Raw genomic sequence first — 144,179 nt, 5'->3', positions numbered from 1 at the left:
ATACTATACATAGAAAATTCTAAAGATGCCACCAGAAAACTATTAGAGCTCATCAATGTATTCCATAAAGTGGCAGGATACTAAATTAATATACAGAAATCTGTTGCATTTCTATACACTAACAACAAACTGTCAGAAAGAGAAATTAAGGAAACAATCCCATTTACTACTGCATCAAAAAGAAGAATATACAGGGCTTCCCTGGTGGCACAGTGGTTCAGAATCTGCCTGCTAATGCAGGGGACATGGGTTCGAGCCCTGGTCTGGGAGGATCCCACAGGCCGTGGAGCAACTAAGCCCGTGAGCCACAACTACTGAGCCTGCACGTCTGGAGCCTGTGTTCCGCAACAAGAGAGGCCGCGATAGTGAGAGGACCGCACACCGTGATGAAGAGTGGCCCCCGCTTGCCACAACTAGAGAAAGCCCTCACACAGAAACAAAGACCCAACACAGCAAAAATTAATTAATTAATTAATAAAAACTCCTACCTCCAACATCTTCAAAAAAAAACCTACATAAAAAAAAGAAGAAAATACCTAGAACTAAATCTACCTAAGGGGGTAAAAGACCTGCACTCAAAAAACTATAAGAAACTGATGAAAGAAGTTGAAGACAACACAAATAGATGGAAAGATATACTGTGTTCATGAATAGTTTAATTTTATTAAAATGACCATACTATTAAAGGCAATCCACAGATGCAATGCAATCCCTATCAAAATAGCAAGGGCATTTTTCATGGAAATAGAACAAATAATTTAAAAATTGTATGGGAACACAAAAGACCCTGAAAAGCGAAAACAGTCTTGAGAAAGAAGAACAGAGCTGGAGAAATCATGCTCCCAGGCTTCAGGCTATACCACAAAGCTATAGTAATCAAAACAGTATGGTAGTGGCAAAAAACAGACAAATAGATCAATGGACCAGAATAGAGAGGCCAGAAATAAATCTATACACTTATGGTCAATTAATCTTTGACAAAGGAGACAAGAATATACGATGGAGACAGTCTCTTCAATAAATTCTGCTGGGAAAACTGGACAGCTACCTGTAAAAGAATGAAATTAGAATATTTTCTCATTCCATAAAAAAAAACTCAAAATGGATTAAAGACCTAAATGTAAGACCTGAAACCATAAAACTCCTAGAGGCAAACATAGGTAGAACAGTCTTAGACATAATCACAGCAATATTTTTTTGATCTGTCTCCTAAAGCAATGGAAATAAAAGCAAAAATAAACAAATGCAACCTAATTACACTTAAGCTTTTGCACACCAAAGGAAAGCATTGACAAAATGCAAAGACAACCTACTGAATAGGAGGAAATATGAAATATTTGCAAATGATATGACTGATAAGGGGTTAATATCCAAAAATTATTAACAGCTCATACAACTCAGCATCAAAAATACAAACAACCTAATTAAAAAATGGGCAGAAGACATGAACAGACGTTTTTCCAAAGAAGACATACGGCTGGCCAATAGGCATGTGAAAAGATCCTCAACATTGTTAATCAGAGAAATGCAAATTAAAGTCACAATGAGATATCACCTCATACCTGTCAGAATGGCTATCATCAAAAAGAGCACAAATAACAAGTGTTGGGAAGGATGTGGAGAAAAGGGAACCCCCATACACTGTTGGTGGGAATATAAATTGTTGTAGATATCAGTATGGTGGTTTCTCAAAAACACTAAAAATAGTGGTCCAGCAATTCCACTCCTGGGTATATATCTGAAAAAAACTAAAACTAATTTGAAAAGGTACATGCACCCCAATGTTCACAGCAGCATTATTTACAATGCCATGATATGAAAGCAACCTAAGTGTCCATCAATGGATTTATGGATAAAGAATATGTGAGATACACACATACACATACATACACACACACACACACACACACACACACAATGGAGTACTACTCAGCCATAAAAAAGAATGAAATTTTGTCATTTCCAACAACATGGATAGACATGGAAGGTATGATGTTAAGTGAAATAAGACAGAGAAAGACAAATACTGTATGATATCACTTACATGTGGAATCTAAAAAGCAAAACAAACTAGTGAATGAACAAAAAGGAGACAGACTCACAGATATAGAGAACTAGTGGTTACCAGTGGGGAGAGGAAAGAGGGGAAAGGCAAGACAGAGGTAGAGAATTAAGAGGTGCAAACTATTACGTTTAAAATAAGTAAGATACAAGGATATATTGTACAATACAGGGTATCTAGACAATATTTTATAATACTTTAAAAATAATTTTATAACTATAGAGTATAACCTTTAAAAATTGTGAAGCACTGTTTTACACCTGTAACTTATATAATATTGTACATCAGCTATATCTCAATTTTTAAAAAGCCACAGTAAGATGAATTTAAAGAGCTTCATAGGAACCCATAGGCTTCTACAACCCTGGTATCCATAGGAAATGGTGTCACCTGGAAAGGGACAGAGAAGAGGGCAAGTGAGGCCCCAGAACCCAGGCTGCAGGCCCATAGGTATGAGGTCCAGCATATCCTGGTATGCAGCTCAGTAAGTATTCCTGAACGAAATCACAGGATCAATGCATCAAAAAACAAATCAAGAATTCAGAGGAAACAGCACATTCTATGGAGGACTCATGCTTCTGGTAGGGAGAACGTCTGTCTCCTGGGAATGAGATGCTGGAGGTAGGCCCTCTAATGGGCTCTCCTAAAATAGCTCTGCAAGCTCTGTATATTAGAGCTCAATCCATTCCCTCCAAACAAGAGAGGGCAGAGAGGATGAATAGAAATTGCCCTCTCCACCCTGCCCATTTCTCCCCCAATCTATGTCCCTAGTTACCCAAAACCCCATCACAGTCAGGTGCCACTCAGAGGAATTTCAGGAGCCCAGTTCCAGTTACCCTCAAGAGCTAAACTCCCTACTTTGCTTACAGGTCACCATACCAATTAATAGCGAGTGGCAGCCCAATACCACAACGAGATGAAAATGTTTCACTAGGTTAAGAAAAGAAAACCAACCCCTTTTCTATGCAGTTCCTATTCCCAGGGTTCCCGAGGGATCACTTCCCTGAGTCCTACAGGCACCCAGCCTTCTTCTTGGGGCCCAGGCTCTCATGGTGTCCCATGGAGGGTTCATACTATCCCCCCACCCTGAACACCCACTGCCAGCCCCTAACCTCTGGCAAAGGTCACCCAGGAGACTTCTCAGGCCCCACCTACCTTTGTAGACCTTCCTCAGGAAGCAGTGCTGGCTGCCTTGAGTCTGGCAGAAGCTTTTCCTGCTCTCGCAAACCCCGCTGGCATTGACTAGGTGACACTGGAGACATTCTAGAGCTGGAAAGTCAAAGCAGCATAATAAGGCTCTTCCGGCCCAGCATCCCGGTTGCTCAGGAGGGAGCACACTTGTGACCCAGGTTCGCCTGGACACTGACCAGCTCCCAGCGCCTGAGGAATGTGCTGAAAGCAGGTCATTTCTCGTGCTTGGCTTACACCTGGGAGGAGGCGTGGGCGCCTCTAGGCACAAGGTCTGCACCTGAGCAGAGGGCTCTGCCTGTCCTCCCAGGGATGGGCTGTGCTGCTGGAGGAATGAGGTCAAGCCCTTCACTGCAGCTCCATTGACCCCACTTGCCAACTAATTATCACCCCAACACCAGGGGGCACCGTTGAAGATGTTCCATGTGAATGGCATCTGCAGGAGCAGAACAGGTGATGGTTGGAGTTGCGAAGGAGTCGGCACTGCCCACCCCTGCTCCGTCCTGGCTGCAGCTTCACAAAGCCTCCCCTCGCCCTCCTTCACACAGAGCCCCACCCTCCACTCTCCCTTTCATCTGAGGAGTCGGGCTCCGAGGAGGACGCCAGGACTCAGCCTAAAAGGAGAGCTGAAGGGGGCAGGTAGGGGAGAGAAAGGACGGGTGGGAGGAGGGAGATGGGAAGTAAAAGAGAAGATTGGAAGTAAGAGAGTGAGGCAAGCCAGGGGGAGACTGAGGAGAGGAGGAGAGGAGGGGAGGAGAGGAGGGGAGGAAGGAAGGGAGGAAGGAAGGGAGGAAGAGAGGAAGAGAGGGAGAGAGGGAGAGAGGGAGAGAGAGAGGGAGGGAGGGAGGGAGGGAGGGAGGGAAGAAGGGAGGAAGGGAGGGAGGGAGGGAGCTTCCGGACAAACACTTGCCCTGGAGCCTCCTCCTTGGGATGAGCACCCAGTGGTCCCTGCGTTCCCTGAGTTATTCACCAAACAGTGAGCACCTGACGTTTGGGAGGCACTATTCCAGGTGCTGGGAATTGAGTGAAGGAGCAAGGAAAATTCATTCCATTTGGACTGTTGTTACTACTGTAGACAAAAAAAGATGTTGCCTGCCATTTCAGTAAACAAAGAATGTTTCTTGCCATGAATCTATAGGTCTCTCAAGCCATCCCGGATGGTGCACCCTGAAAGGAATTCAGGATGGAGAAAAACAGCATACTGGCCCTAGATAAGATGCATATCTAGGAATGATTTCAATGAACCCTAACTCTTGCATCTTCCCATACACATAAAAGGGCAAAAATAATAAACTTGAGATGTCTGGTTTTGGATCTTTTGATGCTTGACTTCATTTTTTTTTTCAGCAAAAACTCTTTTATTTCCTGGCTCCTCCCTTACCTCTTTGGAACAGCTACTCAGATTTATCTGGGAGGCTCTCTTCCCATGCTATAAGAAGACCCCCCAAACAAAACATCACACAGCTTTTAGGTTGTGTGTTTTTCTTCAGCCAACACTATATTCTGATGTCCAAGAAATTCTATATTTTCTCATTCTCTCAAGATCAACTATAATCTGATACCCAAGCACCACCTACCTGAATGGTAGAAAATTTCATCTCTTAATTTTGGGGTTTCTACCTGTAACTGAGCAGGACTCTATGGGGCCTTCCCCCTATATCCTCTGCTTTAGCTCCTTTCTGAAGTACCTAGGTAACAGCATTTGATGCAAATTTCCTGAATTGTTTTCCAGATGTGAACCCCCCACCAAATGGAAGATGCTAACGACTTGATGACCATGAGCATATAGCCCCAAGCGTCCTGGAGCCTAAGGACTGAAAATGTTAACTCCTGTGACACCACCCTGTTCCCTCATCATCAGCCAATCAGAGAATTGTGCAAGATCTCATCACACATCCTGCAACCCCCACTCCCTCACCTGGCTTTTAAAAATTCTTTGCTGGGCTTCCCTGGTGGCGCAGTGGTTGAGGGTCCACCTGCCGATGTAGGGGACACAGGTTCATGCCCCGGGCTGGGAAGATCCCACATGCCGCGGAGCGGCTGGGCCCGTGAGCCATGGCCTCTGAGCCTGCGCGTCCGGAGCCTGTGCTCCGCAACGGGAGAGGCCACAGCAGTGAGAGGCCCGCATACCGCAAAAAAAAAAAAAAAAAAAAAAAGCTTTGCCAAAACCCTTCGGGGAGCTCGAGGCTTTTTAGGGCATGAGCCACCTCATCTCCTTGCATGGCCTTGCAATAAAGCTTTCTCTGCTCCAAACTCCAACGTTTCAGTTTGTTTGGCCTCACTGTGCATCAGTCATCTGAACTTGCGTTAACATCCTCACCTCGTCCTTTGTGAGGAGCGTCTTAAGTAGAGAAACACATCAGTGGATGTTCATCAATTTTTGCCCAAACTTACCTCAGAAATGCCCATGCTGGGCTCTTTGGTCCCTGTTTTTGTTTCACACTTGGGGCCCAAACTGAATCCTGCCACGTCTGAAATCCGTGGAGATGATCCACCTGAGTGTACCTTCGGCCATACCCCTCTTATGTCATGCCCTCCTTCATGCTCTGCCTGAAGTGGGAGGAGCGATTGATTCCTTTACTGCTCTCCAGGCATTCACTCCTCCCACCTCCTTAACCTCCTCAACCAGGTAAACCTGTCAAAGATTTCAGGCTTCCAGATAAAACAGCCAGGGAGGGAAGTTGTCCTAAACAGCTTCTGTTTGTGCCTGCCAAAAACCATCGCTGGGGTCAGGCAATGAAAAATCCTAGAAACCTCTTAGAAGAAATTAGAGCTATTTTGAGAAGGAGGAAGAGGAAAATATAAAAAGAGTTTAGTGCATTAGTTTGTGATCCTGCCACATAATTGGGACACATTATATGACTAATAAACTGCTATCACACTCACCTGTCCAGCTGTTACTTGTGTATTTGGCCATCTTCATAACCTCAGGGTGGGGATCTCTTCCTCTCCAACAAGAAGAATAAGATGTGATTGTAACACCCACTGGGAGCTGGGAGAGTCCCTGGACTTGGATTCCTTGTAGTGAGAAGCAGGGAGAAGCTCCAGGAGACTGACTCCCTCAGAGCTGAGCTAAGTGGCAGGGTCTACTCCCTTGTCCTACCTGAGCCCCTCAGAAACCACATAATCAGTAGACTAGAACAATCACTTGATAAAGTAGTTTTCTTCAGTCAATATGCTTATGGAGGCCAGAAGAGGATGAAGCTGAATCGGCCTCTGTACGCCAACACCAAATTAAATCTCGGAGACAGAGGTTGGGTGAAGTAGAAAAGCTTTACTGCGGGGCCACGGCAGGCTAATGCCCTCAAAACCGTGTGTCCCAATTTGGAGGAGGGATTGAGGAGTTTTATAGGAATGGTTCAAAGAGGGCGTGACCAGCTCACGGACACTCTTCTGATTGGCTGGTGGGGAGGTAAGTGGGAGTCAGAATCATCAACCTTCTGATTCCAACCAGGTCTGGAGTCTGTGTGCTTGTTGGCAGCACACAGTTAACTTCTCCCACCTGGTGGGGGTTTCAGTACCAGCAAAACAGCTGGAAGATATTGTTGTGTGTATCCCTTGAGGGGGAACCAGGGCCCTGCCCCAAGGCTGCACTATTGTTTTTTGACTGTTCCTCCCTTATCTCTGCATTTCCTCACTTCCCTGATTAGCAAATGTTTGACCCTGTCCTTTGGAACTCAGGAAAGGTGACACAGAACGCTTTTGTGCCCAGGAGCCCCACAGGATCCTGCTCGGTTTCAAGGGGCCCAAATGAAACCTCTCAGAAAGCCAAGACATTGACAAAGAGCCAATTCTAATTAAGGTTAGATTGAGTAAATTTGTGGTAGTGGTAGGTGTGGGCATGGGGACCATAGAAAAACTATTTCTGTTAAGATAGTTACATGCCCCAGGGACTGTGCATTCCTGGTGGAGGACAGTCTTCTGGGACTGGGCCAAGGCAGGGGCCCACAGGTGATGAGTTACAGAGACTTGGAGGCCAGTAGTGGAGTGGGAGTTACTAGCTGTGTGAACCTGGACAAATTGCTTACCCTCAGTTATCATATTCACAAAATGGGAGTAATAATACCTACCATATTGGAAGTTAAAAGGAGCAAATGGAAAATGCTTATGTTGACTTAAAGAAAAGCACACACATAGAGTTGTAAATTTAAGTTTTATTTACGAGGACTATAGCCCAGGAGATAGCCTCTCAATAGCTCTGAGAAACTGCTCCAAAGACATAGGGGAGGAGTAACTTTTACATGAATTTCAGCTGAGAAATACGTGTAGTCAAGCATACATCTTGGTAAAAGATTATTCTTTCTAATCACAAAGAACAGGTATCTCAAGTTAATGCTTTTGGTCCTTTTCTATGTATGGGAAGATGCAAGAATCTGGGGTCACTGAAATTCTTCCTGAGATATGCATCTTAACTAGCTAGGGGTCCTCTTATCCAAAGCACAGAATGCTTCATCCTGTCTTTTCCTCTTGGATTCCCCTCAGGGTGCTCTGTCAGTGGGTAACTGCAGACTGTTGAGATTTAACCCTTGTATAACTGGATGATAAGTGACACTCTTTGTTCTTTCTTTGTTCACACTTCTAAAGCTCTTGGCACAGTGGCTGGCCCTGCATTAATGTTTAGTTGAAAGTAATCATTGTTATTGAGAGGTAATTGAGTCTTCCTGAGACCTTGGGCCAGGTGGAAAGTAACAATAGCCTTAAAGAATAAACTCTCTCCTCCAGAAGGTTTTGTGATTATACATCAGGGGAAGATGTACAGAAGAAATGGAGTGTTTGTGAACTTTCACTTACCTCTGGGAAGAGAGTAAATATGGTCATAGATTCTCAGCCTAAAGCTGAGAAGTTCTGTATTAGTCTCCTATTGCTGCTGTAAATAAACAAAACAAAACCACAAACTTACTGGTTTGAACAATACAGATTATTTCCCTTACCATCCTGGTGCTCTGAAGTTTGAAACAAATCTCATGGGGCCAAAAATCAAATTACGGGGCCTGGTGGCGCAGTTGTTAAGGATCTGCCTGCCAGTGCAGGGGACACGGGATCGAACTCTGCTCCGGGAAGATCCCACAAGCTGCGGAGCAACTAAGCCTGTGCCACAACTACTGAGCCTGCACTCTAGAGCCCACGAGCCACAACTACTGAGCCCACGTGCCACAACTACTGAAGCCCACATGAGCTGGATCTTTCTGGAGGTTCCAAGGCAGAATCCCTTCCTTGCTTCTTTCACCTACTAGAGGCCACTGGCATCTTGGCTTGTGGCCCCTTCACATCACTCCAGCTTCTCATTTCCACCATCACATCTCCTGCTACTGACTCTGATCTACTGCCTTCTTCTTATAAGGACAATTGTGATTACACTGCACCCACCCAGTTAATCCAATGTAATCTCCCCATCTCAGGATCCTTAATCAACATCTGCAAAGCCCCTCTTTGCTGCGAGATAACATTGGCTGGTTCCAGGGATTAGAATTTGGACAGCTTTGAAGGCCATCATTCAGTTTACTGCAAATACCCCAAATCCAAGCTACATGGCTTTCTTGAAGGGGAAATGCATCTTATAGAAAATATTGATGTATTTATTTATTTTGGCTGCACCAGGTCTTAGTTGTGGCATGCGGGATCTTCGTTGTAGTATGCAGGATCTTTTAGTTGTGGCATGTGGACTTCTTAGTTGCAGCATGCATATAGGATCTAGTTCCCTGACTAGGGATCGGACCTGGGTTCCCTGTATTGGGAGTCTTACCCACCAGAACACCAGGGGAGTCCCAGGAAATGCATCTTATTAAAATTTCCATAAAGTTTATATTTGCCAATATAAGCACATCTTTCTCACCCCCAAAGGAATCCACACTTTACCTTGAGTCCACCGTACACAAATCTGGACTGAAAGGCTAGGAGTCAGTGTGCTCCTGCTTTTTCCAGCTTGCATCTGCCTGGTCAGAGAAGCTGCTGAGTCCTCCCCTGGCCTCATTTCATGGCCTTCTCAAGGGGCCATAATGATGGGACTTGCTTGACCCCCATTTTCCAGCCCTTGGAGAAAGAAACCTTAATTTGATGCAGACTTTTGTTCTAGGACACACACAAGAATAAACTGAGTAGATGCTGTTGAAGTAGGGCTGCATGATGACTTTTGTGGGTCCTAGAAGACTTTTGCCTTTGTGGGCCTCTTCCTCCATTAAAATCCTTAAAGTTATGCTTTATGACTGCATTGGTATAAAGATGAATCTGTGAATATTATATGTTAAAATATTTTTTTGACTTAAATGTTCATTTATTTTCTTCTGATTTTAAAATAAAACATTTTTGTGGGTCTCTAACAGTATTGTGGGTCCTAAGCACACAGCTACTGTGTCTAATGGATAATGGTATAAAGGTAGGGGAATGGGCAAAGTGTTCTCCCTACTCTATGATTCTAAGGATGCTGATTGAATGGAACACAAATGTGAGTTTTCCCAGATGTGGGCCCTTAATAATTCTGAGGGAGTTCTTCTCACTTAAACTTTATGATGGTTCAGTTTCCATTGCAGTGAATGCCAAGATTTTGTTGTTGTTGTTGTTGTTATTCTTTATGATAGGAGGTTTTACTTATTTTTAGTTAGTAAAATATTACTGCATCCATAATATATGACTTCCTACAACATTCCAGTGTATAGTATATTGCATTTACACAGAAAAACAATATTTTACTTCTAAAACAACACTTTAAAATGTTTGGCTCTTGACATGTATCTTTATTAATTTTATCCTGAAAGTGCATAGATGTTCTGCATCAGAACTATTAATTATAAATTAAAAATTAATTATCTCACAGTAAGCAATAAATTTGTGGCCCCCCCTTTGCTCTAGTCTTTACTCTTGGGGTGATGCAATAAAAGATAAGTGGAAAACTCTCCCACACAAGTGGCTTCACAGTCCACAGGCAAAAGTGGGAGAAAATGGATTTTTGACCATTTATACACAAGAGAGAGACAGCTGTCCTCAGCCCTTCCTGAAAGGAGGGAGAAAAACTTTTGCTCCCTGGAGATTTCCTGGATTCTCACTGTAACTTTCTGCTAAGTAAATAAAAAGTCTCCAGGGGCCATCATGTGTCCTTGGCTTTCTCAATGCAGAGGTGTCTCTAAGTCTCCAGGCCTCATTCCTGTCTGAAATGTAAATGCCTAAGGGTAAGAGTGTTCCAGTTTTCCTGGCACCTTGAAAGATTAAGGCAGGGGCCTAGTTCAGGCAGTAACTACTTGGCCCTTTTGTTAATGCAAGTTCATGTGCCCAACGCACAGTGAGGTCAAACAAACTGAAACGTTGGAGTTTGGGGCAGAGAAAGGTTTATTGCAGGGCCATTCAAGGAGATGAGGTGGCTCATGCCCTAAAAAGCCTGGAGCTCCCTGAAGGCTTTTGGCAAAGCATTTTTAAAAGCCTAGTGGGGGAATGGGTCACAGGGTATGTGATCAGATCTTGCACAATTCTCTGATTGGCTGATGATGAGGGAAAAGGGTGGTGTCACAGGGGTTAACTTTATCAGTTCCCAGACTCCAACAGGAGGGGGGAAGGCCTGGGGCTATGTGCTCATGGTCATCAAGTAGTTCACATCTTCCATTTGGTGGGGGGGAGTTCACATCTGGAAAACAACTCAGGAAATTTTCATCAAATACTATTATCCAGGTACTTCAGAGAGGAGCTAAAGCAGAGGATATGGGGGGAAGGCCTGTCCTGGGAAGGCCCCATAGGGTCCTGCTCAGTTACAATTACCCCCTTTTCTTTGACACTCCTCAATCTTCAGGAGAACACGTTTTGAACAAGAAAAGGGATAAACTTTCAGATAAGGAGGTTAATTGTAAATTTGACAGAGGTACCCACATTCCAGCAGACACTGCTTTGAGAATGGCTGGTGGTGTCTGAGTCTGACACAGCTACTTCATTTTTACTTCCAGATGCATTTCTCTCCTCAATGGCCAAAGCAGATGTCACTATTAGTGATTTTAATGCTTTTCTAGATATGAGAAGATGCAAGATTTGGGGCTCATAAAATCTAAAAATATCTAACTATCTGAAGGCCTGTTCTGCCAGTTTTTCCCAGCTCAGAGAGTGCCTCATTCCTGATCTCCACTCTGAACTCCTTTCAGGGGCTGTTGAAGGTCAGCAGCTGCAATGGAGAGAAAGATGGCAAGTGCCAATTCTCACCCAGCAGGGCCCCTTCATGATCCTGAATTTGACCATGGTTTTGCAGAAATTTCATGACCATCTTGTTCCATAGTGCTAAGAATGCTCATTCCCAGGTCTGCTGAAGATTTCATTGGTAGGCCACTCAGTGTGCTAACACTGGACTAGGCCTTAAAGCCAAAAGTCTCTGGACCACCTACCTTACCAGTCTCTTATGGTCCAGGAAAATATTCCCTCCTGTTGCTTCTTCCCATATCTAGAATTACATTAGTACAATCATTGATCTCATATGGAACTATACATTATCATTTTATCAGCAGCTCAGTCACACATTTGTTAATTCAAGAAACCACACAAAAAAGGCAATATAGGTTATAAATTGTTGCAAATATCTCCTGGTTTCAGCCAGACTCAGGAGGGGATATGTTCATTTCTTCTTTCCTGCAGCCATTCACAGGTGGGCTGGGTCAGGATGTTACCTGTGAGCTGAACAAAGGTATTCTAGTTTAACATCCAAGCATGGGGCAGGGTTCCCTAAGATGGGCCATTATGTATACTTTAAGCTATAGGCAACATCACTTTAGTGATTAACTTGTAGCAAGAGCAAGAGAATACAAAGTTTAAAGTAAAATAAACAGATCTGATATGGAGTCAGATTTGTTCTTCCCTATTATATTTCCCGGCTGCCAATGTCCATTCCACAATCTTGTGGGGAAAGGGACAATGACCGCCCTTGGCTACTTCCTGCTGTACAGGGGCAATGAAGGGTGATTTTGCAATGGAATTGATCAGTCTTGGGCAGGGAATATTAAACTCCTTAGTAAAAACACAGATTAAAAGCCAGTAATATTTCAGACAACACCAAAAAATTGCAATCATATTCAGTTTATTCAGTCCCATATAATTAATCCTTTTTACTGACAGTTTTATGAAATCAGTTTCCATTAGACTTTTAAAATATCTTACCTAGTTTAGCAGTATGATTTAAAAGTTATCAGAAACCTGTTTTTGTCAAAACATCCTTTCTATGATTCTTCTTGAAGAAGTGGCAGTTTTGCAAAGCATCAGCTTAGCTGCATATGAATGATAAAGGTCTTAAAAAGGCAAAGTTAAAGATCTGATTACAATCCTTCTTGGCAAAGATGCTTATCCAAGTTGTTGTTTCATACAACATTTTAAGATAACAACTAAAATTATAGCATTATACCAGGACATATACAAATTTCAGAAACTTTATATAATTTCTAGAATGCCTATATTAATAACATTTATTCATACTGTATAATCTTAGGAGGCTTATCAGTCACTTGACAATGCTTTCCATGTAATTTAGCATACCAACCAGTTCTAGTTATTTTAATATATATATTCTTTTTCTGAGTTGCCTCAGGGGCCCTCTGAAGCATCCCAAAGCTAGCTGAAGTCAAAAGAACTTTAATTAGAATTTGATAGGAAGTTCATCAAAAATATCAAAAAGTTTTTAAAAAACATTTTGTCAGACAGAATCATAGGTCACTGTGAATATTTAAAAACAAATACAGATCACTGAAAGGCAAGGAAGTTCACACAATCTGTCATCAAAAGCAGCATTCCAAGCAAAATTGTTCTCTTAGCAGAGAGGAACCAAGTCTAGTCCTGCACCAGTCTACTTTTAATATCAAAATCCATTTACCCAATTAAGCTTAATCTAATCTCAGCCTGACCATGCATAAAACTCCTTTTACTCAAAACATATATCCCACTTTCCTACTGTATAGTGAAATGTTTTATTACTTCCAGTAGCTTTAATTACATATTTAAATTAGAATCCCTGACTCTTATAAACCTTAATTTCTAGTGAAAACCAAGAGGCAAGTAATAGTTACCAAAATCTGGAGAGACTATTTTAGATAATTTTCAAAACATAATTATTCCTATAGAGTTTACCTAAAAGCTCTTATCTTGTTTACATTTACTTTAAAGTTTCATCATATCAAGTTATTTTTCTTGCTGACAAATTTGCAACAGATATAACAAGGTTTCATTAAACTTCTATTAAACCTAGATGCAGTGAAATTATTATACTTAATGTTGATGACTCTAAAGACATGTCTATATTAATTAGATCAACAATCTTAAACATTAATACCAGGTATTAATTTAATACTGAATATTTCCCAGTTCACGTGAACCTGAAACTCATTTAGCTTAATCTCTCTTGTATTTAGGATTGTTTGATTTGTAAGTGCTTACTTTTCTTTAAGCCAATTAAATCAATCTCATTTACAAATTAACCTCAGCAATGTTATCCAAAGACAAAGACACATACAAACACACAAACGGAGAGACCTCACAGTTCTCATTTCAAAATTTCAGCCCTGAGTCAGGTAGAGCAATGTAAAACCCACCAGTTTACAAAAGAGGTTGGATTAAAATTAGGTTTCTGGCAGATGGAACAAATCAGGCTCACTTGGATGGCTAAATATTTACAGAAAAGACACTTAGGATTTCTATTTACCCTTGACAAGTCAATTTCTAAATTACTTTTCTCTCTTTTCAAAATTTGCATTTTAAAAAGACGGCAGAGGTGAAGGTTCCTGAGAAAACAAGATAGGACATTTGTATCTCAAAGGTACAGGCAAGTTTCTCCTAGGATGACTTTGTTTCCCCTTTGTTTAATACTTACAAGTCTCTTAAGATAAATAGGGAACTTTTGGAGAATGGTACAAGCATTGCTGGGCATTGGTTTATTTTTAGAGCCACACCTCTTGTCCTGTAAAGACTAGAGTTGTAAAACAAGGACAGTTTGGTTTTTCTTTTTTTTTTTTTTCAAAGAATTGGGTGGCTCTTCATTTAGCTTAGGGAGAAGGCTTCCCCCCAGAATTCCTATCAGGCTCTGATTATCAGCTATGATTCATTTAGTTAGACCAGTGGCCTCCCATTTTGGTAATCTATTTACAAACACTTTTGGGGATCTTCCCTAGGTTTAAGAAATTTGTACCTTATATTTAGACAATATATAACCGTTTTTACTTAATAATCATTGGCTGGATATCTTCAGCCAAGCCCAGAACCTTGATATTCCACATTCCAGGGTCTATTAAGCCTTCTATTTTAGCTTCAGATTTTATCTGTTCCTTTCTGCATTCTGTTAGAACAATTTGGTGATGTTTCTTGCCCCTCAAGAAACAGAGTGGCCCCTAACTTAGTTAATAAATCTCTTCCCATTAAAGGGATGGGACAATCAGGCATGAACAGAAAGGAATATAAATACAGCTGGCCACTGATCTTGCACAAAGGTGTTCCAGGAAAGTGTGCCCCTGCCTTTTCCCTGACACCTCCCATTACATACTCTTTATGGTTGCTAAGGTTTCCAATCTTTCAGGTTAAGACCAAAAAGGTTGCACCAGTATCCTTTTGCATATTTCTCTGGGTGCATTCAGCCTTTTGGGGCATATCCCTATTATTGAAAACTGAATAAGCCAATTGGAACAAATCATTCATTAGAGTCTGAGGACCAGCAATTGTTTTCTGAATTTTGTGCCTGATGTCTAGGGAAGACTGGGCTATGAAATGCATAGCCAAAAGTGCCTGTCCCTGTTGGACCTCTTTCACCCTTTTATAATTAACAGACTTTACTGTAAGTTTCTTCCTACACTTATGAAGCTTATGAATTAAAGTTTAGCTGAGGGAACATTCCCAGTAATTTGAATGTTATTCCTGCATCCCTTTTTCCAGTACCAAGCAACACAGATTGATTAGATAAGTTCCAGAGAACCCAGGTAAATCATTTACATTTCAAAGGCACAGGAAGAGAAATGGAAATTCCTCTTCTAACTACTTACACCAAACCCAGCCATCTTGGGCTATTTTCAGGGAGCTTTCTTTTTTCCTGTTCCCAAATATCCACCTCAGTTTAAAGAAACAAATATGATAATACATATCATCTGCTCACTTTTGCATGACCCTCTTTCAGCAAAACCAAGAAGAGAAAAAGGGATTTGGACTCAGGTACCAAGACACTCATTCACAGACACACACATACCCACAAGATAAAAGCAATTGCAAAAGATCCATTTTGATATAATAGCCAAGCCATTAGGGGCCTTTGCCCTCCAGATCTCAGGGAGTATTGAGACATTTTCTTTCATTTAGGGAGCATAGATAAAGATCTATTAGTTTTACAAAAGTATGCTAGGGGACTATAAGATGGAACAGAGCTCTGATCATCCATACTTAATTATTCACGGCCAGTGTTATCAAATATCAAGCAAACAGCAATTCAAATCAGTCTCTCAGGGTCACAGTTCCCTAGCCCCCCAAAAAAGGAAGATTCCCAACCAGTGCCCCATCAGTCCAAAAGGGGAGAACCCCAACCAATGTCCCATTGGAGATGAAGCTGAACGAATGATCATGGCTAGTTCAAAAGGGAAAATCTCAACCAATACTCCACCACAGGCGAAACCTATGCAATAGGGAAGGATACACTGGTGTCATCACACATGAGCCCCATTATTCACCAAAGACATCTCAACTGGCCAATGCAAGTACTAACACACATAGAAGCCACAAACTCATGGTCCCACAAACAAAGAATCAGATGAGGCATAGCCAGAAAGAATGGACTATGAGTGGCTCACCCCAAAATGATACACACAAAAACACAAACAACTAAGCTACAGTCACACAGACAGAAAATCAGAAGAGGTGTAGTCTAAAATTCCACTTCCACTCCCAAACGGAGGCCTCCAAATAAATTGGCAAGCCTGGCTCTCAGAAAGCAAATGAACTGGTTCCCAAATTGTGTAGAGTACAACAATTCCCCTCTCCAACAGGGTACCCCAATCAAACAAATTGGCTTGTCCTGTAAAGGAAAAGCCCAAATTGAGGGAGGATTATGTCCCTGGTTGTACACACCACAGTGACTTACCCTCAAGTGGCTCACTTCCCACCAGGGAAGCAGCCCAAATGGAGTGGAGAGAATTCCCAGCCTGCGCAAGCTGGAGCAGCTCACCCAGTGACACTGAATGTGGACCACAGCTCCAGATGTTTCTCTGCTCCAAACAGCCTCGTGCCATGGGAGGCCAACGCCTGTTGGGGACAGTCCCTCCAAGATCCCTGGAGTGAAATGGGCTCCAACAGCTGCTGGAGGCTCAGGGAAGGGGCTGCCCCAGGCCAGGGTTGACCAGCCACGGGCACAGACTCCTGGCTGGCTCACCAAAATTGTTAATGAAGGTTCATGTGCCTGACGCACAGTGAGGTCAAACAAACTGAAATGTCAGAGTTTGGAGCAGAGAAAGTTTTATTGCAAGGCCATGCAAGGAGATGAGGTGGCTCATGCCCCAAAAAGCTTCATGCTCCCCGAAGGGTTTCGGCAAAGCATTTTTAAAAACCAGGTAATGGAGATGAGGTCACAGGGTATGGTGTTCGGATCCTGTACAATTCTCTGATTGGCTGAAGATGAGGGAACAGGGAGGTGTCACAGGGGTTAACTTTATCAGTCCTTAGGCTCTGGGAGGCCTGGAGCTACATGCTCATGGTCATCAAGTAGTTCACATCTTCCATTTGGTGGGGGGTTTTCACATCTGTAAAACAACTCAGGAAATTTGTATCAAATACTATTATCTAGGTACTTCAGAGAAGAGCTAAAGTAGAAGATATGGGGACAAGGCCTGTCCCGGGAAGGTCCCATAGGTTTCTGCTCAGTTACAGTTTGAGAGAGATAAGGGAAGATTGTTGCTTATTATTCTCCTGAATCAGAGCAATTAAGTAAACAAGTAATTAGAGATCTAATTCTTATGGTTCATGAAAAGTGAAATGTTTCTAGGAGAGTGAGAGCAAATATTTTTTATCTTTAAACTGTACACATGTCCAGCTCCCAACTGTATACATGTACATGTCTGGACCTTTTATAGAAGCAGTAAGGAATCCAGGGAACATTTATTTCCCAACAACACATTAAAAATCATTTCTAATATATGTATGAGACAAAAAAACTGCTTTTTTTTCTTTCAGCATCTTTCATTGGGATGCATTTTATATATAGTATATATTATTCAGTAGAAATCTCTCTCTTAGTCTGGAGAACAACCCAGAGGATGGGATGCTGATTACCACCCTCCCACCCCCTACCCTCTGCACTGGCTGTCCATCTGGGAATGTCTCTATTTCACCTTCATTTTTGAAAGATGAATTTTGTGAATGTAGGATTCTTGATTGACAGTTTTGTTTTTTCTTTCAGCAGTTTAAATTTGTCATCCCATCTTCTCTGGCCCCCACTATTTCTAAAGAGAAGTCAGCTTTTAACCTTATTGAGGGAATCCCTTGTGTGTCATGAGTCATTTTTTTTTCATGCTGTTTACAAGATGTTTTTTGGCCTTTTAACATTTTTACTATGATATGCCTAGGTGTAAATATCTTGTGTTCATCCTACTAAGAATTTGTTGAACTTTCTGTATGATGTATCAATCAAGGTTCCTCAGAGAAATAGAACCGATCACATAATTTTATATTTGTTAAATGTGACATCTAGGATGTCTCATGGAAAGTTTCTTTCCCCTGAGAAATGCTATATTTCCTGCCATATCAGTAAACAAAGGATGTCACAGTCATCAGAGATTGCAGCCACCATTGGTGAGCTGGTGAGCACTGAGGGAACTCAGGAAGGAGAAGAATACCTGCCATCTAGCCGCCATCAGACTGCAGCCACTCCCCACGGTGAGCCCTGAGGAAACTCAGGATGTGAAAACACAGGATACTGGCCTCAGATAGCTGAGGTGCATATCAAAGGAATGATTTCAGTGAGCCCAGACTCTTGCATCTTCCCATTTACAGAAAAGTGCTAAATTCCTTAATTTGCAATATCTGGTTTTCTTTAATTAACAATAATCTTTTGACGTTCAGACTATCTGCCCTTCTTGCAAAACTCCTATATATCCTGGCTCCCCCCACACCTCCTCAGAGCAGTTGCCTCCTGGGCTTAAAGTCCTAAAAATTTCTGCCGAATAAAACATAACTCTCAACTTTTAGGTTGTGTGTATTTTTTTCGGTTGAAACCCCCTACCCCAGCTTTACTGAGGTATAATTGATAATAAAAATTATGTATATTTAAAAGTTACAACATGATAATTTCATATATGTATACATTGTGAAATGATTACCACAATCAAGCTAATTAAAACATCTATCTTACAAGTTATCCTTGTGTGTGTGTATGTGTGTGTGTGTGTGTGTGTGTGTGTGTGTGTGTGGTAAGAACCCTTAAGATCTACTCTCTAAGCAAGTTTCAAATATACAATACAGTTTTATTAAGTATAGTCACCATGTTACACATTAGATCTCCAGAACTTAGACATCTTATAATAAAAATCTGACCATCTCCCCATCCACTCCTCTGACACACACCCCGGTCAAAGGCAGTTTTTATTGCCTGTTTTTTTTTTTTTTTAATGTGTATGGGTCATACTTTCCTGTTTCTTTGCATGTCTCATAATTTTGGGTTGAAAACTGAACACTTTAGGTAAATTATTTTAGTAACTCTGGATATTGATTCCTGCTCTTTCACCTTACCTCCCCAGGCTTGTTGTTGTTGTTGTTGTCATTTTCCTGTTTATTTGTTTAGTGACTTGGCTGGACTATTTTAGTGAAATCTATTTTCCCTGCAGTGTGACAGCTTTGATGTCACCCCTCAGAGGGCACAGGCTGGTGCATTGTCACTGTCATCCTGGGATGAGAGTGGCCTACCAGGGCTCTTTGGGACCATCTCTTTCCCTGATTCTCTGTGAAATTGTCTGCCTGTATTTGTGTCACACCAAGCTGTGGGCTCCATGACTAACTGGCTGATGACTCTATTAACAATGACTTAGGACATGAAAAGCTTCATTGTCTGATCCAATTAATTTCAGATCCCTTTTACAAAGGTCACTTTTCAGGCCAGTCTTTCATATTTGTTCTGCTCCCAGTAGGATTTTTCATAGCTGTTTCTTTCTCTGGTTCTCTCTGGTAAACTAGCTAACCTACAGTTTAACGTGTTGCTTGCAGGGAGATAAGAGTCTCTTCTTTAATTGCTTACCACCAAAATCTGCATTGTTTTTGAGGATGCCCTTATTCTTCAATGTCCGCACACTCTGTTTAGAATAAAGTTTGTTCTTCTGGGGAGAACTTCAGATTCTTAAGTTCCTATGGACTGCCCCTCTCTCTTGGCAAAATCTCTAAGCCCAGAGTTTGTGGAGGGGCAGAGGCCTACTTAGCCAAGAGCTACATCCCTGCTTTCCAAGCAAGGTACTGCACAGGGGGAGTAGCCTTTCGTCTTCTTGTCTTGCCTCTCCTGAAATGGAATCTCTGCCATAACAGAGGGTAATTGGGACCCAATATTATCAGACTGCCACACCTGGGTTAGAGGCTCTACTTTCTGGTTGGGAGCATGGTTGGTGGAGGAAGGGACACACTTATCTTGGCCATACTTGCAGGAATTTAGCTTTTGCAACTTGGAACTATGATGCTTGAGGGATGCTAGTGGTCTGACTCTCCCAGTGAGATGTCATGTCCCTCCACTGGGAGCTGGGGGAAAGAATGCCCCATTTTCTTGGCCATACCTTCCCAGAGTGGAATTTCTTTCATGCAGACCTGTGCAAGTTATAGTTCAGATGCCACAGATCCTCACTGTTCCTACTGAGATTTAGTACATTTCTTGAAAAAAATGTTTCTTGATTTGCTATCTGCCCTTAGGACATTTTCCAGAGATTAAAAATGATTGTTTTAAAAATAGCTTTTGCCAGTTATAGTTGTTTCATTGGATGGGGTGGGGATGGGTCTGCAGATCTCCTCCTGACACCATTCTGGAAAGAGAGTTCTCCACTGGCTGTAATCTAACATCCAGAATAGAAAATAAAATTTTATTTAAAAAGGAATAGTGAGATGAAAAACTGACAAGAACTCTGGGTTGCTTGTAGTATAAATCTTGAAGATGGAGAAATGGATAAATACTCCATTTTGCTCCTGTTTGCCAAAACGTGAAAAAACAAATGCAGATGTGCTTCATTTCCAAGAAAGGAGACAATAATACTGAGACAGGCTGGGACCTGGGACCTAGGACCATTTGCTAGTGCTTGCACCTGGACAAATGTCTCCTCCAGCAACCAAATACAGAGAAACTATAAGGGACTAGAAATAACTGTGTGCATGTGCAGTCGGGGCAGATTATGGACAACAAGATACAAAGAGACCAAAAGCACAACTGCCACTTCTGAAGAGCCAGGAGCAAAAGCAGGGTCCTATGCATGCCCCCTGCACACAACACCACAAAAGGGGTGGGCAGACCACCTAAGCCACCCCTGCAGCCTGACCCCTGGACCCGCCCCTACCTCACCCCATGTAAGGAACCAGCTCACCTCCTCTGAGTGAGCGAGTGAATAAGGGAACCTGTTGCTAGTTCTCACTTTCCCCTGCTGCAGCAGGGGCCCCAATAAAGCCTTGCCTGAATTTCTTGTCTGGGCTCTGATCAATTTCTTTTGATTAAGGAGGCCAAGAACCCTGGTTGGTAACACTACCACCAAAATCTATTTGAGTCCAGCCTGCACTTTACAAAGTCTAAGCATGTGTTTATTTCCCTAGGCTTATTTTAATAAGATAGTATCCTTAATAGGAGTATTTTTGTTCACACCATACTTCAGTAGTTCCTTTCAATATGGCAAACCTCTTAGATTATAAAACGTCACTAACTCAATTGAATTCCCAAATCCTTAGGCAATGTAAGTCAGACTCTAGTCTTCCATTTTACAATTGTGAAATGGAGACACAAAAGAGCCAGCTCTTCTTATATAACTTGGCTCCCTCAGTAGGGCCAGTGGAGGTGAGCAGGGCCAATAACACTGAAAGGAATGCAGGGCCCCAGTTCCTTCAGGGACCCTGTTTGCTGTTTGTCTGGGGAAGTACAGCCCTTTGCCTGGGCTGCGATTGGCTGCTCCTCCCAGCCTGGAATTATAAAGCCGTATCTCAGAGGCTCTCAAGGCCTGTGGTTCTGTCCTGCCTTCTGTAAATCTTTGGGTCTGGGGCCAAATCCAGAGATGGGTAAGTGCCTCCTGCTGCTGCTGGTGGTGGTCCTGTCCTCACTGCTGGGATTCCTGCAAGGTGAGCCCTCTGGGGAGCATGTAGGAGGGCAGTGGGGACTGAGGAGAACCTGGGTGAGTGGCAGGTTATGTTTCCAGGCACTACCTCTCTCTTTGACTCTTTGTCTGCTTGCCTTGACATTAGAATGTCCAACAGATAAGACGACCATATACATTTTACAATTTAATCTGGGGCATTCTGCTTTTGTAGGAATACATTTCAATATCTTTTTGCTTGAAAGTCTGTTTTTCATAACTTCAACTGGTTAAATATTTTTGAAAGCTGAAATACTTGGGTACTCCATTTGTTGAGTACTTTAAGATTTCAAACTGTTGGGGTTATACTGTAGAAACAGGATGGACCTTTACCCAAACTTGGATCAGATGTCAAGACTGATGATGTCACATATGCACCAGGAGAGTATGAAAAGGTTTATTACTTACCTAATGAGGCTTTCTCGGGAGAACAGGGCTTACTGCCAGGTGTCTTAAGATGGCTTGAGGGAGCAGAGAAAGGAGACTCAAATTTCTATGGTGGTGAGGGGGACAGACAGGGCAAGGGTTCCTGCATTCAGGTAGGGGCTTGCATGGTTTGAAACTCCCACCAGTGGTAAAGGAGGGAGCTCCTGAGGCCCAGATGTGGGGCACAGGGGAGAGACTTCAAGGCTGCCAGCTGTGAAACATCAAAAAATGGAGTCAGAAAATCTACTACCTGACCAAAATGCAACTGATATTTGCAGGACCTTTTACAAAATGTTCATTACTGTTGTAGCACACTTAGATTGAATCACAATGTAGTTCCTTAGAAGCTAAACCATTTTCAGATCTGCTTGATGACAAGGAGCAGGGAGAAATTTTGCTAAAGACTATTTTTTATTCCACATCACAAAACTTTTACAGTTCAGTTATTTTACCTGTGGGTGTGTATGTGCACATACATATATAATATATAAAATATATATTTTCATATATATAATTCATAATATAACATATTCTATATGTTATATATATTATATATTTTAACATTATAATATATAACATTAAAATATATAAAGTATTTACATATATATTTATTTATAGTCATATACTATCTGGTTTGGACACAGGACACAATTCAGAATTACGTGTGAATCAAAACCAACTATAAGGGCATTTTTTGCTCTCTGGGTCTCAATTAAGTAAAAACTTTTTTTTTCCCTGCAATATTATATTCTACCAGCATTTGTATTTATTCTTTCACAGCAGAAAGAAATAATTTTATGTTCTATGTGGACTTTTAAATTAAATTTATTATAGCATTCACAAAAAGTCAGGTGTTTTACCTTCTACAGAATATACCTTCATAACTTTTATTTGATTCCATGATTGATTGAAAACTGGAATGATCATTGGCATTAACAGGTATCATTTGTTTCCAATGTCCTTCTTCAGCAAACGGAATCAGCCTGTTAATAGTCAATGTTTTGTTTGTTTTGTAAAAGCACAAGAAGACACAGAATAAAAAAATATAAACAATTAATTTAGAAGAACACACATTTGATCTAAATGAAAATCCATCACCCTGGCTTGTGCTTCCCTCTGAAGCTGATAGGAGTAAAAATCATTTGTCTGGAAGGTGATCCCAGGATATACCAGGAGGGGTGTGGGGAAGTCAGACAGAATATGCAATGAAGTTAATAAGCTGGACACCATGGTGAGCAAATGGAATCCATCCTGCTGGAAATTCTGGAGGACAGTGTAGAGGATCCAACTCATGGGTGAGAAAGTTGGAGTATTCATCTACCGATTCCCCATCTGTTCTTGGGAGAGGGATGCTCCCAGGGGCATCTGCTCTCCACTGTTCCAGCTGCCCTGTATGCACAGTGAGTGTGTCCTACAGCCCCCTGTCAGAGTCACAAGTGTTGCAGTCACAAGCATGTGGAGGTGAAGGCTGAGGGCTACGGGGAGGGAGACGGGAATTACACCTGCTTCAGTCAGTGATACGTGAGGCCTCTGTTGCAGCTGCACAAGTGACATCATCCTAGGGCAGAGTCTTCTTCAAATAACTACTAACTTTCAAAAGAGCCACTGAAATTCTTAAGCAGATTTGTATCTTTAGGAGGTTTTCATGGGATCAGGGACAGCACAGGCCCAGGGGCGATGGTAAATATTGACAGACAGGCTGTTCAAGTTATACAGTCATCATTAAGTTTAGAGGAAGAGGAATTGAGTGCTCAGTTTTCTATTGAGTGTGCACTTTTCAAAGTTCATTCCAGTGAAAAGCTTTATTGCAAGATAAAATGTGTGAGTAAATTAAAAAATGTATAGTTTCAGATTTAAACTACATAAAAAATGATGAGGCCATGGCAAGCACATTGAAATGACCTTCTATTTGTTCTGCTATAGGTTTCCCAGCCCCTGTTTCCCACATAAATACTTCATTTATACTTGACCTTTAATTTCTCACATTTTGCACGGATTCGGTTGACTTGTGGCTTCCTTCCAGTTTCCACCATCTTTCCTAGCCCTCTGTTACTCTCTCTTTCTTTAAAATCTATTGTCTGCACAGCTGCCAGAGTGAAACTGCAAAACATAAATCAGTTAATGTCATTCTCTATTGAAAAACCTCTGATGGCTTCCTCCAACTTTGAATAAAATCCCAGTTCTTACAATGGCCTAAACTGTCTTGTCCAAATAAGATATAAACTGAACTACAGATGTTATTTTAAATCTTCTAGTAGGCATATTAAAAAAATAAGAAATGTGTAAAATTAACTTTAATAGTACACTTCATTTAACCCAATACTTCTAAAATATTATTTCAGCATGTAATCAACATCAAAGTTACTGATGAGCAATTAAAAATTTTTTGTGTGCTAAGTGTTTGAAATTGACCTACAGCCCATCTGTTTGGACTACCCACATTTCACAGGCTCAACAGCCATGTAAGTCCCGTGGATACCATGTACAACACTGCGGGTCTAAGCGGATACATGCTTATGGTCTGGTCTCTACCGACCTCTTCAGTCCCACTTTATAACATTCTCACCCTTTTCCACTTTACCTGTGCTGCTCTTTTTGTTTCTCAAACTGGCCAAGCTAATTCCGTCTCAGAACCTTTCTGTGCACTTGCTTGTGGATCTTCCTAGAACCAGTTTCCCAACTTCTCCCAGCCGTTTAAGTAGTCAGCTTAAAAAAAAAAAAAAATCATTCAGGTTTGAGCTTAAATCACCCGTGAGAAAGCTTTTCTGCCTCCCCAAGGACTCCCCACGCTGTCTCCTCCATGTTTCCTCCATCTCATCATCTTCACGAGTCACCAGGACCTGGAATAACCTTTCTTATTTTTTCATTGTCAGTCATTTTCCCCATTTATTTGTTTAGTGTTTAAATAAGTGGAATGCATGTTTCCTTGCTCCTTCAGCACTCAATTCCCAACACCTGGAATTGTGCCTCCCACATGTCAGGTGCTCATTGTTTGGTGAATAACTCAGGGAACGCAGGGACCAATGGGTGCTCATCCCAAGGAGGAGGCTCCAGGGCAAGTGTTTGTCCGGAAGCTCCCTTCCTCCCTCCCTGCCTCCCTCCCTCCCTGCCTCCCTCCCTCCCTCTCTCCCTCTCTTCCTCCCTCCCTTCCTCCCTCCCTTCCTCCCTTCCTTCCTCCCTTCCTTCCTCCCCTCCTCTCCTCCCCTCCTCTCCTCCCCTCCTCTCCTCCTCTCCTCAGTCTCCCCCTGGCTTGCCTCACTCTCTTACTTCCAATCTTCTCTTTTACTTCCCATCTCCCTCCTCCCACCCGTCCTTTCTCTCCCCTACCTGCCCCCTTCAGCTCTCCTTTTAGGCTGAGTCCTGGCGTCCTCCTCGGAGCCCGATTCCTCAGATGAAAGGGAGAGTGGAGGGTGGGGCTCTGTGTGAAGGAGGGCGAGGGGAGGCTTTGTGAAGCTGCAGCCAGGACGGAGCAGGGGTGGGCAGTGCCGACTCCTTCGCAACTCCAACCATCACCTGTTCTGCTCCTGCAGATGCCATTCACATGGAACATCTTCAACGGTGCCCCCTGGTGTTGGGGTGATAATCAGTTGGCAAGTGGGGTCAATGGAGCTGCAGTGAAGGGCTTGACCTCATTCCTCCAGCAGCACAGCCCATCCCTGGGAGGACAGGCAGAGCCCTCTGCTCAGGTGCAGACCTTGTGCCTAGAGGCGCACACGCCTCCTCCCAGGTGTAAGCCAAGCTCGGAGAAATGACCGGCTTTCAGCACATTCCTCAGGCGCTGGGAGCTAGTCAGTGTCCAGGCGAACCTGGGTCACAAGTGTGCTCCCTCCTGAGCAACCGGGATGCTGGGCCGGAAGAGCCTTATTATGCTGCTTTGACTTTCCAGCTCTAGAATGTTTCCAGTGTCACCGAGTCAATGCCAGCGGGGTCTGCGAGAGCGGGAAAAGCTTCTGCCAGACTCAAGGCAGCCAGCACTGCTTCCTGAGGAAGGTCTACGAAGGTAGGTGGGGCCTGAGAAGTCTCCTGGTGACCTTTGCCAGAGGTTAGGGGCTGGCAGTGGGTGTTCAGGGTGGGGGGATAGTATGAACCCTCCATGGGACACCATGAGAACCTGGGCCCCAAGAAGAAGGCCAGGTGCCTGTAGGACTCAGGGCAGTGTCCCCTCAGGAACCCTGGGAGTAGGAACTGCATAGAAAAGGGGTTGGTTTTCTTTTCTTAACCTAGTGAAACATTTTCATCTCGTGGTACTGGGCTGCCACTCACTATTAATTGGGATGGTGACCTGTAAGCAAAGTAGGGAGTTTAGCTCCTGAGGGTAACTGGAACTGGGCTGCTGAAATTCTTCTGAGTGGGACCTGACTGTGATCGGGTTTTGGGTAACTAGGGACATAGATTGGGGGAGAAATGGTCAGGGTGGAGAGGGCAATTTCTATTTACCCTCTCTTGTGTGGAGGGAGTGGATTGAGCTCTAATATACAGAGCTTGCAGAGCTATTTTAGGTGAGCCCACTGGGGGGACTGCCTCCAGCATCTCATTCCCAGGAGGCAGACATTCACCCTACGAAGAGCATGAGTCCTCCATAGAATGTGTTATTTTCCCTTCGTTCTTGATTATTTGGTTGATGCATTGATCCTGTGATTTCGTTATGAATATTTACTGAGCTGCATACCAGGATATGCTGGGTCCCATACCTATGGGCCTGCAGCCTGGGTTCTGGGGCCTCACTTACCCTCTTCTCTGTCCCTTTCCAGGTGACACCATTTCCTATGGATACCAGGGTTGTAGCAGCCTATGTGTTCCTATGAAGCTCTTTAAAGTCAGTGTTGCTGTGGAATTTAGATGCTGCCATGACTCACCTCTCTGCAACAAGTTCTAAAGACGGGGCCCAGCTTTTGCCCTGATGTGGTGGATGAAGCTAAGTTAGGATCCATTTCAACCACCACAGTCTCCAAGATTCTGTGATCTGAATATGGGTCCCCTATGAGAACCAGCCTCAGACTCATTCTGTTTTCAGACCCCCTTTCCTTTACTTCATTGCGAGATGCCCCAGGGATAATTTTTGAAACCAAATTGGGGTGAAGATTGATGGGCATAGCTAGGTCCAAGGCTACCTTCTCCCTTTTCAGGCCCTAATCATCAGTCACACTGATTGCTGCTTAAAAAGGCAGCGTCTGTGGAAGGCTGCATTTGTGATTCTGCGTGTTCTGGGGGCAGGAACTGAAGGAGGAGGGAGAGTCTTTGAAAGCTGAAAACAGTAGAAGTGTGAGGGGAGTCCATAAATGATGGGTTAGTTGAGTGGGCTAGGTGTTGTAACACAAATCTCTTAAGTATAAGTGGCTTAAATTAAAAAAAATGGAGTCACTTATGTCAAAGTGATCTAAGATGGAGGTGGGAGGCTATTAAGGAAGTGGAACTTACACACGTCCATCCCTAAACCCAACATAAACTTTGGACCCATCCATCCTGAGACCACCTGGAACTTGTCTACTCCTTAGAGACCACAGCTCAGCAACCAATGTGCTGCCAGCAAGTGACTGAAAGTCTGCCGGCACCAATCGTAGTTCTGTAAAGATAACTTATGTTACTTCTCTGGAATATCTTTTTTGCCTTTAGAAGCCCCCACTATTTTCTGTTCCCCCTGGAGCACATTTGAGTTGCCATTCGAATCAGTGCCTCCCAAAATGCAATTCTTAGAACTCTAAATAAACTCTTTTTCTTATTTGCAGCCTTCTGAATTTTTTGGTTATCACCTGATAATGGTCTCCGGATCACCATGGCTTGTTTTTGTATTCACAGAAAACATGCCACAGGCTGGGTGGGAGAGTGGGTTTAGACACATCTCCTCAAGGGTACAAACCATGTGGACGTTAGAAGACTTTCCTCTGGTGTGGGTTGACTGGATCAGTGGTGGACACTTGACCCAAGTTGAGTCAATAAAATTCTCTTTCCTGGCAATTTGTTATTGGATTTTAGAGTCTAATTCTTTGAATGTGATTAGAACTGTAATATGAAACTCAGCTGCTATGGGGTGCCCATCTTCATCCATGTGATGGAGAACCAGAGAAAGTCCATCTGCAAAGACAGAAGACTGAAGATAATTCTGAGTGGTGGAATTATGTTTAGAATAAGAAGCAGAGTGCATATGTGATCTTATTCTGGCACACTAAGTACCCATTTTTCATCCACCAATGCTTGATGTTTAAATATTTCACCCAAAGGTGCATTTCAAAGGTGCAAAGATGTTGAATGTCACTAAAATGTATCCAGTCCTTGTGATTGTGTCTGCTCTCAACATTATATCTTTCCGTGATGCAGCCAATAATAAGACAACAATGATAATCGTAAGTTGCAGGTATCAAAAGCAGTACTCTTGTATGCATTATATCTTTTAACTCTCACAGTGCACTGTCCATAGGAAGTATTGCTACCATTACTATGCTGTGGATATAGCCACACTTTTCTGGACTTCAAAAAAAAAAGTATACAAGGTCATGTATAATAAAATTAAAATAAACAATAATCTATTAACCAGAGTTAATCAATATAAATATTTTAGTCTCTATACTTCCAGGTTTATTATCATGTACATAAATGTTTAACCATCCCAAATTTGCCTGAGAAAAGGGAGTTTACCATGATGTGAGACTTTCAGTGCCAAAGTCAGTAAAGTCCCAGGGCCACCTGGGGTGAGCTGATCACTCTGTTATAGTTTTTTGTTGTTGTGTTTTGTTTTATTTTTTAAGAATGTATTTTACAAAAAGATAATGAAAATGCAGTACATGGCTTTCAAGAGGCAAACCTTCGTTCGGTGGCCAGCCGCTGAGCCAGCTTACCAGGTTACCAGAGTCACCAGCTTACAAGACTTCCCACCCACCCAGTACTCACCACACAGGAGACAGGACAGAGCCACATTCAGCCCTAGCAGTCTGTCCACTGGCCTCGGAAAGAGGTCCCCTAAGCAGGCTGCTGCTCCAAAGCCCAGCTCTCCTGGGGCTTTGACCTTATACTGGCTCTCGGTGGAAGCGGGGGCCACTTGTTGGCATAGCAGGTCCACTATCAGTGTCTTTTGATAAGCTCAGTGCTCTTCCACCACACTCCCCACTCCAGGGGGTGTCACAGGCTCTCAGAGTAAACCCTCAGTTGATGAGACTTTTGTTTTTCAGGGGAGTCTGGGGAAATGTTCTCCCAGACTCTCTCAGAGTCTCCCAGACTCTCCCAGCAACATAGCCACAATATGTTGCTAATGGTATCCTCATGATGTCTGCTGAGGACCTGACACACTCAAAGCCTTGAGTCCCCTGACCTTTTTCCTGCCTCACTTCACCCCACCATGGACTGAGGCAGAGATATGGATGCTCATGCGCAGGATGCTCTGGAGGGTGGGCAAGGTAGACGGAGACCACGCAGAAGTCAGGGTGCTATTTGGGGTGGAGGCGGTGATGACTTATCTCACTCAGGAAGATTGTTGTGGGTTCAGGTAGGAAGAATGGGTATGAACTGAAGGCAACTGTGAAGAAAATACATGCAGGTAGTCCTCACTTCGCACACACCCAATATGCACGTATTTCAGTTACCATGCATTAGTTAAATAATACCAGTCCCTCCATGACATAGTTCAAATTCTGATTACCACGGTATATGAACTGTGAGTAATTGCATAAAATATGAACTTACTACTAGACCTTCAGTCCACAAATCCAAATCATTATGTAGGTAACTGATGGCTTATCATGACCAGTGATCATGTTATGTCTTTCAAAGTAACATGTGCATCTGTTGTTAACTGACTCACAGAGAGCAAAGCATATAATTATGTTGCTTGTCTCCAGGGAAAAACCCCACATGATTCAGGAACTTTTGGATAGATTTCACGATATTGAAAATATGAAGGATCAAATTCAGGCAGGGCATCTGACCCCGGCTGGGGGCAGTCCCTGGCTGAGGCCTCTTGGTAGGGCAGCTGGGGTTGGAGTGGGCCCTAGATGAGGGGAGGCCTGTGAGGGCTCAAACAATGCAATGGCTGGTGCCTCCAACTTTGGAGAGGGTTCCAGCAGTTCCCAGACCAGAAGCTCTAGGATAAGTAAATGGATTTCCTTCCCATATAGTCTAGCTGTTCTTTAAATTGCTGTTTCTTTGCTTTGTCCTAGGGTTGGCGAATCTTCACTTGGGCCCATTCCAGCAATATCCCTCCCTCCTGCAAGTCGTAGCATCTGGGGCGGGAGGGGTGTCTCATGGGTACCGTGTCTTCATTTTCCTACCCGTTCCTATGTGGTCCTTCTATGTGCAATAGCTGTTCAATCAGCCCTCAGATCTTCTTCAAGAGGAATTGCTGTAACGTGGATGGACCTAGAGACTGTCATACAGAGTGAGCTAAGTCAGAAAGAGAAAAACAAATATTGTATAATGTCACTTATATGTGGAATCTAGAAAAATGGTACAAATGAACTTATTTGCAAAGCAGAAATAGAGACACAGATGTAGAGAACAAACATATGGATACCAAGGGAGGAAGGGTAGGTGTGATGAGCTGGGAGATTGGGATTGACATATATACACTACTATGTATAAAATAGATAACTAATGAGAACCTACTGTATAGCACAGGGAACTCTACTCAATGCTCCGTGATGACCTAAATGGGAAGGAAATCCAAAAAAGAGGGTATACATATATACGTATAGCTGATTCACTTTGCTGTACAGCAGAAACTAACACAACACTATAAAGCAACTATACTCCAATAAAAATTAATTTAAAAAAAAAAGAGGAATTGCTCTAAACATATGTAGGTATAGATTCGGTGTTTCCTGTTCTTTTTATTGTTCTGTGAATTACTCTTCTGTCCTTGAGGGCCTCTGGCCCCTATCCTGTTCCTTATTTCAGGATGGCATATATACTGTACCTTATTTTAGCTTTCTGTCTTTTTATCTCTCAGGTATGTGGCATTCCTGTACATACAAAAATAATTTTAAGTTTGTCCTATTACTCTGTCTCATGTAAATTTAATTCTTAGACCAGCCAAAAGAACCTAGAAGGGTAGAGGAAAATTTTCTTCCTTCTCAACAGTATATTCAAAGTTGTGCAACCATCACCATGATCAGTTTTAGAACATTTTCATCACTCCAGCAAGAAATCCTGCACCCACGGGCTGTCACCTTTTATCACAACTGCCTTTCCATCTCCACCGCCTCCACTGCCAGCCCTAAGCCACTACTAAGCTACTTTCTTTATAGATTTGCCTATTGTGGATTTTTCATTTAAGTGGAATCATATAATATCTGGTCCTTTATGATTGGCTTTTTTCACTTAGGATAATGTTTTCAAGGCTTATAGTGTTGTAGCATGTAACAGTATTTCATTTCTTTTTATTACTGAATAATATTCTTCTATGGATATACCACATTTTATTTATCTATTTACCAGCTGATACACATTTGGGTTGTTTTCACTCTTTGGCTATTTGAATAATGCTGTTATGAATGTTTATGTACAAGTTTTGGGGTAGACCTAAGTGTTGCTGTCTCTTGCATATGTAACTCTGGTAGGGAATTGCTGGGTGATATGGTATACTTAAGCTTTTGAGGAACTGCCAGAATGTTTTCCAAAGTGACTGCCCCATTTTACATTCCCAACAGCAGGGTATGAGGGTTCCAGTTTCTCCACATCTTTGCAAAACTTGTTATTATCTTGTTGGTCATAGCCATCCTCATGGGTATGAAGTGGTAGCTCATTGTGGGGTTTTTTTTTTTACTTTTTACTTTTGGTCGCTTTGGTTCTTTGTTGCTGTGCATGGCTTTCTCTAGTTGTGGTGAGCGGGGCTGCTCTTTTTTGTGGTGCACAGGCTTCTCATTGTGGTGGCTTCTCTTATTACAGAGCACAGGATCTAGGCGCGTGGGCTTCAGTAGTTGGGGCACGCGGGCTCAATAGTTGTGGTTTGCAGGCTCTAGAGCGCAGGCTCAGTAGTTGTGGCACACGGGCTTAGTTGCTCCATGGCATGTGGGATCTTCCTGGACCAGGGCTCAAACCCATGTCCCCTGCATTGGCAGGCGGATTCTTAACCACTGCACCACCAGGGAAGCCCTCTAATTGTGGTTTTGATTCAGATTTCCCTGATGGCTAATGATGTTGAGAATCTTTTTGTGACCTTATTGGCCATTTCTATATTTTCATTGGGGAAATGTCTGTATAGATCCTTTGCCCATTTTAAAACTGGGTTATATATCTTTTTATTGTTGAATTATAAGAGTTCTTTATATACTCTAGATAAAATTCTTGTAATAAGTATATGACTTGCAAACATTTTCGTCCATTTTGTGGCTTGTGTGTGGTCTTTTTACTGTCTTAGTGGTGCCTTTGAATTACAAAATTTTTAATTTTGATCATGTCCTTTGGTCGCTTGTGCTTTTGGTGTCATATCTAGGAAATCATTGTCTACCCCCCCACACACACACAATTTCTCTTTTTGTCTCTATCTCTCTGTCTCTGTCTCTTTATCTCTATAGAAGTATTATAAAGAGATATATAAAATTTTTAGTATGTATTTTATATAAAGATAATAAACGGTAGAAGGCTTCCTTTGAATGACAACTTTTATTGGGCATCCAGGAGTTAGGACACACAAGGAACTGCAGGTTCGGAATTTATTCTATATTTCTGGGAAGGCAAGGCAATAAAAGCAGCCTATCTCCTTGACTGCCTGCAAGGTGGGTTGGACAGTGAGAGATGTTCTAGCCCATTGTTGTACTCATCACCCAGAACAGAAAGAACCACATTTATCCTCAGCAACCTGTACATCACCTTCAGAAGTGAGATCTTTCCAGTATGAGACTGGTTCCATGGCCCATCTTCCCTGTGGCTATAGCCTAATCCCACCCAAATGGCTGAAGGGACCAAGGGAACTAGAGCAGTTCAATTAGATGTGTCCCGTGATGAGATGAGAACACTCTGACACTGACCCCCTGCTGTGAGGAGTGTGGCACTGGGGAATAAGGCTGTGTGGCAGGTCCATTTATCAAGCTGCCCTTAGGAGGGTTCCCACTGCACGTCCTTCCTTTCTGCTTGTGAAGCAGTTAGGAGGGCAAAAAATGATGCCAAAACAGATAGTGAAGGGAGGGATGCTATGGAGTACACTTGCTGCTTGGTCCTGATACATCAGGAAGAAATGTTATACTGATGTCATCAGAGAAACTGACACAAAGACTCAAAGTCTTGAGCTCCCCAGTGCTTTCTGCCCTAGATCCATGTCCCTCCCCACTACATACATCATTCTTCCATGCCCCAAACCCACACACGACTGGAAATATCCTGGAGGCTGAGCATTGACAGGTGAAAGAACATGGGTTTAAAATGCCTGGAGTCTCTGTAATGACCTATATGGGAAAAGAATCTAAAAAACAGTGGATATATGTATATGTAAAACGGATTCACTTTGCTGTACACCTGAAATTAACACAACATTGTAAATTAACTATACACCAATAAAATTTTTAAAAAGTGATCTTGAGACAATAAAAGTTTCATACAAAAACATAAAATGCCTGGAGTGCGTTAGTGGCGGTCAGTGTTGATGATGGCAATTAAAGTGCTGGTAGTGGTGGATTATGCTGGTGGGGTGTTTACAGCAAGCTAGACAGGAGAGGTTTAGGGGCTGGTCCAGGTGGTTTATACATGTGGGTTTTATTATCAATGTTCCAGAAAAGCAGCTATTCAAACAGAGTGTACTTTCTGCATAATTGGTGAAAAATATACAAAATCCACAAGAGAACGTATTGTAAGAAGATGCATGTTTCCAGTGGTGATTTGGGAAATGATGAAGGACCAGTGATGAGGGAAGACTGTTCATCCACCCATAAAGCAGCGTTCCTTTTCTTGTGACTGCTACAGTTGGTCATTGGTCTGGACAAGGTTAGCAGGTTTCCAAGGTAGAACATGAATGAGAGGAGACATGGTGGGAGATGGCAGTTCAAGAAATGAGGCAAAATAGCCACACTCCTTGTGTGGTGTTGGGGGAAGGGAGACAAATGACCATATGGAAGGATGTTTGCCAATGTGTGTGTATCTTGGGGGTGAAGTTAGGACTGATGATTGGACCAATCGTACAGGCAGAGAATAGAAGTCACTAAATATAAACTTGTGAAAATACTTAGTCCCAATTTTTTAATTAAACTTTCCTTAACTGGATTCTCTAGTTAGTAGTTGAAAAGAAAATGAATGTAAAGAATTGAACCTATAACCTAATGACTAAGTGCTATTATATTCCCTACTTCCTTGATGGGGAAATTGAGGGCTGTAGATGAATGACTTGCCAGAGTCTCATAGCCAGTAGGTGTTGGAATGAGTCTTCAAACCCAGATTCATCTGATTTCTGAGTCTGTGCTCTGGCCAGGGCACTTCCGGCTTGGGTTTCTGCCTAGACACATTACTGAAAGATCTGATAGGGACTGGCGTGGGCCTGGAAGCTTGTGGTGGTTCTAGGCGCCCCCTGTCTGGCTGCTGCCCAGGCGAAGGTTCCTGCACTGGGAGAGATTGTGCCTGATGACCTCTAAGTAGACTGACCATATAATTTATTCCCTAGACTGAAGCACTGGGGAGTGAAAGGGGTAATTTAGTAAGTAAGCTTGGAATAAAGTCATGAATTAGAAGTGACTATTATATCTCTCCCAACTTTGGAAGTCTCACGGGCTCAGGATAAATTTAATATATGACTTTTATCAAGCTCTCAATTCCTGATCAACCTCTGAAGCCTCCTCTCCTGAAAAATGACAAAATTTCCACAATACATCATTCAGGGATATGGTGTATCATCCAGCATAACTCCACCATTTAAAATGACCATTGTCTTCCAGTGCAACCTGATGTAGACACATTATGGAATGCTGTTCAAGAAACTTTATGGGGAAGAGTGGCTGAAGGAAGCCCAGCTGGGAATGTGGGGCAGCATATTCTTCTCTGAGGCGGCCATGGCCTTTTCTGGTATAGATTGAACTCACAATGTTTCTCAATGATTTATGTGAGGTTCAGATATACAAGTGGAGCTATTTTAGTCATATAGTATCTCCATTTTATTTTAGCATAATTAGATAGCTGTCACAGACATTTTCCAGTGGGCCCACATCCCCTAAATCATTATTATTTTTTTTTAAGTATAGTTGATTTACAATGTTGCGTTAGTTTCTGGTGTACAGCAAAGTGATTCAGTTATACATCTATTCTTTTTCATATTTTTTCCATTATAGGTTATTACAGGATATTGAATATAGTTCCCTGTGCTACACAGTAGGACCTTGTTGTTTATTTATTTCATATATAGCAGTTTGTATCCACTACTCCCAAACTCCTAATTTATCCCCCCCACCCCATTTCCCCTTTGTTAAGCATAAGTTTGTTTTCTAAGTCTGAGTCTATTTTTGTTTCGTAAATAAGTTCATTTGTGTCATATTTTAGATTCCACATACAAGCAATGTCATATGGTATTTGTCTTTCTCTTTCTGAGTTACTTCACTTGGCAGAATAATCTCTAGGTTCATCCATGTTGCTGAAAATGACATTGTTTCATTCTCTTTTTATGGCTGAGTAACTTTCCATTGTGTATATATATCTGTAAGATGTTATGGAAAAACCCAAACGAACTTTTTGGCCAACCCAATATATATACCACATCTTTATCCATTCATCTGTTGATGGACATTTAGGTTGCTTCCATGTCTTGGCTATCTTAAATAGTGCTGATATGAACATTGGGGTGCATGTATATTTTCAAATTAGAGTTCTTGATATGTGCCCAGGAGTAAGATTGCTGAATCATATAGCAAGCCTATTTTTAATTTTTTTAAGGAACCTTCAGACTTCCTCCAGACTAAAGGAACTTCCATTATGGCTGCACCAATTTACATCTCCAACAACAGTGTAGAAGGGTTCCCTTTTCTCCACACCCTCTACAGCATGTATAATTTGTAGACTTTTTAATGATGACCACCACTATCCTTCCCTTAGGAAACACCATCAGGATGTTTGAGGAGCATAAACTTCCATGAGAAGATTTGACCACATCATTATTTTCTGCTTTTCACTCTCTTTACCCAGGTTCCGCAGTGGTAATGTGGCTCTTTACAGTGTCACATTACGCATTGTGTACTATGCACTCTTATTATCAATACATCCTTCAAGTTTGCACAGAACAGAGTATCTTCAGCACAACAATGCTATGAAAGAAGAATTCTGCTCCTTGGCAGCTCCAATAATTTGTGTATATCCTGTTTCCTCCATTCTCCACTCCTTCCTCACCCTCTGTTCTTGCATAGTGATGACAGGGGCATGTGGGACTTGGGGAACCGTGTGCATCTCTGGAATTCCACTATCATGTTAGAGTGACCTGCTGAGCATACAGAGGACCCTGGGTCCCTCAGCACAGTTCCTCAGTGTGGGGACTGGGTAACAATGACATGGCTCATCCATGCACCCCACACTCCTGCAGAATCTACTCTGAATCATTTTTGTCTTCTGAAGGTGATGAAGGGGAGTTCTCACGCATCATAGTCCTCCTCTCACAGTGTAGGAGACAGCTGGACTCTCAGTCTGTGGGTGCGTGGGGTTTCTTGGCCCTCTTCCTCCCGTAGTTGCTTTCTGGGCTGGCAGATCCTAAGCATTCATTTACTTGTCCTCTTATTCTTGTTTAGTCAGAAATATTACTGAGCGCCCGCTCTGTACCATGCATTGTGCGGAGTGCTTCTGGCTAATGGTGAACGTGACTGTCAAGGTCTCTGCCATGAAAGGGTTGTCTAGATGCAGAAGGAGAGAGGGGAAAGGGAGACCGCCACTGTGACCTGGAATGTTTTCTCTAGCACCCAGCCTTCACATTGGGATCTTGCTCCATGATCTTTCTCCTCCTTTGGCTGGATTTCCAAGCAAGAATATTCTGGTCGGGGAATTGGCTATTTTTTTTATTATACATGATTAATAAACTCAGGATACTACAGGATTGTACTTTCAGAGCTATTGGGGCATAGGTATTTCTTTGAGCAACAACAACGAAATTTTAAATTAAAAAAATTATCTGCTTCCTTTGTAGTCCAGAGAAATAAGATTAATATAGCAGGAATTGATTTATATTTTATAAAATAAACTAGTCCTCTATAGTGCTTTTATTCCTTCTTTGTTTTGGAAGTATTTGCTGTATATTTAATATATTTGTGATAGGCTGAAGATATATCCTAATTTAGATATGTATGATAGCAGTAGATGTGGATACTGGTTTATAGAAAATACTAAGTAAATGTTTGCTGTTATGACTACCCCCAGCATTGGCAACACTGATTCAGTATTGAGAGGCCCACTGAGGTCTCAGTTATGAGCTCGAATATAGGGAGGGGGAAGGGAAAGCAAACAGCACAGGCTGCACCTACAATGAGTGCATCCTGAGGCCTGAGGCTGGTGTCAGTCCAGGTTGGGTACTGGCTTGAGCTGTGGGACTGGAGGGGAGGTGGTCATGGGGACCTTGGACCCAGAGGAAATGGCTATCTTAGCAAAGCCCGGCCCACATGACAAGCTCTTGTTCTTGGGCCTGGGGCAGGGGGATGTCCAAAGAGTAAAGAGTCAGGGACTGTTGAGGGGCCCAGAGATCTGGTCAGGCGTCATGTCCCCCACTCATCAGGAGGCAGCCTCAAGGGATCAGGAGGGACACCTGGGACATTTATCCTCGGAAGTGTCCAAGGGGGCTGGTTCTGTGGGAATGTTTCCTGGGCCTGCGTGGCTGTGAAACACCCACCGGCAGGTGTGTAAAAGGCAGCTTCTGCCCACAGCCCAGGAGCAGCTCAGTCCAGATTCTTCGGCTTCCCTCAGCTGCACACAAGGGCAGTCTGTCCGCACACTCCTGGGCAACCTGCCCCCTGCTGCAGCCGCCTCTGCATCTTCCCGCCATCCCAGACTGACATGGACAAGTCCCTGCTCCTGCTGCTGGGAGTCTTGCCTTTCATGCTCTTCCGAGGAGTGGGTGAGTCCCTGTGGTGGCTGGGCAGGGGGTGACGACGTGGAGGTGGGCTGGGCAGCAGCACCTGGATGGTGATCTGACCAGCTTGGGAGGGGAGAGATCAAGGATGAGGTTCTGGGATGATCTGACCAGCGAGGATCTGAGGTCTCTTTCTGCTGTCCCCATCCCGACTGCTACCAGGGAAAGAGTTCAGGTTCCTTTCCAAAGTCTCAGAGTGGGGTCAGTCCCTCCCTGGGGCCTCTTCTCAATGGGAGGTTTTGTGGCTTGCTGGAATGGCCCTAAGAGGCAGAGCCAATGGTTGCTCAAGACTTTCTATAAAGACACAGCCAAGGGGCAATGATCTACCAGGAACAGGTCCCTGAAAGGCTTATCTTGAACCAATATTCTTGCAGTACTCTTTTCACTTATATATGTGTGTACTTTGAATGACTTTTGGTGCTGTCGTAGGAAATCTTTGGAGACTAAAATCTGCCTCCTCATCCTCAAGCCAGTGTAGTCCTTATGCCCCATCCATTTCCCCAAGATCCTGGCCCAGGGTGGCTATATGGGATGCACTGAATGTGTTCTGCACAATTGCTCCAAAGCTAAAGTGAGCTTCTGAGCACAGAGCTGCTACTATGGGGAGTTCATCCAGGCTCCCAGGGAACAAAAATTAAGGAGACATAATCTCTTAGTGTTGTTTAGGTTCAAGTTTGGAAATTTCTCTTGCTTGGTTAGAACACATACCTTTTTTTTTTTCTCTTATATCTCACTGTCCAGTATCTGCCATATCCCCTGGCAGGTAAAGTGTCATATTCCTGTTCAAGGTTATTTTGAAAAAAAAAAAAAAAACCAGCTTTAGTGAGATATTATTCACATACCATGCAATTCACTCATAATGTATGCACAAAGTTATTTATGATTAATGGATTTTGATATCCGCAGGTCAAAGAGCCCATTTCCTTAAATATCCAATGGAAGAAATCTAGTGGGGATCTTTCTTACCCCAAATTATGCGCAGGAAAATATTTAGAGTCACGCTTTGTCCTTAAACTCCTACGTTCTAATGTGTCTTACACACCTTGGTCTCAGCCCATTCAACCCTGGACTCAGCTTCCATGTCTGTTTCTCTGCAGCTCCAGCCACATTGTGTAAGGTCTGCAGTATTTTTAAGAAGGGCAAATGTTTGCAAGGCGAGGGTAACTGCACATCTGAAGAAGGCCCGGGATGCAGAACTTCGGATATATACTTTTTCAATGTGAGAGGTAATGCTCTTAAACCAGGCTTTTCTGGCTTGATCTGTTGCCTAACTCCTGACACTGGGTAGGGGCTCCAGTCTGAGGGAGCCCTCGCTGAGAGGTGAATGTGTCCCTAGTCTACAGGCCAGGCTTGGGGTGGCTGGGGAAGGTTCCAGGTACTGTTGTCTGGCACTGAGTGTCAGTGTCCTTCTCTTCCAGATGCATGGCGCTACAACCACACTCAACTGGACTGTTATGATAAGTGTAGAGCTTGGAAGTTGATTCGCGGGGACTTCAAGGTTTCGAGCTATTGCTGTAAAGGTCAAGATTTCTGCAATATATAGAGGAAAACCACTGCATTGGAAGTCTCACTAATTGCTGATTCCTTGTCAGTGATGCCCCCTCACCCTCTCTTCCTGGCATCTCTGTTCCCATATCCTCCACACGTGCTCCTGCAGAGCATGCTGTGTCCTCCTCTCTACTCCAAGTTTCCCTCCTCACTCCTCTCCTGGCAACCGGCTCCTTCCCATCAACATACACCAAGTGCTCTCAGTTCACCCTTGATTCATCTCTCTTCTTCGTTCACATTGCAAATCATCATCCCACCTTGATCCCTCACAGTCACCCTATTCCTCTGGCTGCCTGGCTGCCTGGTTTCTGATCCCAGCAACTCAGAAGCGACTGCAATGTGTCCAAGAAGGGGACGGGTACCACCTCATACATCAGGAGTTTGTGGGGTCAGTGGAAAACTCAGGAAAATGTGTCCAACTGGTGGATGGACAGAGAGGCCTCAAAGTCCAAAAAGGTATCAAGGCCTAAGGCAGAAAAAGTGGGCTCATCAGATTTAGATGTTATATACATACTCAGAAGCTACTGATAACTTAGCTTATAAGACTTAAAGAGGTTGTCTAGTGAGTGAGGTGGGAACAGGGTGGGGACAAGTCATTGACACTAGAGACCACCAAAATAAAAAGTGGGTGAAGTTCACTCTCCATAAAAGAGTCATGGGTGATGGTCATAGAAGTAGGTGGAGAACCAGGACAGAAGAGCATGATTCTCTGTTTTCCATGACAACGTGCATGTTATTGGCAGAGCAGGTTGAGTGGAGAAGTGGCACAGAAACCACATTACAGTGGTTTGAGGAATGAATGGACTATGACAGGAGGAAATAGTGAGGATGGGCAACTCTTCCAAGAAATTTGAGAAGAATTGAGAAAGTGGAATAGGATCTTTTATAAGAACAATGAGTTTAATATGTTTTTAGGTGTAGAAAGATTTATGTCTTCTCTTTAGTGAAAAATGGCTCTATTATATTATGACTAGAAATGTGTCACCATCTTATTATATCTGTCCCTGTGCATTTTAAAACATTTATCACCAGTTCTGTGTGTGTTTTTCCTGACCTTTTTACCTCTCATTCTTTTTCCCTTTGTATTAAACTTCCTCTGTCCTTACCCCTTTCCTTCACTCTCTTTCTCTAACCACTCATGATGCAAGAATGAAGAATATGATCATCTTACTTTACTTATTTAATATAAGTGTACATTTCTCCTTCATAAATTAAAACAAAGTGTCAATAATATTTTGTTTCGCTTGTAGAGTCTAAAAAATTCATTTTCATGTGATTTTTTATTTAGTTAAAATTTTTTGAACTTGTAAGGAAATCTTCCAAATATCTATTTCTATTTTCAGAATGTCAAGTGTAAATATTTTTCATGGCCTTTTTCCCCCTAAAGTCGAGGCGAGATAGGAGATAAAAGGTAAGGCCAGGGCTTCCCTGGTGGCACAGTGGTTAAGAATCCGCCTGCCAGTGCAGGAGACACGGGTTTGAGCCCTGGACCGGGAAGATCTCACATGCCACGGAGCAACTAAGCCCGCGAGCCACAACTACTGAGCCTGTGAGCCAGAACTACTGAACCCATGCTCCTAGAGCCCATGCTCTGCAACAAGAGAAGCCACTACAATGAGAAGCCTGCACACTGCAACGAAGAGTAGCCCCTGCTCGCCACGACTAAAGAAAAGCCCATGCACAGCAATGAAGACCCAATGCAGCCAAAAATAAATAAATAAATAAATAAATTTAAAAAAAGAAAGGTAAGGCCAGTTAGATTAGCCTTTGTGGGGCACAGTCTAAGCCAGAGCCTTGTCTTTAAATATCAGGAACAACACCATCAGCATCACTAGTGAAAACCCAACTCAAGTATTCCAGCCTACTTTAAGCTTGTCTAGTTAGATCTTGCTATACTAAAGAGAACAGTGGATGAGCCAGGATTCTGGAGACAGGACCAGTGCGAGGCCCTTTCTATTTGAAAAACTGCCTTCTTAGACATACTCTCACCAGCAATGTAAATCTTAACTCTTGTAAATTACTTGAAAAATACAAATAAGTTAAAAGAACAGTTAAAAACAGATTTAATGGGCTACCCAGTGACTTGCTTTGAAAGAGCATACTATGCAAAGGGGGAAAATGTCACTTTACTTGGAGTAGCCTGCCGAACAGTATCTCAGTCCAGTGATCAAGGTTGATATCAACAGCGATAAGGCAGGTGAACAGCATACACCTTTGATACGAAGCACTGAGAATGGCAGTGCGCCTCTGTCGTTCTCCTGCCGCATATCCATAACCCCAGCCTAACCATGAGAGAAACATCAGACAAACCACAAACAAGGGACTTTCTGCAAAATATCTGCACAGAAATCCTCAAAATTATGAACATCACAAAAACAACAGGGAGATTCTGAGAAACTGTAAGGGTCCAGAGAGGATAGGGAGACATGGTGAGTAAAAGAAATGTAGAATCCTGGAAGAGGAAAAAAAAAAAAAAGGACATTAGGCAAGAAGCTAAGGAAATCTGAATACAATATGGAGTTTAGTTAATAATAATGAATCCATACTTTTTCATTAGTTGTGACAACAGTACCAATGTGATGTCAGCTGTTAACAGTCCGGGAAACTGGGTGAGAAAATGAGTAACGTCCTTGTTAAGTCTAAAACTATTCAAGAAAAATTATTGAAAAAAACCCTCCCAGGGCTTCCCTGGTGGCGCAGTGGTTGAGAGTCCGCCTGCCGATGCAGGGGACATGGGTTCGTGCCCCGGTCCGGGAGGATCCCACATGCCGCGGAGCGGCTGGGCCCGTGAGCCATGGCCACTGAGCCTGCGTGTCTGGAGCCTGTGCTCCGCAATGGGAGAGGCCACAACAGTGAGAGGCCCACGTACCACAAAAAAAAAAAAAAAAAAAAAAAACCCTCCCAAATAATTTCTTAGAGATTAACGTTTTAAAAATTACATGCATATTGTACAGGACTTCTCATGATGAGTATGCATGCATACATGGAGATATATACAAATATAGATACATAATTTTTTTAATACACATCTTTTACAGGAGTAAGATCATATGCAGAATGTGGATATTAAATGTCGAGCTCTTTGGTGGCCTGGGTCAAGGCCACAGACAAGGCCTCAGATTCCTGATTTGTCTGAGAGCAGCTTAGATCTTGCTGCAGCCTACCCTCTCTGACTCTCTCCTAAACCGTCTCCTTCAGGGGAGGGGTTGGGAGGAGCCCGAATGCTACTCTCAGCTCACTACCACTCCCACCCCATCCCCAACAAGCATCATCAGAGCTGAGGGCCTTGGACCTCAGGAATTGATGTCCTGCAGGCAGGGCCAGGCTCCGGAGCTTTAGTCTCGCATGAAGGCCAAGCAGCGAACAGTTGGCCACAGAGCACCTTTTCCTCTTTGCGTCCTCGAGTGTGAGCAGAGAACACTCAGTTTCCCTCCTCTGGGGTCACTGCCCAGTGATTCTGGGGCATGATTGGGCTGATTTGGGAATTTTCTTTCCAGGAAACCTTCAGGAATGACACTCCTCCAAACTTGTCCCTTTCTGTTTCTGGGGGTGGTAGGGAAATTTGAGGAAATGGTGTAAGAAAAGCCAGTGGGGAAGGGGTGCTTTCAGTGTCCTCCCGTTTGGCCAGAGTAGATTGGAAAGGGTTTGTGACTCATGACAGCTGGGAGATGAATCAATAATCAGGGTTGGGACCACCTGGACTTTAGTTTGCCTCTCCCTGCAAGGTGGGCTTCTCCTAGCAGACACGGTGTAAGCCAATCCCTGTGGATATGAGTGATAAATAAGCATCTCCTGGGGTGGGTTTTTATGTGAATTTGTGGGAAGTTTTTGATAAAAAAGAGCAGAATGGCACTGGATGGTAGCTATGAGGGTCCTAAAAACAGGTGCCAACACATTTTCCTTTTTTTTTTTTTTTTTGCAGTACGCGGGCCTCTCACTGCTGTGGCCTCTCCCGTTGCGGAGCACAGGCTCCGGACGCGCAGGCTCAACGGCCATGGCTCACGGGCCCAGCCGCTCCGCGGCATGTGGGATTTTCCCGGACCGGGGCATGAACCCGGGTCCCCTGCATCGGCAGGCAGACTCTCAACCACTGCGCCACCAGGGAAGCCCCACATTTTCCCTTTTATGTGTAACTTGCCTTTATCCCATGTGGCAAATGGTTGTCTCACTCTCTGTCTACCCCTCCTCTCTTACCATATGGTAAATTTTTAAACAGACATAAAGCTTCTCAGCTAAAGATTATGGCTCATTGTTTTAGTTCACTTACTTAAAGCAATCTAAGCAAAATTTTAAGAAGCTCCAAAATTGGCTCTTGAATAAGATTCTTAAATATAGCAATCATATTAAAGTTTTGAAATAGTAGTGAAAGATTGTCCTTAAAATACAAAACCAAACCAAAACAAACAAAACCCCAAATAGGTTCTGATGGCTTTACATGTGAGTTCCACTAATCTTTCAAGAATAGTTCATCTATATTATTTGCAAATTTTTCTAAGAAATAGAAACAAAGTTAACCAGATGATTTTACCTCAAATTTAGATGATTACAGTAAAAGAGAGAAAATTATTGATCAGCTATTTATAATTATAAATACAAGGTATCAAATAAAATGTTAGCTGAAGAATTTAAAAATAAAGGGCAAAATAATGCATATAGATAACTTTCAAGATTATACCTGAAATGCCAGTATGGTAAGCATTAGAAGATCTATCAATCCATTCACATCACATCAATATCCTAAAGGAAATAAATCATATGATGATCTCAAAGGATGAAAACATTATTTTGTGAGGTTCAAAACCTGTCTATCAGCAACAACAAAAACTTCTTGGCAAACCAATAGTATTTAAGAAGGAATTCCATTAAGTAATAAGGATCCCTAAACCCTGCTAGCTGTAAATAAGTTTCTATAGCAAACTGTGGGCTTAATAGAGGAAATTTTAATTTGTTCCACTTAGGTTGGAAAACAAAAGAAGGACCCTAAGGAAAAACCACCAGGCTGCATTTCACACTCAGATTCTTAATCAATTCAGAAAACACAATTGATTTTTTCCAGCACAATTTATTGGAAATTATACAGAACTGAGTACAGTGCCATGCACATTAGCAGCTTCACAGAAACCTCAAAACTCTGACATAGCATCTAATATCTCCATTCATCACACTTAAGTCATATTTTGGTCATGAAGTTGATGTGGCATTGACATGAATGTGGGTTATAATAGTGCAGGGATGCCATCGGGTCTGGGATCTCCTTGCTTAAATACCTGCTATTGAGTATTACAGTCTCTGTAAGAATTATTACAGTGTCTGTAAGAATAAGTGACTACCTCATGTTTTTGAGTGTAGTTGCTGTCCATAAATTACAAGTTTCACAAGAATCTGCTTGAAAATCAAGTAGAGCAGACTCTAGAATATCCTTGGATCAGTGTTCAATACATGGCAGGATGTGCAGGACACTCTTCCATCTTCAGGATTAATGTTGCAAGAACTTTGACTAAGGGTGAATTCTTTAGTCTAAAAGAGGGATTCACAGTCTGTCTACTAAATTTTTCTTCCCAGTCCGTCTCTTGACCTTTGTGAATATTTCTTTGCTGTATAATCTCTATATCTGTGCCAGATATTTTCTTAATACAATATGACTCTCAGGGAAAGGATTCTGGGAAGATGGATGGGTAGGAAGCACCAGGAATCTCTCTCTCCACTTGGACAACAATTACATGGGGAAAATCTGTCTGATGTAACTATTTTAGAACTCTGGAGTCCATTGAAGCTTTCAACTTCCAGGGGAAGGCTTGGATAGTAAATTGAAGTTAATTATGATCAGTTTCAGCTTTTAGACAGCAGTAGCTACCCATCCTTCACCTTTAGTCCTATGACAGACAGCTGTGCACATGTTCCTGGGGTAGCTTGGACACAGCTTGTAAGGGCTAGTATGGGTGAAAGAACCATGTCCTCCAAATATCAGGAATCTGTGCTCTGATTGCAGCTTTTGACTACAGAAGTGCAGACAAAGAGGCAGGTAGCCATGGTTGTGCCTCCCTAACCTTGCTGCAATCCTCTCACCCTCTGGCTGAAAATGACTTCCAGGAGACTTATAGGACCACACTTCTTTTGGGGGGAGCCAGACATCAAAGACTAGGACCTTCAAAAGCAATTACATATGCAGGGAAAATTTTTTAAAAAATTAAAAAGTGACCAGGAAGCAAAAGGAAAGGCATTGGACAGAAAAGATCTGAAAAGACTTTAAGTTTACATCCCAGGCAAATCTTTGGCACAAACACAGCCTAGGACAATCAAAAAACAAAAACAATAAACAAAAACAATTTTTTAAAACCCATCTGGAAATCAGATTCATTCCCCTTTCCCTGGGAAAGTGGGAAAATATGATTTCCAGAACTACCACATTATTAGAATAAATGTCCAATTTTCAACAACAAAAAAATCACAAGACATACAGAAAAACAAGAAAGTATGGCCCATTCAAAGGAAAAGAATAAAACAACATAAACTCTCCCTGGAAAGACATAATTGCAGATCTAGTAGACAAAAGCCTTAAAACAACTGTGTAAAAGATACTCAAAGAACTGAAGGAAGATATGGAGAAAATCAAGAAAATGGTGTATGAACAAAATGAAAATATCAATAAAGAGATAGAAAACAAAAAGAATGAAAGAAATTCTGGAACTGAAAAGTGTAAATCTGAAATGAAAATTCACTATAAGAATACAAAGGCAGATTTGAGCAGAGAGAAGAAAAACACAGCAAACTTGAAGATAGGACAATGGAACCAGCTGGGATGCTCCCCAGGGACTGAGACACCAGTCGGAGCCTTTTTTGTGATCTCAGACACCTTGCTAATGCCAGTGCTGGTGGATACTATTTTGGAGTTCTCCCTCCAACATGGGAGATGTTAGCACCAGTGGGCATGCCCCACCGAGAGTCTCAGCAATCCCTGTACCTTGGTCAAGCCTCACAGCCAGCCAAGTAGTAGCCCCCCCAACCAGCACCCTGCAGCAGTCATGACCAGGCCCTACAGCCAGGTCTGTGGTCAGCTTCATCCACCAGTGCCCTGAAGAAATGGCAGCTGAGCACTGTATCTGGTCTGGGGGCCAGCCCTGTGCACCAACATGCCACAGCAGCAGCTATGGCTCCACCACAACAGGACATTGCATGCAGCTCACACAAGGAAAACCCTTTGAATACTTGGACCTGGTGGCCAGGCAGTATTGATTTCATGGTGCCTTTAGGGCTTTTTTATATATAAAATAGTATCATCCTAAAACAGACAGTTTTACTTCTTCCTTTTCAGTTTGAATGCCTTTTATTTATTTATTTTTTGCTTAATTACTCTGGCTAGGACTATATTGAATAAAAGTGGTAAGAGTGGGAAGCCTTGCTTTGTTTCTTTATTTTTTTTACTTCTATTTTTCTTTTAATTAATTTTTACTGGAGTATAGTTGTTCCTTGTTTTGTTTCTGATCTTACAGGAAAAGCTTTTAGCTTTTCACCATTGAGTATGATGTTACCTGTGGGCTTGTTCGCATGTGGCCTTCATTATGTTGAGGTACAATTCTTGTATACCTAATTTATTGAGAATTTTTATCATGAAGGGGTGTTGAAATTTGTCAAATGCTTTTAATGCACCTACTAACATGGTCATATGATTTTTGTTCTTTATTCTATTAATGTGACATATCACATTTATTGGTTTGCATATGTTGAAACATCATTGCATTCCAGAGATAAATCCCACTTGGTCATGATGTATGATCATTTTAATGTGCTGTTGAATTCAGTCTGCTAGTATTTTGTCAAACATTTTTGCATTTATGTTCATCAGATATATTGGCCTGTAATTTTCTTTTTTTATAGTGTCTTTGTATCCGGGTAATGCTGGCTTTGTAAAACAAGGTTAGAGGTGCTCTCAAATTTTTTGGAAGAGTTTGAGAAGTATTGGTGTCAATTCTCCTTTAAATGTTTGGTAGAATTCACTCGTGAAGCCACCTGGTCCTGGGCTTTTCTTTGGTAGATGACTTTTGATTACTTTTTCAATTTCTTTATCTGTTATTGATTTGCCCAGAAATTCTAATTCCTCATGATTCTGTCTTGGAAGGTTATATGTATCTGGGAATTTATGCATTACTTCTAGTTTATCCAGTTTGATAGCATAGTTGTTCAAGGTAGTTTTCAGTGCACCAACTTGAGAGCACGTGTGGTGTGTTGGGGGCATATTTCGGCCAGTTGGTGGGTACTGCAGATAAGGTGTCCTGTGGTGTTCATGCACGGGCCTTTTGGTGGAGTCTGCCAGCCAGTTAGTAGGATCTTCAGCCAGGTTTTGAGATCCAAGAGGTGGTTTTTTGAGGTCCCTCCCCTTTTCCCTTCTTCTCGCTCCCTCTAGGCTATTCAGCCATGCTGATCCTCTCAGTGATATGAGTGGGATGAGACAGAAGTGAGCACTCTGGCAACATGCTGCAAGGCTGGGGAAAATGGGCACTCACTCCTTTCTCACTTTCCCCCTTGGGAGAAATTGTGGGCTGTGGGAGCCTCTCTTGGCACTCAGATCTTCCTCCCCAGGAGAGGGATGATGCAAGTGAAGTTAAACTGTTCTTACCCTGTTTAATGTGTCTATTCTTGGATATTTTTGCTTGAGTGGGGTGCTGGAATCTCCATACGGGACTCCCAAGTTTCCACAGAGATATTCCTGTCCAGGGATGCTTGTCAAAATCAAAGTTTCTGTGGGGTATGAGGACTGAATCTCCTGATCCACCATCTTGCTGATGTCATTGTCTATTTCTATTTATTTCTGTGTAACAAATAGCATAAACTTAGAAGCTGAAAAACTATACTTTTTTATTATCATATAGTTCTGTAGGTCAGATATTTATGCAAGGTCAACTGACTTCTCTGCTAGGAGTCTTACAAGGCTTAAATAAAGTGGTTTTTTGTTTTGTTTTGTTTTGCTTTCTTGTTTTGTTTTGCCAGACTGAACATTACCTAGAGGCTCTGAGAAGAATCGACATCTCATTAAAGCTTTTGTAAGGATCCAGTTACCTGTGAATGTAGAACAGAGGTCCGTTTTTCATGCTGTTTGTCAGCCCTTTGAGGGAGTCTCAGTTGCTCTCCACAAGGCCTCTTGATTTTCAAAGACAGCAACAATATTACTCTCAAGCTGAATCTTCCCCAAGCTTTGTATCACTCTGAATTTCTGTACTTTCACCAGGCATGGAAAACCTCACCTTATAAAAGGCTCATGTGACTAACTATGCTAGAATCTCTCTGATGGACTACTAAGTTCTACAGAGCTCTTCCTGTCCAGGGATAGTTAACAAAACTGATTTTTCTGTGAGGGTATCAGAGCTGGACTCTCCTATTCCACCATCTTGCTGACATCACTCTGTATTACTTTCTATCATTGTGTAAAGAATTACCATACACTTAGCAACTGGAAACTACACCCATTTATTGTCACATAGCCTGTAGGTCAGATGTAAGTCCATACAAGTAATCTCCTGAATCTATGGCCCAAAGATTAGTAAACTTCATTATATTTGCAAAATCCTCTTTGTCATTGAATTTATCATAATCATGGGGTTGAAATACGTGGCAAACATCATGGAACCATGATGGAATTCAGCCTATCACAGACTGTGAAAGATATCCTAGCCCTCCTTAGCACTCACTACCCAGAACAGAACCACACTCAGCAACAGACACCTATCCATCACTCTCAGGACCTGAGATCTTCCCAGCTGGAAGCAGGATCCTTGGCCCAACTTCCCTGTGGCTCTAGCCTTATCGGGCAAAGAAACCAAGCTTTGGCAGAGAAGTTCAACTAGCTGTGTCCCGTGATGAGATGAGAACACTCTGACACTGACCCCCTGCTGTGAGGAGTGTGGCACTGGGGAATAAGGCTGTGTGGCAGGTCCATTCATCAAGCTGCCCTTAGGAGGGTTCCCACTGCACGTCCTTCCTTTCTGCTGTGGAGCAGTCAGGAGGGCGAAAAATGATGCCAAAACAGACAGTGAAGGGAGGGATGCTCTGGAGTACACTTGCTGCTTGGCCCTGATACATCAGGAAGAAATTTTATACTGATGTCATCAGAGAAACTGACACAAAGACTCAAAGTCTTGAGCTCCCCAGTGCTTTCTGCTCTAGATCCATGTCCCTCCCCACTACATACATCATTCTTCCATGCCACAAATCCAAAAACGACTGGAAATATCCTGGAGGCTGAGCATTGACAGGTGAAAGAACATGGGTTTAAAATGCCTGGAGTCTCTGTAATGACCTATATGGGAAAAGAATCTAAAAAACAGTGGATATATGTATATGTAAAATGGATTCACTTTGCTGTACACCTGAAACTAACACAACATTGTAAATTAACTATACACCAATAAAAATTTTTAAAAAGTGATCTTGGGACAATAAAAGTTTCATACAAAAACATAAAATGCCTGGAGTGCGTTAGTGGCGGTCAGTGTTGATGATGGCAATTAAAGTGCTGGTAGTGGTGGATTATGCTGGTGGGGTGTTTACAGCAAGCTAGACAGGAGAGGTTTAGGGGCTGGTCCAGGTGGTTTATACATGTGGGTTTTATTATCAATGTTCCAGAAAAGCAGCTATTCAAACAGAGTGTACTTTCTGCATAATTGGTGAAAAATATACAAAATCCACAAGAGAACGTATTGTAAGAAGATGCATGTTTCCAGTGGTGATTTGGGAAATGATGAAGGACCAGTGATGAGGGAAGCCTGTTCATCCACCCATAAAGCAGCATTCCTTTTCTTGTGACTGCTACAGTTGGTCATTGGTCTGGACAAGGTTAGCAGGTTTCCAAGGTAGAACATGAATGAGAGGAGACATGGTGGGAGATGGCAGTTCAAGAAATGAGGCAAAATAGCCACACTCCTTGTGTGATGTTGGGGGAAGGGAGACAAATGACCATATGGAAGGATGTTTGCCAATGTGTGTGTATCTTGGGGGTGAAGTTAGGACTGATGATTGGACCAATCGTACAGGCAGAGAATAGAAGTCACTAAATATAAACTTGTGAAAATACTTAGTCCCAATTTTTTAATTAAACTTTCCTTAACTGGATTCTCTAGTTAGTAGTTGAAAAGAAAATGAATGTAAAGAATTGAACCTATAACCTAATGACTAAGTGCTATTATATTCCCTACTTCCTTGATGGGGAAATTGAGGGCTGTAGATGAATGACTTGCCAGAGTCTCATAGCCAGTAGGTGTTGGAATGAGTCTTCAAACCCAGATTCATCTGATTTCTGAGTCTGTGCTCTGGCCAGGGCACTTCCGGCTTGGGTTTCTGCCTAGACACATTACTGAAAGATCTGATAGGGACTGGCGTGGGCCTGGAAGCTTGTGGTGGTTCTAGGCGCCCCCTGTCTGGCTGCTGCCCAGGCGAAGGTTCCTGCACTGGGAGAGATTGTGCCTGATGACCTCTAAGTAGACTGACCATATAATTTATTCCCTAGACTGAAGCACTGGGGAGTGAAAGGGGTAATTTAGTAAGTAAGCTTGGAATAAAGTCATGAATTAGAAGTGACTATTATATCTCTCCCAACTTTGGAAGTCTCACGGGCTCAGGATAAATTTAATATATGACTTTTATCAAGCTCTCAATTCCTGATCAACCTCTGAAGCCTCCTCTCCTGAAAAACCAGAAAATTTCCCAACATGTCATCCAGGAATGTGACGTATCATCCAGCATAACTCCACCATTTAAAATGACCATTGTCTTCCAGTGCAACCTGATGTAGACATGTTACGGAATGCTGTTTAAGAAACTTTAAAGGGAGTTACCATATGATTCAACAGTCTCACTCCTGGGCATATATCTGGAAAAGACAAAAACTCTAATTCGAAAAGATACATGCACCCCAATGTTCATAGCTGCACAATTCACAATAGCCAAGATATGGAAGCAACCTAAATGTCCATTGACAGAAGAATGGATAAACAAGATGTGATGTATATATGTATAATGGAATATTACTCAGCCATAAAAAAAGAATGAATTAATGCCATTTGCAGCAACATGGATGGACCTAAAGATTATCATACTATCATACCTAAAGATTATCATACCTAAAGATTATCATACGTAAGTCAGACAGAGAAAGACAAATATTATATCACTTATATATGCAATCTAAAAAATAATACAAATGAACTTTTTTGCAAAACAGAAACAGACTCACAGACACAGAAAACAAACTTATGGTTACCAGAAAGGAAGGGGGGAAGGGATAAATTAGGAGTATGGGATTAACAGATACCAGTATATATAAAATAGTTGGGCTTCCCTGGTGGCACAGTGGTTGAGAGTCCGCCTGCCGATGCAGGGGACATGGGTTTGTGCCCCGGTCCGGGAAGATCCCACATGCCGCGGAGCAGCTGGGCATGTGAGCCATGGCTGCTGAGCCTGCGCGTCCGGAGCCTGTGCTCCGCAACGGGAGAGGCCACAGCAGTGAGAGGCCCGGGTACTGCAAAAAAAAAAAAAAAAAAAAGGAACAACAAGGATTTACTGTATAGCACAGGGAACTATATTCAGTATCTAGTAATAATCTACAATGGAAAAGAATGTGGAAAAGAATGTATATATATATATATATATTTATATTTTACAGACACTTCACACATATATATATGAATCACTTTGCTGTACACCTGAAACTAATATAATATTGTAAATCAACTGTAGTTCAATTAAAAAAATTTTTTTAATAAAACAAAAAAGAAACTTTATGGAGAAGAGTGGATGAATGAAGGCCTGCCAGGAATGTGGCGCAGCATATTCTTCTCTGAGGTGATCATGGCCTTTTCTGGTATAGATTTTACTTATGATATTTCTAAACGATTTATGTGTGGTTTGGATACACAAATGGAACTATTTTAGTCATGTAGCATCTCCATTTTATTTTCGTACAATTAGATAGCTGTCAGGCATTTTCTAGTGGGGCCACATCCCCTAAACCTTTATTTGTTTATTGTAAGTACTCTGAACAGAACAGGTACATCATGCCAGAATTCCATAGTCAAGCATCCAGCACTATCCTTCCCTTAGGAAACATCATCGGGATGTTTGAGGAGCATAAATTTCCATGAGAAGATTTGACCAGATCATTATTTTCTGCTTTTCACTCTCTTTTCCCAGGTTCCCCAGTGATAACGTGGCCCTTTACAATGTCACATTATGCATTGTGTACTATGCACTATTATTATCAATACATCCTTCAAGTTTGCACAGAACAGAGTATCTTCAGTACAACAATGCTATGAAAGAAGAATTCTGCTCCTTGGCAGCTCCAATAATTTGTGTATATCCTGTTTCCTCCATTCTCCACTCCTTCCTCACCCTCTGTTCTTGCATAGTGATGACGGGGGCATGTGGGACTTGGGGAACCGTGTGCATCTCTGGAATTCCACTATCATGTTAGAGTGACCTGCTGAGCATACAGAGGACCCTGGGTCCCTCAGCACAGTTCCTCAGTGTGGGGACTGGGTAACAATGACATCGTTCGTCCATGCACCCCACACCCCTGCAGAATCTACTCTGAATCATTTTTGTCTCCTGAAGGTGGTGAAGGGGAGTTCTCACGCATCATAGCCCTCCTCTCACAGTGTAGGAGACAGCTGGACTCTCAGTCTGTGGGTGCGTGGGGTTTCTTGGCCCTCTTCCTCCCGTAGTTGCTTTCTGGGCTGGCAGATCCTAAGCATTCATTTACTTGTCCTCTTATTCTTGTTTAGTCAGAAATATTACTGAGCACCCGCTCTGTACCATGCATTGTGCGGAGTGCTTCTGGCTAATGGTGAACGTGACTGTCACGGTCTCTGCCATGAAAGTGTTGTCTAGATGCAGAAGGAGAGAGGGGAAAGGGAGACCGCCACTGTGACCTGGAATGTTTTCTCTAGCACCCAACCTGCACATTGGGATCTTGCTCCATGATCTTCTCCTTCCTTTGGCTGGATCTCCAAGCATGAACACGCTAGTTGGGGGCTTGGCTATATTTATTAAACATGGTGAGTGAGGTGAAGACATTTGAGAGAATATAAACGGTGAATTGTAATTAAAATATGACAAAAAATATTTGCACCCTGTTTGCCTTGTGTGTCCCATCCTAGCATGTCCCACTCCATGCTGATGGCAAAGTATCTGCAAAAATTCTGAGTCTTCCAGCCCAGTCCTGGAGCAGTGTTTGCCTCTATCTATATACATCCAACTTGGTAAAAATGGATCTGCATTTTTAGGGGCTAGAAAAATAAAAGAGTTGAATATGGTAGAAATTGTTTTATACTTTGTAAAATTACGTAGGCATCCATCTAGCTCTAAGGCTTCGATTACTTTGTTGTTTGGATAGTATTTGCTGTGTATTTGTTTACTATGTATTCATGATAGGCTGAATATATATCTTTTTTTTTTTTTTTTTTGCGGTACACGGGACTCTCACTGTTGTGGCCTCTCCCATTGCGGAGCACCGGCTCCAGACGCACAGGCTCAGCGGCCATGGCTCACAGGCCCAGCTGCTCCGAGGCACGTGGGATCTTCGCGGACTGGGGCACGAACCCGTGTCCTCTGCATCGGGAGGCGGCCTCTCAACCACTGCGCCACTAGGGAAGCCCTGAATATATATGTTAAATGATGTATTTGCATTTGTAGCAGTGGCTGTAGATCCTTGTTTTTGAAAATGCTGAATAATTTTTGTTTTTACAAATATTATTGCCAACTACTCTCGCAACTGCCAATACCAATTTGGTCCTGAGAGGTGACAAAAACTCTCTACTTTCACCAAACATGAGTCAGGCTCCTCTGAGTACTCTTTTTGTCTAGCTCCTGACCTTGGCCCTGTCCTTGGCACAGATAGTCCAGTTTTAGCAAGAATCTTGCTGGGTCAGTTTAGTAAAAACTCTCCATCTTGATATCTGATCCAATTCCTCATTCCCTGCCTCTGTATCTTATCACTCTGCCCTGCCCTCAGCAAAAATCCTGTTGAGTCAGCCTAGCAAGATTTCCCATAGATCTGATGTTTCTTCTTAGTTAATTTTGCATCACTGACCCTCACGCCCAACCCTGCTCCTTGGCTATAAACCTTCACTTGTCCTTCTTGTATTCAGAGTTGAGTCCAATCTCTCTTCTCTACTACAAAACCCATTATAGTGGTCCCCTGGAATAAAGTCTACCTTACTGTTTTTAACAAATGTCATGAGCGTTTTCTATTTAGTAGAGGGCCATGGTCCTAAATATGAGTACAAACATTGGGAGGGGGAAAGGAAAGCAAAAGGCACAGGCTATAACTACAATGAGTGCATCCTGAGCCCTGAGACAGGTGTCAGCCCAGGTTGGGTACTGGCTTGGGCTGTGGGACTGGAGGGGAGGTGGTCATGGGGACCTTGGACCCAGAGGAAATGGCTATCCTATTAGCAAAGCCCGGCCCACATGACAAGCTCTTGTTCTTGGGCCTGGGGCAGGGGGATGTCCAAAGAGTAAAGAGTCAGGGACTGTTGAGGGGCCCAGAAATCTGGTCAGGCGTCATGTCCCCCACTCATCAGGAGGCAGCCTCAAGGGATCAGGAGGGACACCTGGGACATTTATCCTCGGAAGTGTCCAAGGGGGCTGGTTCTGTGGGAACGTTTCCTGGGCCTGCGTGGCTGTGAAACACCCACCGGCAGGTGTGTAAAAGGAAGCTTCTGCCCACAGCCCAGGAGCAGCTCAGTCTAGATTCTTCGACTTCCCTCATTTGCACACAAGAGCAGTCTGTCCCCACCCTTCCTGGGCAACCTGCCCCCTGCTGCAGCCGCCTCTGCATCTTCCCGCCATCCCAGGCTGACATGGACAAGTCCCTGCTCCTGCTGCTGGGAGTCTTGCCTTTCGTGCTCTTCCGAGGAGTGGGTGAGTCCCTGTGGTGGCTGGGAAGGGGGTGACGACGTGGAGGTGGGCTGGGCAGCAGCACCTGGATGGTGATCTGACCAGCTTGGGAGGGGAGAGATCAAGGATGAGGTTCTAGGATGATCTGACCAGCGAGGATCTGAGGTCTCTTTCTGCTGTCCCCATCCCGACTGCTACCAGGGAAAGAGTTCAGGTTCCTTTCCAAGGTCTCAGAGTGGGGTCAGTCCCTCCCTGGGGCCTCTTCTCAATGGGAGGTTTTGTGGCTTGCTGGAATGGCCCTAAGAGGCAGAGCCAATGGTTGCTCAAGACTTTCTATAAAGACACAGCCAAGGGGCAATGATCTACCAGGAACAGGTCCCTGAAAGGCTTATCTTGAACCAGTATTTCCATTGTAAGTGACAATATTTCCACTGTCACTTAGATATGTTCGGACATCAGATGTCTTTTGTGGGGAGGTATGGTAAGAAATTTTGTAAGACTGCATCCCCACCTTGGAGCCAGTACAGTCCTATGTCCCAGGATATTCTGGCCTCTGGTGCCTGTATATAGATGCTCTCATTTTGTTCTGCATAATGGCATCATAGTGAGGGGGACAGCTTTCATTTTATTTTTAATGGAATCAAAATCCTGTGTAAAAGACCCATATCCTTACAGAATCAACAGTCATAATATGATGCAAACATTTCCAAGCTTTAAGCATATATTGGAGGAAGTATTTAGGATCGTGTTTTTTCCTTGATCCCCTGGACCCTATCAGTGTTCTAGCCCACCTTAATATCAGCCATTCAGCTCTGGAATCAGCCTTCATGTCTGTTTTCTACAGCTTCAGATACGTTATGTATGGTCTGCCAAAATTTTAAGAAAGGTCAATGTTTGAGAGGCAAAGGCAACTGCACCATGGAACAAGGCCCTGGATGTAGAACCAGAGATTTCTTCATTTTCTCAGAGAAAGGTAATGCTATTAAGCCAGGTTCTTCTGGCTTGAGCTGGCACCTGACTCCTGACACTGGGTAGGGGCTGCAGTCTGAGGGAGCCCTCACTGGGAGGTGGATGTGTCCCTGGTCTGGAAGCCAGGCTTGGGGTGTCGGGGGAAGGTTCCAGGTATTGTTGTCTGGCACTGAGTGTCAGTGTCCTTCTCTTCCAGATGGATGGCGCCTCGACCACACTGAATTGGACTGTTATGATTATTGTTCATCTTCAAATTTCTATTTTGGGGACCTGAAGATTTCAACCTTTTGCTGTAAAGGTCGAGATTTCTGTAATAAATATTATGGAAAGGGAAAAGAATGATAGGGTCACTAACAGTTGATTCCTTGGCAGTGATGCCCCCTCACCCTCTCTTCTTGGCATCTCTGGTCCCATATCCTCCACACGTGCTCCTGCAGAGCATGCTGTGTCCTCCTGTCTACTCCAAGTTTCCCTCCTTACTTCTCTCCTGGCAACCGGCTCCTTCCCACCAACATACACCAAGTGCTCTCAGTTCACCCTTGGTTCATCTCTCTGCTTCGTTCACATCTGCAAATCATCATCCCACCCTGATTCCTCACAGTCACCCTATTCCTCTGGCTGCCTGGTTTCTGATCCCACCAACTCAGAAGTGACTGCAATGTGCCCAGAAAGGTGAGGGGTACCATCTTATACATCAGGAGTTTGTGGGGTCAGTGGAAAACTCAGGAAAATGTGTCCAACTGGCAGATGGGCAGAAAAGCCTTAAAGTCCAAGAAGGTACCAAGGCCTAAGGCAGAAAAAGTGGGCTCATCAGATTTAGAAAGTGGAATAGGACCTTTGATAAGAGTGACCTTAATGCTTTTAATCAAAGAAACATTTTTTTCTTCTTGGTATTTCTTTCTTGGTGTTTACATTTGTTTAATGGAAAAATCCTCTCACTATAACTGTAGCACTGAATATTTATACATCTTCTCCTCTTCTATATATAACATTTTCTGCTCTTTTTGTCCATCTCCTTTTTTTTTTTTTTTTCAGTTTCTTTCCATCTTTTTTCCTTAGCATATTCTTTCTCTTTTCCTTTGCTGTTTGCTATGGGAAAATGGAGATTATTATTTGTATTTTTATTACTGATTTTTGATTATTTCCCATTCACAATTTAAAACAAATTAAATGAAACCTTTTATATGTGTCTTGAAAAAACTAACAAGAATAAATTAAATCGCTTTAGGACTCTTATTTAGTTAAAACATTTCAAAGTTATAAGAAGAATCTTCTAAAAATCTAACTTTCGGGCTTCCCTGGTGGCGCAGTGGTTGAGAGTCCGCCTGCCGATGCAGAGGACACGGGTTCGTGCCCCGGTCCGGGAGGATCCCACATGCCGCGGAGCGGCTGGGCCCGTGAGCCATGGCCGCTGAGCCTGTGCGTTCGGAGCCTGTGCTCCTCAACGGGAGAGGCCACAACAGTGAGAGGCCCATATACCGCAAAAAAAAAAAAAAAAACAAACACTAACTTTCTTTCAGAATATCAAATTTAAATATTTTAAAATAAATGTCCCCTTTAAATTTGAGCTGAGTTAGGAGATGGGAATGGAAGACAAATTGGATTGTCCACTGAGGAGCATGGCCTAAGCCAGAGCCTTGTTATTAAAGGCAAAAATGTCAGCAACAACCCCATTAAGATCAATGGCAATAAAACCCAACTCAAGTACTCCAGCCTATATTAAGCTGGGTGTGCTTATATCTGGTTCCACCAAAAAGAACTATGGATGGGTCATGGTGATGGAAAAGGACCAGTTAGAGGGCTTTTAATTATTTTAAAAGTACCTTTTATCACTTAACACCTCATAGGCTGGCTAATACCCAAAAAACAGAAAACAAAACTGTTGGTAAGGATGTAGAGAAATAGGAATGCTTGTGCACTGTTAGAGGAAGTGTAAAATGGTGCAGCCACAATGGAAAATGGCATGATGATTGCTCAAAACATTAAAAGCAGAATTCCTATATTATTGTCATTAGTGTATCATTGCTATAACCAGCAATTCCAGTTCTGGGTATGTATCCATAAGAGTTAAAAGTGGGGTCTCGAAGAGATATTTGCACACTCATGTTCATAGCAGCGTTATTTATAATAGCCAAAGGGTGGAAGCTATCCAAGTGTTCACCAAGCAATACTGTAACTGGATAAACAAAATGTGGTGTATATATATATATATGAAGGGATATCATTCAGTCTTAAAAAGGAAGAAGATTTTGACACATGCTTCCACATGGATGAACCTTGAGGGCACAGTGCTAAGTAAAACAAGCCAGTCTCCGAATGACAAGTACTGTATGGTTCCCCTTATATGAGATTCCTCAAGGAGACAAATTCATACACAGGCGTACCTCTGTGCTTCACTTTATTGCAATAGTAGCTTTACTGCTGTGGTCTTTACTGTGGTGGTCCGGAACAGAATGTGTAATATCTCCCAGCTATGCCATGCTTGTCAAAAAGAAGTGGAGTGGAGGTTGCCAGGGGCTTGGGAGGTGGGGAATGGAGAGCTGTTATTTAACGGATATAGAGTTTCAGTTTTGCAAGATGAAAAAGTTCTGAAGATCAGTTTCACAGCAATGTGAATGTACTTAACATGACTGAACTTTACACTTAGAAATGGTTAAGATGGTAAATTTTATTTATGTGTTTTTACCATAATTAAAATTTTGGATAACAAAAACAGAAATTAAAAAGATATACTTTTATCCTTTTCAATAAAAGTGAAAATAAAAACAGAACAAACCCCCCCCAAAAACTCCTGCTTTTTGTTAACCTCCTACTCTTCACTGATGATCGATGGAAATTCTGTAGCTATTGTAGAAAATATGGAAAATACAAATAAGTTAACAGAACATCAAATACTTCTGCAATGGGGCTGTACTTCCTGACTTGCTCCAAAGAGTAAAGCATGAAAATGGGAGGGGGGGACCTTTACAAGAAATAATCTGGCAAATAGTTACTCAGTAGGTGATCAAGGTTAATGTCATCCATGATAAGGCAGGTTGATATTATATAACCCAGGTCTAATAAAACATCAGAAAAACCCATATTGAGGGACATTATGCAAAATACCTGTTCCATACTCCTCAAAAAAATGGAATGTTATAAAAAAAACAGGGAAAGTCTGAGAAACAGCCGCAACCCAGAGGAGGTAAGGAGACATGATGAGAAAATAAAATGTGGAATCCTGGAAGAGAAAACAGAAACTAGGCAGGAACCTAATGAAATCTGAATGCAGTATAGAGTTTAAAGTTAACTTATCAATATTTTCTCATTAGTTGTGACAAAATTTTCCTGTAAATCTAGAACTATTGCAGAATTAAAAGTTACTGAAAAAAACCACCCAAACATATCATTAGAGAGAAATGTTGTTATAATTTAGTGTATATCCTATTGGCCTTTTCATGATAAGTACGCACACACACACACACACACATTTTTAAATCTTACTCTTACAGAGTAAGATCATACATAGATCATACATAGATCATACATAGAATATGGATATTAAATGTTAACTGTAATCAAATGTCATCTCCTTCAGGAGAGGTGTTAGGAATCATACTCCCAGTCCCCCTCTACCTTCACCCCTACAAGGAATCATCAGAGCAGAGGCTTATCAGCCCCTTCAGCTTATCCAAGGCCCCTGGGAACTGAAGTCCTGTATGCAGGGACCGACTCCAGATACTGCTCTGAATGCCAGCACCCTAGTCAAGGGGTTGAAAGGATCTTTTCAACTAGAACTTCCTCCCATGGGCAAAAAAGAATAGGAAGAGCCCAGCAACCTTCACCCCCAAGGAAGCCAACAGCCCTACCCTCCACTGCCACCTGCAGGACCTCTGCTGTCTTGGCCACGGAAGACCCCTGCCAAGTCTGGTTGACATCAACCTCAGCTGACTGGGCTGCGTGGAGAAACTATGCCACAGTGCCTTCTCAGGAACAAAAGATGCTCATCCTACACAGTTGGTACCCTCCCAGCCACCTCCAAGTGAAAGCCTTTCACTGAAGCCAGTGCAAAAAGAACGGAAGAGGTGACTGCACCCGCCTGCATGCAGATTATCAATGCAAAGAGGTCGGAAACATGAAAAAGCAAGGAAACATGACTCCATAAGAACAGAATAAGTCCTGTTCTGCTCCTTCCAGCCTGAGGTTGATTTTTCCCAACTTTACACCAGGTAAAGGAACGACAAAGGCAAATAAAAGCACCATAAAAATTCCTACCATTTTGCAGCTTTTTTTTTTTCAATTGGGTATTCACTTGGTTGCTGTATATTTTTGTTTTCCAGAGCTCCTATAAAATTATTTTAGCCAGTCTCTAGTTATTGTTGTTGTTTTAATATTTCATGGGGGAATGAGCATCTGCCTTCTTGCTGGTGTCAGTTCCTAGACCACTTACTTTAAAAAAACAGAAAAGTCTTTGGGGACTTCCCTGGTGGCACAGTGGTTAAGAATCCGCCTGCCAATGAAGGGGACACGGGTTCGATCCTGGTCGTGGAAGATTCCACACGCCGCAGAGCAACTAAGCACGTGCGCCACAACTACTGAGTCCCGAGTGCTACAACTACTGAAGCCCACACGCCTAGAGCCCATGCCCCACAACAAGAGAAGCCACTGCAATGAGAAGCCCACGCACCGCAACAAAGAGTAGCCCCCGCTCGCTACAACTAGAGAAAGCCCGCGTGCAGCAACAAAGACCCAACGCAACAAAAAATACATATATATATATAAAATATATATACTTATGAAGGGTGTAAAGTCTGTGTCTAGACTCTTTTTTTTCTTTCACATGGATGTCCATTCGTGTTCTATATTTTGACAATATACTACAGTCCTTCAATTAAAAAAAGGTTATTTTCAATTAAAAATCTCACAGTGAAAATCAGCCTTAGATGGACACTCTGATGAGGGAGAGGCAAGGATTTAAACCAAGGTCCTTATGACATTGAGTCTCAGATTTATTCTCTTCTTCCATTCTCTGTGAATTGACGTGTTCCACATATGACTAGTTTGCCACTGCAAGTACTTAGTGCTTGTGTTGTGTTATCTCAGTAGACCTTTGTGATGTTTGACAGTTTTTCTTTTATTCCCTGGCGCTGGGGAGCAAGAAAGTTCTGTTGTTCTGTTAAATGTCTGTTCTGTATCCCATATTTCTTGACGCGTCTGTACCTGGGTCATGGACTTTTCACATATGGCCTCCTTTTCCATTTGGGGGTTAGATCTGACCTACTGGGCGTGTTCTCAGAAACAGCTCTCTGTCACAGTCCTGCATCCACAAAGGGCTTTCAGTGCCCAGGGAAGTGTTCTTCTTCCAGGGGAGTTCATCGGGGAGGGAATAAGAATGCTCAGTGGCATTAGGTGTGGGTGGTGCATTTCAGTACAGGCTACATGGGTAACTGCACGGAAAACAGAGTGCTTCAGGAGGTTGAGAGAAAGGAATCCATGGGTTCATGATTAGAAAATAGACACGGATAAGGAAATAAGAGCATGCCAGTATATCCCAGACACACTAGAGTAGCACTGGTGTATGAAATCTCTTACCTAGCCCCTGGCCCACTCTGTTGGTCACTAAATCTCAATTCTCCTAGCAAAGAGAGAAAGGGCTGGTATGGTGACATATCCTCAAGCCCCGCAGTGAACCTGAGAGGTGTTGAGAGGAGGAACAAGAAGTTCTGATCTCAGAGATTCATGGCACCAGTAGCAAAGTTGATTAAAATATGAAAACTGCTCTGGTGGCCTCCTAGGGTCATTTCACATTCCAGCTAGTATAACCTCCAGCCCTCTGCTACATCCAGAGAAATTCACCTCCTCTGGATATACCATTTTCTACTCTTTAATTTGACCATCTTTGAGATCTAGGTCATTCCCACTTCACTGAGAAAACCTCCCTTATAACCATCCCCCTGTTTGTGCTAAGGTCTCTGGTATACACAACTTGATGCTGTTGCAGTGGTCCCCAACCTTTTTGGCACCAGGGACTGGTTTCATGGAAGAAAATTTTTCCATGGACTGTTGGGAGGGGGTGGCGGGGTGGGGAATGGTTTTGGGGTGATTCAAGTGCATTACATTTATTGTGCACTTTATTTCTATTATTATTACACCAGCTCCACATCAGATCATCAGGCATTAGAACCCAGGGGTTGGGGACCCCTGCTGTAGTGAACTCACCTTGTTTTGTCTATAATCTTTTTTTCCTTCGGGCTAAGTGGAGGGTTGCTTAGAAAAGGGAGTATTTCTTACATTTAAAAATATAGATATTTATTTATTTATTTAGGCTGCACCAGGTCTTAGTTGCAGCACGTGGGATCTTTTAGTGGCGGCATGCGGGCTTCTTAGTTGCAACATGCATGCAGTATCTAGTTTTGGGAGCGCAGAGTCTTACCCACTGGACCACCAGGGAACTCCCTTCTTACATTTTTAAATAGAACTCCAGGCCTACCTTGCTCCAGTAAGCTAGGCAATTAGTGTGCTGTCCATAAAACTTGTTAAATTTGAGAATACCCTCTGGGTCACCTGTAGTTGGAACAGCCTACAGCAATGTCCTAGGGCAGGCAGGGGAAAGGAATGGGTGGTGGAAGAGGGATTTGGAATGTTGCAGTAGGTGGAAAGTTTCAGATTTGTTCCTCTCCCTTCCTTTCCTGTCCCTATTACGCACTTGGCTGAGTGCATAATAAAGTGGCTGGTAGGCTGATCTTAGCAGACAATGCCCCAGTTGCAGGGAGCTCAAGTGTTACCTAATCTCTAACAGAATCTGTTTCAAGAATCAGTGGAGGTAAAAGGGAAAAGCTACCTGAGCTGGGTCTCCTTCTGCTTTACATAGAAACTGGTAAATCCTTGGGAGGTGGTTTGAGGATGTTTACCTGTTGACTTAGACTTAACCTTGAAAAATACTTAAGCAGGGCAGTCTTTTCCCTATTCCTTTGGGTCCTGCAAGCTCCAACTAATCCTCCGAGGAATAAGGTCCAGTTTCACATAAGAAGCTTCTTCCATCTTCTTACTCTCCTTGAGACCTTCTTGAATCCTTGGCCTCTGCTGGGGACCCGATCTGATATGCAAGCTTTCCACACCCCCTACACTATGGTTTATATGTGGGGTGAAGATGCAGGGACTCGTGGTCAGTCTGAGAAATATCCACCCTGATTACACCCCTGGGGCTTCAGCCCAGGCTCTGATACCCATGGAAATGACCTGACTCTCCATCTTATATGTAATGCTTGTAGCTGGCAAGAGAATGCAGGTTGAAAATGCAGGTAGTATGGCTCTGTGGAGAACAGTCAGTCTCCCTTTCTGATGGTTTGTTGTTCCTCTGTCTAATGTAAGAGAGAATTAGATCATCTCCATAGTTCTTCCTGTTCTGTCTATCGTTCTAAGATATATTGGTGCCTAGAACCAAGCTCCAAGGGCAGAACATCTTCAGGGCTCCCAGGTGACTTCTGCTCTGTTTGGGAAGTGACAGTGAGGCTTCCCTTCTTCCCTAAGCATGATCTTTCTTCCTGCAGCTTTAGCTCTCCAGTCTAAGGAATGTGAATTCTACAAAGATGGGAATTGTTGGAGTGAGATGACATGCCAAACTGCTAATGGTATCTGTGTGTCTGTTAAAACCTTTTCTTGGCCATTTCATGGTAAATGTGTTCGGTGATCAGGAGGATTCTGGGGTAGAGCTGTGGAAAATTCCCCTTTTTCTTCAGGGCTCAACACCTTTCTTTAAGACATGATATTTGGATACAGGGAGTCCATTGAGGTCAGGGGTTAAGGATCTGAGCCTTAGGATAGGGTCATCCTTTTGGGGACCTTAAAATTATGTCAAGGGGAGCAGGGACCAAGTGGACCTGGGGTTATTCTCATCATTGTACCCATCGCTTCATGGGTCTCCCCAGCCACCATGATTTTCTGGGTCCAAAAGCTCAGACCTTCGGGTACTTATGTGTGCTGTTTCCATACACTTCTTCCCAGTGGCCTCTGCTCTGTGTGTCTCGTGCTGCTCAAACTTTCACCTTGAATGACAGTCATCAGCCCTGGAAATCTTCTCTGACCCTTTGTTCTATCCACATGCCTCTCCTCTGTGTTGGCATTGGCTCCCTGCCATGTCCATCTCATAATATTTCTCACCATGTATTCTACTTTCCTGTCACTTCCCCAGTCCTTGGACCTAGCGCAGGGAGTGGGTGTTGCTCACCACTCTACCTCTAGTACTTTTCATAGATCCTGGAACTCAGCAGGTTTTCAGCAAGTGCTTTGTGCCTCTCTGGCTTGGAGGGAGAAGCTGCTGTGTGGTCTCAACAACTAGAACCACAGCTCCCCCTGATGGTGCCTATTCCCTACTGTTAGCGAATCCTGGGAGAAGAGCCTCGGACAGGACTTTTAGAGAGGGGGGTGGCAGGGCTGCCATTATGGAGCCTGTAGGTTCTATAAATCTCTTTTTCCTTAAAATAGTCATGGCTCACCACAGACCTGGCTTTTGGGAACAATTTGTTCTGCTTTTTTCTTTCACAGGGAATGTTCTGACGAGAACAGAGACGCTGTGTTCAACTAATTGCCATAACGAGGAGGTTTTTTTAGAGTACTGCTATTGACAACCTGCTGTGGATTAAGGGATTTCTGCAATTCCCTCCCAAAGCTATTTGCAATATAATAGTGTGTGTGTGGGGGGGCAAATTGTCTTAGCCTCTCCCTCCTTTCCCCTCAGGCTTATCTCTGTTCTCTTCAGGATTCATTTTTAACCCATTAGATGTTCCTCATGTATCACTCTCTCTGGTACATTGACCTTGGGGAAGTCTCTTCTCCTGTTTTTGTCTAGTGTCATTGCCCACACAACTCATGCCAGTTCTTCACAACTCCCACCCCCAATAAGCATGCACAGAGCTGCTTCTATTTTAGTAAATCCCTTTGTGATGCAGAAGGAAGATGATGGCACAGACAAATGAATGAAGATGTTATAGACTTTGGGAGAGAAAAAGAACATTCAACCAAGGTGAAACCCATTTTGTTTTTTGGTTTTATTGAGATATAACTTGCATACCATACAATTCACTCGTTTAAAAATGTACAATTCAGGACTTCGCTGGTGGCCAGTGCAGGGGACACAGGTTCGAGCCCTGGTCCGGGAAGATCCCACATGCTGCGGAGCAACTAAGCCTGTGCGCCACAACTACTGAGCCTGCGCTCTAGAGCCCGAGAGCCACAACTACTGAGCCCACGTGCCACAACTACTGAGCCCGTGTGCCACAACTACTGAAGCCCGCGTGCCTAGAGCATGTGCTCCGCAACAGGAGGAACCACCGCAATGAGAAGCCCGCGCACTGAAACGAAGAGTAGCCCCCGTTCTCTGCAACTAGGGAAAGCCTGCGCACAGCAACGGAGACCCAACACAGACAAAAATAAATAAATTTATGAAAAAAAAATTTACAATTTAGTGGTTTTTGGTATATTCACAGAGTTATGCAACCATCATCATGTACCTGTTACCTCATATCCCACATCAACATACTCCAAATTGTCTTGACTACAGACCCCATGGAGGTAACATAATATGCGTTAAATAGATGTCTATCAGCACACTCCTTTCCTGTATAACTCTCTTCTAAGATTTCCAGCACAATCAATCTACCCCGATTTCCAATTGTGCAATGTTGTTGTGGATTCTAAATTAAAATAAATATTCAAAACTTAAAAACAAAGAGCAATGGTGATGGAGAGGTTGAAGAAGAGAGAATGGAAGAGCTAAAAGAGAAGGAAGGTGAAAAGAGAGAAAGAGAGGAAAGAAATGTCTATCAGTTAAAAACATGGGACTCTTCTCAGGGTCAGCTGCCCTCCTCCCCTTCTTCAGCTTGTGATCTATTTGCCCACCCCATCTGTGCCACGATCTCCCTTCTGATTAATAAGACATGGACTAAAAGCCAGAATCAGCTCTGTTCATGTTTAATAGGAAGAAACACCAGCAATAAAGACACAGACTGAATAAGCAGTGAGCATATCTTAAGGGAAACTCCTCATGCAGGGGAAATGATGATTCTGAAGGGAGTGAACAGAGATAAGATTCAATGAGGAGGCAGTTTGTTTGGACACCTCATCCTCATCCTAAGACATCCTCATCCTGAATGACTCAGAGGGGTCATTGCAGAAATCAAAGTGGTTCAGTGTATGCCCAGCATGCTGAAAAAAACAGAACTTATTTCATAATTAGAGCAGTTTTTCTCACAGCTGGTCATCTCATCCACCGTGCAAGAGAAAATCAGACCCAAAGTGTCACAATAAGAGCCAGGCCATCAGCCATAGAAAACTATTGTAAGGTGGGCAACATCCAATCTCCCCTAGGATTGGACTTAAAGAAGGAATATTCTACAAAGGTTACATACCCCATAAAAGGAGTCCTGCTTTAGGTCTTTAGGAAGTCACATCCTATGAAAGACCCAGTATCCAAGATACTGTCCTGTAAGAGAGACCCATCCTTGCTGGTGGAATAGATTGGCCTCTCCCTCAAAACCATTTGCATAACAAGCACTTTCTGGAAAGTGGACTGACCACTGGATGAAGAGTGGTGGGCAACAAAGAATTTCTTTTTCTCTAGGATATTTCAGTATATTGGGGGAAGTTTAGACTGTTAGGATACTGTGTATTTAATAACAGGGAAATTAGAAGAACTGAAGGTGAGCTTGGGCTCTTAGGAGACCCACGGTGAGACTGAACCCAGGATGGGGAACAAATTCCCACTGAGGCAAAACTTCAACATTAGGTGCCTGATCAGGGTCACCCCATACCCAGGACTTAGCGCCTCACTTCCTCTTCTTTAAAAGGAAGTGTATTCAGACTTTAAAGTGTATTATTCTTTAAAAGGAAGTGTATTCCCAGTGTATTCAGACACCATGCCATATAAGAAACTGATTTGAGTACTGGGGAGAAAGTTGGATTCTCCCATCTCTAAAAATTAAGATCCCGTACTCCATTTATGACACTCTCAAGACTAAACCATGGAAATAACCTAAGTGTGTACACACACACACACAAAGGGATATTATTCAGACATAAAAAATGAGGAAATCCTGCCAATCTGTTGTGAAAACATGGATGGATCTCCAGCGCATTATCCTACGTGAAATAAGTAAGACAAAGACAAATGCTGTATGATCTCACTTATTTTGAAATCAAAATAAACAAACAAACTCATAGAAAAAGAGATCAGATTTGTGGTTACCAGAGGTGGGGGTGGGGGAGGGGATGGGATGAAGGTGGTCCAAAGTACAAACTTCCACTTATAAGTTAAATAAGTACTAGGGATGTAATGTACAACACGACAATTACAGTTAATGCTGTATGATATATAAGAAAGCTTTTTTTTCAATATTTTAATTAAGACTATTTTTTAAAAGCAGTTTTAGATTCATAGCAAAACTGAGGGAGGTTTAGAGGTTTCCTTTATACCTCCTACCACCAAAATGCACAGCCTCCCCCATCATCAATGTTCCCCACTAGAATGGTACATTTGTTACAGCTGGTGAACCTATACTGACACATCATAATCACCCAAAGACCAGAGTTTACAATATAGTTCACTCTTGGTGTTGCGTATTTTATGGTTTGGACAAATGTATAATTATGTGTGGCCATCTTGTGAGAGATTTTTCACAGCAGTGTTGATCAAAGACATTCTCAGAGTGTTCTCATGGATGGGCTGACAGTCTTTTTTTTTTTTTTTTCAGCTCTTCCGATGCATCCTGTGCAGATAACTAGATAACGCACATAACAGAAATCAGACAGCCTACACTGGAACATACCACCCACAACTCATGTCCTGAAAGCACTCATTTTCCTTCACCAGATAAACAGTTCTGAAAAATTAACCCCTTCCTGGGCTCTAAGAGCCCTCGGCAGATGCCAAATAGTGAGTGAAGTGAGGCTATGAGGAGGTCCCAGATGGCTGCTTCTGAGAGCATTTACATCAGCTCAGAGGTTTTAAAAGGCTAACAGGCATAGAGAAAGTAAAAATAAAGAGTCTTTTTGACCCCCAATTTTTTAGGGACAGGAAGCAGACTGAGACAGCTGGGAACATGGGCCTTTTCTTTTGGAGAAGGAAGGGTGATTCAGAGAACTGAGAGCCCAGAGGGCAGAGCTAAGATCCGCAGAGAATCATTCCCAGTTGCAGGACTGACTACACATGAGAGGCTGGACTTCAGAATTGTCAGGGACCAGTGACTGCTACGTACCTCACATTATCTCCTTTTGAATGGAAGTGTTTATTACAGTTATTCTCTCTCTATCTTACACTTTTATGTTAAGTGTGTGGAGAGCAGATACTTGACTCTTTAGTTTGCAAGACCCAAAGAAACACACCCGAGAAGCCTCGTCCACCCCAGGACCTGACTTAGATCACAAGATTCTGGATTTTAATTTGATATTGCAATGGAATGGGATGGAGGACCTAAGTAGACATTTCTCCAAAGAAGACATACAGATGGCCAACAGTACATGAAAATGTGCTTAATATCACTAATCATCAGGGAAATGCAAATCAAAACCACTGAGATATTACCTTATACCTGTTAGTATAGCTATTGTGAACAAAAGCAAAAGATAACCAGTGCTGGTGAGGATGTGAAGAAAAGGAACTCTGGTACATGTTGATGGGAATGTAAACTGGCACATCCACTATGGAAAGCAGTATGGAGGTTCCATAAAAAAATTAAAAATAGAACTATCACATGAGCCAGGAATCCCACTTCTTCAATGACATTTTAGGACAATAACTATAGCAGTAAGGTAATACCTTACCCTATCTCCTTATCCTCCTTTAAGCAAGTCTCTATACATCTCTTCCAGAAACAGGGTCAAAGTACTTCCCTCTTTGTTCAGTGGCTTCCTCAAATATCAGACATTCAGAATCATGGGAGTGAGGAATTAACTCTTTCCTGGTTTTATAAATTAGTCTTACTCTCTGATCTGGTGATGTCCTCAAACCTGGTGCTCGGTTTATTTGTTTGTTTGTTTAGAATAATAAAAGTAAGAAGAGCAGACTCAGAGTTTCTGACCATGCACTTGAGAGTCAGAAGGGTGAATCAGATGGGTGGTTAAAAGTGGTATAGGTTGAGGGGCAAAGCACCTCACCAACAGGACAACCAGACTTTCCCCTCAGTGTCATTTATTTACTTAACTCCCTTTCTCTGTTCTTCATTCTCTCTTCTTTATTTTTTAATCTTCATTTGTCTCCCTGGCTCTCCCTCCCCAACTCTCTTATCTATTCTAAATAATTGTCTAAATGTGGAAATCCAGCACATCTGGAAGGGGAGGGGAGCTGGAAGCATATTTGATAAATTCTGCTAATGAACCTAGGAGAATTCTACATAGCACTGAACTAACTGATTAGCACACCCATTTAAAATCTATTATGCTTTTCTCCATCCACACTGTAAATGCAGTAAATATTTGGTAAAGGATGATGGGTCAGGGAATAGAATTGGAATCCTTATAGTATAGCAATTAATAATGCAGACTCTGTCTTCAAACATCAGAATTTAAATCCCAGTTATAGCACATATTAGCTCTATGAGCTTAGACAAAGTACTTTAAGTCTATGCTTCCATTTTCTCATTTGTAAATGGAATAATGACAGTATTTATCTCATTGAGCTGTGATGATTTTTTGAATGATGCAATACATGTAGAGTGTTTAGAAGAGTGTTTGACAATTAGCAGTTGCTTAAAGAACATTTGTTATTCTTATTTGGGAAGGCAAATTACTTTTTATTTTCTACATGATTTAGAACACAAACACAATAAAAATTAATTATAAATCTATGTTATTGGACACACAATATATAAAGATGTAATTTGTGACTTTAGTAACATAAAGGGGTAAAACTGTATATGAGTAGAGTTTTTGTATGCTAATGAAGTTAAGTTCATATCAATTCAAATTAAATAATTATAACTGTAGGATGTTAAATATAATTTCTATGGTAACCAAAGAAAATATCTGTAGAATATACAGAAAAGGAAATTTAAAAGAGAAAAGTGTTCACTGCAAAAAAATCAACAAAATGCAAAAGCAGATAGTAATGGAGGAAATGAGAGATAAAAAAAGCTATAAGACGTACAAAAAACCAATATGAAAATGGCAGAGGTAGGCCCTTCCTTGTCAGTAATTACTTTAGATATAAATGGATTAAACTCTCTAATCAAAAGGCAGAGATTGGCAGAATGAATTTTAAAAAACCGTTATCCATCCATATGCTGTGTACAAGAGACTCACTTTATATCTAAAGACACAAACTCAAAGGATGAAAAAAGATATTCCATGCAAATTGTTGCCAAAGGAGACCTAGGGTGCCTATACCAATAACAAAATGACCTAAGTTATAAGAAATAAAGAATGACATTATATGTTGATAAAAGGGCCAATTCATTAAGAAGCTATAACAATTATAAACATATATGCGACAAACGACAGAAACCAAAATATATACAGCAAACTTTGACAGAATTGAAAGAAGAAATAGACATTCTACCTCAACACTTTACCTTCAATAATGGTAGAAAAACCATATAGAAGATCAATAAGGAATTAGAGGATTTAAGCCAACACTATAAACCAATTAGATATAACAGACATATTCAAAATGTATATGCCAACAGCAGGATATACATTCCTCTCAAGTGACATGGAATATTCTCCAAGATAGATCATACATTAGGCCCCCATGGAAAACCTCCCTGTTTTGAGGACCTTTCCAGGCCTAGAGTGTCAGGGGCCTGATGGGATTTAGGATCCTGGACATTTGAGAAGTAAAATGACTTGGAGACTTTTGCCAGGTCATGCTTTACCCAGTATCCCTTCCTTCTTAACTAGTCCACTGTGGAAACAGCCCATGAGTTCCCCCAAATATAGTCTTGTCATTCATTAGAGTTTTTATTGTAATGCATTCAGTGCCCCCAGATGTCCCAGTGCAGCCTCCCCCACTTTCCCACTCCCTAGACTTGGAGTTTGGCTCCCAGCCAGAAAAGCAGAACCAGAAAATCAGGCCTGGTTGTCTAACTTGGGCCCAGACAGCATTTCAAAGTTGCACTACATTTCTTTTTCATCCATAGTTTATTTCTCTTGGGCCTCTTGGCTCTCAGGAGGCAATGTGGGTGGTGGTTGAGAGTGAAAGTATTTCTGGATCTTGATGTTTTTTTAAAGAATGATGAGCAGAATGCAGTCAAGAGGAAGTCCCTGAACATTAGCTGAATATCTCAAGCTAAATCCTCTGATGCGATGGAATTGAATGGAACCTCATCCTTTACTGATAAGCTATTGCAGTAGCTTGTATTACAACAGAAGAACACGTTTTTCTCCCACTCGGTGATGTGTATATACTCCACACATCTTCTTGGGCAGCCCAGGATAGAATATCGGTAGATATATTCTGAAGAGGGTAGGGGAATAACAGAGGTCCAAGTTAGACTTGGGATGTGACAAGGAATGTTTTCAAGTGAGCAGTCCTTCCCTTCCCTCCTGTCCCCTTAGGCAAAGCCTGGACTTGAAGACCCTTCCACAAAAGGGGCAGTCTCCTTCCAGGGAAACTTGATTCTGCTCTCAACACTCACATACATTTACAACAAAGGAGCTGTAACAGATATACTCTACTAGGGATTCAGTCACTGAATATCAGAAATGGAAAGGAATCTGGAGATCATCCATTAAAACCCAATCATTGTACAGGTGAGAAACTGTAACTCAGTCAATTTCCCCTCTCTCTCCATTCTCCTGCCGTCATCTCACCTCCGGTGAAATGTTGAGAATATACTTCTTTGGTCTGGCATGCAAAATCAGGATATCTGGAGTGACAGGAACCTAAATTCTTTCTGCAGTTCTTGCCAACAAATTCGTCGCAGGAGGTGCAAGAAATAAATTTCATTGTAGGATCTGGACAATATGGGAGAACCATGGGATGAGAACAAGGGATGCCAGGTAGTTAAGGGGAAGAGAGAAGGGCTGCTGCTTCTGGTGTTGGGACTGAGGCCAGAACCCTAGACTTTCCAGGCCTTCCTCCTCAGCCTCTGAGGATCCTCCCTGCAGAGCCCGCATCTACCAAGGAATCCATTTTAGGAGTCACATGGTTACCAGGAAGCCCTCTCCCTTCTTTCTTTTCAGGCTCAGCCTGCAGCTGTGGTTTCCAAAGGGGCACTGAATGGGCATTTCATTGCCGGTAGGGCTGGGCAAGTTTAGCTGAGAGAGCAGACCCAGCATCTAATGGGGGAAAAGAAGGAGAAGGATCTCCATTCTGACACCTCTTACTAAGACCTGGGTCTTAGTTGATCGGTCTACCTTGCCCAGCTATAGATGCCCCCGTGATTCTTTATCATCCCTTCCCCTCACACCTTTCCTAGAGTTAGAGTTTGGAGAGCTACTGGACAGCAGCAACAGCAGGGTCTTCAGGAAGAGTTTTCATTATGGGGAAGGGAATTTGCAGCAGCCAAGGGCTCAGGGGCCTGGTTCCAGCAAACACTGTCTCTGTAGCTCCTGTTCCTCCTGATCAGGACTTTCTAGGACAGTACTCCCTGACCCCATCACCCTGCCCTCTTTGCCTTACTGCCATTGTACTCACCCTCTGTGGAAGACCAGCACAGAACCACGAGGGCTCCAGGGAGCAGGAGGAACAGGAGCCAGTCCATATAAATTGAGGAAAGGACAATGAAGCAGCCAATCAAGCTCCAGGAAGGGCTCAGAAATGGTGCGCCAGACAGGGTGTGGAACGGAGATGAAGCTGTGGTTCCCTCTCTAGTCTCCTGTTTTGTGAGTTATGTCCTGGGCTGTAAAGGGTACAGTTCATTTACCTGTATCAGGAGGCCCTGGCTGTAAGATAGTGGGTGTTCTGCTTCCTCTCCCCATTCCACAGCCAACGCAGGGCCTTGACCAAGGAATTTACATAGGAAAGAGGTAACCTTACTCAAGATAGTAACAACCTCATCCCAGAGAAGACAGAGGATCTAAGTAAAACAGAGATGGAAGCCACCTTCAGATTCCACATTTTCTCTGTTTGTTCAGCTTACTGTGTGTAATGCCACAAACTACCCCACTGAGCCCTGGTATTAGGCTTTGCTTCACAGGCATATAAGCGCATGGAACACTCACGTGTTGTATTGGATTCCTTGATTTAGCCAAATCACATAACACTGGGCTGGTAAAAGGAGTGACCATTCAGGTGAAGGTAAGGAACTGACTCACCTCAGATTTTTGGAATGTCTTATAAGAATGGAGTTGGAGCCTACAAATTCAGTTATCACTAAAAAAACATGTCCAGCACAAGGAACCTAGCAAAGCCAATTTGATCAAAATCCTCTCTATGTCCCATTGTCTTTGAATGACCCAGCAAACATTTGTTTCTCAAACATTAACTCTTTTTATCCTCCTGTGAATTATCTTACTTCCCCTTGAAGCCTCAGACCCCCTATCTCCTTCTCCTTAGTCCGGAATAGATGACAGATATATAGTTAGGTAGATAGATGGATAGATAGATAGAAAGATAGATAGAGAGATAGAGAGGTAGATCAACTTGCCTTATTGTCTTTGGAATTTTTCATACTTATGTGGATTCCCCATGTGCACAGAATAAATTTTATTTTCATCTGTTAATCTGCCTTATGTAATTTTAATTGCCCACCAAAAGAACTAAGAGGAGAAAGACGGGAAATTTCCCCTCACCTACAAGACTAAAATCTATTCGGAAGAAGAATCGGTCACCGTTAACTAGATTGAGAGAACAACGATTTTTGGAGGGGGGTACAGTGTAAGTAATTGTAGGACTTGGCTAAGCAGAATCAAGAAAAATGGCATTCTTTATTGAGGGGAAGGCACATGCAAAGTTCTAGAGATTGGAAGCTATGTCACAGATTGGTTCCTTTTCTTGTGATGTCTTTATCTGGTTTTGGTAGCAGAGTAATACTGGCTGCATAAAAGAGTTAGGAAAATTAACTTCTCTTCAATTTTCTGGAAGACTCTTCCTAGGATTGATATTATTCCTTCCTGAAATGTTTGATAGAGTTCACTCTGAAGCCATCTGGGTTTTCCTTATGAGAAGGTTTTTAACTACAAAGTCAATATTGTTAATAGATAAAAGTATATTTCTTTTTTGGCTATGCCCTGCAGCATATGGGATCTTAGTTCCCCAACCAGGGATCAAGCCTGCGCCCCCTGCAGTCGAAGTGTGGAGTCTTAACCACTGGACTGCCAGGGAAGTCCCAAAAGTGTATTTATTTCTTCTTAAGTGTCCTTCGGTAGTTGGAGTCCTTAGGAAGTGCCCATGGTCTGACATAATAAGCACCATATGAGTGTGCTTATGTGAGGACTGAAGATAAAATTGTGGACAAAAAATGTTGCCTGCCATTCCAGTAAACAAAAAATGTTTGCCTGCCATCAAGCCATCAGCCACTGCAGCCACAGTGCACCCTGAAAGGAATTCAGGATGGGGAAAAACAGGGTACTGGCCCTAGATAGTTAAGATGCATATCTAAGGAATAATTTCAATGAGCAGACTCTTGCATCTTCCTATATATAGAAAAGCACTTGAATCATTCATCTGAGATGTTTGTTTTGTGTGATTACCAGTAATCTTTTGATGTTCAACTACATGTTTGTTTGTCTGTTTGTTTTTTCAGCAAAAACTCCCATATATCCTGGCTCCTCCCTTACCTCTTTGGAACAGTTCTTCAGAGCTAACTGAGAGGCTGTCTCCTGGGCTATACTCCTCAATAAGGTCTCCAAATAAAACATAACTTGCAACTTTTAGGTTGTATATTTTTCTTCAGTTGACAAAATGTTTGCAGTGTTTACAACAGAGCAGGTGCTTAGAAAATTATAGTCATCATAATTGCTATCTTCTTAAGAGAAAAAGAACAGTCTTAGACTAAGACAAAAAAAATTCTCTAGAATGGGGATCAAGATCGCAGAGTAGGAGGACATGGAGCTGACCTCCTTCCACAAACACATCAAAAATACATGTGGAACAATTCTCACGGAAATCAAACTGGAAACTGGCAGAACATCTCCTATACAACCAAAGCTGCAAGAAAGATCTTCACATAACTGGGTAGGATGGGGGTGGGGAGGGCGAGGAGGCATCAGGACAGGACCTCTGCCCCTGGGAGGAATCTATAAAGGAGAGAAGGTCCACACAGGCACACCCTCGCCCTGTGGGGCCCCCCTGTCTGCTGGGAAATCCTCTGGGACAGATCGAGGGGCTCGAGGGACTGGACTCTGCTCGTGAGAATTGAGTGCATGCTGGCTTACTAGCAATCAGGGCAGAGAGATGTAACCTAGTAGGACCCTATGGGGCCTTCCTGGGACAGGCCTTCCCCCATACCCTCTGCTTCAGCTCCTCTCTGAAGTACCTAGGTATTTGATGCACATTTCCTGACTTGTTTTACAGATGTGAAAACCCCCCACCAAACGGAAGATGTTAACTATTGATGTTAACATGATACTTGATGACCATGAGCACATAGCCCCAGGCCTCCTGGAGCCTAAAGACTGATAATCTTAACCCCTGTGACACCACCCTGTTCCCTCACCATCAGCCAATCAGAGATTTGTTCACGAGCTGATCACCTGCCCTGTGACCACCACTCCCTCACCTGGCCTTTAAAAATGCTTTGCCAAAACCCTTCAGGGAGCTTGGGCTTTTTTTAGGGCATGAGCCACCTGTCTCCTTGCATGGCTTTGCAATAAACCTTTCTCTGCTCCAAACTCAGTTTGTTTGGCCTCAGTCTGCATCAGGAACACGAACTTGCACTAACAGAGAGAAGGGCAGTGGCAGCCACCAGCTCCTTGCACTCACAATCTGGAGCTCACACTGGGCATTCTGGACGGTGCCACAAATTCATGCAACAGCTAAGCGCTGAGTCTCCGCAGACAGGCCCCAGGAGAGGATGGGATCTAGCTGCATGGAGACAGCCTGGAGGGCCTGGGATGTGGTCCCAGCCGAACCTTGGAGCCCACTGTCAGTGCGCACAATGGGGGTGGATCCCACCAGGCAGGACTTTGTTGGCAAGCACATCAGGTGGTGCCCCAGAAATGTATAGCAGCTGGTCGCTGAGTCTCCGGCGGACAGGCTCTGGGCAGGAGGACAAGGGTTTGTTTCCTGTGTTGATTAAAAAATAATGCACAACCTAAAAGTTGAGAGTTATGTTTTATTCGGAGGACACACTGAGGACTTCAAGCCCAGGAGGCAGCATCTCAAGTAAGCCTGAGAAAACTGCTCCGAGGAGGCGACGGGGAGCAGGATATATTGGAGTTTGGCAACAAAGGGCAGGTATTAGGAACAAAAGATTATTGTTAGTAAAAGAAAACTAGATATTTCAAGTTAAGGAATTTAGCCCTTTTCTATGTATGGGAAGATGCAAGAGTCTGGGCTCACTGAAATCATTCCTTTGATGTGCACCTCAGCTATCTGGGGCCAGTATCCTGTGCTTTCATATCCTGAGTTTCCTCAGGGCTCATGGTAGGGAGTGGCTGCAGTCTGATGGCAGGTATTCTTTCCTTCCTGAGTTCCCACCAGCAATCGCTGATGACTGTGACATCCTTTGTTTACTGATATGGAGGAAATATTCCATTTCTCACCTGACACGAGAACTCTGGCTCCGACCACACCACGCCACAGCTTGGAGCCAGATCTGGGGTGCACAGGTCCTGGGAGAGGGCCTCAGAGGCAGCCCAGGTCCCAGGCGGCAGCAAAACCACCTGGATTCCTGCAGCCACCATGCCCTGGTACCCAGCCCAGCCCACTCCACACCACAGTCTGGCACTAGGTCTGGGACTAACACAATGGAGAAAGGGATGAGACTGGGCTGCTTCTGGGCAGAACCACAGATGCATGCACAGGTGACACGTAGGTCTGCTGTGACCACACAGGCCTCACTTGCTTCAGTGGTCACCTCCTTTGGGTCAGGGCACATACTCAAGGGCAGCAGAACCTGACTGAACTCAATCCTCCTGGCTTCTACTCCAACAACTGGGGAGCAGACCCCGTCCCTGTCTGGGCTGTGACAGCCATGAAGCAAGGAGGAGTTCCCACCCAACATCCAGTGCAGGCTCTGGACACCAATCACACCCCCTATCAAGGGGATAACAGCCAGCACACTCTGAGGAAAGACGTGGCTGGCAACCATACCAAAACTAGCCCGCACAACAAAAATATTGGGCTCACACAGTCTACATGGGATGCTCCCACATAAAACACTCCGTCAAGACCACATTAGATAACTGTTTCTCCTAAATTCATAGAGACAGAGATAGTTAAGTAAAATGAAATAGCAGAGGAACTACTCCCAACTAAAGAACAAGAAAAATCCCCGATTTCTTACCAGTCTACTGGACCCCAAGTTCAAAAAGGAGGTAAGAAAAACTCCAAGATATTGATGCTAGACTATTTTCTCCTTGAGGCTTCATTATACTCATTTTACAGGTTTGGAAATGGAGGCTAGAAAAGGTTAAGTAATTTGTCACGGTCAAAATGTTAGGGAGCAGGAGTGAGATTTCAACTTGGATCTGTCACCAAAGCCCATACAGCTTTTTTTTTTTAATTTCAGCTTTATAAAGGTATAAATGACAAATAGAGGGCTCAAATAAATAAAACCTGATGAAAGGGGAGAAACTGCAACAGATACCACAGAAAAACAAAGAATCATAAGAGACTGCTATGAACAATTATACACCAACAAATTGAACAACCTGGAAAAAAATGGATAAATTCCTAAAAATAGACAATCTTTCAAGACTGAGTCAAGAAGAAATAGAAAATCTGAAAAGCCTGATTACTAATCATGAAATTGAATCAGTAATAAAACAAACATTTAATATATAAATGTCCAAGAACAGATGGCTTCACAGGTAAACTCTACCAAACATTAAAAAAAAATACTTATCCATCTCAAACTATTTCAAAAATTGAAGAGGAAATAATGTTTCCAAACTCATTCTATGAGACCAGCATTACTCTGATACCAAATCAGAGAAAGACACTACAAAAAAAGAAAATTACAATCAAATATCTCTGATGAACACAGATACAAATATCCTCAACAAAATATTAGCAAACCTCATTCAACAATACATTAAAAGGATCATACGCCATGATTCAGTGGGGTTTATTCCAGGGTTGCGAGGATGGTTCAATATTTGCAAATCAACATGATACACCACTTTAACAAAATGAAGGATAAAAATTGTATGATCTTTCTCACTGGCAGGGCAGGAATAAAGAGGTAGACATAGAAAACGGACTTGAGGACATGGGGTGGGAGGGTGAAGCTGGGGCGAAGTGAGAGTAGCATTGACATATATATACACCACTGAATGTAAAATAATTGGCTGGTGGGAAGCAGCAGCATAGCACAGGGAGATTGGCTCGGTGATTTGCGATGACCTAGAGGGGTGGGATAGGGAGGAGGGGAGGGAGGCTCAAGAGGAAAGGGATATGGGGACATGTATATGCATGTGGCTGATTCGCTTTTTTGTGCAACAGAGACTAATACAGTATTGTGAAGCAATTATACTCCAATAAAGATCTATAAAAAAATTGTGTGATCATCTCAATAGATGCAGAAAAAGCATTTGACAAAATTCAACATTGACTTCTGATAAAAATTCTCAATAAAGTGGGTATAGAGGGAACACAGTTTAACATAATAAAGACCATATATGACAAACCTTCAGCATCATATTCAATGTTGAAAAGCTGAAAGCATTTTCTCCAAGAACAGGAATAAGACAATGATGTCCACTCTCACCACTTTTAGTCAACATAGTATTGGAAGTCCTAGCCATAGCAATTAGGCAAGAAAAGAAATAAAAGGCATTCAAATTGGAAAAGGAGAAGTTATGATACTATACATAGAAAACCCTAAAGACACAACCAGAAAACTATTAGAACTAACAAATGAATTCAGCAAAGTTGCAGGTACAAAATTAATATGCAGAAATCTGTTGCATTTCTGTACACTAATAACAATCTATCAGAAAGAGAAATTAAGAAAACATCCTATTTCCAACTGTATTAAAAAGAATACCTAGGAACAAAATTAACAAAGGAGGCTAAAGACCTGTATACTGAAAACTATAAGACATTGATGAAAGAAACTGAAGAAGACATAAATGAATGAAAAGACATTTTGTGCTTATGGATTGGAAGAATTAGTATTGTTAAAATGTAAATACTACCCAAAGCAGTCTACACATTCAATACAATCTGTATCAATATTCCAATGGTATATTTCATATAACTAGAACAAATAATTCTAAAATTTGTATGAAACACAAAAGATCCCAAATAGCCAAAACTATCTTAAGGAAGAAGAACAAAGCTGAACGTATCATGTTCCTGGATTTCAAACTATACTACAAAGCTGTAGTAATCAAAACATTATGGTACAGGCACGAAAACAGACACACAGATCAATGGAACAGAATTGAGAGCCTAGAAGTAAATCCATGCACATATAAACAATTAATTTACAGCAAAGGGGCCAAGAACATAATGATGGAGAGAAGACAGTCTCTTCAATAAATAATGATGGGAAAACTAGAGAGACATATGCAAAAGATTGAAACTAGATCACTATTTTATACCATACACAAGAACAAACTCAAAATGGATTAAAGCCTTAAATGTAATGCCTGAAAACATAAAATTTCTAGGAAAAAACATTGGTAACCTCACTGACATCAGCCTTAGTGATGTTTTGTGGACCTGACTTTAAAAGCAGGGGAAACAAAAAGCAAAAATCAACAAATGGGCCTTCATCAACTAAAAAGTTTCTGAACAGCAAAGGAAACCGTCATCAAAATGAAAGGCAACTTAGTAAATGAAAAAAGATATTTGCAAATTATATATCTGATAAGGGGTTAACATCCAAAATATATAAAGAATTCATACAACTTAAAACAAACAACCCAACTTAAAAATGGGCAGAGGATTTTAAAAAATATTCTATTTATTTATTTATTTATTTGGTTGTGGCTCACAGGCGCCTTAGTTGTGGCTCACCAGCTTCTTAGTTGTGGTATGAGAACTCTTAGTTGTGGCATGCGTGTGGGATCTAGTTTCCTCACCAGGGATTGAACACGGGCCCCCTGCATTGGGAGCACGGAGTCTTAACCACTGTGCCATGAGGGAAGTCCCTGGGTAGAGGATTTGAATATCATTTTTCCAAAGAAGACATATAGATGGTCACCAGCACATGAAAAGATGCTCAATCATCAAGGAAATGCAAATCAAAACCAGAATGAGATACCATCTCACATCTGTTAGAAAGGCTATTATCAAAAAGACAAGAAATAAGTTTTTGAGAGGATGTGGAGAAAAGGGAACTCTCATACACTGTTGATGGGAATGTAAATTGTTGTAGCCACTATGGAAAACAGCATGGAAATTCCTCAAGAAATTAATAAGTGAACTACCATATAATTCAGCTATTCCACTTCTGGTTTTTATCCAGAGAATAAATAAAAATTAAAAAGATATTTCACTCCTATGTTCATTGTAGCATTATTTCTCAATAGCCAAGATATGGATACAAAGTGTCCATCGATGGATGAATGAATAAAGAAGATGTGGTTTATATGTATACAATGGAATACTATTCAGCCATAAAAAAGAATGGAATCTTGCCATTTGTGACAACATGGTTGGACCTCGAGGGTATTCTACTAAGTGAAATAAGCCAGAAGGAAAAAGACAAATACCATATGATTTCACTCATATGTCAAATCCAAAAACAAAACAAACAAAACAAAACTCATAAGATACAGAGAACAGATCAATGGTTACCAGAGGGAAGGGGGCTAGGGGTAGGTGAAAAAGGTTAAGGGGGTCAACTGTATGGTGATGAATGGTAGCTAGACCTTTGGGAGAATCACTATGTAGTATATAGAGATGTTGAATTATAACCTGAAACTTATATAATAAAAAAAAGAAAGAAAATGAAACTCAGAAAAAATTAAACTATGCGAGAAAAGAGACAATGTTAACTTAGAGAACAAGTGGTAAGAAATGATAGGTCTTGGGAAACACTTTGAAGAGAGAGCCAACAGGACTTGCTAATAGATTGAATGTGTGGTGGGGTGGGGGGGTAAGGAAAGAAAAAAGAGAAATCTATGACGGCCCTTAGTTTTTACCCTGAGTAATTGGGTGAATGGTGCAGTGATTGGGTGACATGGGACAGAATGTGAGAAAAGTGAGGTGAGGCTAGAGTGGGGAGACAGGTGTGTGGAGGGTATGATGTTGGAGCGAGTTTGGGGGCATGTTAAGTTTGAAAAGCCCATCAAATGCAGATTTTTAAAAGGCAGTGGAGAATTTAGGGAGGAAGGTAGAGATTTGCCAGTCATCAGCGTATAGAGGGTATTTAGAACTATGCCATGTGATCAGTAGAGGAGTTAAGCAATAGGGTAAGAAGACCAAGGACTGAGAAAGTCATATCCCTCCATAGCCTCAGATTTTTGGTACTGAACTGAAAAGAAAAAATAAAAACCTGAAACTCAAGCCACTAGGTGTTATTATTGCTAGTGGTGCTGTTGTTATTGTTGTTTCATACAGCTCTTGTGCACCTGCTTGCATAGTGGCATGCCCAATAAGCACAGTGTTTTCAGTCTGGCTTTCACACTGTGACCTATGCTGCTTGCTAAGAATCTTCCTGAATGAGTACAGTCAGATTTGTGTCTACTGATTGTCTTCTAAGGATCAGCCAAATGGTGGCATCGGAATAATGGAAGTAGCAAAAATAGGTCCCCCAACCCAATACCCCATAAAGCCAATTGGTGGTGCTGAATGGTAGGAGATGGGACAGAAGACAGAATGGTAAACTACTGATGCATATTGAGAAACAAAAGATAACCTTATAATTAAATATACATATTATGATACAAATTATGCCCCACTATACCTGTGACACTAAACTTGTGGCTAGTTCATCAGTTTTGAATTACTGGGTACCTCGGTTGACCTGAGCAGAAAGTCCTCATCACAATGTCTTTGGAGCTGCATTCCAGACTTATACTGGGGGGAGGAACTTTTCTGGGATGAGGAGGGGAGTATGGAGCTGTTACAGGAATCTCACTTTCTTATACTGCGTGTGAGCACACACTCTCAGGAAACGTCTAAGACATGGAAAGGAGGCTGTCTCCTCTTTCTAACCTTGCATTGTCAACATTTTGGCACATGTTTAAGTCTTTGAAATGATAAGTGCTGTTTTTTTTCTCTTGAGTATATTGATGTCTTATAAATGTACTAATGCCCTATTACTCCTTCTCCACTTACCTCTGGATGGTGCCAAGGGTCCAGTGTTGCCTTGTTCCTCTTCTCACATGACTAAGCTTTTTACCTCTCATCTGATGCCCATTTGGACTTTAATGATCAAAAACTATATCAGCTCAAGGCCTCAAGAAGATGTTCTGTTCTCCTAACCCCACAGGCTGCACCCAAGGCTTATGTTCCCAGGTTTATCAGGATTACATTCTGCTGAACTACTGGTTCCACAACCCTCCTCCTACCCTGTCTGGAGCTACATGAAGCTCTCAAGACCCCTTGCATTATTGCCCCTCTTTGAGAGCAGGATCCAGTCTGACTTTGCCTGGCGCTGTGAGTCATGACCAGGGGATGCACTTCTCTCAGGGCCTCATCTCCTTGACTTTGGTTATGCAACACCTCCTTCTGCAGTTTCATCATTTGCTTCCTTCCTCTGAGGCTTCTCCCAGGTTGAAGTGCTTAAAATAATCTCTCTTTCCTTCTTTCTTCATTCCTGCAAGCAGCTTCAGCATCCCAACTCTGTAATGACAGACTTCCTGTGCTCCAAGGATCAGAAGCAAAGCTTGCTTCTCTAACCAATGCTTGTTAAAACTCTATTTCAATGGATTTAATTCAACAAATGCTTACATACTGAGAAAAGAATAAGCTCCAGGTGGGCAACATGAAAGTCATAACAAGCCAGCAATAGTGGGAATGGAGAAGGAAATAGTCCTGATCTTATGAAGACAGCATAGACTGGACTCTGTCAGTGGTTTAATGTGAAATGAGAGAGGAAGAGGAGTCAAAGATAAGGCTGACTATTTTCATATCATGGGTCTCAGCTGTGCTGTGGAAACACACAGGAGGAACAGGGAGGCGGAGGAGGAGTCCTGGAAGAAAGAACATTTACACCAAGACCTGTGGTTGAGGCATTTTCCTAGCATGTGCAAGAGAGAATGGGGCTTCTGCAGGGAGATGAGGAAGGTTCTCCATTGTGGAAGCTTAGGGTGCATGCTGAGTGGGGCTGTCTGCATAGCAAGCAACCGGGAGAGAGCATCACCCCACCCTAGGAGATTTCCAGGACCCTCCAGCCTTCCTCGCAATGACACAGAGACTCAACTCTCTTTCTTTCCTTCCCACACTACCACTATCCACTTCATGTTTCAGAGGTTTTCTCCATCTATGTGTGGCCATGCAATAGGCCACTAGGCTCCATGACCCTACATACACTTTTCAGTTTTCGGATTTTACTGCTGATCACTTCAAACACAAGAACATTACAAGAGTTTTAAAATTTTTACCAAGTTAGGGACTTCCCTGGTGGTCCAGTGGTAAAGAATCCGCCTTCCAATGCAGGGGATGCAGGTTTGATCCCTGGTCAGGGAACTAAGATCCCACATGCTGCAGGGCAACTAAGCCCACATGCCACAACTACTGAGCTCGCAAGCCTCAAGTAGAGAGCCTGCATACCGCAAACTACAGAGCCCACGTGCTCTGGAACCTGTGCGCCACAACTAGAGAAGAGAAAACCCGTATGCCACAACTAGAGAGAAGCCCACACGCCGAAAGACCCCCCCATGCCTCAATGAAGATCCCATGTGCCACAACTAAGACCTGATGCAGCCAAAAATAAATAAATAAAGACATAAATAAAATAAAAAAATCTTACCAAGTTATTATAATCTCTGGTCTATGAAAACCAGCTACCTTCTTTCCATGGGTGATCATTATAGCATCATGCTCAGTGTTGGATGAAACTCTTGTTTAAATCTGGATTCTCCACTTGCTGGTTGTGTGACCCTGTGTGTGAACTTTAACCTCTCTATCCTCAGGGGTTTTTTACATAGAAAAAAATAAACAGTGGTATCTATCAAGAATAATTTGAGGACTAAATTAGAACTTATGAGTTATTTAATTATTTTAAAATATACCTTTTGAGGAGCCCTGGAGGCGTCATCAGTGGAAATGACAGACGAGGGAGCTAGAAAGGACTGTCCCTCCACAGAAACACTGACCAAAAGAGCAAAATTCATTGAAATCCACTTTGTCTAAGGTTTACAGCAACCAAGAAATGATGAATCAGAATAAGGCAGCTTAAACATGGTAGGAAAGTTCTGTGGCATTTTTAAAATAACAGATTTCTCCCAGCTTGCTTCCCACATACACACACACACACACACACACACACACACACACACACACACACACAGAGACAGACAGACAGACAGACAGAGACAGAGAAAGAGAGAGAGAGAGGAAATAAGAAGGGGGAATGTGCTTCAGTAAACTGGTCAGTCTCAATGTAAGTAGTAAACTCAGCAAAACAGAAGGTTATATGCTACCATGGGACTGATGGTCTCTGAGCATGACTTTCATGACTGGTGAATTTACCTTGGAAAGTAGGAAAGGAATCCCTTATTTCTCCTTAGCTGAGGTCACCCTTAGAAAAAATTCTCACATTCACAGAAAGATAGGCAAGATGAAAAGGCAGAGGGCTAGGTACCAGATGAAGGAACAAGATAAAACCCCAGAAAAACAACTAAATGAAGTGAAGATAGGCAACCTTTCAGAAAAAGAATTCAGAAAAATGTTAGTGAAGATGATCCAGGACCTCAGAAAAAGAATGGAGGCAAAGATCGAGAAGATGCAAGAAATGTTTAACAAAGACCTAGAAGAATTAAAGAACAAACAGAGATGAACAATACAATAACCGAATGGAAAAATACACTATAAGGAATCAATAGCAGAATAACTGAGGCAGAAGAATGGATAAGTGACCTGGAAGACAGAATGGTGGAATTCACTGCTGTGGAACAGAATAAAGAAAAAAGAATGAAAAGAAATGAAGACAGCCTAAGAGACCTCTGGGACAACATTAAATGCAACAACATTCGCATTATAGGGGTCCCAGAAGGAGAAGAGACAGAGAAAGGACTGCAGAAAATATTTGAAGAGACTATAGTTGCAAACTTCCCTATCATGGGAAAGGAAATAGCCACCCAAGTCCAGGAAGTGCACCGAGTCCCATACAGGATAAACCCAAGGAGAAACACGCCAAGACACACAGTAAGCAAATTGGCAAAAATTATAGACAAAGAAAAATTATTGAAAGCAGCAATGGAAAAATGACAAATAACATACAAGGGAACTTCCATAAGGTTAACAGCTGATTTTTCAGCAGAAACTCTACAAGTTAGAAGGAACTGGCATGATATATTTAAAGTGATGAAAGGGAAAAACATACAACCAAGATTACTCTGCCTGGCAAGGATCTCATTCACATTTGACGGAGAAATCAAAAGCTCTACAGACAAGCAAAAGCTAAGAGAGTTCAGCGCCACCAAATCAGCTCTATAACAAATGACAAAGGAACTTCTTTAAGTGCAAAACACAAGAGAAGAAAAGGACCTACAAAAACAAACCCAAAACAATTAAGAAAATGGTCATAGGAACATACATATCGATAATTACCTTAAACGTGAATGGATTAAATGCTCCAACCAAAAGACACAGGCTTGCTGAATGGATACAAAAACAATATCCATATATATGCTGTCAACAAGAGACCCACTTCAGACCTAGGGACACATACAGACTGAAAGTGAGGGAATGGAAAAAGATATTCCATGCAAATGGAAATCAAAAGAAAGCTGGAGTAGCAATACTCATAGCAGATAAAATAGACGTTAAAATAAAGAACATTACAAGAAACAAGGAGGGACACTACATAACAATCAAGGGATCAATCCAAGAAGAAGATATAATAATTATAAATATATATGCACCCAACATAGGAGCACCTCAATACATAAGGCAACTGCTAACAGCTATAAAAGAGGAAATTGATAGTAACACAATAATAGTGGGGCACTTTAACACCTCACTTACACCAATGGACACATCATCCAAACAGAAAATTAATAAGGAAACGTAAGCTTTAAATGACACAATAGACCAGATAGGTTTGACTGATATGGATAAGACATTCCATCCAAAAACAGCAGATTACACTTTCTTCTCAAGTGTGCATGGAACATTCTCCAGGACAGATCACATCTTGGGTGACAAATCAAGCCTCAGTAAATTTAAGAAAATTGAAATCATATCAAGCATCTTTTCTGACCACAATGCTATGAGATTAGAAATGAATTACAGGGAGAAAAAAGTAAAAAACACGAACACATGGAGGCTAAACAATACGTTACTAAATAACCAAGAGATCACTGAAGAAATCAAAGAGGATATCAAAAAATGCCTATAGACAAATGACAATGAAAACACGACAATCGAAAACCTATGGGTTGCAGCAAAAGCAGTTCTAAGAGGGAAGTTTATAACAATACAAGCCTACCTCAAGAAACAAGAAAAATCTCAAATAAACAATCTAACTTTACACCTAAAGGAACTAGAGAAAGAAGAGCAAACAAAACCCAAAGTTAGCAGAAGGAAAGAAATCATAAAGATCAGAGCAGAAATAAATGAAATAGAAACAAAGAAACAATAACAAAGATCAATAAAACTAAAAGCTGGTTCTTTAAGAAGATACACAAAATTGATAAATCATTAGGGAGACTCATCAAGAAAAAGAGGGAGAGGACTCAAATCAATAAAATTAGAAATGAAAAAGGGGAAGTTACAACAGACACCACAGAAATACAAAGCATCCTAAGAGACTACAACAAGCAACTCTATGCCAATCAAATGGACAACCTGGAAGAAATGGACAAATTCTCAGAAAGGTATGACCTTCCAAGACTGAACCAGGAAGAAATAGAAAATATGAACAGATCAATCTCAAGTAATGAAATTGAAACTGTGATTAAAAATCTTCCAACAAACAAAAGTCCAGAACAAGATGGCTTCACAGGTGGATTCTATCAAACATTTAGAGAAGAGCTAACACCCATCCTTTTCAAACTCTTCCAAAAAATTGCAGAGGAAGGAACATGCCCAAACTCATTCTATGAGGCCACCATCACCCTGATATCAATACCAGACAAAGATACTACAAAAAAAGAAAATTACAGACCAATATCACTGAAGAATGTAGATGCAAAAATCCTCAACAAAATACTAGCAAACAGAATCCAACAACACATTAAAAGGATCATACACCATGATCAAGTGGGATTTATCCCAGGGATGCAAGGATTCTTCAATTTATGCAAATCAATCAGTGTGATACACCATATTAACAAATTGAAGAAGAAAAGCTATATGATCATCTCAATAGAGGCAGAAAAAGCTTTTGAGAAAATTCAACACCATTTATGATAAAAACTCTCCAGAGAGTTGGCATGGAAGGAACCTACTTCAACATAATAAAGGCCATATACGACAAAGGCACAGTAAACATCATTCTCAATGGTGAAAAACTGAAAGCATTTCCTCTAAGATCAGGAACAAGACAAGGATGTCCACTCCCACCATTATTATTCAGTATAGTTGTGGAAGTCCTAGCCACAGCAATCAGAGAAGAAAAAGAAATAAAAAGAATACAAATTGGAAAAGAAGAAGTAACACTGTCACTGTTTGCAGATGACATGATACTATACCTAGAGAATCCTAAAGATGCCACCAGAAAACTACTAGAGCTAATCAATGAATTTGGTAAAGTTGCAGGATACAAAATTAATACACAGTAATCTCTTGCATTCCTACACACTAATGATGAAAAATCGGAAAGAGAAATTAAGGAAACACTCCCATTTACCACTGCAACAAAAAGAATAAAATACCTAGGATTAAACCTACCTAGGGAGACAAAAGACCTGTATGCAGAAAACTATGACACTGCTGAAAGAAATTAAAGATGATACCAACAGATGGAGAGATATACCATGTTCTTCGATTGGAAGAATCAATATTGTGAAAATGACTATACTAACCAAAGCAATCTACAGATTCGATGCAATCCCTATCAAAGTACCAATGTCATTTTTTACAGAACTAGAACAAAAAGTCTTAAAATTTGTATGGAGACACAAAAGACCCCAAATGGCCAAAGCAGTCTTGAGGGAAAAAAACAGAGCTGGAGGAATCAGACTCCCTGACTTCAGACTATACTACAAAGCTACAGTAATCAAAACAATATGGTACTGGTACAAAAACAGAAATATAGATCAATGGAACAGGATAGAAAGCCCAGGGATAAACCCATGCACCTATGGTCAACTAATCTATGATAACAGAGGCAAGGACATACAATGGAGAAAAGACAGACTCTTCAATAAGTGGTGATGGGGAAAATGGACAGCTACATGTAAAAGAATGAAATTAGAACACTCCCTAACACCACACACAAAAATAAACTCAAAACGGATTAGAGACCTAAATATAAGACCGGACACTACAAAACTCTTAGAGGAAAACATAGGAAGAACACTCTTTGACATAAGTCACAGCAAGATCTTTATTGATCCACCTCCTAGAGTAATGGAAATAAAAACAAAAATAAACAAATGGGACCTAATGAAACTTAAAAGCTTTTGCAAAGCAAAGGCAACAAGCTGAAAAGACAACCCTCAGAATGGGAGAAAATATTTGCACACGAATCAGTGGACAAAAGATTAATCTCCAAAATATATAAACAGCTCATGCAGCTCAATATTAGAAAAACAAACAACCCAATCAAAAATGGGCAAAGGACCTAAATAGACGTTTCTCCAAAGAAGACATACAGATGGCCAAGAAGCCCATGAAAAACTGCTCAACATCACTAATTATTAGAGAAATGCAAATCAAAATTACAATGAGGTATCACCTCACACCAGTTAGAATGGGCATCATCAGATAATCTACAAACAATAAATGCTGGAGAGGGTGTGGAGAAAAGGGAACCCTCTTGCACTTGTGGTGGGAATGTAAATGGATACAGCCACTCTGGAGAACAGTATGGAAGTTCCTTAAGAAACTAAAAATAGAATTACCATATGACCCAGCAATCCCACTACTGGGCATATATCCAGAGAAAGCCATAATTCAAAAAGACACATGCACTCCAATGTGCATTGCAGCATTATTTACAATAGCCAGGTCATGGAAGCAACCTAAATGCCCACTGACAGACGAATGGATAAAGAAGATGTGGTACATATATACAATGGAATATTACTCAGCCATAAAAAGGAACCAAATTGGGTCATTTGTAGAGACGTGGGAATCTAGAGACTGTCATACAGAGTGAAGTAAGTCAGAAAGAGTAAAACAAATATCGTATATTAACGCATATATGTGGAACCTAGAAAAATGGTCCAGATGAACCAGTTTGCAAGGCAGAAATTGAGACACAGATGTAGAGAACAAATGTATGGACACCAAGGGGGGAAAGCAGCAGGGGTGGTGGTGGTGTGATGAACTGGGAAATTGAGACTGACATGTATACACTAATATGTATAAAATGGATAACCAGTAAGAACCTGCTGTATAAAAAAATAAAATAAAATTCAAAAATTCAATAAATAAATAAATAGAGCTCTCCTGGTGATAGTAGAGTTGTTGAAACAGCACATTGAAAATACAGAATATTTTATTTGAGCTGTAAGCTATACAGGAACAATGGGTAGATTATTCTTCATTGTTGACTGTCTCCCTAGTTACTTTAACATCCACGTTACCTTCTCCAGCCCCCAGCACTGTAGGAATGAACTATCTAGGGAACTGTGGACGTACTGAACAATTCTGAGACTCCCAGCTAATCCTCGGGGATGCTGGGTCTCATGGTAGAAAAGAATATGCACAGAAGGTCTCCTCAGAGACACTTCTTTCATGTTCTTTCTTGGATCTGCACATATTGTCTGAAATTTCCATTTTCACATCCCTCAAGAGGGTAGAACTTCTCTGGTTTCATGTAGTCTCAGTCACCCAGAACTGAGCTGCTCCCTTGCTTCAGGAGAAAGAGACAAGATTTTCTGACCTGACTGTTCCTTCAAACCCTGATCTAGAAGAAATTGATCTTTTCCTGCCAGATCACTGGTATAAATCCTATGGGTACTGGGAAAACCCCAGGAGCTTAAGGTCATTGGGCTGCCTTGGAACAGTAACCGTGGTTCTTCATCTTGTTGACCTTCCTCATCACATGTGGCATCTGCCTAAGGTGAGATCTCTTTCCTCAAATCAAATCCTGGCACTCCCCACCAGCTCCATTAACCTATCCAAAAATGTCATTGTGTGAAAATACCTCTATTACCAATGAATTTCAGGATATTTTTACTGTATTCACCATGGAGAGTAGATCTATGTCTTTTGAAAATAATGGTAACTGATTGGTAACTGATTCAAGAAACATCATTTTTATTGTTTTGCATGGTAACGTTGGAGATGCAAACCAAAAATCCTAGTGCATAATCTAAACATCTTCTAATCATATACATAAAGATGTAATTGAGTACTCACCTAGTCACTCGCAGAGCTGAGGAAAATCCAGGGCTACTCTTCTGGACTAACTGGATCTCCAGAACTCTGTGATGGAGAGAAGGGTATCATGAGTAAAGGGGTCATACAGACTCCACATGAGGTTTGGGGCAACAGGCAAAAGGAATTCATTCCTGAACATTTTTAAGTCACGGGTCTGTAATTTATGACATAAGAATAATTATTTTGGGGTGCCCTAAGAGGATAGGAAAAAGGATTAGGAGCACTGAGAAAAGGTATCCAATGTGGCCCAGTAAGAAAATCAGGTATTATGGGATACTAAGACTGGGAGTGTGAATTTGAGGAGATTTTAGGAGAAAAGTAAGTCAATAAAATAGGGTTCAAATATAAGCAAGTAATTCAGGTGGATCAGTAAAGCTGAGAGGGGGAAATTTCTGCTTTAGGAGAAGTGGTAAAATAATATCATCAGAGTGTAATTAAGTGAGGAGACAGTTTCTTGTGGGGCAGAGGAAGAAAACCTTCCCTTCTGTCATGTGTGCCGCCATTAGTCAAACAATTAAATACGAATTCCTAGAAGGAAAGGAGGGGAGATCTCAAAAAGTCGAAGAAAGAAATGTAAAGGTGTAAGAGAAGATGCTAAATTTCAAGGCATTGAGAGGAGGGAAAGGGACAGATCTTCTAGTGAATATGCAGAACACAAAAACCAGTGATGTCGAGTGAGTGTGAGTGTGAGTGTGTGTGTGTGTGTGTGTGTTAGAGAGTAATACATGATTACTTCATGGTGTTATTTCAAAGCTTCACCAGAGTCCTAGGTGCCACAGGTAAGCAGTTAACTAGTTATATCCCCTTCCTCCTTCCTCCCTGTATGGAAATGTCCATTTGATCTTTGGGCGTGTAGTAACAACCCCCAGTATATTCTGGAGAGCATCTCTTCCATACGTCACTCTTGCTGTCCCTGCCTCTTCAGCCAACATCTGTCTTAGACTACTACCCCACTTTGCTGTAGACCTATAGTGTGCTCTATTGCAGTCTGCTTCCTTCAGGTTGCTGTTTCTTTCCCCTGTATTTCTTTGCCCTAAGCATGGGCACAGACCCTTCCTTCAACTCCTTGCAATGACAGCACAGACTAAGCTGCAACTCTTATCACAATTTTTGGAAGGTATAGGAATAACTGAAGGAAACTAACAGAAAACTCAGAATGAGATACTAAATATGGCTGTTCTTAGAATCCACAGGCTCAATCCCCTCTACAGGAATTTTACATTCAATCACCACGCTAATTGATTACCTAGTCACTCTCAGAGTTGAGGTAACCCCCACCCCCCCCAATTCCTGGCTCAACATCAAGTGGGAAGGACCAGCTTACCTCCCTCCAGGTGAAGTAATCTCAAACCTCTCTCTTAGTGAAAGTCTAAGTCTCAACCACCGGGAACTCCAAGTACAGGAAGCAGTTTCCTCCTCAGCTCTCATTTTCTACCCCAGGGTTTAATTTGTTCCAGGATGATTGACAGTGGGAAACTATTTCCTTCATGATTATTCTCTGTCAGTGCATCTGAATCTAACCTCTCCACCTCTCTTCCCCATTCCCTATAGTACTGAGTTTTAAAGGCTCTGTGCTTAGCCCTCTTTTGGACTTCCTGCATTCCAATTATTTACACTCATATATTCTCTCAGCTTGAATGAGCATCTCAGTGTAAATGGCTCTGAATCCAACCCACCTAGCCTGGATTTATCCTTGTATTCTCCCACAGTGTGATATAATGAAAAGACCACAGAACATGGCATCAAAAATCCTGAATGCTAGGACTGAAATAAATTGGGTCCAAGACTTACCTAGGCAGTCCCTCTTCCCCACAATTTGCCAAAAAGAAAAGATTTTAGAGTCCCTGGTTTCCCTAGGAGCAGGAAATGCCTTTGAAGGACTTCCACAATGTCCCCACCCCTAGCCCTTCCCAGGGAAGCCCAACCTGGTAGGTATATAAAGAGGCACCTTGCAGCTTCCTGCTCTAACCTGCTGTTTTCTCCCTCCAAAATGGACACCTCCCTCCTGCTAGGACTCCTCATCCTCCTCTGCTGCTTTAGAGGTGAGTCCCTATGGTTGACAGTTGGAGAGACGTGTCCAGGATCCTGGAATGGGTCGGGGTTCACATGACAGAAGTTCTCTTGTGAGAGCCATATGGTAACAGAAGCTGTCATTCTGATGCCATGACTTTTGTCCACAACGCATCATGTCCCTGGGACCTTCACCAAAGTCTTAGTCTGCCCTTGCAGAAGGAAACAGGTAGATTATAAAAGAATTGAAAAGATTTTCACAGAAGCTGTGAGGTGAGGTTTTTAAAATGAGGTCTTCATAGAGTGTATCTTTTTTTTTTTTTTCCAACAGTACTGTACGGGTCATTTGCAGACAAAGAACATGGAAGTGAGTAGAAATGGATCAGTGGTGTGGGATGGGGAATTTGGGGGGAGGGAGGAGATGAAAGGGGCAGGCTGAGCATTGAGGGTTTAAAAGGAATCCAGAGATAGACCTTGAATTTCAACACTCAACAACTTCTTCCAGCAGGATCAGGCTGGGATGGGAGCTGATTTTAAGTTTGATGAAAAAACATGAGCAGCAGTTGACAAGGCTAAGGATAAGTGTATTAAAAAGCAAGAAAAAGGGAAGTGGAATGTTGATTTTTAAGGCACTAGCTGGCTAAGTCCAAAGTGTGGCAATTTCATGGATTTCAGATGCTTTCCCCCTTGTCAGCTTCCAGGCGCATGTAGGTAAGAAAGTCACATAGGTCAATTAAAAAGAAGGGAATGAGGCACACACACACAAAAAATGTGCATTTATCTTTTTCCTTTGAGTCTGTGCTGTATCCTAAGAGATGGGTAGGGGAGGCTGAGAGGCCCTCTAGAGGTGAAGAGAATTGAAAAGAGGGAGAGGTGCAGATATGCCACGAGAGGGGGGACTAGGCTTTGGAGGGACATAAGAGCCTAGAGTGGCTCCAGGTTAAGAGAGCAGGATGGGCCTCATGTGTTACAAGGCTTACAGTGACTCTAGGCAAGGGTAAATCTTAGAGAAAATTGCAGGTATGTTTTATTTCTCTTTGCCAGCACAGTCCATGAACTATTTGTTGGTGAACACCGTATTCCTGGTGAGTATGAAGAGGACCTGACCTGATTATCTCAGTTTTGATTTTGTTCCCCTTTTCCTTAACCCTCCACCTGTTTTACAGGCTAAAACTTCTGAGACCATAAACTTTAGACCCTCTTTTGACTCAGCCTATTTTAATAGAGGTAGATGCCCATGTTTAATGAGTCTCTGGCAAGGCCCTCAGGGCTCCCAGCAGACTTCAAATTTGAAAGAGGAGGTGGGCCCTTTCATAGCAGTGTGAGACCCTCTCTCACTTCGACTTCCCTACTCTCTGGCCCAAATTATAGAAATTATTCAGTGTAGGATGTGCCACCTCCAGTTTCCAGGAGAGAGGTGTTCCAGAGGCAGAGGAATATGTACTGCAACAATGGAAGAGGCTTGCACAACTGGGAGGATTTTCAGAAGTAAGTTGTGGGTTTGGGGACGGGGTGGGGCAGAGGAAGCAGACAGGGATACATTAGTCATAGTAGAAAGGTGGGACCTTACTTTAGCTCAGGCAGTCTCAACTCTGGGATGACTGACTATCTCTATCCCATAGCATACCATAATGAAAAATAGATAGGGGTAGTCTCTGAGGGCTGGGGGTCTGTAGCTATGGAACCAATATTTTGAGAAGCCTGAAGAAAACAGAGGAGACTTAACTGAGGGGAAAGGAGAGGCACAATACAGCCAGTGGAGAACAGTTGGATGTTGGAGTGAGGAGGGAAGTTCTTTGTCTTTGTCCCTGCCTGGACCTCCTTGTGGGTGATTTTAAACTGTGAAAATAGAGGGGCCAGTGTTAGCAATAAATATTGGCTCTTCATGGGTAAGACTAAACATCATGATTTCTCCGTTTTCCTAGCCTTTGTGCTGAGCGATTCCTTAGTATTTCTAACCCTTACTTAAACCACTGTTAACATTCCCAGTGGAAACATCCAGCTTGGGCAATCCTTGAATTGCTGCTGTCATTACATCCCCATATCCAGGAATTTTTTTTTTTTAACTACTCTGCTATTGCTTTTCTTTTGGGAAACCCCCAAATTCCAACATCTTCCGATTCTTCACATTTGAATAACCGAGCCTTGAACTACACAAGGTTGTTTTTGTATGCTGGTGCAGGCTGGAAAGAAGGTGTTTTTTTGTTTGTTTTTCCAGAAACCTCTTTGCTGATCTGTTTCTCCTCCTTCTGCAGATGATGGTACACCCTGGTTAACCTTTAGGGGCTGCCTAAAGAACTGTGCTAATGTGAACAATATAAAATGGAGTGGCTATTTGGTGAACTTCAGGTGCTGCAGGAGCCGTGACTTGTGCAATGAAGACCTCTAGAAATCACTGGTCCTTTTCTGGCTTCAGTCTCTGGGTGGGTGACATTGTTGGTGCCACCTCTTCACAATGATTTTCTAAAAAAACACACTTCAGATTGCAAACATATGGCTCTGCCTTCTGCATATGTAAGAAAAAACCCTCTCTTTTTCTATCAATAGATTCTCTGCCTTGGCCCCTGGCGGGGTGAGGGGTAGGGAACACCTTGAATACAAGATCAACACATCCTGCAGGTTGTTACAGAACCTAGTGCTTTCACTGAATACCCAAGTTGCTTCAGAAAAGGAAGAAGATAGGTCAGTTCTTCTCCCTGCTCCTTCCCTTCCTTCTGTGACAGAATATTTTCATTTTTTCTCTTGGTATTGTTCTTCTTATCTCACTCCAATTAAAGCGTATAACTCTGGCCTCATGGGGAGGGAGGGGGCAATGTGAAAAGAGATGACTTAAGTCTTCATAAATTTTGTTCATGAATGCTATTACCCGAGAGAGGAGCAGGGCAGAATATAGAAAGAAATTTGTACCAGAGCCATGAAGGGAAAAAGATTTTCTGCCTTGTAGAATGAGACTCTCTATGGAGTCGGGGGTTGGAGAAGAAAAGGAGAGGGCATGCCTGGAATTCTAGAGATAGTATTTGCACTCTGCTTCCCTGGCAAACTCATAGGAAGGCATCAACCCCTAGACAGGGAAGAGCTGTAGTATGCTTCCAAGGAGATGAGACCAGAAGTAGCCACACAAATGTTCCCATGCCTGCAGCATGGCATGGAGGAAGCTGAGATCTGTGGGGTCTGAGGAAGCCATGTGGGTCTGTCCACTAGACATCTCAGCAGCAACCTCTGTGGAGAGCTGTCCCCATGACCAAATGCCTTTCCTCACCCTCCACCTCCACCTCACACATGCTCGGGTCTTCCGCTTGTACAGTTCTAGCACATACATCCTGCAGGTTGTTACAGAACCTAGTGCTTTCACTGAATACCCAAGTTGCTTCAGAAAAGAAAGAGGATAGGTCAATTCTTTTCCCTGCTCCCTCTCTTCCTTTCCCTTTTTTTTCCCTTCCTGGGAAAAAACAGGGGTTGGAAAATGTATGCTCATAAGGATTGATGACTGATTCCTAACAAACTGGTAGGATGAAGCCTGAAAAGGGTGATTAATTAATATTATAAAAATATCATAAAGAAAGTTACATTTCTTCCATACCCATATTGTGTTTTCTTCTTTCTCTCCTCTCCAAACCCTTCTTTAATTTCGTCAACAAATATTTATTTTAAAAGTCCTGTATTTGAGGCACTGCTGGACCTTAGGATACCGTAGTCATGATCGCTGTCCTCATGGTATCTAAAGCAAGAATGAAAATATAAAGAGATAATTAAACATGCAAGTTGAAACAAAATAATAAAAAATAAACAGGTGGGAATATTTGGTATAAAATATAACAAATCAGAAAAAGCCCACAATAGATGAAATATTATATGTATCTCTTGAAAAAGATGAGCAAAGAATTAGGCAGTTGGAAGACCAGAATGAGGAACTCTCCCAGAATACAGTAATAAAGAAGAAGATGTAGAAAAGATGACCATAGAATAGAAAGGCTTACAGAGTACAGACCTAAGAAATAAGGAAAAACATAAGCTAAATATAGTAAAACATAAGTTATATATAGTAAAACATAAATTAAAGACTATAAAAGATGACAAATCTTTAAGCACTTCCAGTAAGAAAGAGCATGAAAAGCATAAAGGGAGAAAGAATAAATGCCAAAGTCTTAACAAAGAAACTTAGAACAATGTATAAATTCAGAAAAAGTCATGTCTAAGTGATGGTATGCTTTACCGGTATTTTTTCAAGCCAACTACTGTATCTTTCAGGAGGTTTTAATAGCTTTCTTTATATGGATTTTTTCTGTTGTATATGAGATTCCATTTTATATTCTAAGTTGTTATTGTAATGCAAAGGCTATTAATAACTGAATGTTAATTTCATGTCCTAGTGCTTTAATAAATTATCATTATATCTCAGTTTTTCTATTGATTCTTTTGGTTTCATAAGATTTTTTATACACTCTTTCATTTGAAAAAGAAAATAGTTTTGCCTCCTTCTTTCAAATTCTAAGCCCTCTAATTGCTTTCTGTTGTCTAATTGCATTGGCTATACTTCTAATATTATATTAATGAGCTGTCCTTGTCTTATTCCTTATTTTATCATGACCATCTAATGTTTCCCCATTACATAAAATAGTGGCTTTGGGACTGAGGTATACATCATTTTATCATGTTAAAGACATATTCATTGGGACTTCCTCGGTGGTGCAGTGGTTAAGAATCCGCCTGCCAACGCAGGGGACACGAGTTCGATCCCTGGTCCGGGAGGATCCCACATGCCGGAGCAACTAAGCCCATGCACCACAACTACTGAGCCTGCGCTCTAGAGCCCAACTACTGAGCCTGCGTGCCACAACTACTGAAGCCTGCATGCCTAGAGTCCGTGCTCCGCAACAAGAGAAGCCACCACAATGAGAAGCCCGTGCACCACAACGAAGAGTAGCCCCCGCTCACCGCAACTAGAGAAATCCTGTGCACAGCAACGAAGACCCAACGCAGTCAAAAATAAATAAATAAAAATAAATAAATTTATAAAAAATAAAGTACAAAAAAAAGCTACTCATCAATTCCCCTTTTATTGTTTCTTTTTCATATAAATGGGTGTTAAATTTTGTCAAATGACTTCTTGTTTCCTTTGAAGATCATCTGATTTTTCTCAGTTATTATAATACTATATTAATTGATATTTTTTAACATTAAACCACTCTTATATCCCTAGAATAAGACTCACATAGTCATGATGTATAGTAAATATATTGCATTAATTGGCTCCAATTATTCACCCCTCGTTTTGTCTACATCCTCTGACCTATAATTTTTCATTGTCCTCCCATTGTAGGTGGGATAACCTGCCCAGTCTCCTAATTCTAGGCTTGGTCATGTAGCTTGCTTTGGCCACTGGGGTGTCAGCAAACTTAATGTAATCACAGGTTTAAAATGGGCTTGGGTCTTGCCCAAACATGGGTTCGAGCCCTGGTCTCTGAAGATCCCACATGCCATGGAGCAACTAAGCCCGTGCGCCACGACTACTGAACCTGTGCTCTAGAGCCCATGAGCCACAACTACTGAGCCCACAAGCCACAACTACTGAAGCTCACGCACTTAGAGCCCATGCTCCACAAGAGAAGCCACTGCAATAAGAAACACATACACCGTAACAAAGAGTAGCCCCTGCTCTCTGCAACTAGGGAAAGCCCGTGCGCAGCAACAAAGACCCAATGCAGCCAAAAATAAATAAATTAATTAAATATATATATATTTTTTTTAAGCCACTGAGTTTTTAAATGGTTACTCAACAAAAACTAAATGATTCATTATATATTATCTCATCTGCTTTTGAAATCTGCTAATATTTTGAAATTGAAGTATTTTTATAAGTGAGATTTTTATAGTGCTCTATATTATATAAACTCAAATTGGATTTAGATATTAATATTTGCTTAATAAAAACAATGAAATTTCCTTTCCTCATCTATAGTACAAAATAGTTTAAGTAGCATTAGGATCATCTAATCTTTAAAGGTTTTTTGGAAGATTTCTGTGTAACTGTACAGGCCTAATGCTTCTTTGGTAGGTGATGGGAGCTCTTTTATAATTTTCTCTATTTCTTTGATAGAAATCAGTTTGTGTAGACTTCCTAATTCTACTTTGGTCAGTTTGGGTAAAAATTCTATTTTCCTAGAAAATTACCTATTTCAATTATTGCTTATATCCATTTGTGTGGAATTATACAAATTAGTTTTGAAACTTAAAGTAAATATTTGTTTAAATTTCCTCAGTTTGGATATTTATTTATCCTTTGCAATATCTAATTTTTTTTTTTTTTTTTTGCGGTACACTGTTGTGGCCTCTCCCGTTGCAGAGCACAGGCTCTGGACGCACAGGCTCATCGGCCATGGCTCACGGGCCTAGCCACTCCGCAGCATGTGGGATCTTCCCGGACTGGGGCACGAACCTGTGTCCCCTGCATCGGCAGGCAGACTCTCAACCACTGCGCCACCGGGGAAGCCCTGCAATATCTAATTTTTAATATTTGTGAAGTCTTTTTAAAAAAAATTATATGTTAACTTGTGATTTGCCTATTTAGATGAACTTTTTAGTTCATTAGTTATATATTTTTTTCTGTTTTCTACCTGTGGCAGACATATCCTAAGGTATGGGATATACCCAATCAGTCACACACTTGGATAACCCCCTGTCCCTTGTGTGTGGGCAGAAACTGTGACTTGATTCTAACCAATAGAATATAGCAAAGGTGATGGGGTGTTACTCATATTATCATGTTTTATTGTATAAGACTCACTTTGCAGACTAGAGAGATTCTCCCACTGGCCTTAAAGAAGTGATATTAAAATTGCCTATGGGGATGGCCACATGGCAGGGAACTGTGGACAGCCTCTGCAAACTTAAAGAGGCCCTGGCCAATAGCCAGAAATAAAATAGAAACCTAGTCCTATACTGCAACAAGATTAAGTCTATCAACAATCAGAAGGAGCTTGGAAGTGGATTCTTCCTCAATTAGGTCTCCAGATGAGAACACGGCCTGTCCTACACTTGACTGCAGCCTTGTGGGATTCTGAGCTGAGAACCCAGCTAAGATGTGCCTGGACTTCTGACCTATAGAAACTGTGAGATAAAAAATGTGTGTGTTTTTAAGCCACTAAGTCTATGGTACACAGTTACAGAAAGTAAGCCAGCCAAACGAAAATAAAACCCTAACTCTTAGATTTCTACATTTATTTATTGCTAGTTCTTTCCTTCTCTCTGCTTACTTTGTTTTTCTTGTTCTGCTACTTTGAGTGTTTAATTCATTCATTTTCTTTTTTCATTTGTATGTGTATTTAATGCTGTGAATTTTCCTCTAGTAAATGCTTTTGCTGTATTCCATAGTTTCTATGTCATGTTTTTCATGTTTGCTGTTAAGAAATTCTACATTTTTTTGTTCTTGGATTGCCCTTTTGACATAGGAGTTGCTTAAGAACATGTTTCTAATATTTCCTGGTTGTAGAGTCTTTTCAGTCTTGTTTTTAGCTTTAGTTTATTGCATGTGGTAAATAAATATTGCTTATATTATTTCTATTTCTTGAAATTTTTTGAGTATTTCTTTGAGGCTTTGCAAAGATTTCCCAAGTTTAGATATTTGAAAGGACTCACCAGACTTCACAGAACATACTTATTCCTTATGGCGCATACTTACTCACAGAGCAAACAAAGTACCACTTTTATTTAAAGACAAAGGATACAATGCAACAAAAGAAAGAGTGCAGGCAAGCATTGGGGGAATCTGACATTCCATGCATAGGCTCCCCAAGAATCCTTATTTGCATATAGACTATTCTCTGTCACTAGACTGAACAACCAAGATCTGAGTGAGGAATCTTGGCTTCAGGAGAGTTTAAAACAGAAGTTCTTAATGAGGGTGTATGTAACTGGGGTGAGGGTGGGGTGTTAATGTCTCTCTGACCACATGCTCAAGCCAGGCTGGAAAAAGTTTATTTTACATCAGTAAATAAAATGTCCTTGAGGAAGGAGACAAGATGGTGGAATAGAAGGACTTGAGCTCACCTCCTCTCATGAAAATACTAAAATCACAACAAACTATGAACAACCATTGACAAAAAAGACTAGAACCTACCAAAAAAGATATTATACATCCAAAGACAAAGAAGAAGCCACAACAAGATTGTAGGAGGGGTGCGTACACAATATAATCAAATCCCATACATGCTGGGTGGGTAACCCACACACTGGAAAATAATTATATCACAGAGGTTCTCCCATAGGAGTGAGAGTACTAAGCCCCATGTCATACTCCCCAGCCTGGGGTTCTGGAATCAGGAGGAGGAGCCCCCAGAGCATTTGCTTTGAAGGCCAGCAGGGCTTGAATGCAAGAGCTTCATAGAACTGGAGGAGATAGAAACTCCACTCTGGAGGACATACATAAGGTCTCATGCACACCAGGACCTAGGGAAAAAGCAGTGACTTCATAGGAGCCTGGGCCAGACCTACCTGCTGGTCTTGGAGGGTATACTGGCTAGGTAGGGGGTGCCTGTGGCTCACTGTAGGAATGGGGACACTGGTGGCAGAGGTATTGTGGAGTGCTCATTGGCATGAGCTCTCCTGGAGGCTGCCATTTTAACACCAAGACCTGGCCCCACCCAATAGCCTGTTGGCTCCAGTGCTGGGATGCCTCAGGCCAAACAACCAACAGGGCAGGAACACAGTCCCACCCATCAGCAGACAGGCTGCCTAAAGTCTTCCTGAGTCTACAGCCACCTCTAAACACCCCCCTTGACACAGCCCTGTTCACCAGAGGGAGAAGAACCAGCTCCACCCACCAGTGGGCAGGCACCAGTCCCTCCCACCAGGAAGCCTGCACAAGCCTCTAGACCAGCATCACCCACCAGGGGGCAGATACCAGAAGCCAAGAGGAACTATTGATACAATCCTGCAGCCTGCAAAACAGAGACTGCAAACACAGTAGGTTAGACAAAATGAGACAGCAGAGGAATATCTTCCAGAGAAGGAACAAGATAAAATGCCAGAAGACCAACTAAGATAGGCAACTAAGACCAACTATGGAGATAGGCAAACTACCAGAAAAAGAATTCAGAGTAATGATAGTAAAGATGATCCAAAGTCTCAGAAAAAGAATGGAGGCACAGATCAAGACGATACAAGAAATGTTTAACAAAGACCTAGAAGATTTAAAGAACAAACAGAGTTGAAGAATATAATAATTGAAATGAAAAATACACTAGAAGGAATCAATAGTAGAATAAATAAGGCAGAAGAACGAAAAGGTGAGCTGGAAGACAGAATGGTGGAATTACTGCTGTGGAACAGAATAAAGAAAAAAGAATGAAAAGAAATGAAGACCGTCTAAGAGACCTCTGGGACAACATTAAATACACCAACATTCACATTATAGGGGGTCTCAGAAGGCGAAGGGAGAGAGAGGGCCTGAGAAAATATTTGAAGAGACAATAGCTGAAAACTTCCCTATCATGGGAAAGGAAACAGTCACCCAAGTCCAGGAAGTGCACAGAGTCTCATACAGGATAAACTCAAGGAGGAACATACCGACACACATATTAATCAAATTGACAAAAATTAAAGACAGAGAAAATATTAAAAGCAACAAGGGAAAAGCAACAAATAACATACAAGGAAATCCCCGTAAGGTTATCAGCTGATTTTTCAGCAGAAAATCTGCAGGCCAGAAGGGAGTGGCATGATATATTTAAAGTGATGAAAGGGAAAAACCTACAACCAAGAATACTCTTGTTCAGATTCAATGGAGAAACCACAAGCTTTACAGGCAAGCAAAAGCTAAGACAATTCAGCACCACCAGACCAGCTTTACAACAAACGCTAAAGGAACTTCTCTAGGCAGAAAAGAATAGCCCACAACTAGAAACAAGAAAATTACAAATGGGAAAGCTTAACAGTAAAGGAAAACATATAGTAAAGGCAGGAAATCAAGAGGAGCACAAATGTAGGACATTGGAAATGCATGTGAAATTAAGAGACTAGCAACTTAAAGCCATCTTGTATACATATAGACTGCTATATCAAAACCTCAGGATAGCCGCAACATTAAGGCATCAAAGGGTTTCCTTCCTCCCCAGGGTTCCCCTGTTTCTTTCTTTCAGTCCTACTCTAGGTCAACCCTTGGGCCAATTATTCTCCTAGGTATCTTACTTTCCTTCTTCATTTCAAAATTAAAATTCCTTCTCACAACCTCCTAAGGCTCTGAGAAATCAGGGTCCTCAGGTTGAAACTACTTTCTATGAAGCCACCTAAAGGCTGGCTTTACTCTGCTACTTCTCCTTGGACTGTGGGCACAGAAATTTTCCGATATTTTCCCTTCTGCACACAAAAAACTCTACTCGGTTCTTAATTCTTTTATTTCTAAAAATGTAAACATCTATAAGAAGTACAGCAGATACAAAGAAACATGGTGTAAAGAAAACCTCGTTCACCATCTGGCATGTCCTAAGACTTTCATTTATAAGAGGCGGTTCTGAGTTGGAGATGGTTTTGCCCCCACAGTTGGTATTTGGTGATATCTGGACACATTTGTGATTATTATTATTGATTGGGATGCTACTGCATCTAAAGTGTAGAGGCCAGGGATGCTGCTCCACATCCTACAATGTGCAGAACAGTCCTCCCAAACAAAAAATTATCTAGCCCAGAATATCAACAGTGCTGAAGTTGAGAAACTCTGATTTACAACATCACCATATTTCATTCCACCTCAACTCATATAGCATCTGCCCCTCCCAGCTGGGGCAGCTCACTGATTATTAGAAATTTCAGGACAGGAGTTTTGCTCCTGAGTGAAAGGAAGTAATTAAATGTTCTGATTTAATGGCAGGACATTTAAGATTTAATCCAACCACAGTGAATTCCATTACACACAGAGCTTTGATATTTGTGGCAAATAACAGCAAATATGAGACATATACCTGCCCTCAAAGAGCTTGATCTTCTTGGGAGGAAAAGAAATACAACACACGTGAAGAAGTAATAAGAATAAAAAGCAAGATATGAGTATCAGTGCTTAAGACATAAATAAGAATGATTGGGAATAACAGACTTGAGTTGGCCCTTAAATAGATTTAAAATGAAAGCGTTTTAAAACTGAAAGCAATTAACATAATATCTAATGTAACTCCATTTAACAGGTGAGAAGAAAAACACAGAGAAACTAACCTGTCCAAATTATGCTGGCAAATTACTGGAAAGAGAACTCTGGTCTCCTGATTCCTGACCCTTGCTGTTTCGTTTACAACCGTTGCCTTTGTGACTGCTAAAAAAGAAGAGAGAGAGCTGAGCAGAGAAGGCCCTGTATGAACAATGGTAGAAGTGTACATCATCATCATAGTTATAATAATAATCATTGCTGAGATTTGAATGCTTAGTGAGTAGACTGGTGAAGGGCTCACATTATGAAGTATCAGAAAGTAAGACTGGAAAGGAACGAGCAGCTTGGAATGAAGAGATAAGATTAAACTAAACAGAATATTAACAGTCTCAGTCTAGGTATTTTAGAAGTTAAATGAGAAATAAAGGTAAGTGCTATAGGAATTCCAAAAAGGGTCAAATTCCAATGGCTGAGGGTAATCAGGCATGGCTTGGTGGGAGGGGTAAATTGGAGATGAGCTTTCAAGAGGCAAAGGATTTGAAAGGAGATAAGAGGAGAATCTAGATAAGGAAGGGATCCAAAGTTAAAGAAACCAAGTGGCTTTGAGGACGGTGAAGAAACAAGACTGACTAGAATGGGAAGCTTGAGTAGAGGGGACCTGGGAAATGAGGCTGAAAAGGCAGGATGGGTCCAGATCATGCAGGGCCCCAAGAAGAATGAATTTACTCTGGCAAAGAGAGACCACTGCAGGTGCTTTAGCAGAATAACTTGATTAATGTTTTAGGACGATTCCTCTGGCAATGATGTATAGGATGGACTGAGCCAAGAGAGATAAAAGGGAAGGCAGAGAGCTATTCTTCTCGTAAGAACAGAATAAAGAATATTATAAAGACTAAAGAATACTATACAATATTTATAATGCAGTGAGTTATTATTTCATAGACACTATGCTAACGTACTTTTTCTCATTTAATTCTCACAGAAAACATACAAAGGAAGTCAAATTATCATCTCCATTTTTAAAATGAGAAAAGAGAATCAAAGAGAGGCTACATAACTTGCCCAGGTCACATATCTAGGCAGTGGAGGAGTCAGAATTTGAGCCCAGATAATATGACCCAGAGCCTACAGTCTTAGCTACTATGCCGTATCCTTCAATATTATTAAATGTGTCTGAAAAAATCCAAGAACAAAATAATAGGGCTGAACTAATGATTAGTAGTAAAAAAGGAAATGGAAGGAAGAGAGATGAGACTTTACAAGGGAACAAATGACAGAACTTAATGAGATATATGGAGATGAGAAAGAGTAAAAAATGATCATCTCTTGGGCTTCCCTGGTGGCGCAGTGGTTGAGAGTCCACCTGCTGATGCAGGCGACACGGGTTTGTGCCCCGGTCCGGGAATATCCCACATGCCGCGGAGCGGGTGGGCCCGTGAGCCATGGACGCTGAGCCTGCGCGTCCGGAGCCTGTGCTCCGCAACGGGAGAGGCCACAACAGTGAGAGGCTTGTGTACTGCAAAAAAAAAAAAAAAAAAAAATCATCTCTTAAGGGGTGAGAGCATGGGGAAATGATAATACCATTCACCCTTGGAAATCACAAGGGTGAATCCAGAGGGGAAAGATGAGTAATATTTCAGATATGCTGCATTGGAAAGATGAAAAGAAATTCACGTAGAAATTCTAATATGCAGATAAGATAGATTTCAGAAACTCAGGAGAGAGTAAGGATTGAAATTACAGATTTTGAAATTATCTCACATAAAATGAATAGTGGAAACAAAAAAACTATTAAGCTCTCCAAGGGAGGGAAAAAAAAAAAAAAAAAGACCAATCCTTGGAGACCAGCAACAGTTGAAAGGCAGAGGAGAGAGGCAGGAGCAGAAGCAGGACAGGGTAGTCTCCCAGAGTTCAACAAGTAAGAGTTTCCAGAAGAGAGCAGGCTGCCTTCTCTTTTCACTCTGTACTCTCCTGGAAGATCTCATTCTCACCTATTCCTTAAACTACCATCTACACACATGCAAATAAAAGATGAGAGAGGTCTACAGTTGAAGGAGTTTGAAAATGTCAACAAAGGGGTAAGGTAAGCAAAGATATCATAAGGAGTGATTAACTTAAACATGAGGATATAACCAGTTGAAAGCAATATTCGAATGCATAAAGATGCTGATGCATTAATTAAACTAGCTAGGCTGAATCAGGGAAAGCATCTGGAAAAGGATGCATTACTACCGAAAGGTAAGGAAACCATGTTAATCTACGTCACTTAGACACAATCAGCAAAATTCAGATTATGGGAAACTTCACAGAACCAACAACCTGGTTCCTTCAACAAGCAAATTGTAAGGGAAAAATATGGAGATGGAACTTGTAGAATAAGAGAAGCTCGAAAGAATACGTATCAACCAATCACAACGTGTGAAGTGGACTGGGTCCTGGGTTAAACAAGCACAGTAGAGAAAAAAAAAATTACGAGGCAAGTAGAAAATTAAACTGGATATTTGATGATATTAAGGAAATAGATGAAATATTTTAGCTGTAATAATAATATTGTGGTTACGCTTTTTAAAACTCCTTTATGCTTTTAGAAATCATACTGATATATTTATAGCTTTCAGATGCCTGCTATTTGCTTCAAAGAAACACAAGAGGAGTTATGTAGATAGTGGTATGGGAGCAGCGAGATTCGCCAGGAGTTAATAATTGTTGGGGCTGGCATTGAGTTCACGGAGCTTCATTTTTTCCATATGTTTGAAATTTTCCTTAATATATTTTTTTAAAACATGCAGTTTGGTTTGCAGGAATAGGATTTCCTTCCATATACTGTAGTTTAGATGGCCCTGGTTAAGTTTTCTTGACCTGGGTTCAGTGGATTTCAAGGAACCACGAGGATTATCAAATCAGATCTAGACAAAGCTGGAGGATGAAGTGGTCCACCAAAAAACAGGGACTGAGTTGAACACAAGATACCACTTGAAAGCTGACAGAAGATAGATCCTTCAAGTTACTGATTCAAGGGTTTCAAAGATAAAATTTTAACATAAAGGACAACAAGAAACTAATGGGGTGTGTGTGTGTGTGTAAGGAGTTTGTTGAATGAGCAAAGCAGTAGGTAAGAAAAATGACTCTGTCCGCTCTTGTTTCTAAGACAAATTCAATGCCACTGAAAAAGACATGCAGCTATGAGATGACCAAACCTAAACGTGGGATATTTGTTCATGAGAAAAGAATGTGTGCACTAAAGTCGTGTTAAGACACTGGAGATCTAGGGGTCGGGTCATTCAAACCTTCACAAACTACTTGTCTTCTTCTCCTGTGTTTATTCCTTCTTCTTTCCTCCAACAAATCCAAAGTGCCTTATAGGTAGTGCAAAGGCCCTAGGACAAAGGGGTAAGAGTAAGAGGCAATATGAAGTTTGGAGGAAAAGATTACGGATTATTTTCTCCCTCTCTGAATCCTGAATTTAATAGTGTAAATTAAATTTGTCACCTTCCTATTTGTTGTGAGGTGGGGTACAGAACGCTCAGGACGAGGAAGACAAGTTGCTTTAGTTAGGTTGCAGGGCAGTGATGAGGACACTGAGCTGTGAAGACCTCTACTCTTTTTCTTTTCTAGGTCTCACCGCCAGCAACTCCCAAAGCACTAGACCTTTTCCCCCAGGTACGTAAACAAAACAAAACAAATTTAAGGGTAAGATTAGGCGAAGGGAGCAGACGGGGGGCATTCCAGAGGAAAACCACAAGCGAGGCCTCGTTCACCCAAGGAAGTGGGAGTGGCGGGAGCAGTTTGACAGTCACGTTGGCAAGGGTTGGAGACACAGCAATGGGTCAAATCAGAGAGCCTCGGAAACCACGGGAAGGACTCTCTGCGGATGCGCGTCCGGAACCTGCGCGTATCAGACTCCAGGGCGACCGTCAGGAGGCAAGAGGCGGGGCCGGGGGAAGTGGCTCCAACCCGGCTCTGAGAGCCGCCCTCCCCGACGTCTCCCAGCCCCGCAGCCGCCGGAGCACGGAAGGGAGGAGACTGATTCCCCTGAGGCGGACGGAACGTTTAGAACACCTCTCCCCAAATCTAGCTACCTCGCTGTTAACCGAGGCTTGAGAGTCCTCTCCTCCCCTTCGGGGACACCTAAAAGCGACGCCGCGTCGGTTCCGGGTTACGCGCTGGAGCTCAGCGGGTGGCGGCCCTGCCGAATCCGAGCCCGGAGTCCCAGGCCTCCTCCCGCCCATGGGGGAGGGCCAAAAGAAAATAGGCACCAATCGGGATGTACCCTTGGAAGACGTTCACCCTCTGGGCCAGTAGGAAGGAGGAGGGCGGGGCCAAGGGGGCCGTTCGCTCTTCGGGTTTAAATCTGGGCGGCCGGGCGGTTAACGGCAGCCTGGGCCGTGCGCCTGCGCGAGCTGTGGGACGCTAACCGAAACCTGCGGTACTACGCTAGCGGGGTGGTGGGAGTCGGTGCGGCCGTTGGACGTCCGCTGGATCGGTAAGCGGGCACAAGCTGAGAGAGATGGTGCACGGGCTCCCTAGGGCCGCCCGCCCGCCCACAGCTGTGGAGAGGTCAGGTTCTGAGTAGCGCGGCATTGGAGTTTCCCTCCCCTGGCTGCCGGTCTCCCCAGCGCGCCGTACAGAGCCTTGACGCTCCCGCCGAGCCCAGGTGTGCGGCCTGCGGAGGCACGTTTGAGCGGCGCTGTGCGTGCCCTCGGCGCGTTCGACCCCTCAAGGTCATGATGTGCACCAGCTGCCGGTCCACTGCCAGTCCGGCGCCCGCAGCGGCGAGCACCCTCGTGGTCGCCGCTCTGCGAGGTGGACGGGGCCGAGGGGCCTGTGGACGGCGGGACCGGTGCCCGCGGGGCAGCCGGCTTCCCCGGAGGCCGTGAGCGTCTGAGACGATAACCACGCCCCGGGCCAGCTGGTGCAGTCTCTGGTCTTTGTTGTCGTCGTGAAGGGAGAAAAGTCTTCTCCCCCTCTAGTTTCACCCTTTGTGAACTTCCGGATGTCACAGTGCGAGAAGCTCTTTCCCTAATGAGTTAGGATAGCGTGTAAAATTGAAGAATCCTATAGTCCTGCCCCAGAATGAAGAAAGAAAAACAACTTATTTTTTCTGGTTATAAAAAGTATACAATCTCAGTATTTGTAGAAATAAATCCAAGCACTGTTAAGTACATATTTAAAAAGGAGGAAAATACTAGAGATTCCATCAGCCACAGATCAAAAATAAAAAATCAGTGTTCATATCTGGGTTTACTTAAGATGTATTCATTATGAGTATATATTTACATGATTGGAAAATGTATTTTTATATAATTGTGTATTTTGAATATAACAAAGTATATTCATTTAGAAAGCAGATTATGCCTTATTTAGTCCCTAATAGTTTAGGAATAAGTGATTTGATCCATGCCAAATGTAGATATGCATTATCATTTTTAAAATATCTTTATTTGGCTGCGCCGGGTCTTAGTTGTGGCACGCGGGATCTTCATTGTGGCATGTGAACTCTTAGTTGCGGCCTCTGGGATCTAGTTACCTGACCAGGGCTGGAACCCAGGCCCCCTGCACTGGGTGCGCAGAGTCTTGGCCACTGAACCACCAGGGAAGTCCCTGCATTATCATTTTTAATGGGTGCATGGTATTTCTTGCTATGGCTCTACTATACCACGTATTATTTAACCTATCCCCTAATGATGGACATTTGTTTTTCCAATTTCTTCATCAACAGAAAATAGCATGGTAGTGGTTACTTGTACATGTACATGTTTGCGTTCTTGTCCAGTTTATCTCCTTAGAATAATTTCTTGGAAACGTTTTGTGGCTTAGAAATTATGGTACGGGCTTCCCTGGTGGCGCAGTGGTTGAGAATCCGCCTGCCGATGCAGGGGACACGGGTTTGTGCCCCGGTCCGGGAAGATCCCACATGCCGCGGAGCGGCTGGGCCCATGAGCCATGGCCGCTGAGCCTGCGCGTCCGGAGCCTGTGCTCCACAACGGGAGAGGCCACGACAGTGAGAGGCCCGCATACCACAAAAAAAAAAAAAAAAGAAAGAAATTATGGTACATTTTAAATTCTGATTCATAATGCCAAATTTCCCTCTTGAAAAACTGTCATCTCCCCTCCGCACCCTCCCCCAACACATAGTACACAGTGTAAGAGTACTTATTTCTCCACACTCCAGCCAGCACTGGGTACTGGAGAGTCTTACCAATCTAGAAGCATAGCTTAATGTTTTTATTTGCATTATTAATGAGATGAAACATCTTTTTCTATGTTTATTAGTCATTATTTCTTCAGTAAATCATCTGTCTTTTCCCTATTCTGCTGGTGTTTGTACCTTTTAATAGCTTTCTAATAGGAATTTGAATTAGTGATTTTGAACCTGTTACAGTATTTCCACTAGTTTGTTGTCTCTTTGGATTATGGTTGTCTTTTTCAGGGTGTTTTGTTTTCTTTTGTTCTAATACTTTTGTTCTTGAAGCTGCATGCTTTCCTTCCGAGAGGTAGAGAAATTTGTTCTAAATCTGCAATAGCCTCCCAGCAAAGTTTAGAATCTAACTAGTGATCCAGCCCCGCTATTCCAATTTAAAATCCTTCCCTTCCACCCTCAAAATCCTTTCACTTGCAACTCGGTAAACATGGGACACTAAATTGCTTAAGATTTTGACCAGAAGGTACTGTTGGGTATTTTGGTCAATATCATCTGTATTTATCTACAAAATACAAGCTGTGCTAGCTTCTATGTGAAAGTTTCCCCCTAAGTAAGGAGAAAGGATTATCAGGTCTTTATATTAAAAAGAAAGAGAAAAAACTGACAGCTACTTGTGGACCTTATTAAATTTTATATTTTATTATTTGCAAGCACCTATCTTCTTCATACATTCGAGAAAGAAAAAGTGTGCAATAATTTAACTGCAAAGAAAACATGTTAATCATAGTATAGTATACTACACATGCCATAAAAAAAAAAAAATCTCTTTGGGCTTTAGTATTGGAATTCTTCCAGCCCATTCCAGCCCAGACTCCTGTCCCATTTCTGTCCCTACTTTCCTCTGTTCTGTGTTTATCTTTTTAGTAGGTAGTTTTGTATCGCATGAACATTGAAATGAATGGTGTAATACTTCTCACAAAGCACCATTTTATTTATATATATAATATATATCTTATATATTACATGTTATATATATTACATATGTAATATATATAAACATATATATATATAATCTCATTTAAACTTCACAACCTGTTGAAATAATTCCTTCCATTTTTCCAGTAAAGAAAGAAAAAGCTAAGCCCTACTTTACTCCTCACATTTATTTAGTCCCTACCATCCGTCTGACTCGAATTTATACAACGTATTATACAATACACATAAATGAAGTAATTCTTCAAAGTTACATTTTGTGACTTCTGATTTGCTTCATCTATGATGATTGTTCTGAGTTTTTCTGTGGTAACTACCAAAAGTAATGTTATTAGATCCTTATTCTTCTAGATTTGATAACATAACCTAGTTAACCTTGAAAGGATTTCACTTAAGATCAAAGACCCTGGAATTCCCTGGTGGCGCAGTGGTTAAGGACATGGGTTCGATCCCTGATCCAGGAAGATCCTGCATGCCGCAGAGCAACTAAGCCCGTGTGCCGCAACTACTGAGCCCGCGAGCCACAGCAACTGAGCCCACGCGCCTAGAGCCCGTGCTCCACAACAAGAGAAGCCACCACAGTAAGAAGTACACGCACTGCAACAAAGAGTAGCCCCCACTTGCTGCAGCTAGAGAAAGCCTGCATGCAGCAATGAAGACCCAATGCAGCCAAAAATAAATTAATTAATTAAAAAAAAAGATCAAAGACCCTGATCCTCTCTTTTGCTTCTATAGAATCTGCTAAGCATGGCTTTTTTTTTTTTTTTTTTTGCGGTACGCAGGCCTCTCACTGTTGTGGCCTCTCCCATTGCTCCGGACGTGCAGGCTCAGCGGCCATGGCTCATGGGCCCAGCCGCTCCACGGCATGTGGGATCTTCCTGGATCGAGGCACGAACCCGTGTCCCCTGCATCGGCAGGCGGACTCTCAACCACTGTGCCACCAGGGAAGCCCTAAGCATGGCTTTTTAGTTAGTGCTTTTTGTCCCATGTATCATTACTTTATAGTTGACTCTTTTTTTTGAGTGATTCCCTAAACTCTGTTCTTTTCTAGGTTTTTCTTTGACTTGAAAACTAATGCCAGTGAAAGTACATTGAAATAAGGTAGGAGCCTGAAAAAAATAAAATGCTTTGGTTTGTCTTTACATGTTTAAGTGGGGATATTTTGCTATGCTCAGTGATCACGCTATCCTTACATCAAAATTAAAGGAGAAAGCAGTCATATTTTAAGGACATTTAGGGTATTATGAAATGTTGGCAGATCAAGTCCCAAAAACTGATAACGTGATTCAAACTCCAGAAGACCTGGATCGTACAATTGGCAATTTAGAAAAACTCTTAGTTTGTCCGGCTATTTCCCCATCTCTAAAATGGGGCTCTTTTCTGGTTCCTACTCTGCTAGAATGTAAAAGCTATTGTGTCTTCTTGCTCTTCAAAACTACAGGGTCACTTCACTTCCTTATACTATTTTATTTCCTAAACTTGGAACTCTTTCAGTGAAGTCTTCTTTCTGTGGCCCATCCACTACTGAGCATCGGTGTACTATTTCTACGTTAGTATTGTTTCTAATTGTCCCATCTATTATTATATTTTACCTAGCAGCTTGAGGGTATAAATCATATTTGTATACCTGGAATTTTGAATATAGGTAGGAACAAACTAATTATTTGTTGGCGGGTAAATAAAACTTTGGATCTTATATAGTATATAGTATTATATCATAAATGTGGACTAGCAATACACTCTGCTGTGATGAAAATTGTTACTATTGAGGCAGAAGGTCTGAGTTCATTTACTTTGATATTTATTGTTTTAATTGCTATAAAGGATAATGTATTATTTAAGAGAACTTTAAACTCTTCTGAATGAATATTGGTGTTTATAAGTCATATTTTGAGGGTTACTTATCAACTTTGAGAACAAGCAAAGCCCCACCTCATTTTCCTGTCCTAGTGTGTGTCTCCAGGATGTGCTTAAATCTGAAATGTAGGAGTTATCCTGAAAGGTCCCTGCTTTGAACCTGACACTCACTCAACCACGAAGTCCTGTTGCTTCTCCTTTCTTAATCTCAAATTCACCTACTTGTCTCCATTCCCCTTTCTGCAAATCTAGTCTAGGCCGTCATCATCTATTTCCTTGATTGCTCCAACAGCCTCTTAATTGGTCCCACTGTCTTGCCGTCTTGCAATGCACAGTAAAACCAGAGCAATATTTTTCCTACACAATTCTGGCTCTTAATTTTTTTTTTCCAGTGGCCTCTCAAGATAAAATTTAAGCTTTTTTAGGAGGGCCTACAAGGCTCTAAAACATGACCCTTGCTTACCTTTCCTAACTGTGCTGTTGTCACTCTGAAGCCGTACTACTGTATTTACAGTTACCTGAATGCAAATGCTGTAACCTTTAACCTTTCATACAGCTGCATCTTCTGCCTTAAACACAATTAAAGCTCTGCTACTTTATCCCCACTTTAATTGACTCCCACTTGTTCTGCAAGATTTAGCTTGCATGTCTCCTCTTTATAAGAGCTTTCCTTAAACCACTAGGCCAGGGATTGGTAAACTGCATGGCCTGTTTTTATATAGCCCGTGGGCTAAGAGTTTTTTCTGCACGTCTAAAATGTTAAAAAAAAAAAAAAAAAAAAGGACTATGCAACAGAGACAATTTGTGGCTCACACAGCACTGGACTGATAAGCTTCATAAGAGATGCTGTGCCTTACCCACTTGGGTCATTTTCAGGTATCTTGTCTGGCACTAAACCAGTTAATCAAATATATAACTTACTAAGTTTTGTATTTTTAATTTTTGACACTTGGGCAAAGCTCTTTATGAGAATTCAGATGAGGAGTAAATATCTCATTTGCTTTTAAAAAGGACAGCACAACAAATCAGATACTTGCAGGATCTGGTTTTAATGAATTTGAACACAAGGCACAGGTTTCCAGGTGTATGTAAATATATGTCCATTTTAGAATTACTTTTTGCTTCTTCCATCTCTAATTCTCTTGGACAGGAATGAAAGAATGTTTAAATTCTTTCTTATTCAAGCAAGAACTTCTTTAGCCTAATGGTTTTTTGCTGCCTCCTAGATCTTGGTGAGTTCTCTATGGTTAAATGATGCTTTTAATTTCTGTATCAACACAAACTCTCTTTGTTGGTTTCTCCAAAATAGTATTTTCTTCCTCTAGTGTGTCATTACAGTCCCTTTTGGCTTTTGTTTCTTCATCATGGAATAAATGTGGGTGCTCAATGCGTCCCCTACGTACAAAATGCTGGATCCGGGATTCTAATCCTTGGCATTTAGGACGATCCATTAGGGCCTTATAAGTGCGCATTTTCACTCCTTCTACAAAGGCACTGGTCTGCTTTATGATAGAGGGCTTAACATTTCTCCATTCTATCACTCCATCCACCTTTGGTCCTATAATGTATACAATCAAGCATTACATGGATACTTTACCACAGTAGAATCACCTCCAAACTTTATGTGAATCTCCCTCCCCCATAACCCTGTATAACTTTGGTTCCCTGTCATACCTGTCCTACAGGGTACCGCAACAGAGTCCAGTCCTTGTAGCATACTATACAACATCTGAGTTTTAACAGCATGATTAGCCCATAGTTGCTGAAGGTGGGTAACATTGAACTCCTGAACTTCCCGGTCATAGATCCACTTAATATTTTCAAACTTACAGTCATACAAGACTAAAGGAAATTCTACAGCCATACTAGAGAGAAAGAGAGAAGAAACAGAGTATGAGAATACACAGCAGCCATCCAACAATTCTTAAAAAACAGGATTAGTTGGGTTAAAAGGAGGGGGAAAACTTTGTCAATATTGAGTATCTAATAGTTAAGAAAATAAAACACCATCCCTAACCTTGAACAACTTTATAATTAAAAAAAGAAAAGGCAGCAAACCATGGATCAACTAGTTAGGCTTGGTCTACATTAAATTTCAGTGGTAACAAGTCACCTAGAAGTGAGCTGACTCGGCCCCACCATAATGCTATAAAATTATTTAAGGGGCCTGGTCCAAACACCGGTTTCTTACTAAAGGGACAGAACAGTAACAGAAGAAAATTAAACGATACCACTCCCTGCTACATGTTCATAACATTCTACAAGTTAAGAGTAAAAGCTTCATGAAGGCAGAATCAGAGACTTATTTAGACAATGGTGGGGAGAGGAAGAATATTTTTAAATATATTCTTCCATATCTCAGGGCAATAGCTGTTTTATTTTGGGGGTCTGGGTGTTTCCTTGTTTCATTTTTTTTAAACTTACCTGTATTGAGGCTTCTGGGGATTTTTCTCTATGTTCAGCAGCTCATCAATAACCTCTGGCTTCTCCATTCCTTGGCCAATCAGAAAAAGGATAGCCATCATACAGCGGACTTGATGGTAAAGGAACGCCTGGCCAATCACTTCAAACTGACATAACTGAAAGGGTTCTTGCCATCTCTCCTCAGCCAGGCTCTGGCCTACTAGCTGCACTTGAGCAGACAGAATAGTCCTCTGAAAATTAATCACCCCGTTGGCTACATCCATTTTACATAAGTTCCTAAAATCATGTGTGCCAACGTACTTCTGAGCTGCATTGTTCATGGTTACAATGTCTAAGTCAGCACAAGGGAAGAAATAGCGGTAGGTCCTCTCCAGACAGCTGAACCTAGCACTGAAGCTAGGTTCTACGGGAGCCCAGGCCAGTACACGGATGTCTGGAGGGAGCACCCGATTGAGAATGTGGGTATAACGGATCTCTACAGCCGCATCATTGACTTCATCTTTTAAATTAAAATCCTCTGAATCCCTGCCCTTTGGAAAGTGAGAACGTAGGTCAAGAGAAATCACCTGTGGAATTAGAGAAAGATATTGTTTTACAGATACAAATAATCTGAACCCTCAGTATGTACACCTAGAATATATTGGTATTGCTCGCTTTGTGGAACAGTACAATGGCCCTTACCTGTCCAAAGGCACTAACTCCTTTGTCTGTTCGCCCACACCGGTGATAGTTGGATGTCTGTCTGTTTTCTACTAGTCGAGTCTTGGTTAGAGCCTCAAACAGTTTCTCTTCTATTGTATTGTTTGTGTTTTCCTGACTGGCAAAGCCCTGATATCCCCAGCCCAGATAGGCTATCTTTAGGGCTACGTGTCTTCGGCCGTGAGCGCTGAAATCAAATGCACGCTTAGCTTTTACAGCTCCTGAAGAATTTTCTCTAACGTTTGAGTCCCTGTTGTTGGCCTGTTCTTTTTTAAGTCTCTGTACCTCCTGCTCCAGTTCCTGCACTCTTTTTAGGAGTTTCTCAGTCTGGATTCTTTCTATGTCATTTTCAGCCATGATAAGACAACCTCAGGAATAAACAAATCATAGAGATCCACCCTATCTGAAAAGAGAGTAAAGAGGTACAATTTTAGTGCTGATTGCTTTGGTGATATCAATATCATTCCATTATGTTCAAATAGTATCTAAGATTTAATCTGATGCCTAAAGGATATGGACTTTTGATTCTGCCCAGGGATATAAGCATTAGCTTTATTATGGGTTGATCATCCAGCTATTATTCTTTTCCATCCTGTCTGGCCAATTCACAGTGGAAAGGGAAAGTAGCATCAAAAACATATTCAGCTAGGATTGTTAAGAGTAGTCAGAATTTACGGAATATGTAGATTTCATTTCTCTCTTCTTCATGAGCTGAGATGACTGAGGACGGATGTTACAGATATTTTTTTCCCTAAAACATTTCCTTTTGACTTCTCATTATATTTGTCCCATCTTTCCAATCATAAGATCTGTTTATATGGAATATTTATGTCTACTCCAAGTTTCTATTGCTTTCCAATATTTCAGGTAAAATTAGTGGCTTGTATGTTCTATCTAATACTCAGTTCCCTCTTAAAGGTGGTACAATAAGAGCTGGCTTGATGGAAGAAACTTGTCAGTGATTGTACTTCATATTGGAAGTAGAATCTGGAGTCAAGATTTTCCTACTTTAAGCAGTTTTGATGGCAGAAAGAAGGTAATTAAGCATCAAGATCTTTAAGTCAAATTTAATGCATGTCCTGATAAAAGATATCTGTACCTCTAGCAGTTAAAAGTTACTCTAGATAATATAATTTAGATATCAGTGTTGAAATTCCTGGCATATTGCAATAATCTGAGGACAACTGTACTATATAATACTGGGACAGTACTAGACAATCTTTGACTGATGGTTACTTTAGTTAAAGAATATCATCTCCACATCTGTTCTAAGGCTGACTAGGTTATCTAAGTCTAGGTAGCTCATTTAGTTTTTTGCTCTTTTGAGTTTCTGTACCTATGATAGACAAAAAGTTTAAATGTAAAAAATGAAACTATAAAAGTGCTAGAAGAAAACATGAGATAACTTTCTTATAATCTTGTTGAAGTAGGAAAGGCATTTATAAGTAAGGCACTGTAGAAACCCAGAAACTGTAGAAAACCAAAAAAATGTGACTACCTAAAAATATGTTTCTACCAGCAAAAAGTCAGAAGGTAAATAACAAACTGTCAAGAAAAATGTAAAGATGGTATGTATTCCATGAATATATAAATCAGTTTTAATATAAAGATCAACAAGAAAATAATCCAACAACCTGAGAGGTAAATGGAAACAAGCATTTCATACAAAAGGGAGAAAAAGCTTGTAAATGTATGAAAAGATGCTGAAATTTACTCAATTTAAATAAATGCCAATTTATATGAGAAGTATTTTCTTTACCAAACTGACTGCAAAGAGGAGAGGGTTTGATAGTATACCACCTTGGAGAGAGGAAGGAGAAACAAGATCTGGAATACACACTCAGTACAACTTATTTAGAGGGCATCTAGCAACAGCTATCAAAATTGAGCACATACATACCTTTTGACCCACCTATTCCATTTCTAGAAATTTAACGTACACATATGCTTGCACAAGTATGTAAAAACTTACAAGATATTTGCTGTAACATTCGTTTTTAAGAACAAAAGACTAAGTCTAAAATCAGTCAGGGACAGGATGAATAAATTATGGTACATCCATACACTGGAATTCTATGTACCTTTAAACAAAATGAAGTATGTCTACATGTACTGAAACAGCTGGATCACCAAGACTATCTTTAAGGTTCAGAAGAGTTGTATAATATGTTCCTTTATGGTATAAAAGTGCATATGAATATGGAAAATTACTGGAGAAATTATAAGAAGCTGCCTTTGAGAGTGAAACTTGGTTTGGGTGATGTGAGGTGGGGAGTCCTTGCTTTAAACTACATGTATATGTATTAGTTTTTCAGCTTAAGAAGAAAAATAGTAGAGACACAGGAAATACTGGGCAGTAGATACCTATTCTAGATCCAGTCAGGAAACTGGCACTGGGTATTTGACGGGTTGGTCTGGGTACTAAAAGTTAATTCAGTGACAGGCTGTTGGGAAGAACATAGTTAGCTTGGCAGCTGAAGGCATGTTATTTCTTAAGCAAAAGGAGTGTCTGCATGTATATAACTGCTTTTGTGATGGTTTTTTGAATTAAATCACTCTCATGGTTAAAAGCAAGGACTCTGAATCCAGATTGCCTGAGTTAGAATTCCAGCTCCACCACTTACTAGCTGTGTAACCTTGGGCTGTTTGATCTCTCAATGCCTCATGTTACTCATCTGTGAAAAGGGGATACTAAGAGTACCTATCCCACAGTTGTGAGGATTACGTGAACTTAATAAATGTGAAGCACGAAAAACAGTGCTGGATACATAAAGTGTCCCTCTAAGTACAAGTTACATAATGTACATTAAGTATTGTGCCCCATATCATTAGTCTCTTGAGTTTTTCTCATGCCTGAACTCACCTATCCTAGGAGCTACTAAAGATGGCAAGACTACCAGGCAGTAAAAGTGGGAGTGAATAAGAAGAGAGTGGAAATGAAAGCGGTTAATAAATTCTTGAGTTGAGTTAATGCCCCTCCAAAGTGCTCCCATACTGCCCGTACTAATCTGTATTTTACTATATACTTAACTGTTCTACTTATGACTGCCTTAGCCATTCTTTCTCCATTTCACTGCTATAAAATAGTACATAAGAAGGGAATGAACGATTTTGGGGCTGGAAATTTATTACTGGAAAACTGATCGGTGTTTTCTCTTGCAGAAGGTCCTACAGCGTAGGGGAAGCAGTGGAGGAACTTATGGGACCTGATGGACAAAAATGGGCCAATATGGATCCAGAAGAACGAATGTTAGCAGCTGCTACAGCTTTTACCCATATCTGTGCAGGGCAGGGTGAGGGAGATGTCAGGAGAGCAGCCCAGTCCATCCCATATGATCCCTACAGTAAAGCCTCAGTAACCCCAGGAAAGCGACCTGCTCTTCCTGTGCAACTGCATTACCCACATATAGAAAGCAATGCCTCTTCAGAAGCAGTCTCAGAGGCCTCCCAAAGACTCCGAAAGCCCGTGATGAAGAGAAAGGTGCTGCGTCGAAAGCCAGGTGGGGAAGTATTAGTGACGGATGAGTCGATCATCAGTGAATCAGAGTCTGGTACAGAAAGTGACATGGATGTCTGGGACTTAAGACAAAGGCTGATGAATCTGCAGTTCCAGGATGACAGGGAATCTCCAGTTGATATTTCACAAAAATTTAGTCTACCACGTGAATACCAAGGAATTTCTCAAGATCAGCTCATCTGCTGTCTACGAAGAGAAGAAATGGGCCCTCCAGCTTATGAACAAGACCTGATCGTTGCCAGCCGACCCAAGTCCTTTATTCTCCCAAGGCTGGACCAGTTGAGCCGAAACCGGGGCAAGGTAGACCGGGTAGCCCGCTATTTTGAGTATAAACGAGACTGGGACTTGATGCGGTTACCTGGTGAAGATCAGAGGAAGGAATTACGCTGGGGTGTCCGAGAGCAGATGCTTTGTCGTGCAGAACACCAATCCAAGCCTCAGCACATATATGTTCCAAACAATTACCTAGTACCAACTGAGAAGAAACGATCTGCCCTTCGTTGGGGTGTTCGTTGTGACCTTGCAAATGGTGTGATGCCCAAGAAGCTCCCCTTCCCTTTTTCTCCTTCTTAAGTCTTTTTTTTTTTTTTTTTAACCTGTCTCTCCTTTCACAGCATTGTTTGGGATAACCTGGTTCTTAACCTCTCTCCTTTTACTTAAATACAAACAACTAACTCAAAAGACCATGGAACACAGAGTAAGGACTTCACCCATCACTGGTCCTTCCTAGGTGTATGTCACATTGGTATCGGATACCACTTAACTTCCAAATTACCACTCATATCTAGCAATTGCAAGAGGACTCATGCCAGAAAAAGAAAAACAGACCTGGTCTTTTTGTTTTGTCAGACTAGTAAGCAAAGCCAGCACTATTTCTGTTTTATAAACTTGTTACCTTTGGCTCCTGTGAGTTGCTGTTTTTATGAGTGTGTTTTTAAAGTTGCTGGGCAGTAAGCAACAGCCCAAAATTAAAGAATTTTGGAAATTTGTGAATTTGACCTTATTTTTACTTAAATACTTCCCAAAGATGATCTCAAACCTAGGTTATGATTCTGCTTCCAATCATACTCCCCATCATACTCTCACCACCTAAATAATGAGAGCCAAAGGGAATGAACAAAAACCTGCCCTTTACACACAATCCTAAAGGAGGAAAGGTAACAGCATAGATAACCTTCGTTACTAAAGGAATATAGTAAATCCAGCTAACTGTTTTAATAATTTTTAATAGATGCTCAATAACAGCACTGTGTGACATGCAAGATTCTAACCCAAGTTTTGTTTCAGAATTATTTCAGCAATATATTGCCCTCCATTTGTTACTTCTAGAATGCCATAGTTTTTATAATTTACCACTAAGATTTTCTTAGAAATTATGCCTGTCACTTGAAGGCTATTCCCACTCTGCAACAGAACTTCAAACTCCTAGCAGCTGGAACCAGATGGAGAGATAATAACCAAAATGAATCTGGTCTATTAGGGTACAGACCAAATCACTAATTTAGCTCACCTGAACTTGGATCTATTTGTTCCTGATGCTTCTGGCCCAAAAACACCTAAAATCTGGAGGTTGTCAGTTTTAGCATTTAAGCCAGAAGAGTGACAGCAGAAACAGCTTGCTTGTTCTAGGAAAAAACAGCTGTGTAACAAAAATGAATGACCTTGACCATTACTATCTGCTAAAATACATTTTCTCCGTAATATTTACGCGACATCATTCATTCATTCACTCACCCAGTTCCATTGTTAGGCATTCATCAGGGAAAGTAAGAATCAGTGACTCAAAGATATATGTAGGTAGGATACATTCACTGCAAATACGTAAAAACTGCAAACTACCCAACAACAGTGAAGTAATTAAACGTTAGACTATTAGTCACTGGAAATCTATGGTAAGCTAATAGAAAAATGCAAATTAGGTCAAACAAGTTGCAAACTGTACCGTACAATCTCAGTCATACTGCACACGCAAGGCACAAGGAAAGATCAACACACCTAACTCTAGGTGGTGGGATTAAAGGTAGTTTTTATTTAAACCTCTCTTTTTTAAAAGTTAAAAGCCACATGGCACTTTTTACATACAAATTACAGCAAAACCATGATTTACATCTTCATATCTCAAAGCCCAATATTACCGGATCAAAAAATTTCCGAAGTGACTATCTAGTTCAACCCCTTATATAACCGAAAAACTAGTCCAAAGGGGTTAAGCGAGTAATAAGACATTTTGGGGAAAAGACTCCTGACGGGTGAAGCACAGTGGTTCCCAAACAGCCATGTAATACCTGGAGGGGGGCCACCAAATTACCACAAAGGAATTTCGTGCGTGCGCTAAGCATTGACTGTAAACATTAAAACAGCCGTCGCTAGACTTTCGATGTATTTTTTTTTTTTTTTTTTTTTGCGGTTAGGCGGGCCTCTCACTGTTGTGGCCTCTCCCCTTGCGGAGCACAGGCTCCGGAGCACAGGCTCAGTGGCCATGGCTCACGGGCCCAGCCGCTCCGCGGCATGTGGGATCTTCCCAGACCGGGGCACGAACCCGTGTCCCCTGCATCGGCAGGCGGACTCTCAACCACTGCGCCACCAGGGAAGCCCTCGATGTATTTTTTGAAGTTAAAAAGGTTTAGTCTCGAAAATATTAGTAACCAGTGGAAGTAGTAGGAAGAGTATTCCCCATAATAAACTTTTAAACCAAAGAAGGAAGCAGGGGTAACAGCCAAAGGATTAGGAAACACGCACTATGATCACTAATACTGGAAAGTAATCCCCCAAACAATTTGAAAATCGTTGCCACGCCTGCCCACCCCACATACTACTGGGATCCCGACCTCTACTAATATTTCGTTTTATGAGCAAACAAAATTCTAACTGAGGCATAAGAGATTACACTCCGCAGTCCCAGGGCCCTCAAGGAATCGAATTAAAGAAGCTCCTACTGCTGCACGTTTCTGACAAGTGCTCCAAGAAGCACCAGACACAAAAACACGGTCTTTAGCGAGTTCCCATTTCCATGCTCTAAAGAGCGCTTTCCTGAAAATGTCAAGGTATGGGAACAGGGGCTTAGAGGGAAAGAGAGAAACATCCATCTGTTTGTCCATCTGTCCGTTCCCCTCTGAAGAACCCAGAAAATAACCCACCCCAAAACCCCCACATTTACCTTCCGGTCGTCGGCCACGCAGCTTTTCTCGAGACAGGAAGCTGTCCCTTTGCGTCTTCTACGCGCGTGTCCGGGGCCTCATGGGAAATGTAGTCCATCTTCATGGGAAATGTAGTTCTAAGAGCCGGGAGTGCAGGCTTGACGCTAAAATCTGCCTAATGTTTTCTAATCTAGTCACCATTTGTCCACCTCCAACAAGGCAGAATCTGGGTCCTGCGGTAGGACAAGAATAAAAGGATAATTTCTAGTGCGCTAAAAAATAATAGAAAACTAAATTAAAGAACTTGGTCTGATTTTATTCGTACTTAAATTACTAGAAAGTTATCATTGAGAGTCAAAAACATTTACAATTAGAATCCACATGGAAAGGCTGAAAAGGAATGTGATAATCTCAAAACAGACGACTGAGGTGTCCGAGAGTGACCGAACAGGGATGGGGAGTCTTGCTTCAGCACCACGGAGAGATCATAACTAGGTTTTGTTTGCGCGTTTTTTCTAGAGATGCTGATCGAAACCGCAAGATTCCAGTTAGAAAACTGGCGGGGTGCGGGGGGGGTGGTGGTGGAATCTGGTTCTTTTGTCCACATTTAGCAGTCATTAGTGCACAGAATCTATCCCGGATTATGCAGGTGAAGGTAGCAGGTGAAGGTTGTACCGAAAGGGAAACCGTTTTCTCCGGATTGCTTTACCAAGAGGCGCGTATCAGAATTAAAATGAAAATAAGCCAGTATGTGGAAACATCACAGGTATCTAGTAACAGGGACGGTAGTTAGAGCTTGAACAACTTTACTTCCTCTCTGCATCTTTCGCATTCGAATTCATTTGTCAGATGAAACTCACCAATTCTGACTCTCCACTTTCCTATGCCATTCACTAGCCTTTCTGACATCTTGCAACGTAGAAGCAGAAATTTCGGGGGGACGCGGGCACGAGAGCTTGAAGCGGGGTGGAGGGGTCCTGCCTCACCACCAGGAGAATAGTCTGGGGAGAGGGTGGTGGGGTAGGAGAGGTAGGACTCTCGAATCAGTATGGAGATTGCTGCCGCTTAGAGTCCCACGCTGCTGTTGGCTCAGCAGAGGTCAGCCTCGGAAGAACGTTCACCACGATAGCGCCCCGGCCGGGTTTCCAACGCCTGGCGCTGACTGGGGTTACTGGCGGACCACTACAGCCAGCTCCCTCCTGCGCGGACCCCGCCCTCCTCCCCCGACTCCTTCCACCACCTCGGAGTTCGGGCGCCTGCGCGCGGCGGCTGGTCGGCCCCCCGAGAAAGCCCATTGGCCGCTGGGTGAGGCCCGGCACTACCTCGCGCCTGTGGCGACCGCACGTGCTGGGAGCGGAAGTAGCGATCGCAGCTATGGCGTCGTTATTTTCGGCAGGCGATGCAGGGGCTGCGGAGAGCGAGCAGCCGAACGGCCACGTAACTGCCACCGAGCCGGGGAGGGCAAGGGGGCAGGGGCTAGAACAGCACTCCCGGAGGGAAATGTGCTGGGGAGGGGAAGGGAGAGCTCCGCTAGGGTTTGGAGCCAGGTGTCAGATGGTGGTGGGGAGGTGTGACAAGGATTTGGAAGAGGGCCACAGGAAAGGAGACCCCGAGAGAAACAAGACCTTTGGTTTGAAAAGGCAAAATGAAGACACCTGCGGGAGGGAAAGCAGCTGGGAGCCCCAAGTAGACCGAGTTTTCTACTGTCCCAATTTGACCATTAAGCCTCAGCTAGCCTCCATCTCATCTACCAACGCGCTTTCCTATCTGCTATCCCTTGCTCGTGCTGTGACCCCCCGAAGACTGTCACATTTAGACTGGAGGCTTATAAAGAGGAACTTCATTTACAAGGGAGTAGAAAGTCTCCTCTGATTTTAGGATAATTCATACAGGAGACCTGCTTCTCAAAGGAATCCGTTAATACATAATATCACAAAGGAAACAGTATTGGCGTGGCCTTCCCTGCCTCCCTTCCAGCCCGTGTTAGGGGGGTGGCACTGGGCTGCTTGATGCCTTGCTTCCCCATGTTGACTGAAATTTGTATCTTTCAATAGTTTTCAAACGTCATCCATCCCCGGAAAAACCTTTGGGGTATTAAGAGTACTACCGTTACAAACGTAGGTGAGTGTTGTTAAAGAAGATTGGGCTCAGTTCATTTAAAAAGCATTGCTTTCCTCATGTCCCTGGCAACTTTGGCTCCCTTAATTTAGCATTCAAGACCCTCCACTACCTTTCCAATTTTTTTACCCACTCCTCCACTGCTTGACCCTTCCTTTGTACACACTGTAGAGTCGGCAGGAGAAACTGGGATGATACGCTGGACGTTCCTGCTTGGCATTTATCTTTACAGTTGTTTCTCTTCCATCCTTTTAGACGGTTCTGTTAATAAGACTGAAGAAGATGGTGAAGAAGATGGAGGTAGGAAATAAATTCATTTGTGTGTATTTACTGGCATTCTGTTTCCTTTAATCATGACTTTCACAACGTGGGTGAATAATACCATCTTAATTGGAAAAGAACCATCTTTGCTTCTGTTTTCTTTATAAATAGTGAATGTCAGAAGAAATACTAACTTAGGAGTCAGGATTACTTCTTTAGAGGAAATTGAAATAGAATATGCAGGAATGGGTTACGAATTTTCAGCTGGCAAGGAAAAATTAGGTCTGCTGGCAATAGATGTAGGCTTGGTTGAGGTTAGAGGTTGACTTTCCCCCTGTAATATCCCCTGTTTTATCCTTGTTTTTCTAGTGGATTTGGCAGCTAATTCACTCTTGAACAAGTTAATCCGGCAGTCCTTAGTAGAATCCAGTCACCGAGTTGAAGTCTTACAAAAGGATCCCAGCTCTCCACTCTACTCGGTGAAAACATTTGAAGAGCTGCGGCTGTGAGTATTTTTTTTTTTTTTTTTGCGGTATGCGGGCCTCTCACTGTTGTGGCCTCTCCCGTTGCGGAGCACAGGCTCCCGACACGCAGGCTCAGCGGCCATGGCTCACGGGCCCAGCCGCTCTGCGGCATGTGGGATCTTCCCGGACCGGGGCACAAACCCGTGTCCCCTGCATTGACAGGCGGACTCTCAACCGCTGTGCCACCAGGGAAGCCCGAGTATTTTTACTTTAAGTGTAGGAAAATTCCAGAGAGCATAGCACAGAACAAACTAATCTGCTAATAATAATCATCAGGATCTCCTTCGTGTTCCAATGGTCAATATTCAAATGAGATGTGGACATTTTGCATGCAATTAAAATATACCTCAAAGAGGAACACTAAGATATCTGAATTGTCCAATGACTTGAGAACATTTTTGATGGTAAAATATTTTAACCTTGCTGTGCTAAGGGGGACAACTAAGCCAGACACAGCCATATTGCTACTCTCCATACCAGAGTACAGATAACAGGAATTTTGATGACCCAAATACCCCTTTAGATAAGTTACAAGCTTTTACCTTTTTAGTTATTTTTTTTTGTCTCAGATGGTATTTAAATGAATAACTTTCCCAAGTAGGTTTGCATTTCCTAGGGAGTTATCAACTGGCATTAAGGAAATGTATTTGAATAGGTCGAGTTACTGATACGGACTTACCTAAGTGGGCAAATCCAAAATCCCAATGCCTGCTTTCTAGTTGGGGAGAAGCTTACTTATGATTAAAGGTTGGCTGCCAGTAATCTACCAATTAATCTACCAATTAAGCATGTCCAAAATGTGCATGTCATTGTAGTGGAAGTATTCCAGCCTACTTCACTTTATCCTCTTTCTAACATCTATCCTGAGACCCGAGGAAAGACACATTTAAAAATACTAGCTCGGAAGAATGAGCTAATATTGCGTCTTCTGCTCCTAGAGAGAAATGATATAAGAATCACCTAAATGAAATTTTGTTTTCTCTGAAAATTGCCATTGAAACATTAAAGTTTGTCATTGACTAAAAAGAAATAAACAATAAATCTCACTTAGTTTTCTGCTTGTGTGGAAAATAAAACTCTACTGGAAAATTGATGCACTTCTATCAGATGAGTTTTTCCTTTTTTTTTCTTGGTTCAAGAGAAAGTTCAACGTTAGGCCCTTACTACTATCCTTGGCCTGGGCTTATGACATAACTTATTACTTTAGTTCTCCAACTGTGCAGACATGATTGTATATGTTTGAGAGTTGAGGTTTAACTTGTATATTTCCAAATATTACTTTTTATACTCAGTTGCAAAGTGGCCTAATTTAGAAATGCACCTTTCAAGTTTGTATTTCTGAGGCTACTGACGCATCACAGACTTTAAGTATTTGATTTTTTTTTTTGACAGAAAAGAAGAGTTACTAAATGGGATCTATGCAATGGGATTTAATAGACCATCCAAAATTCAAGAGATGGCTCTCCCTATGATGCTGGCACATCCGTGAGTTTCTAGGGTAGTGGTATTCCAACTGGTTATTTTTAGTCTCTTATATTCAGTTTATGCCCAGGAGCTTGTATTCAGTTTATGTCCAGCATATCCTCTTTTCTACAGACCTCAGAACCTCATAGCCCAGAGTCAGTCTGGAACAGGAAAGACAGCTGCTTTTGTCTTGGCAATGCTAAGCAGAGTTAATGCCTTGGAATTGTTTCCACAGGTAAGGAAAGGCTGGGAGAGAGATGGGAATGCTTGCGGTGCCAAAGATATTTTAGTAATAGGCAATATTGCTGCAATGACGTGATGACATTTAGAATAGACATTCTTTCATAAAATCAGAGCATTGGGCAGCAGTATGGGGCAGTGATTGAGAGCACAGGCTTTATAGTTTGACTGGTTCCAATTCCAGCCTCTCTACTTACCAGCTGAAAGTCTTAGGCGAGGTTGTAAATCTTTTGGAGTATGTTTTCTTGTCAGTAAAGATAACACTTATAAAGGTATGGATCACAGTTGTTCTGTTCACCCTTGAACCCTAACTTCAATCACAGTGCTTGGCTTGTAGAAACCACTCCTTAAACATTGAATGAATGAATGAATGAATACCTGCCTCATAGGATTGTCATGCAGATTGAGTGAATTAATGTACATTTTTAGCACCGTGCTCAACATAAAGTGAGCATTCAGTAGTGATAGCTATATAGCTGTAGGTCACCCAGTCCCTCCTACCCATTTAGTGGAGAAGGAAACAGAGGCTTGGAGAGGGAAAGGTCACACGTGAGGTCACAGCTGTCAGAGAGCGACTGAGCAGGGGCTGGAACTGCACTTGCCCTTCTCCCAACCTAGTGTCAATACATGGAAAGTATCTGGTGATCTTTCCTTCTTTCTCCAACCTGTGTTCATTGAACTGGTTGACAAACTGGGAGCCCAAGTGTTGGGTGGGCTCAAAGCTGTGGGGCAGCAAGGCTTCCCTCAGGAAGTTTACAGCCTGCGCAGCAAGATAACCCGTGGACATGGATGTGGGTGGGTGACTTGTGACAGGCATAGGAAATCCTGTGCTTTCTTTAGACAAGTTCAGGGAAATTTATATCTGGGGTTTGATATCATGAGTAAAAATCCTTTAGGAGAAGCCATGCTTGAACACATGTTGAGAAATGTGTGTGGAAACTGTTTTTATCACTTTAGCTGTGTTTCCCTCTCTCTATCTCAGATCCTTAATTGAAGTTCAAAAATGCGTTAAATATCACCAGTTTCTTCCATCGACATCTTCATTCATCAACAACCACCATTTATAGGGAGGATAGAAGTAACAAATGAAAGAGTTTCAGGGAACATTCTGCCAGAGATGTGTAAGATGGATTGGCCCAAGCAGGGAGTGCTCTGGAAATGGGCAGACTTTTAATATCAGGGAAGAGGTGATGGGGACCACACTCAAGCTGTAATTAGTCTTGCATCCCTTCTCTTTTTGACTCGCAGCCCCCCTACATCCCATTTTTCCCCTACCAAAACAGCGTGACCCGTAACCTGTGTTTCTTCATGACCTTTCCGAGAGGAATATATAAAAGGAAGCTGCTGCTTCATCCGTCAGCCCCTTCTCCCCGTCCATACTGAACATTCACCCTAGATCTATCAGCTGCCAAGTCGTATTCAAGTAAAAATATTCTCTTCAGCCCAAATCTCCAGTTTCACTTCTGTGCCTCTCCCTCCACAAATGTTAATTGTATTTCAGAATTGCACAATGGCCGTTATGAACCTTTCTCCTTCCCCCCTTCTCCCTCTCTCCCTCTCTCAGTGCCTCTGCTTGGCTCCTACTTATGAACTGGCTCTGCAAACTGGCCGTGTGGTCGAACAGATGGGGAAATTCTGCGTGGATGTTCAAGTGATGTATGCTATTCGAGGGAATCGAAGTACGTACCAGCAAGCCAGCCCTGGCTGATATTTTAAATCCCGACTGCACCACTAACACAGTCGTGGTATATCCTTTCTCTGCTTTCTTGCCTCTAAAATGGTGGATATAATGGCACCTATATCATAGAGTTGTTACTGGAATTAAATAAAATGATACAGATAAAGCACTGTGCACACTCCTGGCACATAAGGACCCAGTAAATGTTAGCTGCATCATTCCCACAGCCCAGAAGAGGATGCTTTTGCCTGTTCTTTTCTGTGAGGCTCAGTTGTTTTGTGCAGAACAGCTTTTATTGTTTCACTTTTTCATTAAAGTATTACATGCATAAAGTGAAAAAAAAACTTTAAAACACAGAAAATTCAAAGGTAAAAGTGAAAGTTGTTCTTTCTTTCAAAAACCTATTTCCAAAGACAACTGTGGTTTTGTTAACAAATCTTTGTGTGTTTTTCTGTTTTGTTTTTGAGTGCTTACAAAAATGGGAGCATTTTTTTTCATACTGTTCAAAAACTTACGCGTTTTAAACATCTTTTCATGTCAGTATGTATAGCCCCACCTCATTCTCTTGACTAGCTGTATAATATTCTGTCATTTATTTCGTGTAACCTGTTGATAGACATTTTGGTTGTTTTCCATTTGGGGAAGATTTGTAGGCCTTTCACTGCTGTGCCAGTGTTTCTGTAGGACAATGGGAATGCTCCAGGGTGGCTTTTTAAATGACCGTGGGGCAGAATCAAATATGCACGACTGTTGTCATTACTGTAAATCTAGAAATTTGGGAATTTATCCTAAAACTCTGTAAAATCAAAAACCACAAAGACCCTCAGGGTTGGCACTTGGAAAAGCATTAGGAAATGTGTTTCATTACCAGGAATTGTGGATGGTTAGAGCCGTTTGCATCTGAAGGAAGCCTTTAAACCCTTTTCCTTTGCTCCCTAGTTCCCAGAGGCACTCATATCACCAAACAGATTATAATTGGCACTCCTGGGACCGTCCTAGATTGGTGTTTCAAGCAAAAATTAATTGATTTGACTAAGATTCGTGTGTTTGTCCTGGATGAAGCAGATGTGATGATCAACACGCAAGGATTCTCAGACCAAAGCATCCGTATTCAAAGGTAACCTTCACATCCAGCCTTTTCTTCCTGGATCTTCTGTCCAGGGGAGGAGTTTCATTTGTCTGCTGCTCCCAATTGTCTTTACTGCTTATTCCCCACTTCTTTCACCTTTAAAACAAGTTGGATTTTCATTATTTTCACCAGGTCAATGGGCCTTCAGCCTGCTGTAATTTCCCAACTTCTTCATTTTGTAATCTTGCCTGATTGCTTTACTCTTGTGCTACAGGCTTACAGACGGAATCCATATACAGTGGGTCTGCACCAAATTTTGCCAGTAATCTTATACTTGAGCAAAATTCTAAAGAGAATTCATTAAAACCTGATAGCGCTATTGTGAGGACACAGTAGCCTGGGATCAGGAGCCTAGTATCTAGTCCTGACTTTGCCTGTAAGTTGTTAAATAAATCCTGTCGATTTCCTAGGCCTCTCTCCCAGGATCACCAAGGGGCTTAAAATTTCAGATTATCAGGCCTAACCTGAACCTTACTGAATCAGAATTTTTGGGAGTGGGCTTTAAGAGTCTGCATCGCTCATTTTTAAATAAAGTATTTATACACTGTGTTAAATTCAAGTATAATATTGAAAGACTTGTAATGATAACCAGTAATCCCCTGCCCCAACCCCTAGAGAATACTGTCTGACATTAACTTTCATATCTATAAATAACCTGCTCACATTGCTATTTCTCGTTGTATATTCATTATATACAACGTTGTTGGTTACATTCACGGCTGGTATTGATATCATTATCACAACACAAATAGCGTTCACTGCTGAGTATTGAATTCTTATTATTATGTTTTTCTTGTGCTTCTCCCCCTAGAGTTGCCTCTTTTCCTTCATTTGGTTACTGTCACTGTGTAGCGGTCTTTAATTTTTCTCTACCTGTTTCATCATACGTGTCATATGTCCATGATATCTCCAGATAGTCAAATACATCTTAAAATTCCATCGGTTTCTTACTTTCTGGAAGATCTCCCACACTCACTGTCTCCAGTTTCAGCCTGGACTGGCTGCACTCCAGTCCTGTGGTCACAGCCGCATTACAGGTTTCCCCTGTCCTCATTAACAGTTTTGAATCTCCTGTCTTGTGGGTCCTTCTTGGTTTACTGTTGGTTTACTGAATATGCTGGAATGTATCTGCTAATGGCTTCCTGCAAAAGGATGTGTAGGAAGTTCATTTCCTAGCCCCTGCTTGTCTGAAAATGTTTTTACTGTACCTGTAAATTTGATCTTTGGGTTGAGTTTCCCTGGATGTGGAATCCTGTCTTGAAAAGCTTTCTCCCAGTAAATTCGGAGACAGTGTTGAAAACAGAAAAGTGGTTGTTTTTTTTTACTATAATTAATACTCTGTTTCCAGAGTGTTGCTGCTGGAAAGTTTAATGTCATCCTGATCCTCAGACTTTTGTCTGTGATCTGTTTTTTCCTCTCTAGAAGGTTTTGGAATCTTTTTCTCCATGATGTACTGAAACTTCTCAATGATGTGCTTTGGTTCAGATCTTTTTTTTCTTCATTGTACCAAACACATGGCACACTCTTTTCATTCCCAAAACTTGTGCCTGCCAGATCTGGGGAAATTTCTTATGTTACTTATTTCCCTGCGGTGACCAACTTTTTAGGAAGACAACCCGGGATACAGTCATAGCAGGCAAATATATATGTACATACATACACACACATATATCTCATATATATATGTATATGTATATATAACTATAATACAGAAGAAATAATCGTGCATGTGTTATTACTTTAACATAAAATATGGAAAATATATGTTTATTTGAAATTATGTATTATTCTGTACTTTTCTGTTCCATTAGTGCTACTATTTAAACAAAACAACTGTAGAACTAAACTGGCAATTAGTAGTAATTCATAAGAGAACTAATTAAATAATATGTATGAGAAAAATACAACAATAATGTTTCGTCTCTGATATAGCAATTTAATCTTTTTAAACATGACTGGCTGCTTAAATTTTGGAGGCTGTGCTATTGTATATTCTTTTTTTTTTTTCTTTTTCTTTGGCCACACCACACAGCTTGCAGGATCTTAGTTCCCCAACCAGGGATCAAACCCGGGCCCTCAGCAGTGAGAGCACTGAGTCCTGACCACTGGACCTCCCTGGAATTCCCTATTGTATATGCTTAAGATACATAATGATAGAACTATTTATGAGGAGAACGTAAATACGATAGAACTAATTAAACATGTTACAGTACGTCCCCACATACAAATGAGTTCCGTTCCGAGGGCGTGTTCGTTAAGTCCAGTTTGTTCATAAGTCCAACAAAGTTAGCCTAGGTACCCAACTAGCACAGTTGGCTATATAGTGCTGTACTGTAATAGGTTCATAATGCTTTTCACACAAATAATACATAAAAAACAAACACAAAAAATAAACACTTTTAATCTTACAGTACAGTACCTTGAAAAGTACAGTAGTACAGTACAACAGCTGGCATCCAGGGGCTGGCATCGAGTGAACAGGCAAGAAGAGTTACTGACTGGAGGAGGGAGAGGAGGTGGGAGACGGTAGAGCTGAAGGATCGTCAGCAATAGGAGACGAAGGGCAAGCTGCAGTTTCACTCACGCCTGAGGTTGATGTTAAAGGTTTTGGTTCTTTGCTGGATTTAATTCTATCTTGAAAAAAATGATCCAGTGATGTCTGGGTAGTAGCTCTTTTTTTCTCATCATAGATGACACGGTAGCACTAGATTGCATTCTGAACGGCTGCTGCAACCTTTGTGTACCGTTCTACGTTCAGGTCCTGTGCGTCAAAAACTAACAGTGCCTCCTCAAATAAAGAAAATCCCCTTGCCATTTCCTGCGTCGTGGATCTCCTCAGTTCTTCAGTTACTTCTTCTTCCTCTTGTCTCTCTTCGTCCTTTCTCTGGGCCTCCAATTCCATCAGGTCTTCATTAGTAAGCGCCTCGTGTTACACAGCAAGGAGTTCAGTGAAGTCGTCCTCTTGCTTCAAATAAAGACACTGTACTGCTGTACTCTATACATTCTGGCACAGTAAAGTACACAAAAGCACAACCACTTGTAGAGGATGCATGCATGTGACAACATACGCCAGACACGTGAACTAACGTGATTGGACATGTGAACACACATCCGCATCTTTGAAGGTTCACAACTTGAAGGTTCGTATGTAGGGGACTTACTGTACCTGTATTTAATGACAGAAACAATAATGACACTTTTTTTTCTGTCTCACAGTGTGGTAAGATATTTTGACTCTCTCTTTTCCAGTATCCTCTGAACTCCCTGCAGCCCTCTTTTCTTGTATGTGGCAGTAAAACAGAATACAGTCAAATCTAAAATTCATTTTGACTTGCAGCTCTGCCCTTATTAAGCCCACACTGATTTTTTTTTTTTGGAGTATAGTTGATTTACAGTGTTGTGTTAGTTTTCTGCTGTACAGCAAAGTGAATCTGTTATAGGTATACATATATTCAGTCTTCTTTAGATTCTTTTTTGATATATGTCATTACAGAGTATTGATTTGAGTTCCCTGTTCTATACAGTAGATCCTTATTAGTTATCTATTTTATATACAGTAGAAGCCCACACTGATTCTTGGTATCATCCAGTGTGATATCCTCTGAACAAAAGTGTTCAAGCATAGAATACTTAGGAGTTTACCTACTAGCAATGGTGGTTTTTAGACTTGCAAGAATCAATTTCTAGCTCCTTCAAAATGTTCTTCCACTGTATCTGCAGGCTTGTTTCAGTGGAACAACTGTTTGTCATTCAGATCCTTTGCATCTATAAATCCATTGTTTAGGTTATCTATGTCTAAAATGTCCATCATTTTCAGACACTCTGAAGTCTATTAGATGTCATCATAAGTGAAACCTCTTCTCCTCAGGGAAAATGATTATAAAGCACAGAGGTGACTTAAACTTGTCAAACGGAAAGATGGATTCTTTACAAATTTAGTAAAGAAATGAGAAAGTCCTCAACTTGGCTGTCCTTTTCTGGTGACATTTTTCAACTTCTGCAGCAGTTTTATTCCTAAAAAAAGGAAAAATGAGTCATTTTGTGCTACCAGTTTTTGTTGCAGCCTTTACAGAACACCAGACAGCTCAGGTGCAGTCAGTACAAGGCCTCTTCACAAGTCATCAGACAGTTATGGAGAAACAGTGTGTTATTTCTACTTTACTATAATCTTTTTCTCCATTCTCATCCTTGATGTATTCCCAAGTTGGAGTTGGACATTCTTTTTGTCTCAAACTTTGAAAATAGGCCAACATTTAAAATCTTTTCACTGGCCAGCTGCAATGGCAGGCATCTTGTAGGCACACGTCTGAGGTAGCTCTACGTCCACTTCTGCACAGTTTGAAACCTTAGTAAGGCTTCTGCAAGTTTGAAATAACAAAGTGACCCAAAACTTTGGTAATGAAAAGCTCAGTATCACAGGTAAGCAAATTGTATGTGTTTTTAGAAGTATTGTATACAAAGGATGCAGGACATTTAGCTGGTAAGATCTTTTCATGTTCTTTGATAAGGAATTTATAGACTGAATGGAATATGCCAGAATATACATTTGCACTGTCTGCTGCTCATGCAGGGAGTTGAACAAAGGCTAATTTGTATTTGGATACAATGTCAACAGTCTTCTGTTGTATATTTTCTGTGTTGGATAAAAACTTCATAGAAGCCAAAAAGATGTTTTGAGACTCCATTTTTTCAAAACCAAGTACCTAAGAGATTGGAGGTGGGGGGTGTGTATTTTGTGTTGCCGTGATTTGAAATCTCACTGGATATACTGTAGAAGCATGGTCTCTGGTAAGATCTGAGACACTCCACTCTACACTGAGAGAGGAAAGACGTCTGTTATCAAAAGTTCCTGCCATTCACCCGCAGGACCCTTTACTTGCAGCCTCTGAACCAGGAAATGTAACTTTACTCAGTTTCATAGGGATGGCAAGGGAAAGATACAGTCACACGTGCCCCTTTGCATGGTGTGGGCAAACTAATTCAGCTGAGCACTGGTGTGTTTGGAGGAGGCAAAAAACTTAATTTAGAAGTATTGCCTGTCTCATCCTGAACTTGTGCGATTCAGTTTCCATATATGCTTTCCACATCCCTTCTCCGCCAGGCCTAGTCCCGAATTCATCCCTTCATTTGGTGCAGTCTGCTCTGTTTCCATTATTTACCTCTTTAACCCAGTTGTATGTGTCATTCCATCCGTCACTAAAATAACACAGTCGGTTAGCCTTTTTCTGTCTGGTCTGGATCATACCGGCATTGTCCTCTATTTCTTTTCCATAGCTTCCTTTTCTTGTCTTATGGATGCAAAACATCCATCACACAAGAAAGTTATATGATATCTACAGTTATCTCTTTGAGGATATTAATTAGAGCATTACAGTTTTTTTCTGTTCTCAACCCTGTCTCTGAGTGATCTAAGTTTCCTTTTGTGCTTGTTGGCTACAGTCTGTCTTTGTGGCAGATCTTTCCTCCTCACATCTGGTGACCCTGCACTAGCCTTTCGTAACCCAAGCTGAGGAACTAGAAAGCGTATTTATCGACAGCCCTGTGTGCACGGTTGGGGCTTGTAACTTGGAAGCTTCAGTTGAGGATGCTTGTCACCTGGAGGTCTTTAGGAGTATGTAATGTGTCTAATCTCCTTCCTGGGACACTCCACTGCCAGCATCCTGGGAGCACAGCAGGATGCTCTGGTGGATGGGCTGCGAGGGCTCCACCGTTCAGTATACGCATTTTCACTTGATCCCCTATTCAGCTGTCTGCTTTACCCTCACCTTCTGCTGAGGCTCTTCTGCTTGTACAAGCTGAGCTGCCAGAGAAGGGTGGGGTCCAGCTGCTCCTTGTATCTGTTTTCATCCAGCCTTCCTATTTAAAAAAATGTGGGCCCAGGATCAAGCAAGACTCCCTTCTTGCCATCCCCTACCAATAAGTTGGTATGTTTAAATGTAACAGTGAATAAAAGATGCGGAAGTCCAGGGGAGATTCAGTAGTCAAAAAGGGCTTTCTACTAAAAAGAATATTAAGTAAAATTAGAGTATTCATGTTGGTTGTTCATCCCTCCATTGTTCAGTTTTCCTTTCTTTTGCTTAAAATACATTAAATCACAGCACTGTCCAATAGAAATATAATGTAAGCCACATGTGTAATTTAAAATGTTCTAATAGCCACATTAAAAAAGAAACAGGTGAAGTTCATGTTATAAAATATTTTATTTAACGTGACATATCAAAAATAGCATCTTAACAAGTAATGTTATCAATCTAAAAATTGTTAACGAAATATTTTGCATTCTTTCTTTTCATACTTAGTCTTCAAAATCCAGTGTGTTCTGCAGAACAGCCCATGTTTCCTTCCCTTGGACAATTTGTATAGGTTTTCTTTCTGGAATGAAATGGCCGCAGCCTTGGGATACAAGTCCTAGTGCCCTCTTTTTCCAGGTGAAGGGTGTGGGAGAGCAGATGGCCGAGTGCCGCCGCCTGCTGATCCAGATTCTCCTCATGTCTTCTCACAGCCCTCACCCCACCCCCACCAGGCCTCTGGTCTTGCACGTCCTAGGCCTCCCAGTGGTTCTGAGGGAACCGCTGCCTTTGCATCCGCACTTCCCTCTGTAGCGCTCACATTGTAGCTTCATCCACTTTCTTGGTTATCACACTTTTCCATCTTGCAAAAATATATTGAAATATCCACCCGTTTCTCTTATTCTGCACGTTTTGTGAGTTCATATCTTAATCACTTTATGGTCACATTAGTGGGATGCTGGACACTGAGAAGGTAACAAACGTAGTCTCCCGTGGCCAACCAGAAATCGGTCCGATTGTTGTTTGAAAAGCTCCCAGATGATTCAGGTCCCAGGCTTGAAATAACGTTTGGGAATTGCTGGACTGTATGAGCTCACCTCCCTTTTAGACCTAACAGCTTCTTCTCTAAGTGCTCTGTTGTCTTCTCAAAGGCAGTGATTCCCCTCTGGTCTCTCTTCTATTTTGTTGTTTAAAGAATTAACATTTTAATTGATGTATAAAATATGTGCAGAGGAATACGCAAATCCTAAGTGTACTGCTGGTTGAACTATCACAGAGAGGCTGTGCTCATGGGACAATGGCCCAGGTCACGACATAGAACTTCACTGGCACCTGGGAGTCCCCTGCAGCCCCTTTCCTGTCACCCTCCCCTCTCTCCTCCACAGGCTTAGCTGTATCCTGACTGCTGACTCCGTACATTCATTTTGCCTTTTTTCTGAACTTGGTATGAATTAGCCTCTGTTCACTGTGGGTTCAGTTTACGTTCCACATGCAGTAGCATCTTCGCCTTCTGCTCCCCTTTTATTTATATCCAGGTTCTTCCCATTCCAAATAGACTTAATGTGGCTGTTCTTTCCCGCCCCAGAGATAGAACACCTGCCATCGAATGGTGAGCCTCTATGCCCTTCATCCGCATGGAACTTGTGCGGGATGATTGCCGTAAACAGCACCTAGACTAACACCCTAGGCTCCACGAGCCCGTCTCTCCTAAGGAGAAGACTGGCGTGAAAACCCAGATGACTTACCTAAACTTCACTCTGGAGCCCTACATTCAGCGTATCCGTTTCCCCAAATTCTTGGTGGGCAGGAGGGGCTGACACACGGTGCTCTGCAGCAGGTGTAGTTGTCGTGGCCGCAGCACGTTTCGCGGTGACCCCAGAGCAGGAGCAGGGGCGTGGGGAGCAGCTGATGGCCGTGGGCGTCAGGTGCTGGAAGCTGCCCCCCCAAGGAGAGGGACAGGCCTGGCCGTCGGGTGACGGCCTTCTTCCCTCCTCTCTCGTAGAGCTTTACCATCCGGGTGCCAGATGCTCCTCTTTTCGGCGACCTTTGAAGACTCCGTGTGGCAGTTTGCGGAGCGAATCATTCCTGACCCCAACGTTATCAAGTTACGAAGAGAGGAGCTGACCCTGAACAACATCCGACAGTATTACGTGTTGTGCAAGAATAGGAAAGACAAGTACCAGGCTCTGTGCAACATCTACGGTGGCATCACCATTGGCCAGGCCATCATATTCTGCCACGTAAGTCTGCCGGGACTTGTCTTACTCATGCCCAGATTTCTGTGCAGGTGGAGCCGGGCACCGCATTGGGTGCTTTTTGTACATTATGTTGTTTAATCTTCAGAGCAACTCTGAATAGAGATTATCTGTATTTTATGGGTGAAACTGAAGTAATGGAATAGGACTTCAATATGGTGTGAAACAGAGGGCATCCTTCTTTTATTTCTTTTTCTCTTTCTTTATTTTTTGGTCGCGCCGTGCCGCTTGCGGGATCTCAGTTGCCTGACAAGGGATTTAACCTGGGCCACGGCAGTGAAAGCCTGGAATCCTAACTACTAGGCCACCAGGGAACTCCCTGGGCATCCTTCTTTTAGAGGAACTGCTTCTAACACTTCCCCATTCAGGTTGATGTTTATTGTAGTGTTTCCACAGATACCCTTTATCAGGTTCAGAATGTTCTCTTCTCCTCCTAACTTACTATAAGCAAAGTAGCCACTCAGCCACTCACTATTAACAGCCCCTTGTTTTTATCATCGTATTTACTTTTCCTATCTGACGTTTCTCGTGTTCATGTCTTGGTTGTATTTTTTCACCACCATGTGCACACTGTCAGCTCCACGAGAGCAGGTTCTCACCTGTTGCACTCCCCTTCATGCCCCCGCCCTAGAATAGCCCCACCCAGCACATGGATGGCCCTGGAAACATACTTGTAGAGTGAAGGAAAGCTCAGCTCTGCCACGGACTAGCCATGTGACCTTGGGCAAATCACTTAATGGTTTTAAGCTTTGGGTTTATTTTTCAGTTTTTTAAAATGAACTTAGGTAGTTACTTCATCAAATCATTATGAAAGCAGATGAACGTGATGCACGTAAAGGTTTTAGCAAAGTGCCTGGCGTACACAAGGATGTCATCGTTAGGTGACCTCATTTTGTCATCAGACCACCATGAGAGGTGGGCAGAGCATTTTATTCTCTGTTTCAGGGCTGAGAAGCCAAAGCTCTTACAGGTTGAGAGGATGTGCCCCTTAAAAAGCACGGGGGAGGGAGAATCCCCTGCCACATTCTCAGATCCCTCTAGGCCCCAAAGGGAAGGTGAAGCAAAACTCCTCTGCAGCACCCCCAGCTCCCATGCCCTGCAGACGTGAGCGCTGCACACATAGCCAGGCTGCTTCAACTTGGGCGCCATGCTGGGTTTTGATTTTCATGCAGACTCGTCAAAATGCCAAATGGTTGACCGTGGAGATGATAAAGGATGGCCACCAGGTGTCTCTGTTAAGTGGAGAGCTGACTGTGGATCAGCGAGCTTCCGTCATTCAGAGGTTTCGAGATGGGAAGGAGAAAGTTCTTATAACAACCAACGTCTGTGCTCGAGGTGTGTATGTGTATGCACTTAAAGTCAAGTGTATTGAGGTATCATTTACATATGATAAAATTCACTCTTTTTAATGATACGTTTCAGAGAGTTTTGACAAACATATATAGTCACGTACCCATCACTGTAATCAAAATATGGAACATTTCCATCTCCCCTCAACATTTCTCAGTGTCCATTTTCAACCAGTCTCTGTAACTAATGACCCCTGCCAACCACTGACCAGATTTCTGTCTCTGTATTTTTGTCTTTTGCAGAATGACATGTAAGTTAAATCATACAGCTGGTAGCCTTCGTGTCTGATTTATTCCACTTGACATAGTACTTTGGAATTCATCAGTGTTCTGTAGGTCATTCCTTGATATTACTGAGTAGTATTCCATTGACTGGGTTGTACCACAATTAGGTCTTCCATTCACCAGCTGATGGACATTTGGACTGGTTACAGCTTGGGGCTGTTTGGACTAAAGCTGTAATAAACATTCATGTATAAGGCTTATGTAGACATATGCTTTCATTTCTCTTGGGTAAATGCTTAGGAGGAGGATTTCTGGGTCATGTGGTAAGTGTATGTTTAGCTTTATAGGAAACTGCAAAACTGTTTTCCAGAGTGGCTGTACCCTTTTGCAGCTCTACCAGCAATACAGGAGAGTTCCAGTTGTTCTCCATCCTTGTCAGTAATTGCTATTGACACTCTTTTTTCATCTTAAGCTTTCTAGTAGATTTGTGTGGTATCTCGTGTTTTCAACTTGTGTTCCCTGATGACTAATGATGTTGGTCATCTCTGAGGTGTTTTTAATTTTAAAACTCTTGACTACTGGAAGAAGAATCTTTGTTTTTTCAAGAGGAGGGCCTTCGTACTTTCCTCATTCCTCCTGTATCCTTGCCTACACCACAGACTCAAACCATGTTTCCTAATTTATTACTAGTTCACCAGATAGAACCGAGGACCTGCCATGAGTGCTGAGCTTGGCATTTGGAGGAGTAGCCTAAAAAAGGACGAGCTTCCTTCCCCTCGGGAGCATGCTGCCTAGACTCCTGACCCTCTAGACCAGCACTAGCCAATAGAAATGTTTGCATTGATATAAATCTCCTATTCTCTGCTGTCCAAGCCATATATGGTGGCTCTTGAGCACTTGATGTGTGACTAGTATGGCTGAGGAACTGGATTTTTAATTTGAATTAATTTAAATAGCCGTAAGGCCAATGGTTACCAGACTGGACAGCACAACTCCAGACCCCAGAGAAAAGAGGGCACAAATTGCTCCAGAGTCAAAGCACAGTACAGGCAGGACGAGGATTATGACCCCGACAGCTTGTTAGTGTTGAGGAATGGAGGTACTAAGTGAGCACACACGTCTTCCTAGGAAACATTAGGAGTGAAAGGTGTGAAAGGAAGGGGAGAACTCTTGGAAGTCTTGAGTGGTTTGTACTTTATCCTGTACTGTTTGGGCAGCTGGATACTAAACACAAGTGCTCTGGACGTTGCTGTGGTGACCACGGTGACGATTAGAGGAGTGGGAGATGAGGGATTGGGGAGACCAGTCCGGAAATTGTTGTAACAGTTGAGGCAATGGATAAAATGACCAGACGGGAACAATGGCCATGGAATGGGGTGGAGCTGGGGCCCTGTGATGGGTAGGGGGATGTGAGACTAAGGGGCTTGCTGGGCACTTAGCACAGTGGGGGGGGGAGAAGATGGAAGGGCTCTGTGACCTGCTGAGGGCCCCTCCCCAACACACACGCACACACGCATGTGCACACACATACACGCACGCGCGCTTTGTACATATTTAGACTTCTGTATAATTCGCTTCTACTGACATTCTTATCCAGCATCATAGACATACATACTTGCAAGCACACTGCCTGACCAAAGGACCTATTTCATTTACGTAAAAGCAGGTTTGATTTACAGATTGTGTCTATTAAATGAGAATTCCCTCGGCAAATGTGGTTCTTGAATAGCTATGTCCTGAGGAAAAAGTTGCAGGACCCTGCAGTGTCGTTCCTCTTCCAGGGATTGACGTGAAGCAGGTCACGATTGTTGTGAACTTTGACCTGCCTGTGAACCCAGCAAAGGAGCCAGACTATGAGACCTACCTCCACCGTATTGGGCGGACAGGCCGCTTTGGGATAAGAGGCTTTGCCTTCAACATGATCGAGGTGGATAAGCTGCCCCTGCTGATGAAGATCCAGGACCACTTCAGTGAGTAGTAGCCTTCATGCCCAGAGCTGTGGACCTGCCCACGTTGACAGTGACGATGTGTGTCGTGGACCTCGAGCCCAGAGGCTTGTGATCGGGTGGGGGCAGGAGCCAGGGAGTAGGCTTCTACTTCTTAGTGCCAGAGTTCCTAACAGGAGGCAGGGGTCATTAAAGGAAGCTGTGAAAACCAAGTGGAATTGATAGGAGCTCATATTTCTATTTTATTGCTCATTCTGGGATCTGGAGCAGATTTTACGTCCATGAAGAACCACCCTAGGCAAAGTAATAAGCTCCTTTAAGATTATATTGTGTCCCCAGCTTCCTTTTCTATGTACATTTTCCCCTTCCTGTTGCCCCAGCCACCAACTAGGACAGTCCTAAATCCTGAGGCCTGCTGCCTTCCTCCAGTGCCCCTCCCCATCTAAACAAGGCAGTCTCTGCTAACCCGCTGGGGCTTTTGGACGGGCGTGTTGCACCCTGGTGGAAACTTGAAGGGTAACAGAGCTGAGGTGTCCCCCTGCCCCAGGGCCCTGGATAGATATGGCTGCGGAGCAGACGAGGAAGAACCCTCGCAGGACTCCAGATGTATCTTTCACCTTTAAGACAATGATACTTAACCTCTGTGGGAAGCAAAGGACACTATCCCCGGGGAAATGCACACAGGCACACATGTGCAATTTGGAATATAATTTTAAAAGGTTTACAGACTGGCTGTGGACCCTTCAGGGAAGTTGATTAAGCACACCTGCATTAGGATAACGGAGGCGGGATGGGGGTGGAGAAAGAACCATTAAGATCACTGTTGCTATGGTAATCAACACTCCCTGTTGCCATTCAGCAAACCCGCCCACCCAATGCACACGCCCACTTCACCCTCCTGAGCTCAGCCAGGCACCTTCCCAGGTTCCCCTCTCTGCACTCTGGCGATTTTTTTCTGCCCCACAGTATTTAGACATGTATGTTGTCTTGTCTGGTGCATTTGATGCCATTGTAATTAGTATGGATTGGTTATTTGGATACCATCCCTTCCTTACCTAATCTAGAGAATGTCCCAGTATCTCGAGGCTTTCCATACAAGGTGTCACTATCTTCAGAAATGTAATTGGATGGAATGAAATTTCATTTAGGCCCTGGGATAAGACTGTTCCATTCTCTTTTGTTCTTTTAGACAGCAGTATTAAGCAACTCAACCCTGAAGACATGGATGAAATTGAAAATATTGAATGTTGAAGAAAGAACTTTATCGTTTACAAGTACTCTGGTTTATGCAACAATGTAGGTTTTGAAAGTGATTTTTTATGTTGAGCCTTTTTCAACATGAAACTGTTAATATATGGCAAAATAAACGTTATGGTAGCCTTAGTTTTAAGACCTGAGGTCTTTCTGAACCAAACTGATGCGAAGCACTTGATCTTTTTGAGTAAAAAAATGGAGATTATTTCTTATTCCAATCTTCTCACAGATAAACATCTTTGCGTGGGCTACTGGGTTGTTGTGGGATTTAGTTTATAGAGTCTGAGCAGGTCATGCCGCCTGTGAATATCTCACGGTGCCACGAGATGGCAGTAGAACGTCACTGTTTCTGGAATTTGAGCTGGTCGACAAGTGAAAAAACCACACGTCTTCAGACTTGCTCACTGCTGCCCATCCACCCCTAGTGTCTTCCCTCCCTCCCCCTCGTCCCCTCACCACACATGCCTGCACCCCTACATCCCCCGCACAGACATACACTCTCACGTGTGAGTGCAGGGTGAAACCTTCACAAAGTAAAATGATTTGAAAGAGAGTATTTTGCTTCTTTTTTAGTGTTTCAGCCAACACACAGAATTTCAAGATATTTTTCTATTTTACTTCTTAATGTCTTCAAATTAGAGAAGATTTCATCCATCATCAGTTATTTCATAGTCTCTGAAAATGTGGCTTTATTATAGACATTTCTTAAAAACAGGCAGTGGAGGTGGGGGGAACCCACTTGCCTTAGTAAAGAGGTGACACTTCAGGGAGCCAAGGGGTTTCGCTTTTAAGAACTTAATGGTGTATCTGAGAATCCTGGATGTTTTCTTGCAAGTCCCATTGAGATGCTTCTCATTTCTCACATTTGCTCCTAAAAAGTGAAACAGTGGGCTTGAGAAAAAGGGGGGGAAATTGATACTCTCCCAGAAAGCCTGAGCAGGTTTTGCAGCCCAGAGCCGGGCCCCAGCTCTGTCACAGCAGACTG

At 42.1% G+C, this 144,179-nt stretch overlaps 5 protein-coding genes and 1 long non-coding RNA gene across 9 annotated transcripts; 4 read left to right on the top strand and 2 right to left on the bottom strand.

The window, feature by feature from the left end:
• Window positions 1–21,447: 21,447 nt before the first annotated feature.
• ACRV1 (acrosomal vesicle protein 1) lies at window positions 21,448–26,827 on the top strand (the record flags this gene model as incomplete). The annotated part of the gene is made up of 3 exons (XM_079708798.1): window positions 21,448–21,511; window positions 25,838–25,951; window positions 26,703–26,827. 3 exons carry the CDS (start codon window positions 21,448–21,450, stop codon window positions 26,825–26,827), a joined length of 303 nt encoding a protein of 100 aa, XP_079564924.1.
• A 17,378-nt stretch (window positions 26,828–44,205) lies between these two features.
• LOC307056524 lies at window positions 44,206–108,315 on the bottom strand. Of its 2 annotated transcripts, none has more exons than XR_013811012.1 (6): window positions 108,273–108,315; window positions 107,481–107,570; window positions 104,262–104,358; window positions 96,640–96,777; window positions 91,029–91,094; window positions 44,206–44,239 (listed from the first exon to the last, which is right to left on the bottom strand). It is a non-coding gene; the product is annotated as an uncharacterized lncRNA (long non-coding RNA). The 2 variants fall into 2 exon arrangements; XR_013811013.1 differs by lacking the exon at window positions 44,206–44,239 and adding an exon at window positions 57,100–57,448.
• PATE1 (prostate and testis expressed 1) lies at window positions 93,040–95,448 on the top strand (the record flags this gene model as incomplete). Its single annotated transcript, XM_079709441.1, has 3 exons — window positions 93,040–93,091; window positions 94,431–94,547; window positions 95,315–95,448. The coding sequence occupies 3 exons, from the start codon at window positions 93,040–93,042 to the stop codon at window positions 95,446–95,448; spliced, it is 303 nt and encodes a 100-aa protein (XP_079565567.1).
• A 4,064-nt stretch (window positions 108,316–112,379) lies between the features above and the next one.
• On the top strand, window positions 112,380–120,814 carry HYLS1 (HYLS1 centriolar and ciliogenesis associated). Its single transcript, XM_079709268.1, has 3 exons — window positions 112,380–112,429; window positions 117,227–117,344; window positions 119,471–120,814. Exons 2-3 carry the CDS (start codon window positions 117,331–117,333, stop codon window positions 120,396–120,398), a joined length of 942 nt encoding a protein of 313 aa, XP_079565394.1. The 5' UTR covers window positions 112,380–112,429; window positions 117,227–117,330; the 3' UTR covers window positions 120,399–120,814.
• On the bottom strand, window positions 114,225–116,680 carry PUS3 (pseudouridine synthase 3). Its single transcript, XM_079709269.1, has 4 exons — window positions 116,291–116,680; window positions 115,610–116,175; window positions 114,860–115,050; window positions 114,225–114,743 (listed from the first exon to the last, which is right to left on the bottom strand). Exons 1-4 carry the CDS (start codon window positions 116,663–116,665, stop codon window positions 114,433–114,435), a joined length of 1,443 nt encoding a protein of 480 aa, XP_079565395.1. The 5' UTR covers window positions 116,666–116,680; the 3' UTR covers window positions 114,225–114,432.
• Window positions 120,815–124,336: 3,522 nt separating the features above from the next.
• Window positions 124,337–143,222, top strand: DDX25 (DEAD-box helicase 25; the record flags this gene model as incomplete). Of its 3 annotated transcripts, none has more annotated exons than XM_079707454.1 (12): window positions 124,337–124,399; window positions 125,017–125,083; window positions 125,336–125,380; window positions 125,711–125,846; window positions 127,258–127,350; window positions 127,462–127,564; window positions 129,134–129,248; window positions 130,187–130,364; window positions 138,168–138,405; window positions 139,593–139,755; window positions 141,776–141,964; window positions 143,130–143,222. In XM_079707454.1, 12 exons carry the CDS (start codon window positions 124,337–124,339, stop codon window positions 143,189–143,191), a joined length of 1,452 nt encoding a protein of 483 aa, XP_079563580.1. In that variant the 3' UTR covers window positions 143,192–143,222. The 3 variants fall into 3 exon arrangements, with proteins under 3 accessions (XP_079563580.1, XP_079563579.1, XP_079563578.1); XM_079707453.1 differs by having other exon boundaries at window positions 124,337–124,477; XM_079707452.1 differs by having other exon boundaries at window positions 124,337–124,516.
• Between the last annotated feature and the right edge of the window lie 957 nt (window positions 143,223–144,179).

This window comes from Hyperoodon ampullatus (genome assembly GCF_949752795.1).
Source record: "Hyperoodon ampullatus genome assembly, chromosome: 7".
In the NCBI taxonomy this organism is placed as follows: domain Eukaryota; kingdom Metazoa; phylum Chordata; class Mammalia; order Artiodactyla; family Ziphiidae; genus Hyperoodon; species Hyperoodon ampullatus.
Note: the sequence above shows the minus strand (reverse complement) of the source record. Positions and strands in the feature narration are given on the sequence as shown.

Coding starts and splice junctions, on each gene's coding strand:
- PUS3 (XM_079709269.1), bottom strand. CDS start 116,665: ATGGCTGAAAATGACATAGAAAGAATCCAGACTGAGAAACTCCTAAAA. Junction 115,051..115,609: donor CCCCAGAAGCCTCAATACAG/GTAAGTTTAAAA, acceptor CTTTCTCTCTAG/TATGGCTGTAGAATTTCCTT. Junction 114,744..114,859: donor TGCGGTACCCTGTAGGACAG/GTATGACAGGGA, acceptor TATACATTATAG/GACCAAAGGTGGATGGAGTG.